The sequence below is a fragment of the Budorcas taxicolor genome, chromosome 4, assembly GCF_023091745.1.
Source record: "Budorcas taxicolor isolate Tak-1 chromosome 4, Takin1.1, whole genome shotgun sequence".
NCBI lineage: Eukaryota > Metazoa > Chordata > Mammalia > Artiodactyla > Bovidae > Budorcas > Budorcas taxicolor.
In genome coordinates this window covers 53,546,751-53,690,929 of record NC_068913.1, presented here as the reverse complement: position 1 = coordinate 53,690,929, position 144,179 = coordinate 53,546,751, and the positions used below count along the sequence as shown (strand labels likewise).

The window sequence follows — 144,179 nt, the reverse complement described above, 5'->3', positions numbered from 1 at the left end:
CCAGAAGCCAAGAAAAAAAGGAATCAAGCAATCATAAACTAACTGGTATTAATGAGAACTGGAGAGCACAAACCATGCTGATTGAGGGCAGGTCCACTGGATATCAGTGCCAGATGTATGGGACTTGGTGGTCCAGTGGCTAAGACTCTGTGCTCCCAATGCAGGGGGCCCAGGTTCGATCCCTGGTCAGGGAACTAGATCCCACATGCTGCAGCTAAGAGTCTGCATGCCACAACTAAAGACCCCATATGCTGAAACTAAAGATCCCATATGCCACAGTGAAGATTGAGGATACCATGTGCCTCAGCTAAGACCCAGCACAGCCAAATAAATAAGTATTTTTAAAAGAATACCAGTGTGTTCACTTTAACATCTCCTTATAAAAGCCTAAAATCTAACATTATCAGAATGATAGACCCTTCCTCCCCTGAAGGCAGATAACATATTCATTATAAAAGTGTCAGGTAGCTGCTACCCAGCATGAATTTTCCCCCTTCTTTTAAGATATAGAACTTCCTATTTTTAGCTGGACACATGGGGTTCCACCTAGAGCCATTTCTTAACAGACCATTCAATTGGTTGCAGTTTCTTTAAAAAAAAAAAAAAAATGGCCAATGAGATTTAAGTGGAAAGGATGGGGACAATTTCTGGACCAGATTCTTATCTGGCTACTTAGCCATTGTGTCTAACTTCTCCCATTCCTGAAATATACAATATGGACATAGTGGTGGTAAGCCAGCTTTGACTATGTGGATAATGACAACCTTTGTAACCTATAGATGGCATGGTATGATACAGAAGGAACCTGGACTTCCTTGTGAACTAGAACTGTCTATCCTCCTTCCCTGACCACCTACCCCTTACACTTTACATGAGAGAAAAATAAATTATCAACTTTAAGCCCTTGTTGTTTGGTCTCTGTTAAAGCAGCTGTGCGTTAAAGCAACATCCGTTGGATCATCAAAAAAGCAAGAAAGTTCCAGAAAAACATCAACTTCTGCTTTACTGACTACACCAAAGCCTTTGACTGTGTGGATCACAACAAACTGTGGAAAATTCTTCAAGGGATGGGAATACCAGACCACCTGACCTGCCTCCTGAGAAATCTGTATGCAGGTCAACAAGCAACAGTTAGAAATGGACATGGAACAACAGACTGATTTTAAATTGGGAAAGGAGTACGTCAAGGCTGTATATTGTCACTCTGCTTATTTAACTTATATGCAGAGTACATCGTGAGAAATGCTGGACTGGAAGAAGCACAAGCTGGAATCAAAGATTGCCAGGAGAACTATCAATAACCTCAGATACATAGATGAGACCACACTTACGTCAGAAAGCGAAGAACCACCAAAGAGACTCTTGATGAAAGTGAAAGTAGGCATAAAGCTCAACATTCAGAAAACTAAGATCATGGCATCCGGTCCCATCACTTCATGGCAAATAGATGGGAAAACAATGGAAACAGTAAGAGACTATTTTGGGGGCTCCAAAATCACTGCAGATGGTGACTGCAGCTATGAAACTGAAAGATGCTTACTCCTTGGAAGAAAAGCTATGCCCAACCTAGACAGCATATTAAATAGCAGAGACATTACTCTGCCAACAAAGGTCCATCAGGTCAAAGCTATGTTTTTTCCAATAGTCATGTATGGATGTGAGAGTTGGACTTATAAAAAAGCTGAGTGCCGAAGAAGTGATGCTTTGAACTGTCGTGTTGGAGAAGACTCTAGAGAGTCCCTTAGACTGCAAGGAGATCAAACCAGTCCATCCTAAAGGAAATCAGCCCTGAATATTCATTGGAAGGACTGATGCTAAAGCTGAAACTCCAATACTTTGGCCATCTGATGCGAAGAACTGACTCATTGGAAAAGACCCTGATGCAAGGAAAGACTGAAGGCAGGGGGAGAAGGGGACGACAGAGGATGAGATGTTTGCATAGCATCACCAACTTGATGGACATGAGTTTGAGTAAGCTCCAGGAGTTGGTGATGGACAGGGAAGCCTAGCATGCTGCAGTCCATGGGGTAGCAAAGAGTCGGACACGACTGAGCGACTAAACTGAAATGAAAGCAGCCAAATCCATACACTTTACTTCAAATATATATTCATCTTTTGGTACTACTCTGCTCTTTGGGTACAGCTCTTAAAATTTATGTAGGATAAAATACCTTCCAAACTTAGCTAAAATTGTATCTCACCAGTTATAACAATGATTCCATCACTGACACACTGCAAGCATTTTGTCCAATTTATTTTTGCCACAACCAAGCATATTACTATTAGATGGAATGTTCTGGTAAGAAGACCTTTTTGCCCACTATGAAGCAGGGTTAAGTATGCTGCAAATAAGAAGTAAGAAGCATGTCATAATATCATGCTGGCACAAAGAGCCCAAACTTATTAAACATGCAAAAGCTTTCCCTCGTGAATATAAGCAAGAAAGCAGTCAAAGCAGTAATAGCTCCATTCATTTAAAAAAACACAGTGAACAGAGGCAAATCTGCTTGTACAGATCCTATGGTATACTATTAATCTCTAGCAGTGATTATACTATAATTATTGCTGAATTGTTTCGAGCAGTAATTCCCCTAGAAACTGGATTTGACTTTATGCAACAGAAACTCTATTGCTTGGTTTAACCACATATAAAGACACTTACTCCTTGGAAGGAAAGTTATGACCAACCTAGACAGCATATTCAAAAGCAGAGACATTACTTTGTCCACAAAGGTCCGTCTAGTCAAGGCTATGGTTTTTCCAGCAGTCATGTATGGATGTGAGAATTGGACTATAAAGAAAGCTGAGCACCAAAGAATTGATGCTTTTGAATTGTGGTGTTGTAAAAGACTCTTGAGAGTCCCTTGGACTGCAAGGAGATCCAACCAGTCCATCCTAAAGGAGATCAGTCCTGGGTATTCATTGGAAGGAATGATGCTGAAGCTGAAACTCCAATACTTTGTCACCTGATGCGAAGAGCTGACTCATTTGAAAAGACCCTGATGCTGGGGAGATTGAAGTCAGGAGGAGAAGGGGATGACAGAGGACAAGATGGTTGGATGGCATCACCGACTCAATGGACATGGGTTTGGGTAGACTCCGGGAGTTTGTGGTGGACAGGGAGGCCTGATGTGCTGTGGTTCATGGGGTTGCAAAAAGTCGGACACAACTCAGCGACTGAGCTGAACTGAACCACATATAAGATTAGTTACATCATATTTAAAGAAATCTAGAGTAGACTGTAAGGTCCACTTTCTCTTAGTAGGGAAGAAGGAGAGTAGATAAGAGTAGGGAACCATCTGTTTCTACCATCAGTTCAGATCACTCGATCAGTCATGCCCAAATCTTTGTGATACTATGGACTGCAGGACACCAGTCATCCCTGTCCATCACCAACTCCTGGAGCTTACACAAACTCAAGTCCATCAAGCCAGTGATGCCATCCAACCATCTCATCCTCTGTCATCCCCTTCTCCTTCTGCCTTCAATCTTTCCCAGCATCAAGGTCTTTTCCAATAAGTCAGTTCTTCGCATCAGGTGACCAAAGTATTGGAGTTTCAGCTTTAACATCAGTACTTCCACTGAATACTCAGGGCTGATTTCTTTCAGGATGGACTGGTTGGATCTCCTTGCAGTTCAAGGGACTCTCTAGAGTCTTCTCCAACACTACAGTTCAAAAGCATCAATTTTTTGGTACTCAGCTTTTTTATGTCACACTCTCACATCCATACATGACTACTGGAAAAACCGTAGCTTTGACTAGACAGACCTCTGTTGGCAAAGTAATGACTCTGCTTTTTAATATGCTGTCTAGGTTGGTCATAGCTTTTCTTTCAAGGAGCAAGCATCTTGTAATTTCATGGCTGCAGTCACCATCTGCAGTGATTTTGGAGCCCCCCAAAATAAAGTCTGCCACTGTTTCCACTGTTTCCCCATCTATTTGCCGTGAAGTGATGGGACTGGATGCCATGATCTTAGTTTTCTGAAAACTGAGTTTAAGCCAACTTTTTCACTCTCCTCTTTCACTTTCATCAAGAGGTTCTTTAGTTCTTCTTTGCTTTCTGCTATAAGAGTTGTGCCATCTGTATATCTGAGGTTACTGATACTTCTCCCAGAAATTTTGATTCCAGCTTGTGCTTCATCCAGCCCAGCATTTCTGATGATGTACTCTGCATATAAGTTAAATAAGCAGGGTGAAAATATACAGCCTTGAGATACTCCTTTCCTGATTTGGAACCAGTCTGTTGTTCCATGTCCAGTTCTAACTGTTGCTTCTTGATCTGTATACAGATTTCTCAGGAGGCAGGTCAGGTGGTCTGGTATTCCCATCTCTTGAAGAACTTTCCACAATTTTGTGATCCACACAGTCAATGGCTTTGGTGTAGTCAATAAAGCAAATGTTTTTTTCTGGAACTCTCTTGCTTTTTCTGTTTCAGCAGATGTTGGCAATTTGATCTCTGGTTCCTCTGCCTTTTCTAAATCCAGCTTGATAATATGGAAGTTCATGGTTCATGTACTGTTGAAGCTTGGCTTAGTGAATTTTGAGCATTACTTTGCTAGCATATGAAATGAGTGCAATTGTGCAGAATCGAACATTCTTTGGCATTGCCTTTCTTTGGGATTGGAATGAAAACTGACCTTTTCTACCATGTACTGTCACTAAAATTTCTGCTACTCTCTGGATATCATGTGCTCAGAAAGACTAGAACCACTGGAATACAAGATTCCAAACATTTCTGAACACTCTCCAATCCATTCTATTACTTCTTTTCACAATATTTTGTCATTTTTTCATAGGAAGAATGAAAACAACTGCTTATTATCTTATTTTTCTTTCTATCTTCATTTTTAATTTAAAATGTTTAATACTAAATTAAAGATTTTTTTGACATTCATAAAATTCATGAGGTATTCCCCTTTTCTTGAATCTGAGTGAGCACTGTGATTGCTTGTCGAATAGAACATGACAGAAACAGTGTTGGGCCAGTTTTCAGGTCATAGCCTTAATAGGCTGGTATTTTCCTCTTCCTGTCTTTTTAAATACATACTTTTGGAAATTCATTACCATGTTGGGAGGAAGTTCAAAAAACATTGTGGAAAGGCCAACAGGGAAATAAATCAAGGCCACTAGTGCATAGCCCTGCTAATCTCCCAGCTCAGAACTGGCACCAACTTGCCAGCTTTTACAGTGAGCCATTTTATAAATAGATCCTTTACCTTCAGTTGAGCTGGTCTAACTGATGCTTCATAGAGCAGAAATGAGCTGCTCCTTCTAAACACTGCCCAAATTTCAGATTTGTGAGTAACATAACTGCTATGCTTTTAAGCTGTTAAGTCCTGGGTGTTTGTTACACAGCAATAAATTACCTTCAGTGAAAGAAATGAATGACGCCTCATGCGCATGCTTAGTCACTCAGTCATGTCTGACTCTTTGCAACCCCATAGACTATAGCCCACCAGGCTCCTCTGTCCATGGGATTCTCCAGGCAGGAATACTGGAGTGGGTAGCCATTCCCTTCCCCAGAGGATCTTCCTCACCCAGGGACTGAAACGGGTCTCCTGCGCTGCAGGTGGATTCTTTATTGTCTGAGCTACCAGGGAAGCTCCTTAAATGATGCTTCAGTTCAGTTCAGTTCAGTCGCTCAGTCGTGTCCGACTCTTTGCAACCCCATGAATCGCAGCACGCCAGGCCTCCCTGTCCATCACCAACTCCCAGAGTTCACTCAGACTTACGTCCATCGAGTCAGTGATACCATCCAGCCATCTCATCCTCTGTTGCCCCTTCTCCTCCTGCCCCCAATCCCTCCCAGCATCAGAGTCTTTTCCAATGAGTCAACTCTTCGCATCAGGTGGCCAAAGTACTGGAGTTTCAGCTTTAGCATTATTCCTTCCAAAGAAATCCCAGCTCTGATCTCCTTCAGAATGGACTGGTTGGATCTCCTTGCAGTCCAAGGGACTCTCAAGAGTCTTCTCCAACACCACAGTTCAAAAGCATCAATTTATGAAATGTAAATATATAATGTATTTCTAGTAGTCAAATATTGTGAAGAATATAAATATTATCATGAACATGCCACTTATCTTTATTTAGTACAATAAGCCAAACTGTATTTATTACTAGTATTTGACTTCGAGTTTATCTTGTTATACACACAGAGCCATTGACACAAATAGTTGGTAAAAAAATTGAGAGGGGTAGATATTTTCCTCATTCACATGAAAGCAAAAAGTATTTAGGAATCAAATGAAAACTATACCTGAAAAGTATTTGTTGTAATAGTATCACCTTCCTGAATTCTGAAGAATTTCGAATAAAGATTGCCTATTTTTTTAAATATAAATTTATTTATTTTATTTTTTTAACAATGTACAGCTAGCTCTATTGTGTTTCACTATTTAGAAGATTGGTTACTGGCACTAAGCCACTCATCTGATAAACAAAAGAATGAAACAGCAGAATAGAGTGCAATGGTCAGTCAGGATGGTTTATCTGTCTAATGTTTCAGCATAGTATAATTTCAGCTTACATATTTTCTTTTTAGTCTACTACGTGTATAATGTTCAGGGTTTTCATCAAATGAAGTCATTTCAAAGTAGAGCTCCCTAGTCTGTTTAGAGGTGCAACTAGAGATACTTTTCTTTATCCATCTCAGGATGAGTCTCACCCCTAAATTAAAACTTTTTAATGTACCCAGCACACAAATAAAAATTACAGTTGATTTTTCAGTGAGACCTGGTCCATGAGTGGGCAATTTGGTATGAGATCTAAAAACTGAATCACATTTTGCCCTCTCACTTTCTGCAAAAATAGACATGTTAGGATATAATAGGTGGTTTATAACCAAAACTCAAACTAATAACGTCTTAAACATGTTCACAGTAGACAGTATAATGTTACTATGGCAGCTCTGTTCTGCAAGTTGTTCAGGGACCCAGACTCCTTTTGTTTTGTTCCTCTATCTTTAGGCTATTTTCTTCACCCAAGATGGCTTGTCACCACATACCACATTCCAAGCAATAGGATGAAAAAAAGGGCATGCCTTCCCTTTCAGGATGCAACCTAAAGTTTCACAGATCAATTCTGCCCACATTACATTGGCTGGAATTAGTTAACACAGACCACATCCAACTGAAAGAAAGGTGGACAATGTGCAGGCTTTATTCGGTATGGCCATGCGTCCAGCAAAAAAAAAAAAAAAAAATCAGTATTCTACTGCTATGAGAAAGAAATGGAGATTAGATGTTGAGCATCAACTAGAATGCCTTCCATAGGTGCACTCTCTTTGAAGGAAGGATGAATCTTCCAGCTAATATTTTACATTATACAAAATCAGTGACTTGAATTTTCTGCCTGAATGAACAGTAGACAAATGCTTTACCTAAACCACTCTGACCAAAATTTCATAAAGAATTCTTAACTATCAAATGAGATGATGCATTTTTAAGTCATCTTTATGTACTAGTCCTAAAATACGATAATAAAGAAACCAGGAGTCATTGATTCAGATATGGCTAATAGATATTCACAGCACTTTTATCTTTGCTAAGCAACAATTTCTAGAGTGCTCTACATGTTTGCTTTTTATATAATTTTAATGCACATAATATCTTTCAGCAGACAATCTCAAGAAGCTTTTATAAACATTAATTAACTGAACTTCACACCACTCTTGAGAACTGAGAATTAATACATCCATTTACATGGCAGGAAGCCAGATGAACATTACAATCAAGCAATATGGAGCTTACTTAGTTTCAGCCATGTAACAACATCAAATAGGCAGTACTACAAACTCAATGTTAATCTGAAAATTGGGTATTTAGCTATTTCTAGGCTGGCATATGATTATTACCCCATATTCAATTCAAGCAAAATCACATTACTAAAACAAACACAAAAAGAAACACTATTTTGAAGTGATACTTCAATTTAAATGCAACCGATACTTAATCTTCTATATAAATCTAAATATAAAAATAAAATTGAAACGATTCTCACCAGATAGACTTAGCATGAATCTTGATGCAATTTGTTTCCAGATTTGCTTTAAAAAATGTTATTCAATTCATGTGTAAGGAAAAGATAGCACGTATCAGATTTTTCTGAATAAAATAACCAAGCTATATATGAATACATGTTATGTGTACTTTCTCAACCTTAGAGTTATTGTGATGAATAAATAATAAAAATATGGTAAAACACATTACTGTGAATATACTATCCAAAGAGCTAACTTCTCAGTATGACTGAAACATATTGATAATACTTAAAATCCCAAAACTGTTATTCATTGGAAAAAATTAATCATACGATTTTATTTGTTGTAGGGAATTTCCAAATACACAGAGATATAACCATGGTCCCTTAATGAGGCAGATAAGATTAGTTTAGTCACTAAATAAAAGCTTTAACATTACTTTTATTTCTTGCAATCTGATCTAGGTCTGAAAAAAGTGAGGTCTAAGCCTCACTTTAATGGAAGCTAAAATACAGAAATAAAGGCAAGAACATTATTTATTTTTTATAGGGCTGGACAAGTGTCCAGTGCAAGATTTACTGAGGACAAACAGCATGAAGACTAATGAAATATGAACCAATAGCTTTTAGCTCAGACTTTCATCAGTGATCTTTCCAAAATGCTCCTTGAATAGATTTTTTTCAAACCCTTCAAATAAAAGCAATCCAAAGTTTAGATATAGGAGAATATCCTGAAAGATCTTTTGAAGCTGCTAATTTTCCAAATCACAAGAAACTTAAAACAAATTCTTGGAAAATTTCTCCTAGGACATTTATCCTGGCTAGGTTAATAAAGAGAGGGAACTGGGATTCCATTCCACCTGGGTCACCCTTTCCTATGGACTGACACACCCAAAACATTAGAGTTTTAAGCCATCTAACTAATGAAATCCATTTCAGAGCTAATAGTTTTAACTGATTTTGTTTGGTTGAAGGGGTGTGGGGAGTACTTTTCCAAAGTAATATAAAGTTACTTTAGTAACTTACCCAAGGAAAAGAATTCTCATCATCAAAACCCGATAAACATGCAAAGTCTCTGCCAATAGTAATGGTGGAATAGAAAGATGATAATAATTTATGATAGAATGGAAAATAGCTTTATCTAGGGATATAATAACTCTTTTTAAGAAAGATACATATATATGATTTCCAATATATATTAGAAAGTTTTATTGGTTTCTTTTTAAATAAAGCTAAAAAATTCTGTCTATATATGTGATATGAAATTCATTTTAACAACAGTTATTGAGAGTCTTCTACTGTGTATAGCAAAAGATATGGAATTGAGCAAGACAAGTTCTGCCCTCAAGAAGTATACAATGATAAGGAAGATGAGGAGGTATATTTCCAGGGAGAATAAAATAAGTATTGCTAGAAAAGGAGAACTTTAAAGGAGAAAAAAAAATGAGTTTCTTGGAAGATTCAGGAAAGGTTGATTCAGCAAGGAAATATTTTATATGGACCTCGATAGATAGGTAAGATTTTGGTGTTTGGAATCTAAGAGTGCACAATAGTGATGGAAAGATTCCAAATAACAAAAACAAAAATAGGACAAGTGAAAGCCTAAAACATACTGAGTGGTATAGCGTAGAATGTAGAGAGCCACGTAATAGAATATAAACTTGGAAAAATAGGTCAGGGTAAATATTGTTCTTTTGGGCTTGCAACACGTGCATCAAAAGTATTGGGTACAGGGACTTCCCTGATGGTCCAGTGGTTAAGACTTTGTGCTTCCACTGCAGAGGATATGGGTCTGATCCCTGGTCAGAGAACTAAGATCCTACATGTTGTGTGGCACATCCAAAAAAAGTATCGGTACAAACTCCTGAGATGATTTGATTTTAAGAACTTGTTCCATACACTCTTTATTACTAAGAGTACTCATTCAATTCTTGTGATAGTGAGCTGTGCCAAATAATTGTACATTAAATGCTCTGAATGCTTTATTAATTATGCACTTAAAATGATCATAGTTAAATTAAAACTTCATTTATATTCTTCAAATGAGATCTACATTGGCTGAATAGCATCTGTGATCTTTTTCTTTTTGAATATATAAATATATTGTAGAAGAACTTTAGAATCTAAAAATGAACCTTAGAGGTGCGGATCTCTCCTAACCAACCCTTCTCCTGAAATGTTGAAGGGACTGCTGCTGCTGCTGCTAAGTCACTTAAGTTGTGTCCGACTCTGTGAGACCCCATAGGCGGCAGCCCACCAGGCTCCCCCGTCCCTGGGATTCTCCAGGCAAGAACACTGGAGTGGGTTGCCATTTCCTTCTCCAATGCGTGAAAGTGAAAATGAAAGTGAAGTCGCTCAGTCATGTCCGACTCTTTGCGACCCCATGCACTGCAGCCTACCAGGCTCCTCTGCCCATGGGATTTTCCAGGCAAGAGTACTGGAGTGGGTTGCCATTGCCTTCTCCGTGTTGAAGGAGAACCAGTATTAAATGACTTAAGTTTGACTTCCTCTCTGTCCCCTTTCTTTTAATAGAATTATTAATTAGTATTGAGATAACCCAATGCAAGCTCAGCTTTTAGAGCCGAATGTGATATAAAAGATTGTGTGCTACCTCTCTTCATTCAGGTCTGACTCACTGCCACCCTATGGTCTGGGGCCCACCAGGGCACTTCTGTCCATGGAATTCTTCAGGCAAGAATACTGGAGTGGGTTGCCATAGCCTCCTCCAGAGGATCTTCCTTACCCAGGGATCAAACCCCCATCTCTTACATCTGCTGCATTGGCAGGCGGGTTCTTTACCACTAGAGTGGTAAAGATTCAGTTCAGCCCAATATGAAAGATTCAGTTCAGTTCAGTTCAGTCGCTCAGTCGTGTCAGACTCTTTGAGACCCCATGAATCACAGCACGCCAGGCCTCCCTGTTCATCACCAACTCCCAGAGTTCACTCAAACTCACATCCATCGAGTTGGTGATGCCATCCAGCCATCTCATCCTCTGTCATCCCCCTCTCCTCCTGCCCCCAATCCCTCCCAGCATCAGAGTCTTTTCCAATGAGTCAACTCTTCGCAGGAAGTGGCCAAAGTACTGGAGTTTCAGCTTCAGCATCATTCCTTCCAAAGAAATCCCAGGACTGATCTCCTTCAGAATGGACTGGTTGGATCTCCTTGCAGTCCAAGGGACTCTCAAGAGTCTTCTCCAACATCACAGTTCAAAAGCATCAATTCTTCGGTGCTCAGCTTTCTTCATGGTCCAACTCTCACAGCCATACATGACCATTGAAAAAACCATAGCCTTGACTAGATGGACCTTAGTTGGCAAAGTAATGTCTCTGTTTTTGAATATGCTATCTAGGTTGGTCATAACTTTCCTTCCAAGGAGTAAGCGTCTTTTAATTTCATGGCTGCAATCACCATCTGCAGTGATTTTGGAGCCCTCAAAATAAAGTCTGACACTGTTTCCACTGTTTCCCCATCTATTTCCCATGAAGTGATGGGACCGGATGGCATCTTCATTTTCTGAATGTTGAGCTTTAAGCCAACTTTTTCGCTCTCCACTTTCACTTTCATCAAGAGGCTTTTTAGTTCCTGTTCACTTTCTGCCATAAGGGTGGTGTCATCTGCATATCTGAGGTGATTGATATTTCTCTCAGCAATCTTGATTCCAGCTTGTGCTTCTTCCAGTCCAGCGTTTCTCATGATGTACTCTGCATATAAGTTAAATAAGCAGCGTGACAACATACAGCTTTGATGTATTCCTTTTCCTATTTGGAACCAGTCTGTTGTTTCATGTCCAGTTCTAACTGTTGCTTTCTGACCTGCATATAGGTTTCTCAAGAGGCAGGTCAGGTCGTCTGGTATTCCCATCTCTTTCAGAATTTTACACATACCCAATTGCTTAACATCCAGGAAATTAAAGCCCACAGATTGTGACTCATCTAAAGTTACCCAGTGAGTTACCCTAGCAAATTTTCAGAGCTAAAGATGAACAGATAATATTCAGAGCAAGAGAGAAAACTTACTGAATTTGCCAAAAGAGTATTTTTTTCTACTTATGTTGTCAAAGATCAGCTACTAAATTAAGACCTCAATTTATTTTAAATAATTAAGACAAGTATGTTTGAGACTGTTTTTATCACTTATGTTTCTTTGTTCACATTGGTTTCTTTGTTAATCCTCAAAGATGCTACAATGCCTAGCATGGTATCTATTTCATATATACATATATATTTGTATACATATGAAAAAATTTTGATAAATCCCACAGGTTTAACATCTCAATTCTGGAGGCCCAGAAGAGACAGCAGAGGAGATGAACAGGAGGAGAAAAAGTCATGTAAAACACTATCAAATTTTTCAATAACAAGAATGAAGCTAGAAGATACTAGATACTTGTCTTTCAATCTAGACTTCTTCATCCACACAACCTATCAAGCAAACAATAGGGTAAAATAAAAACACATCCAGACTTACTAGGTCTTAAAAAATTTCTGTCACAATCATCCTCTTTCTCCTTCTTTAATTTTTAATTGAGGTAAAATTGGTATTAACATGATATAAGTTTCAAGAGGATAACATTATAACTCAACACCTGCATACATTACAAAGTGATCATCACCAAAGGTTCAGTTACCACCCATCACCATATAATTGACTTCCTTCATGCATTTCACCCACCTCTCAAACCCCTGTCCCTCCAATAACCACCAATCTGGGGTTACCATACCACCATACAGAATGCACCAATCACATGTACCCTTTTTCAGGAGGCTACAGGAGGCAGTGCTCCACCAAAAAATGAAAGAGTAAACCAAGAAAGAGGAAAACAGAGAAACTGAGAAAGGTAAGAGGTAACAGAGGTACAGAAGTGAGAGGTAACAGAAGTGTCAATCATCCTATTCCTGCCCTCCGGGTTCATGCCTAGGATGTAGCATTGCTTCATCTGCTAGTCCTGACACAAAGTACCGCTTCTTAATTTTTAATTTTGTCATTCATTTTTCAACCTTAATTCAGATACTCTGGCTACATTACCATAGCCATCACAGATTAATAAGTAAGTCTTTAATTTGACCTGACCTGCAGGACCTTATGCTACATGTGATCCCTCATAAATGGATTTCTGTTGAAGTTACATCAGCCCAGTGACCAAGTCCCAGGAGAATTGAATCAAATAACCATGAAAGACTGCAGCAAAGCACCTTTTCAGAAGGATTATGTTGTCATTCAAAAGCCAAACCTTTGCTACATATTTTAGAATATTGCTAAAATTAAGGATCCTTTCTAGGTAAGGTTTCATTTCATTTCTCTTCATTAAAAAGAGGAAGTAATTTCAGGAGCCCAAGAAACAAACACAGGCCAATGGAACTTTGCCTGCATGAACAGTACAGGACTGCTGGCAGGCATGGCTCACTTAGTCTTAGAGTGATAAGAAAGTTTCTTCTCACCCTATAGCCAGGCGCCATGGGCATGATCAGCAAATGCATCAAAAAGACAGGTGTACTCTGAGTCCTGGGTGACATCCAAGCACAACCCTCCCTCCCCATGCCCATGAGACTGGTTTATTGATATCTTCCAGTCACACACCCTACCTCATTTGTGACAGGGCTAATGGACATATCCAGTTCCTTACATTTTTGCTTCCTCAATACTAAGCAGTAGAGCATCTGACAGAAAACAGCTAGGAAGCATATTATCTGGACAAAAAAAAATTGTCCCAAGAATTTTGCACACACTACATGGTTCTCCCTTTGTGTAGTACATATAATACATCCTTTGGGGAGTTTATACTCATCTCAGTGTGACTTCCTTAAGAATAATCAACACTGGCACCCTTTGTTAATCCCATTTGTTCCTAAGAAATGGAAAAGGCATGGATCAAAGGTCATGAGACCCATAAAACTGGTTGCATATGAAGGCTCTCTCTTGAGAGCACATCTCCAATGCTCGCTATGCCTTCAGAGAAGTCTACAGAGGATATAGTCCAATTTCCAGACTTGCTTGTGCATTTTTAAAACTTAATACATGGATACCACGGAGTTTACACATATGGATTAATGGGGTACTATTTCTGGTGTCTGGCCTAACCAAGCAAATGCAAAGCTGGATCATACTGTATTTTCAACATGGAAGCCCCTTCTGAATGTACAACACTCTAAGAGATGTAAAACCTTCTAACTCTCCCCACCCTCAATGGCAGCTTTTCTTGTTTTCTTTGCCCTAACTGCTTTCTGATCCATAAAGGAGGAGACAGGAAAAAAAATCACATGAATTAATATATCATGCAGTTACACTATCAACAACAACAACAAAAGAATTATAATATAGTGTGAGATATGCTAAATTAGGAGTATGAAGTCCCACTGGAAAATAGATGAAGCAACCTGTTGGCCAGCCCAGGGTGTGGGACAGAGTGTAGTGGGAGAGGGCCAGTCAAGGAAGCACTTCAACATTAGTTTTGTACCTTGAAGAATGAGTCAAAATTTTCCGTGCAAATATAAGAAGGAAGGCCATTTCCACCAGAGAAATAAACAATGCCAATATCATTGCCTTTGCTGACAAGGCTGCCGACACTGCCTCCTTCACCATTTTCTTCTTGGAATAGAAGACATCCATGTTCTCCATTGCTGGCTTTGGAGAAAAGCAACACACACATACACACACAAAGTACTCTCCAGGATACACTTCTTTCTAGGTCAAGTCTCATTTCCCAATACTGACAACAAAGACAATACCTCATCACTATCATCCTTGAAGTTAAATTTCACCCGCTTCCCAGGGTAGGAGTTGTCTATGAAGAGAAAAGCAAATGTTTATTCCAGAGTTCTTGAATGGGAGCCCCTTTTCCTCATTCCTGTTCTTGACCTGCTCATGACGGGATCATCACTGAGCCAACAGAATCAGGAACTCTATTTCACGGCTGTTCTTTCAACAAAAACCTACATGCTGTGCACTTCACCCCAAGAATGGCTCAACCTGCCAGCAAGAAGAAAACCTTTTTTCCTGCCATAATCTGCCTTAGTACTCCTCCCTGTCTCCAAGGCATCTGGGATCTTCATGCCTGGCTCTCTTTGGCTCAGACAACTCTAGAACAGTAGATTGTATTAAAATGTTCACATCCAAATAATAACAATGATGATTTCTTTTGAAGGCATAAGAACCAAATGTTGAATTTTCATGAAATTCCTTAGTTATCCTGACAATTTCTCCTACTTAGACACAATAAGATCATCATTCTGCACTAATGATCACTATCAAGTCAGTAAAACAACAGTCTCTCAAAATCAAAACAACTTCATAGGATAAAAGTTTCAAGTATTCAGTTCAATCACTTAGTCATGTCCAACTCTTTGTGATCCCATGTACTGCAGCACACCAGGCTTCCCTGTCCATCACCAACTCCCGGAATTTACTCAAACTCACGTCCATCGAGTCAGTGATGCCATCCAGCCATCTCATCCTCTGTTGTCCCCTTTTCCTCCTGCCCCCAATCCCTCCCAGCATCAATCTTTTCCAATGAGTTCTTCACATGAGGTGACCAAATTATTGGAGTTTCAGCTTCAGCATCAGTCCTTCCAATGAACACAGGACTGATCTTTAGAATGGACTGGTTGGATCTCCTTGCAGTTCAAGGGACTCTCAAGAGTCTTCTCCAACACCACAGTTCAAAAGCATCAATTCTTCAGCACTCAGCTTTCTTCACAGTTCAACATCTATACATGACTACTAGAAAAACCATAGCATTGACAAGATGGATCTTTGTTGGCAAAGTAATGGCTCTGCTTTTTAACATGCTGTCTAGGTTGGGCATAGCTTTTCTTCCAAGGAGTAAGCGTCTTTTAATTTCATGGCTGCAGTCACCATCTGCAGTGATTTTGGAACTCAAAAAAATAAAGTCTCTCACTGTTTCCATTGTTTCCCCATCTATTTGCCATGAAGTGATGAGAACAGATGCCATGATCTTAGTTTTCTCAATGTTAAGTTTTAAGCCAACTTTTTCACTCTTCTCTTTCACTTTCATCAAGAGGCTTTTTAATTCTTCTTCGCTTTCTGCCACAAGGGTGATGTCATTGCATATCTGAGGTTATTGATATTTCTCCTGGCAATCTTGATTCCAGCTTGTGCTTCATGTAGTCCAGCATTTTGCATGATATACTCTGCATATAAGTTAAATAAGCAGGGTGACAATATATATACTTGACATACTCCTTTCCCGATTTGGAACCAGTCCATGTCCAGTTCTAACTGTTGCTTCTTGACCTGCATACAGATTCCTTAGGAGACAGGTCAGGTGGTCTGGTGTTCCCATCTCTTAAAGAATTTTTCACAGTTTGTTGTGATCCACACAGTCAAAGGCTTTGGTGTAGTCAATAAAGCAGAAGTAGATGTTCCTCTGGAACTTTCTTGCTTTATCTATGATCCATCAGATGTTGGCAATTTGTTCTCTGGTTCCTCTGCTTTTTCTAAACCCAGTTTGAAGAACTGTCCAGTTGTTCAACCCTCCGAGTATCTCTGGCAGGTATAGGGTTTAATTCTAAACGTGATTTTGCCCCTCCTACCATCTTGCTGGGGCTTCTCCTTTGCCCTTAGACATGGGGTATATTTTTTTGGTGGGATCCAACATTCTCCTGTCAATGGTTATTCAGCAGTGAGTTGTTGAACAACTGTTAACAGCGACAGTTGTCAAATTGTTCAAGTATTAAATGTAGCATTTTTTTCAAGGGGTTATGTTTGAAAATACACTTTGGTTGCAGCTTTAAAAAGATTCAGTCTGGGCACCTGAAACACTACGAGTGATATAGAAGAAGGAATTTATAATAAAAATTAGTATCTACCCAATTGTGGGAAGAGCTGAGAAGATAAAGATCCAAAAAACTGCAGTTGAAGGAACAGGGAAAAAAGTCACAAACATGTCAGAACGTGTAGGGAGCCAGCACATCCTGCTGTTGAGATGGGGATTACAAAGTCTGCGGAAGGTTGCTGGCTCTTCACCTCTACCGCCTACTGAGTTGTCAAAAAAGCATCCAGTGGAAGCCTGAGGTCACTTCTGATGGGCAAGGTCAGCATCAGGAAGGAGGGAAGAGCAAGAACAAACCAGCACCCAGCAGAACCCCGGGCTCAATAATAAGTTTCAGAATATAATGACTCCTGCTTATCTTTTGCTTCCAGAACTCACACAGTTTTTGTTTAGACCAACTCCAATCTGGAATTACATGGAGAAGGAGAGTCTAAGAAACATAGTTCTCAGCATAATGAAATAGACAATAGAACAATCAGGCACATTGTTATTTTGACTTAACTACCAGACCTCCAAAACCCAAAATGACAAGGTATTATGTCCCAGACTTTCATTAAATAACAACAACAACAAAGATAAACTTTCCTTTAAGTCAAAGTGATCTGTCTAAAATGTAGTATTCTAATTATTTTATTTAAAATATTTTAGTGGCTCTTTATCATCTACCACACAGATTTTCTTTCTTGGTGTGGTATATATGACCCGTCATATTCTGATGCTCACCTACTTATTGAGAAGGGCATGGCAACCCACTCCAGTACTGTTACCTGGAGAATCCCATGGACTGAGGAGCCTGGCAGACTACAGTCCATAAGGTCGCAAAGAGTTGGACACAACTGAAGTGACTGAGCTTACACACACTCACCTACTTATTTAGCCTCATTTTCTGTCCTAGTCTCAAACACACCACGCTTTCAACTATTTTGAACCACTTGCAGAATGCTGAATATATCATTATTTTAAGCCTGTGTGCCTACTCCCTCTCTTAAGAATGAATTTCCTCACCACCATCCCCCTGTAAATACAGTCACCTGGCAAACTCCTGCTCATCCTTTCACACGTGGCTCAAATGTGGCCTCCCTTGCAGTGTCTTCCATGTTTCCTCACCTCCTCCTGATCCCCACAGTCAGTTGATAATACTCTCCCAACAGTGTTTTGCACTTGCCACATTGTACCAGGTCTGCTAATTTATATGCTGGCTTTCTATGCCAGACTACAAGCTCAGTGTTAAGGACCACATCTCATTCATCTCTGTAGCCCCAGACACTAACACTTCTCTGGCACACGGCAGGGGCTCAATAAACATTTGGTTAGAAATTTACCTGATGGATTACAAAACCTGACATGTTTAAATATTTTATTCCATATTTATAACTGCTTCTATACAAATTATGATTCTCATAAAATATAGGTTTATATTTCTAAAGAATTGATTAATTTGGAAGTAATTCAATAGATGTAGATGGCCAAATATTGAAATTCAGTCTAAATCTTCAAATGGCCCTAAATCATATGACCTCACTGACCAGATTAATAAGATCTCAATTTCCGCATCTCAGTTTCATTGGTGCTTTTAAACAGGCTCCTGACCTGCCATTGGGATATAGAACAACAAAGGAAACATCTGGTTTTTCTTAACTTTGGGGTGACAAATCCATTTGTTAACAGTAGCAATGGGAGAGCCAACAGTACTTGATAACAGCTCTAACATGGGGAGCTCGGGCCAAAACAGATGGCCCAGACACTTCAGGGAAAGCTTTAAAAAGATGTCTTTTCTAATTCAGGTTGAATACTCCTTGAAAGTTCCTTCAACACAAGCAGAGGTTTGCAGATGATTTTATAGGCTCTGACAAGAGGTCTGTCAAGAGGTTAGTTTGTATTTGCCTCTTGGGGGTAGTTTGGTTGGATTTTGTTTTTCAAAGTAAGTAAAGGCAGGAATGTTTATAACAGACCAAAAAACTAGAAGTCTGAAGCAGTTTACATCACCACTGACTTTCTGAACATGACCTCTGACTGGTCACAATTTTTCTGTGCACTCAATTTTTAAAATTCTTTGTTGGAAAACCAAAGTTAATGCAGAGTTAGTGCCTTTCCTTCCACGCATATATATTAATAATAATTATGTTTAAACTCTGAGGTAAACAAAAGGTTAAAATCTGGCCAATGGAAAAGCATTGGAATTATCTTTCTTATACATTAGAATACATTAGTTATGTATAATAGTCATACTGACTCTAATTAAACATTTCAAACATTCTATCACTTTTCAATGTCACTAAAACCTAGACATTCCCTCTCAACCTGTTACACTTTGTAGCCATTTCTGAATTGCCAAATTTACTTTTGGATTCACTAAATAGACTCTTCTTGAATTATTAAACCAATCAGTCACTGGAAGAGGAAAAAATTATTTTATCATATTTGAACAAGGCAGTAGTTAATAAGAACCACACACTGAAGTACTTTCTTCCTAATATAATGTCCCCTTATATATAGTACAGTTAGTAAAGTGTTTGCTATATTCACTCCAAATTGACTTGTTTCAGTAAAATTTTGGTTGATATTTAATTTTTTAAAATAATTTATATCAGACTTTGGAACTGCTTTTATAGCTGACGAAACTAATCCACAGGGGTTAAGTGCCAAAGCCCTTATCTAATTAGTGGTAAAACCTAGAATTAAAGTAATTACACAAACATACTCATATACACATTTTTAAAGGGTTATTCACAAAGAAAAGTTGATCATTGAAGGAAACACTTTTTTAGTACATTGTTTCACAAAATGGATTAATCCATTTGTATCACTGCCAAATAGTTTCGATTAACAGATGAAATGGATAAACTAGTTGAGAAATAATGCCATATTGTTTTATATAAAAATGAAAGATTTCTTCTTATATTCTTTACCAAAATACTTTAACAGTTTACCACAAGGTAAAGACAGAAATAGAGGAAAACGACAGAATGGGAAAGATTAGAGAGCTCTCCAAGAAAATTAGATACCAAAGGAAAATTTCATGCAAGATGGGCACAATAAAGGACAGAAACAGTATGGACCTAACAGAAGCATAGGATATTAAGAACAGGTGGCAAGAAAACACAGAAGAACTATACAAAAAAGATCTTCATGACCCAGATAACCACGATGTTGTGATCACTCACCTAGAGCCAGACATCCTGGAATGCGAAGTCAAGTGGGCCTTAGGAAGCATCACTATGAAAAAGGGTAGTTGAGGTGATGGAATTCCTGTTGACCTATTTCAAATCCTAAAAGATGCTGCTGTAAAAATACTGCACTCGATGTGCCAGCAAATTTGGAAAACTCAGCAGTGGCCACAGGACTGGAAAAGGTCAGTTTTCATTCCAATCCCAAAGAAAGGCAATGCCAAAGAATGCTCAAACTACTGCACAATTGCACTCATCTCATAGGCTAGTAAAGTAATGCTCAAAATTCTCCAAGCCAGGCTTCAGCAATACGTGAACCATGAATTTCCAGATGTTCAAGCTGGATTTAGAAAAGGCAGAGGAACCAGAGATCAAATTGCCAACATCTGTTGGATCGTAGAAAAAGCAAGAGAGTTCCAGAAAAAAATACCTACTTCTGCTTTATTGACTACACCAAAGCCATTTACTGTGTGGATCACAACAAACTGGAAAATTTCTTAAAGAGATGGGAATACCAGACTACCTTACCTGCCTTCTAAGAAATCTGTATGCAGGTCAAGAAGCAAGAGTTAGAACTGGACATGGAACAACAGACTGGTTACAAATTGAGAAAGGAGTACGTCAAGGCTGTATATTGTCACCCTGCTTATTTAACTTATATGCAGAGTACATCATGTGAAATGCCGGGCTGGATGAAGCACAAGCTGGAATCAAGATTGCCAGGAGAAATATCAATAACCTCAGATATGCAGATGACACCACCCTTATGGCAGAAAGTGAAGAGGAACTAAAGAGCCTCCTGATGAAGGTGAAACAGGAGAGCAAAAAAGCTGGCTTAAAACTCAACACTCCAAAACTAAGATCATGGCATCCAATCCCAAAACTTCACGGCAATTAGAAGGGGAAACAAGTGGAAATAGTGGCTGACTTTGTTTTGGAGGGCTCCAAAATCACTGCAGATGGTGACTGCAGTCATGAAATTAAAAGATGCTTGCTCCTTGGAAGAAAAGCTATGACCAACCTAGACAGCATATTAAAAAACAGAGACATTACTCTGTCAACAAAGGTCTAGTCAAAGCTATGGTTTTTACACTGGATGTGAGAGTTGGACCATAAAGAAAGCTGAGCACCGAAGAATTGATGCTTTTGAACTGTGGTGTTGGAGAAGACTCTTGAAAGTCCCTTGGACTGCAAGAAGAGCAAACCAGTCAATCCTAAATGAAATCAGTCCTGAATATTCATTGGAAGGACTGATGCTAAAGCTGAAGCTCCAATAATTTTGCCACCTGATGTGAAGAAATGATTCATTAGAAAACACCATGAAGCCTGGAAAGATTGAAGGCAGGAGGAGAAGGGGACTACAGAGGATGAAATGGTTGGATGGCATCACCGACTTGATGGATATGAGTCTGAGCAAGCACCAGGTGTTGGTGACGGACATGGAAGCCTGGCGTGCTGCAATACATGGGGTCACAAAGAATCAGACACGACTAAAGGAACTGAACTGAATTGAAAGAAAAAAAGAGGGGCAGGGAGAAGAGAGGACAGAAGGGGAGAGGAGGGAAGGGGAAAGGTGAGGAAAGAAAAAGAAAAAAAGAAATTAACACAGTTTCGGGGGGAAGTATTTTAATGTATTTTCCTTAATTGGTGGAAAATTGATTTACAATGTTGTATTGTTTTCTGCCATGCAACAACGTGAATTAGACATAATATATATTGCCTCTCTTGAGCCTCCCTCTTCTCCCCCCATCCTCTAAGTCATCACAAAGTACCAGTCTGGACTCATTGTGTTATATAGCAATTGAATAATAACTATTTTGCACAAGACAGTATATATATATCAGTGCTACTTTCTCAATTCGAGGAAAGAAAGTATTGACAGAAAGAATTATGAGGGCAGGCTTCTGGGACTTTCTGCAAGTTTTAGTCTTTGTTTCTTATCTTATGAGGCGACAGAGAGTCTCCAAAAGATCCTCTATTACTACTGACTCTCTGTCACCTGGTATTCCCCTTTCTTTCTCACATTCCCCCAGGTCTCCAAAGGAGAGCTCAGGAGTTGTGAAAACAGAGACACTGGGGAGAGAGCATTCCAGTTCCTCTTTACACAGGGAGATCTTGGTCATAAGCACTCAAAGTCCAACACGTAGGCTACCCTGACTGCCCAGGACCCATGCTCCACCCTGGAAAGTGTTTTATAGATGGACAACGTAGGTGGTGCCAGCACCTTTACTACACATGGCAACATCCAGTTCCGGAGGCCAAACAGAGGGGTGGCCCTGTCTTAGGTTGTGACTGACTTTGTAGACAGAGAAGGGAAAATGAAAGGAAGCCTTGATTTCTCCTGCCCCACATTAAAGACTGCACCATTCACCACAGGACCAGGGACAGTTTATAACAGTTGCAAGTGGACATGGCAACTCACTCTAGTATTCTTGCTTGGGAAATCCCATGGACAGAGGAGCCTGCCGGGCTACAGTCCATGGGGTCACAAAAGAGTTGGACATGACTTAGCCATTAAACAGCAACAACAACAAGGGGAAGTGCAGGAGTTCTAGAAAGAGACAGGCTTATGCCTATTGTGTGAGCATTAGTAAGTTGCAAGATCTCTTTGAGTTTCATTTTCCTGGATGTAAACCAAGAAGTATGATACTCATCTTGGAGTTTTGTTATAAGGACCTAAAGTAGAACTCAAAAACATGACAGATACATAGTACACATCTAATAAATGAGAATGAAACGCATCGTATATTTTCCTGATTTGGGGAAAGAGGCAATAATCTGGATGTGAAAATGAACAAAATTAAAGCAGCCTGTTGGAGATGGTAATTTATTTTCCATTTTTGTGCCTCCAGTTTCCTAGACCTTCTGATTAAAATTGTGATACTTATAACTTTAAGAGCCGAACAGTCTTGTTCTTGTTCTCAGTATTGAATATGCTTACTTATATTTTTAGATAACTTTATTATTGCATGTTTTAGAGAGCCCAGCCACAAATATATGACCAATATAAATGGACATAAAAGCAGGTCATACTGAAAGTGCCATCTTCTAGCCCTTTGTAACTGCTATTTTCATTCTTTAAGGCAAGGCTTCCCAAAGTGTGTTACCTATTAAACTAATTTTATAGAAAATTGCTACTAAAGATGTTGAGAAGGGAAAAAAGCATGTTTTTGCTTTTGTTCTGTTGTGGTTTTTCCACATGAATTTTCAGAATCTTCAATAGTCTAATATACATGATGTATCTCTAAAAAGGTAAGAGAAGTTCTATATCCCCAAATTGTATTTAGCCACAAAATGATCTAAGGAACTATAACCTGAATTCTTCTTATCCTTTTGAGGAGACATCTTCCATAGGCACAATAACAGGGGCACTGGGGCCAGGGAAGGGAGGAGAGCAGAGAGAATCCAAGAATAAATAAGACAGGGGTCACAAATCCTAATGCCTAAAAAAGTGTCATCATGATCACAGGTAGGCAGTATGCATTAAAAGAGAAGATGGGAGGACAATGGCAAACTGTAGAACACATCCTCTGTCTACACAATTCCAATTTTTAAAAAGCACTTTATGGGCCTCCACATATCTGTGGGCCCTGTCTCTCATACAGTGCCAATAAGAAGTCACTGTTCTATGAAGACTGCTTTCATTTTTGTTTCAAAAACAGTACCATGTGAATACAAAGAGTACCATCAAATTACAAAAAAGATGGAAATTTTTTTTGTGTTGAAGGGAGAGCAGAAGTGTGTGACAGGTTTAGAGTAGAGCAGGTTTAGAGCATGTGTAAAACTGCTGTTCCTCTTCCTCTTGACCATGGCTACCTTTAGGTCCATCTCAGGATTAAGAGACGGGATCGTCTTTATAGTTAAGCACTATGTGTTACTAACAAGTACATGTTAAATAGTAACTCATACCTTTTGAGCACTTACATTTTTCCAGAAACTATTTCATGTACTTTACTTACTGCTTCTCATTTCATCCTCACAATATCACTATTATTTTCCCCATTTTACAGATAAGGAATACAGACTTTAAGCCACTGACCTACAGTTAATAACATAGCTAACAAGCAGCAGAATTGAGATTGAAATCCAGGCTGTCTGGTTCTAAAACTCAAACTCTTGAACTACTATGCCAAACTGTCTGGGAGATGTCTTTCCTCCCATTTGAGGGGTATATCAGTTTTGAATGCTTCTGGCCCCAGGTGACAGAAACCCTGGCTAACAGTGCCTGGAACAAGTATTTTTCCACAAAATTAGACATCTGGAAGCAGGTGTCAACTGGCATAGGTGCTACAGCTCTGCAATGTCAGAGTCAACTTCTCTCCCCATTGCTAGCTCTCTGCTGAAAGAGAGCTATGTATAATTGTATTATAAATAAATTTAAAAAGTAAGAAGTGGGAAGGCACCGCCCAAGTTTACTACATCCTTATAATAAGAAAACTGAAGTCTTTCCCAGAAGTCTCCAACAGAATTCAGCTTAACCTCCTTGCCAGAATGATATCACATAGTCATGTCTGCTAGCAAAGGAGTTTGGGAAAGCAAACATTTCTCCTTTCCAGTACTAACAGTGGAGGCAAGCAAGAGAATATCTGGTTAGAAACAGGTGCTGGTCAAGCCAGCCAGCAGCATCGGCCACAGGAGTTTGGTTTAGTTCGGAAAATACCAACAGAACTTCGTCATACAGTGTGTCACCCATGCCACAGACCCAAGGAAAATTAAATAGCAACAATTAGAGTTTGCCACAAAACCAAAATGGAATTGTAGAATTCCTATTGCATTTTTAAAGTGTCTGTTTCTATCGAAATCCTTCTTCTAATCCTTTTTCTGATCAAATTTGTCTAGTAGTGTGCAAAACTGATTATTTGATTTTCACACACTCAGATACTTTTGTCATGTTATTCTTAGTTATGCTATTTTTATGAAATGTTTTCTCCTTATTTATGGTTAATAAATCAAAATGATAACTTTTAATCCAGTTTCAAAACTGGATCGAAATTTGTTAGTAACTGGAAACTAGGAAACTTAAGGGCTGAAAATATAGATTATTCGGATTTATAATCTATTTCATTACCCAGTTTGCAATGGTTTTGCTGGGTCTTTCTACCACTTAAATTGTAATTTTTTTCTTTTATATTTTTATCATGGCACACAAACTCAGAAAACCTGTTACAGCAACTACATAATACAATCTAAAAACCCAGTTAACATATTGCTATGGAAACCAGGAAATAGAAAAATAGAAACAGCACTCTAATCATTCCTTTGGACAGCTATGGCTACTTGTGTTTGTGTGTGTAAATTCATTAATTTATTCTTTTATTGAAAGTTTGTGCTGAACCCAAATATATAATTCACCTGTCCATAAATATTACCAGCGCCCTTCAACTAGTAAATTAGCATTTTAATGTGATTATTTTAATGTGAAGTAGTCGTTGTTAAATTGTGTCATGTAATATCAGGAAATGTTCGGTAGAACTGGGTTGTTTAGGTGGCCTTGCCAGCCTGCAGTCTCTTGGCACGGTATGAAAAACACCTGGCTGGGACTTGAGAGCCTGGTTCTAATCTCTCCTCTTTAACTAACCAGCTGGGTGAGGCTCTTAGGAATTCTTAGGTTCTTGGTTTCCTCATCTGGAAATGGTTCCATGCAGGGCGCTAGTATTACCTCAAATAACAAGAACTTTCCTTTTCCACAAAATTGGGGACTCATGAAGTAATCACTTTTGAGGGTTCAAAGTGCTCTGTGTAGTGCCTGCCTCATAAGAAGCTCTCAAGAAAACGATGTGTGCCAACTATATTTTTCTGTTTTTAATTCTGTGGTAAATAATTCCTGAACCTGCATAGTAAATGCTGTTTTGTTCCTTGACTCTCATTAAGTAACAACCGCCATTATCTGACCACCCCTTGAGAGAGTTGGAAAGAACTGCTAAGTCCTTACAGGCAAGGCTGTAACTTTTATAAGTTTTATATTCAAACGTGAGATTTTTTAAAAAAGCTACCTTAACACAAAATTAATCCACCAAGCCCTCAACCCCCCTTCTTAATATCGTGATTTCCACATTTAAGAATTAACCTTTTGTTCTGTTGTGTTGCTCACTGCCTAGTTATTTAATCAGCCTATTTCCTGCTATGAAGGGGGGTAAAAGGGTGTTGGGGGGGGGGGTAAGCTAAAGAAGCAAGTTTCCTCAGGGTTAACTCGTTTTTCCTCCCTTCAGAAATCTGAGTTATCATAGTAGGGGATAATCGTTGCATTAATGAAACCACTGGGACAATTTGTCCATCCACTCCTACCTCCGTATCTGACAAAGAATTCCCTGTTTGTGTGGTGCCCAAATCTCCGCGTCCCCGGGTCAGCGACCCGATGCTAACGGAGATGAAACGCGGGAAAAGCTCTTTAGGAGAGCAGAGCCTCGCGCTTTTCGCGCCGGTAGCGCGGGGGTGCGCGCCTCGTGCGCGTCGTGTGCGCGCCTAGTCCTCTCGGTGCGTCAGGGCCGCTAGCCACACGGGCACCAGGAGGGGGAGACTCGCTGCCGCTTATCATCAGGCTGTGCTAACTTCAAACTGCCCGAGCTGAGGCGGGGGAGAGTGCGAGCGGCCAGGGCGAGAAAACTACTCCACCTAGAAAGTTTCACCTTGTCGGGGGCGGGGGAGGGGTGGGAGGAAACGCGACCCCCCGCGGGGCCCGGCGCGGCGCGCGGGCGGCAGGAAGGGCGGGGGCCGATTTCCCCCTCAGGGTGTTGCCAGTCCCCACCTCAGCGGTCCTTGGACCTGTGGACGAGGTGGACGGACCTCGCGCGAGACGGGCGGACACGTGCAGGGGCGGGTGGGCGAGAGCCCGAGTCTGTTCTCCTGGCCGTGCTTCCTCCTGGACGTGCCCGGGCTGCCCCGGGCCGCGCGCGCCGGTGCCCGGCTGAGTCACTGGCCGGGCAGCGCGAGGGTGGGAAGGGGCGGAGGGAGAGCGGGGCGGAGGGAGAGCGCAGCCGGAGGGCGGACTAGCGCGCGGCTGGGCCCGGCCGCAGGTGACCCGGAGGCTCTCGCTGCCCGCGGCGCCCCGAGCGCTTTGTGACCAGATGCGGAGTCCAGCGGAGGGCGGGAGCCAAATGCGGGACGACAGCTGACTTGCTGCGGCGAGGCAGGGAGGCGCGGAGCGCCCGGGTGGTCCCTGCGCGCTTGACTTCTCCTCCGCCGGTTCGTGGGTGCCGCAAGGTAAAACTCCAGCTCGCTTCTGCTCTTCCACCCCCAACCCTGGCCCCTGCCGTTCTGCTCTTTGTTCCCCCGGAGACCTGACTGGTGTTCAGGAGGGCAAGATCAGAAAGGTGGGTGAGAGTTCAGGGGCTTCAGAAACTGAACGGTTGTGGCCCCAGAGGCTAGGTCGAAACTACAATGGGGCTTTTCGTTTTAGGGGGTTGCTTCTGACAACCACCTGTGTGACTCAGGAGAGAGGGGCACTGGGATAGGAGATGGTATGTGACTGTTACTGCCCGCAAGTTTCAAGGCTGTGATCTGACTCATCCTTTACAAAAGGGATCGAGTCACCCTGTCGTAGGGTGATGTGACCAGAAAGGATCAAGCAAGCAGTTTTCTAGTTTCCAGCGTAGCTTTATGCGCATTACGTGGGGCAGCTTCCAAGGGGCAGGTGTTTCTGTGAAGGGCTGAATTTTTAATTTCTGGCAAATACACAGGTCTTGTGATCCATCATTTTCAATCTTACTTTCTCTCTTTGCTGGGGCTCTGTGGAGGACATCTGTCTTATTAGGTGAAATAGATTATAACCAGAGGTCAGTCAGTCTGGCGTACTGCTACTGATCCAATAATTAAACCAGAAAAGAAAGCATTTTCACAGACTATTGCCAATGCAGAATTTACTCCAGAGTATGGTTTCACATTTCATACCTTTTATGTTTTAAAAGAGCCATTTACTAATTTGGCAGTTGGAGAGAGTTCCTGTGGCTCATGCATGAATAGTTGCCCAGTGTGTTTTACCTTATCACAGTTTTATATTCAAAGGAGCCCTGAAGCAAAATGAAATATTGTCAACTCTCTTAGGCAAAATAATCAGGATCCTTTAATTGCCAAGTTAAGATGGTAGATGAATATGAGAGGATTGTAAAAATTGACGTTGGAGAGAATATAGGGTATCTGGACCCTCTCCTGAATTTTAAGAAGTGTTCACATTTTGTAGAATTGGGTGGAGACTTATTCTGTCATTTCCATCAACCAGACACATGCACATTGCCATGCAAATGGATTCAGAGACATTATTTTCCTTTACAGCTAAACTATTATAGCTGACTAATGAATTTTTTCTGCATGAGGATGATCTGAAAATGATGTACATCATGTTTCTGTGTGCTTCTAGGATATAAATTGTGCTTTTATGTAAACTGTAAGTGGTGCTTGGATTATTTACAGGTACATAGCTTTTCTTTCTAGGTTTAAGCTTATTGGGTTTTGTTTTAACATGTAAACTTCCCTAATGGAACAAAAAGTGAGGGGCTTTGGTTCCAGTTGTAGACTGCAAGTCTGTGATGTATTCAGTGTTAACTCCTTCTGAACTGAATAATACAAGTAAGATTTACGTCACTCGTAAGAAATTTTTTAGTACCCAAACTGGCTAATTCCTTATAAAATTTACTGGTGTTTTAAAAATTCTGTTCAGGCCTGGTTTCAAACTTTACATTGCATAAGCCTATAATTATTAACCTAAATATATTTTGATTTTTAACGTGGTATAATTTATAACATTTAGAAGATGATCTGCTGACTACTGCTTTTTCAAAGATTGCCTTGTTCTTAATACATCACAATAGAGGTTTACATTAAATGTACTCTATGTCCCTTCAGAATTAGTGGATGAGGTTTTTCTGAATGATAAAGATGTATTAGATTAAACCACAGCCAGTCGGTATGAAAGTTCATAAGTAGTATTTTCATAACTTTTAAACCTACAGTAGAAGAAAAACGATACTTTTGTAAGCAGGAGAAAACCCCTTATAAATTCCTGTTAAGACTACAACCTACTATAATCTTGAAATTCTTTAAAATTTGTTTAAAGGAGGATTAGACTAAGAAATGCATTTCAAAAATCAATTTCCTTAACTGTTGGTAAAAAAAAAAAATAGTTCAAAATGACTTTAGTCTAATTTGCCTTTTGCACATCTCTGTAGTAGCCTCAAGAAACTTTTTCTCAAATGTGGTCACCTCACAACAAGGTGAATAATCAAAAGGGCTACCATTCTCTCAGGAGACACACCTTTCTCTGACTGCACCTATACCCTTGGTGACACATTCATGACTACAGTTCCCTGCAAATTGAGAGCACCTCCCGTCTCTCTGCTGCCTTCCTCCTCATCCATCCCCTTTGGTTTGGTTAGAGCTGCTTTCAAGTCTTCTGTGCCTCCATATCTTGTGATTTCATAGTTTCTTCTTTACTGTCATTAGGTTCACCAAAATCATCTGTGATTTTCTTTCCCTGTCATCCCCAGTAGTTCTCTCGAGCTGCTAATGTTTGTTCATGGAAAACTGAATTTCCTAATTGTGCCACCTTAAAGGAAGAAAATATGCAGAGTCAAGTGCCAGGGGATTAATCTCCTTCACCTCACTGGTGTGTGTTGAAACTGGTGTCTTTGACGCTTAGCCCTCCGGGCAGAGTTTCTCCATGGGCTTTCCTCAGTGTAAAATAGTCACTTCTTAGTAATAAATGATGAATATACTGACTAATGTCAATTCAGGATCACTTTGATTCCCTGTTCTTAACGGAGTTGCTCCCAGGCCCACATTTGCCTTAGCAAAAAATAGCTAACAACTGTAACTTAAACATCATATGTGTTTGGTACTAGAGGAACACTTTTAGAAAGGAAGAAATGAAATATCTGCCCTTGAAGAATTAGATATTCAGAAAAATCAATCACATGCAAAATGGAATCAAGGTCCATAATTGTTAGAGGGATCTCATAAGCGAATGACAACCTTAGGAAAAAAATTCTATTATTTAATAGCAAAGAGATCAACATACTTGCTATTAAGATAATTTTTTTTTAAATCACAAGATTGGAACTTAAAAGTTTGAAGCTGCTTGTGAGTGTATCTTTCTGATACTACACCACCATTACAAAATAGGCACGGTTGATACCAATATCTTAACCTCCTCATATTATCAACAAGGCAACTGTGCATGAGCCTAGCCCACATGCTATTTTCATGGCACCACACAGCCTCTGCCTAGTCATCAAGGAAGGTTTACTATTTGAACCATTTTCCACTGAGGTGTATGTTGGGATTCTTCAGTTAGTGATAAATGATGACTATAACATTTCTAGTCTCAGGAGTTTTTCTCATCTTCTTTTTTTCCAGTTCTCTTTTTCCTTTCTTGTTCTTTTTGTAGTAAAGCATACCAAGAAAGACCTTCATTCATATGTGTGGGGCATTCTCCTATTATCAGATTAGGGCTGTGAGTAATTTTGTAATCTACACTTCTATCAGAAACCCCATTCTCAGATATCTCTTCAGCTGTGTTTAACAGTTTAGTATATTCCCCCTGGGATTTGTTTCAATAAAAACATCCAGTAAAACCTGACCACTTTGTTTTTCAAGGGACAAAATGAAGAATGTGTTTTTATAAGCTGTAAAATGTAATTGAGAGAAAAATCACACATATGGCATTTGTAACAGGAGGTGTGAGCATAGTGAAATAAAAAAAACAACAGTGAACTAGCCAATCACATACCCAGGTATACATATTTCTTTGTGATTGTGTAAATTTGTGCAAGTATGTTTATACAGGTTACTCTTGTGGTTTTATATTTCTATAAGAAATTCTGTAGCTATAAGGCAATTAGAAATTATATAAAAATTTATGAGCCATATAGATTATATAGTGGTCTATAGGATTTGAAGTTTTTTCTAATATAACAAAGAATTATTATGAAATTTGGCCTGAGCAATTATGAAATATGGTCAAAGAATCACAGGTTCTAGTGAAAGCCAGTTTCTTGTACTCTTAAGAATGTGTTTGAGGGTTTAGGCATTCAGGATAAACTGTTATGCACCTACCAGGCATAATTCTAGACTCTGTCAGTGCAGCAAAGAATAAAACAGACAAAAGTCTCTGACTTCGTGTTGCTGTGTTTTATATTGAAGAAGACAAACTAAATAAAATACAGAACTAAAATGTATGTGAGGTGGTGAACTGTGGTGTTGGAGAAGACTCTTGAGAGTCCCTTGGAGTGCAAGGAGATCCAACCAATCCATTCTGAAGGAGATCAGCCCTGGGATTTCTTTGGAGGGAATGACGCTGAAGCTGAAACTCTAGTACTTTGGCCACCTCATGCGAAGAGCTGACTCACTGGAAAAGACTCTGATGCTGGGAGGGATTGGGGGCAGGAGGAGAAGGGGACGACCGAGGATGAGATGGCTGGATGGCATCACTGACTTGATGGATGAGTCTGAGTGAACTCCGGGAGTTGGTGATGGACAGGGAGGCCTGGCGTGCTTTGATTCATGGGGTCGCGAAGAGATGGACACGACTGAGCGACTGAACTGAACTGATGAGAGCTATAAGGAAGCGTAAAGTAGAGAGAGTAGTAAGACAGGAGGGAATAGACTGGTGACTGAAAAATTCAGTAGTGGGTCAGAGAATGCCTTAATTCAAAGGTGACCTTTGAGCTATAACCTAAAGGAAATGAAAGAATGAGGCATGTGGATATCTGGAGCAAGACCTCTCCTTTGCATTCCTTGAGAGTGTCATTCTCATTTTTTTTCTCTCTGGAATTTTGCAATGGACAGCTGTACATGGACTCCCTGGTCATTTATGGGAAGTACTGGGACAGTGCCTGCCATACTTCCTTACAGTCTCAAAGGTGAGGTTGAAGGAGAGACCCACATCCCTTGGTTTGAGTACTATGAAAGAAAAGAACCATGAGATTTTCTTGCATTTATTCCCACACCTCATTCTTGATCAGTGATAGTGCTCCATTCAGACAATTTTCCTTCTTATTTTCTACACTGTGAGCCTGGCCTAATGGAATTTGATTAGAGTAATACTCAACAGCCTTTGTCACAGACCCCTTGCATAGTATAAATCTGGAGACAGCAAAGGAGGCAGTTGCTGATGGTTTATAACTTCTGTCTACTATGTACTTCTTTTCTTGCCTTCTCTCTCTGTCCTTCCTTTTCCCTTTCCAGTGTTAAATCAGTATGTTGAATTTTCTTCTTCTTTTCTTCTTCCCCATTTATGTTTTGTCTATATGCTGTATAAAGATTTGTAAACAGGTAACCTAAATAAGTAAAACTAACCCTTTTACTAGGGAACAACAATTTGCTCAGAAAAAGCCCTAGCAAAGCAATGCTCAAAATTCTCCAAGCTAGGCTTCAACAGTACATGAACCATGAACTTCCAGATGTTCAAGCTAGATTTAGAAGAGGCAGAGGAACCAGAGACCAAATTGCCAACATCCGTTGGATCGTAGAAAAAGCAAGAGAGTTCCAGAAAAACATCTGCTGCTCCTGCTGCTAGGTTGCTTCAGTTGTGTCCGACTCTGTGCGACCCCATAGACAGCAGCCCACCAGGCTCCCCCGTCCCTGGGATTTTCCAGGCAAGAATACTGGAGTGGGTTGCCATTTCCTTCTCCTTTATTGACTATGCCAAAGCCTTTGACTGTGTGGATCACATCAAACTGTGGAAAATTCTTCAAGAGATGGGAAATTCTTCCGACCACCTGACCTACCTCCTGAGAAATCTGGATGCAGCTTAAGAAGCAACAGTTAGAACTGGACATGGAACAACAGACTGATTCCAAATCAGGAAAGGAGTATGTCAAGGCTGTATACTGTCACCCTTCTTATTTAACTTATATGCAGAGTACATCATGAGAAATGTTGGACTGGAAAAAGCACAACCTGGAATCAAGATTGCTGGGAGAAATATCAATAACCTCAGAAATGCAGATGATACCACCCTTATGGCAGAAAGCAAAGAACTAAAGAGCCTCTTGATGAAAGTGAAAGAGGAGAGTGAAAAAGTTGGTTTAAAACAACATTCAGAAAACTAAGATCATGGTATCTGTTCCTATCACTTCATGGCAGATAGGTGGGGAAACAGTGGAAATAGAGACGATTTTGGGGGGCTCCAAAATCACTGCAGATGGTGACTGCAGCCATGAAATTGAAATACACTTGCTCCTTGGAAAAAGTTACGACCAACCTAGACAGCATATTAAAAAACAGTCATTACTTTGCCAACAGAGGCCCATCTAGTCAAAGCTATGGTTTTTCCAGTAGTCATGTATGGATGTGAGAGTTGGACTATAAAGAAAACTGAGCACCAAAGAATTGATCCTTTTGAACCGTGGTTGGAGAAGACTCTTGAGAGTCCCTTGGACTGCAAGGAGATCCAGCCAGTCCATCCTAAAGGAAATCAGCCCTGAATATTCATTGGAAGGACTGATGCTGAAGCTGAAACTCCAGTACTTTGGCCACCTGATGTGAGGAACTGACTGATTTAAAAGACCCTGATGCTGGGAAAGATTGGGGGCAGGAGGAGAAGGGGACGACAGAGGATAAGATGGTTGAATGGCATCACCGACTCAATGGACATGAGTTTGAGTAAACTCTGGGAGTTGGTGACAGACAGGGAGTCCTGGCGTGCTGCAGTCTATGGGGTCTCAGTCGGACACAACTGAGCAACTGAACTGAACTGAAGAGGGGGCAGCCACTGCTTGGCATCATCAGAGTTGCTGTGAGGCTCAGTGAGTGGCATGGGACCATGTGGTGTCTTTCAGAATTTTTAAACCTAGAAATCTCTCAGTTTTAAAATGTTGACTCAATATCTTTAAAATTGTGCAAGCTATAGAGCCAAAGTGTCTGCAGGCCAGATTTAACTCCTGGTGGTCTTGCTTGTGTTCTTGGCCACAATTCTGCCTGCCAAGTAGTCCCATGTCTTAGCTTCAGATACTGTTTAATTCAGCAGCATGCATGGGCAAAGAACCCCAGACCGCTCTGTAAAGTACTTTATCTTTAGAGGTCTCAGGCTTTTTACCTCACTAGAAAATTGGCTTAGCAATTTTAAAAACAGATATTCTCTAATTCATCATCTATATCGGCACATACTTGTTTTCCTAAACTCATCAACCCACATACTTTCTATCAAACTATGTATATTCTGAACTAAAGAGTAGTATAGTTATTTCATTCTTAAACTACAGCAATATTTTTTTGAAATCTAAATTCATTATAACTTTATATTTCACGTTTTATTTCCATGTTCTCATTCAGAATAAACTCTCTGTTTGGAATACTGGTGCTTTCTTTGTTCTGTTTTTTACAATCTGTCTAACTTCACCAGTTGTTATTCCTCTACTACTGAAATTCAAAACGTGCACTGGTTTCAAGTGCCTTTTAAAAGCCCTCCTATTTTTGCAAACCTATTTTTTCCAAAGGAATAAAAGCTCATAGGTTGCGCACTAACTTGTTTCCTTTAATCCTAAAAACTCAGTGAAATACCCAGGCTAGCGGCCTTCCGGAAGGCTATTGTGTTAGAACGGAAGATTATGTACTGTATTTCTTCCTACTATTTTAAATGCAAATATAATAATATATCATGAAGCTGTGTACATATTAAGATCAGTGGCCTTTTCCTGTTTTGAAATGATCTCTTGTTCCTTGGTAGTTGGAAATCTGAATCTAGCACCTAGAATCTTGGGTCCAATTTTAAAGTGGTATGTAAAAATAAGAATTGACTTGGAGAAATTCAAATATACTTCAGTTGTTCAATAAGATTATGGGATTTTTCTGGGTTTTAATATTTTCTTGAAAATATCAAGAGTATTCAGAGCTAGAGATTTGAAATAATGTGTCTTTACAAATCAGAGAGAGGTGGAGTGAATTTGTTAAGCAGAAGACAGGTTGTCTCCTTTGAGGCCTAATCATGTGGGAAAGTAAAACCTAGACAAGTTTTAGGTCCATAAGATAACTCAGACTATCTTTAAAAATAAATTTTGGCTTTTCTCAGGAGTAAAGTATGTTTAAACCAACATTTTGGCTCTTAAAATTTAAACCTAGAGGTCTTTTAAAGGAAATTTAATCCCTGTGTTTTTGATTCACTAAATCCTAAAACATTACCCATAAACTGTATGTCTCTCTAAGCTCTTTGATGTCTAAGAAATCTTTGAAATAATGTAAGCCCCCTTTTGTTCTAGAAAAATAGGAAGTTGGTTTTTGTTAAGGGTCAGTAAACAGCATCTTCAAAAATCTGAGTTAGGTCTAAAATCCTGCAACCATGACAAAATGGATGTTTGAATGAATACTAATGCATTTTTCTGTGCAATGTGGAAAATGTAAGTGCTTTTAAAGACCTTGCTTACTATTGGTATTCCATTGTAATCCTTACTAACCCCAAGGAAATTATTTTGGAACAACTCTTTCTTTTTTAATTGTAATATAAAGTCCAAATGTTTATCATTTTATCCTGGCACACAGTAGGTGCTCAGTAAATATTTTGTTAAATGTTAAGTGAATGATTTCTGCCCAGAACCTTCCAGCTAATGTCAATCTTTTTATTCAGTATCAATATCCATCTGTCATATTTTGGAATGAGATCTGAGTCAGTGACCTGATTCAACAAATTTAAAAAATAAACCATTTAACTAAACATATGACACTTATTGAAATTCATTCCGTACCATGAAGAAACAGCCTTACAAAGAGTGCTGAAAACAGGAAGGAATTTCTAGGCTAATTTGATTAAATATTCAGTTGTTAACATATGCTTTCTAAAAATTGATTTTTCCCCCCTTTTACTGTTCCTGCCATCCTTCTATCCACCTTGACATACTTACTGATTGAAAGCTTTGCACAGAAAAGGGCAGGTCGTTTATATCTGTAAGCAAGAGCAGCAAGTTCAAACAGACTTGGAAAACATAATGCTGTAATCGTAAGTGGCCATAATGTAAGAGGGGAGAGAAGGGCGCTCCACAGTAATAGTGGTGTTTAGTTTTGCTCCAAGTTGCATAGGTGTCACATCTTTGAACTCTGTTGTGGGGGAGCGAAAATACCTTCTTACTGTAGTTAGATTTCCTGTTTATGAGTATAAATAAATATCTTCTGGTACCTAGACTTCCCATATAGATTTGGAATAAACATGTAGCTTTAAGTGCAATTGAAATGCACATGATTAGAGTATTGAAGGCTATGGAGACAGTAATTTCTCTCCAAAAGAAAAAAAGTGGTATTTGGACGAAGGCATAGAACTGAATCATGGTCATTGACATTCTTCTTGATACCATGTTGTGAATTGCTAACAACTCATCACATTTTGTCCCCAGAAAAGCTTTCCTGGTCAAAAGTGTGTTGTTTCTATATGACATTGGGGTGCCAGAATTTGATTTATTGTTTTTTATTTTTTAATATATCTTGGTGGGGACAAAAAGGAAATGTGTGCTATTATGGTCTTGAATTGGAGGCTTTTTTAGGTGAGTCTGAAAGTTTGCTGACTACATATATTATCATTAAACTTGTTTTGAAATTTGTTTGTAGGTAACAGTGTATAAGGAGTAACTTATTTGTATGGTTTTGACATTCTTAATTTCTGTTTCAATGGTTGACCAAACCATCAGTAATAATTAAAAATTCAGGGGATTTTTTAAACTCAAAAGGTCTCACAGCCTGGTAAATGAGCAGTCAAATGCTTCTGTATTTGTACATTTGGAAAATGTGATTCAATTTAAGACATTTTTGCAATAACTCTCATGCTGCAAGTATAGGAAATAGATAACGAAGGAGAAGACCTGCAGGTTTTGCCAGGGCATTGGGTCAGCAAGGTTAAAGGAAGGGAGAGGTGGGTGGATACGCTTAAGGGTCATGGATTTGGGTGCATTGCAAGTCATGGAGTGTCCCAATAGGAGTCAGGCTGCCACCTTCTGAATAGGAAAAAAGTTGGTCAAAGCTGTTTGGAATCAAGGGAAGCTCACAGGAAAATGGTAGGCATATGATAAGCAAGGTCAAAACCCTCCAACTCTGTCACGTGTGGTTTGATTCTGGGAGAAACGATAGACTATCATCTAGCCATTTCTAAATCAAGCCTGTCTATCCTACTGTTAGCTACCAGTAAGAATAACAGGAATATGTAGCAGAAAAAGAAAGAACTTTGATTTTGCATGTCAGAGGCATGTCCTGTGCACTCTTTTAGCTACACATGAACACTGTAAATGAAATTCTGAGTTCTCAGAACAAATTAAAGAGTATTAAAAGAAAAACCAAAATTAAAAATGTTTTACACCATTTTCATGACTAAAATTTTCTAGCATATCAGGGTATTGTAATGGATCCATTACTGTTAGAACCAAAAGTTACGGCCCTTAAAACTGTGGTGGTTGGTGGTTTAGTCACTAAGTCATGTCCAACTCTTGCAGCCCCATGTACTGTAGCCTGCCAGGCTCCTCTGTCCATGGGATTCTCCAGGCAAGAATATTGGAGTGGGTTGCTGTTTCATTCTCTAGGGGACCTTCCAACCCAGGAATCAAACCCAGGTCTCCTGTATTGCAGGCAGATTCTTTATCCACTGAGCTATGAGGGAAGTGTATCAAGGTATTGTAATGCATCTATTACTGTTAGAATCAAGAGTTATAGCCCTTAAAACTATATCCATAGTTACTTTTCGATTTGGGATATCATCTGCAGTGGACATATATTAACTTTTCTTGCAAATATTATTTTGAGACCATTTCTTTGGGTTTCAATTGCACAGAATTCATGCTGGGGTGTGTGTAAGAATTGTACTTCTCATGTTCTAAACTTCGTTGTCTAAGAGTTAAGGAAAACTTCTCTCAAGAGCTGCCTTCACTTCCTGTCTTTATGCTCCTCTGGGAGTGTTAGGTGAGTGTCATTAGATTCTGGCTTCACATTCAGGCAGAATCCCTCCAACACTGTCCAAAGTGAGCCTGTGACCTGACTACTATCTAGTTAAGATAGACAGCAGACAGAGAGAATCATTTAGGGCCTAGATGAAACTCTGGACCTAAAATATTACCCTAGCTAGTTTTTTAATTGATTGTAAAAGTGTACAATAAATATTTTAAGTTCTGTCATTTTATTTACATATAAAGAAGCAGCCAAAGCATAAGTTGTTGACAGAAGGAAATGTTCTCCTAACAGATATAAAAGTGCGTTTTGGACTTTTTAAGGTTCACTCGTAGTTCAGTTGGTGAAGAGTCCGCCTGCAATGCAGGAGACCCTGGTTGGATTCCTGGGTTGGAAAGATGTGCTGGAGAAGGGATAGGTTACCCACTCCAGTACTCTTGGGCTTTCCTTGTGGCTCAGCTGGTAAAGAATCCTCCTTTAAAGAGGGAGACATGGGTTTGATCCCTGGGCTGGGAAGATCCCCTGGAGAAAGGAAAGGCTACCCACTCCAATATTCTGGCCTGGAGAATTCCATGGACATGGGGTCCCAAAGAGTCGGACACAACTGAGAGATTATCACTTTCACTTTCTGTCATATCAGAATTAAGATACTTCTAAATTTATTTCAGTCTCATTAACACATTTGGATTGTTCATTGAAATCTATAAGTTAAGGTTCAATGATTTTAAACATTCTTATGGTTTTCAAATAGCTTACCAAAAAAAACTGTTCTTTAAATCACTAGAAAAGTACAGATATAACCCTGGACAGTTTCAGTAATGACAATGAAAGGTGACGGTCCTAGAATCTATGTCATAACTTGATTAATTGCTTTTCAAATGTTATTAAGGATTCTGAATGAATAACAAGATTGGTGTTTAGTATCAAGGCTCCCTCACAATTCCTAAATGGGTTTTAATTTTCAGAGTTAAATAATCATTATATCGAATTCATTTCTTTAACATCTTTAGACTGTTAGTTGAGAACAGAGTATCTATTTCAATATGTTTTTCTTTTCCCTGATGTTATTGCTTATAGATTTCAATAATAATGGTTTTGAAATAAAAACAGTCCAATTCTGGCATTTCCTCTTAATAAAGGTTCATAGATCTGATGAATTATATAAACATTACAAGGAATTCACTACAAAGATTATGATTATGGGACCATTTAATTGTCAAATCTGCCTTGCTGCCTGTTTAGATACTCAGTAAAAATGAGCATTGTGTATTAGGATAAATATTACCTTGAGAACTTTTATTTTTGCTTTGGTCATTGCCCATTTTGACCAGTCTATAGTACCTGTTTCTCTTACCAGCATATCTGTTTACTTGTCTGTAGTCTCATTTTTACCTCTTACCACCACAGTGATTGGGCTTCCCTGGTGGCTCATCTGGTAAAGAATCTGCATGCAATGCCGGAGATCTGGGTTCAATCCCTGAGTTGGGAAGATCCCCTGGATAAGGGAACGGTTACCTATTCTAGCCTGGAGAATTCCATAAACTGTATAGTCCATGGGGTTGCAAAGAATTGGACACGACTGAGTGACTTTCACTAGTGGTTACAAGCTTCCGTTATTCCCTCAAGTTCTTGAATCTCTTTGGCTCCCCTTCTCAGTGTAGTATCTTCACTTGTAACTTAAAGAGGAAACAGAATCCTAGATGGTTTCCATCTCACCCATTATTACCTCCTTGCTTCTGTGTGAGATGATGAAATGGTCTTTTCAACTTACGGTCCTGATCTCATTCCCCACATCTTTAAGCCCCTTGCTCCATCTGTCCCACCTTCCCTACCAAGCCCTCTCATCTTTAAATCCTCTATCACCATTTTTCACTCAGCCCTTACTCAACTTGCTTCTTCTACGAAGAAAGAATACACATATGTCACACACCTGATAAGATCCATAATATACAGTTACCTGAAGTATTCACTCGTATTTCTGCCTTATCCTTTAAAGAATTTCTGAAAATCTCTTAAGTGAAAGTAAAACTGAAGTCGCTCAGTCATGTCCAACTCTTTGGGACCCCATGGCCTGTAGCCTACCAGGCTTCTTGGTCCATGGGATTTTCCAGGCAAGAATACTGGAGTGGGTTTACCATTTCTTTCTCCAGGAGATCTTCCTGACCCAGGGGTTGAACCTGGGTCTCCCGCATTGTAGGCAGACGCTTTATCATCTCATTTTTTTCTACTGCCATTCATTTTTTAACTCATTCAACTCAAGCAGTTTGTTCCCCGCACTCCAGAAAGTATCTTCTAAACACTGGAAACCTCATTGCCAAATCTGACAGATAGTTCTTTTATACCACTTGATCCTTCTATGAGATCTGATACTATACACCTTGCTTTTTCTTTCTTGAAATTTCTCTTCAAGCTTCTGAAATGCCACTCAAACCTTTTTTTTTTTTTTGTTTTTGCCTTTAGATATAAAGTTTAGATTCTGGTCCTCTTCAGGGTTTCATCTGAATCCCTCTTTCTCTTACTGAACATGTCCATAGGTGATATCACTTACCTCCATGACCTCAAGTACTCTCATGGGTCATTTCTGACTCCCTCTTTTCTCCTGACCACTATGCCGTTGTTGTTAACCACCTTAAAGACACTGCCACTTGAATGACAAACAGATACCTCAGTTATTAACTGAAGTATTATTTTTGCCCCAAAACTCTTCTCTGCCTATTTTCCTTATCTTTGATTATTACATACAAGACAGACATTGTATAGTCATCTTTGATTTCTCATCTCCTTTGTGGTCAAAATCCATGTTGAATCACTGTCACATAAATTTCTAATTTAGTCCTTTTTTTCTGTCCTCTCTGTATTGCCAGGGTTTTTGTTCAGGATAATTCTTTCATTTATTAATTTATTCCATTATCTATTCTTCAACAAATTCTTATCAAGTGCCATGAATGACACTACCTGCTGTCCTTTCAGTTATGTCAAGCTCTTTGCGACACTATTGACAGTAGCCCATCAGGCTCCTCTGTCCATGGGAATTCTCCTGGCAAGAATACTAGAGTGGGTTGCCATGCCCTCCTCCAGGGGATCTTCCCAACCCAGGGATAGAACCTGTGTCTCTAAAGTCTCATGCATTGGCAGGCAGGCTCTTTACCACTGGTGCTGCTTGGGAAGCCCTAATGGCACTATACCAAGGGCTAAAGACGGAGCTTGTAGCCTGGTGGGAGTTATGAATAAGTAAATTACAATACAACATTATAAAATCTAGATAAGGGAAAGGCAGGTTTGATATATTAGCACTTGGGGGAGTTCCTAATCCCATCCTAGAGGGCAAAGGAGGCACTGGTGAAAGCTTCCTAGAAGAAGTGTTTCCTAAGATGAGACTTGAAGAGACAGTAAGAGTTAACCAGTTGAAGGTGAGGGCAGAAGTGTTCCATAAAGAAAGATCTACATGCTGAAACCCAGAGTAGGAGAACACATGGCTTGCTTCAATTCATGCAAAGACAGGATGGCTGGAGCCTGGATTTCTCAGGAGGTGATGGCAAGTGTCAAGGTGGGAGAATTAGGCAGAAGCCACATCATGCATGGCTTTTAAGCTGTGCTAAGGAGTTGATCTATTTTTAAACATAAAAAAATGATATAATCAGACCATCTTTTTAGAAAGATATCTCTGCTACATTGGGGAATGGATGATCAGGGATAAGAAGGGAGAGGGAAGATCAAGTAATAAGTACAAGCAAGAAGTGATACTGCCCTGGGGATAGATACAGGTGGACATATTTAAAATACCTGAAGGGAGGAGTTAGGCATGATGGGAATGTGGGAATGGAGATAGGATATGGAACGGGCGGAACAAGTATCATGGGAGTAGATGGAGGTGCCAGAAGGTCTATCCAACTGCTCCTTTGTAGTCAACCTTTTCACCAACCTGTTGGCGCTGGTGTGCCCAAGCACACAAGTTCTCTCTCCATTCCCTACACGCCTTCCCTTGGTGGTCTCCTTCATGTCATGGTTTTTCATACCATTAATATGCAGATAGCTTTCTAATTTAAGTCTCTAGTCCAGATCTTTCTCCTTAACTCCAGGGCTCAAATATCCAACTGCAAACTCAGTATCTCATTTGGGGTGCCTAAGAAGTATCTCAAGCATGAGCAAAACTAAACTTCTGATCTTCACACAGCCCTGCCAAACTTGCTCCACCCTCCTGCTCCTCAGTATCTGTGATTGGCAGAGTCATTCTCCCTTTACCAAAGCCAAAATCTTTTAGCACATTCTTGACTCCTTTTTTCCTCACACACCTCATCTCCAAATCCATCTGCAAATCCTTTTAGCTCTGTGTTCAAAATATGACCAGAATTCAGTCACCTCTCATCATTTATTCTTTTCTCTTGGCCTAGGCGCCCGCCATCACTCACCTGGACATTACAGCAGCTTCCCAATCGCTAACCAGCATCATGTCTCTGTTTTATCACTATCCCACCTCCTGCCGCCGGAAATCTCTCACACCTAGTCAAAGTGATTCAATTTAAAGTATAATCACTTCCTTGTTCACCACTCTGCAATGGCTTCACATTTCCCTCCAATAAAAGCTCAAGACTACAAGGTCCTGCTTGCTCTGATTCTTTGTCTTCTCTGATATAATCTCCTAGTCACTGAGGTACAGGCTTACTGGCCCCTGTGCTGTGCATTCTTCATCCTTTGATGCTGGTGTTTTTTTTTTTGTTTTTTTTTTTTTTGCCAGTAACATTCATCAACTTCTTTTATTCACATTCTGAAACTGCTTTATTTGTTGAGAACACTTAACAAAAAATATAAATACTTCTTGCATGGAGCCCTGCATTTTTTCTCAACACTTATTCATCAGCTTCTAATATACTACATGATTGATTTAACTGTTTTATGTATTTGTTGTCTGGAACCACCTGTCACAAAGTACATTCCACAACAGCAGGCATGTTTGTTTTGTTTACTGATATACCCCCACACATCTTGCATATATTAGGCTCTCAATAAATATTGGTCAAATTTAGTCTTAAATAGCTGTTGAACAGGACTTCCCTGGTGGCTCAGTGGTAAAGAACCCACATGCCTCGGAGCAACTAAGCTTGTGAGCCACAACTATTGAGCCTGTACTCTAGAGCCCAAGAAATGCAACTACTGAGCCCGTGTACCCTAGAACCCATGCTCCACAGCAAGAGAAGCCACCGCAACTAGGAGCCCATGCGTCACAACTAGAGAAAACTTCCACACTGCAATGAGGACACAGCCAATAAATAAATAAGTACTTTCTAAAAAACAGCTGTTGAACATACAAAACTGATGCTTTCGAGATGGACTTCTGGACTCTCTGGACATAAAGATATGAAGATACAGATCTAGGAGTCTTTGTTTTATTGGAAATCTTCATCCTCTATTGCCTGGGAAGATGCAGTGACCTTCTGTTACGTCTTCTGGCCCCTAGCTTCTTTCCCCTCCAATCCATTCACCACACTGTCACCAAAGTTGTCTAATTACAGTTATAAGTAGGCTGGTTTCCATGTCCTGATTAAAATTTCCCAGGGACTCTCCAATACTAAAAGAGTGCAGACCCCTCAGTAGGATTGTAAGACTTTCTGTGATGTGCTCCGCTTAACCTTCATCCACACCCAGGCCCAGCCCACACAGCTTGTGTGCCAGTTACAGTATCCTAAACAGCCCTGCACATTCTCCCCACGGCGCCTGCATGGGTGTTGTCTCTGTCCAGAGTATCTGTCTCCTGCCTTGACTGTGCCTTAGCAACTCCAGCTTATCCGATATAGTAATATCTTCACTCTGAAATACTCTGTGGCCCATCGTTTACCATAGTTAGCTCCCCTTCCCTATATTCCTCCAGAGATGCACACCCATCTGGAATGCACAACCTAGAGGGCAGTGAGTGGGACAGGAGGCTGGAACTGCCAACCAGTGGGCAGCACCTGTATGGTTAGCAAGTTTTTTTGATATCTTGACCTCTTTTCTCTGTTTCTCTCCCTCAGATACACATACCCTGCTCTGAATTATTTTTCCTTGATCAGTTATATAAATGCAATCCTGAGCACACTTGTTTTTAAGTTGTCCTAACCTTTTGGTTTATTGATTTTTTCAAAGATGCAGAGTGTTTACTGAGGTTCAGATATTGGATTCAATTCTTATTTTTCTGTTCTGTTCTATTTTTATGAGGATTGCTTTGTTTGGCATTCCTTATTTAAAAGTATTTAAGATTTCTGTAGAAGGTTTTATTTGAATCTTTTATTCTCTGATTATTGATCTCAATGTAGTGATATTTACACGCTTTTTTCTCTCAACACAGTTAGAACTGTGTTATGTTTACACAAGGAATCCACATTTATACAGAATGTGGCCAGTTTTGTTATTTCTTCTATTCACATCATTTTCTTGTTTTCTAAAAGCTTTTTTATACTTTGCCTGAAAAGAAAATGTTATATACTGACAAAATTCACCTTGAAAAGTGTCCCTGGTTCACTTCACCACCAGAGAGTCTACCTGGTAACTTTGATTTCCAGAAAAGTTCTTATGTGTGAGCAAAATAAAATTCAGGCTTACCCTAAGAACTAAGTGCAAATAGTAGTAAAGGACTCCATATTTCAGGGTCACAGCCTGGCCTTTGTCATCCTTATGTGTCTCCTCTTTTTCTGTTTTCCCCTGGATGCTGCTCTCTCTCTATGTGACAGGGCCCATGACATAAATAGGTCCACTTACCACCAGCTTTCCTCTGCAGGCATTTGATTTCTGCTCTAGGTTAACACCGGAAGAGATTAATCAGTTATATAAACTCACTCTTGAGCACAGTTCTCCCCATTTGGAATTCACTGTGTCTTATACCGAGAGCATTTTCAACCACCGAGGGAGGGAAATGTCTGATTCATTAATGAGTAATGTACCGGCTTCCTCTCCGTGTCTCCCTTCAGTGGTTCACATTCAGACCATTCAGTCAGGTTCATCCTAATCAAATCCTGTAATTGAGTGCAACTGGAGAAGATTGCTAGGCTAATTTTTTTTTTAAATTTAATTCGTGTACTTAGATGTTTCTCAAATGTGACCTGTGGGTTTGAGTTATTCAGGATTTCTGGATTAATTGAACAAAATCTGATAGCACTTCTGCACAATCTGAACTATAAAATTGCATCTTTCCATTAGGCTGAAAAATATTTTAAAATAGTTTTATGGGATTTCAAGAATCTTAGCACTTCAATATTCAAGGTTTAATCTTCACATTTTCAAGGGCAGTGAAACATTCTTACCTGACCTACAGCTTATTAATGGGACAAAGGCTGTCCATCAATCAAGACATTGACAGTTCAGTGTATTTTCTGAACAGGACTTTTTAATGATATGCACAATGATAAAACAAATGTCTATTTATTCTTAATTGGCAGAAGTTGAATACTTTCAGCCATTCTTAAAAGGACAAAGATATTTACTAACAGAGTAAGACTATATGAAGGATAATCTTGAGAATATAATGGAATTCAGTTCTTTTTATCTTTACGAGTATCATATCAGAGTTGAACAATGATCTCAATCATATGTTACAGCTGGAAAATGCAAGTTGGCTTTTTCTTGTGCAATGATTCAGTCATTTTCAACTTTTAAAATGTTTATTGGAAGAAGGGATACAGTATTAGATAAAAATCTGAGTAAGAGCACTGTTTGGGTCTCTTTCAAAGAAACATTTGTGTAATAATCAGGAGTAATTGTTTAGAGCAGCCACCAAAATAATATTTATAACACATTAAAATCATTTTGTGCCATTTTTATTTCTCCTTTAGAAACCTATGTATGAATTTCAATAAGCTTTTTATTATAAATAAAGTATGCAAATAAATATAGGAGTTCTTTTTCTGTTTCAGAAATTTAATGTCAGTGACAGGTTGCCATATAGACTGTAATAAGCACAGAAATCTTTTCCTTGATTTTTAGGGGAGAAAAACCTTTATTTTATATGGTTATATCATCACAGGATATTTAAAACCACCTGTTATGAACAGGTTGCCTTGATAATCACTTCGCAAACAGCATATTTTAGACACACAGCATCAAAACAGCAACAACAACCCCCCAAAAAAGTATGCACTTTTGCAACATGTGTGTGCTATAAAAACCTAAAAAGTACTGTTCTACTCCAACAGATTAGATAGGTTTGGCCAAAACAGTTTCAATCTAAGTTCTGTTAATAAAAATGGTAATTATTCCCTTATTTTTCTCCATTTGCTTACAACTCATACTGTCATGTAGTATACATTCATGGGACATAATTATACTAAAATTTTATTCATTGTTTAATATGAAATTCAATTTAAGCATTCTGTATACTCATTTGCTAAGCCTCAGTGGTGATGTGGATTTACTTTTCTCTAAAGAGGTAAAGTAATAGTTCCTTCCTGGAGAAGGCAATGGCAACCCACTCCAGTACTCTTGCCCAGAGAATCCCATGGAGGGAGGAGCCTGGTAGGCTACAGTCCATGGGGTCGCAAAGAGTCGGACACAACTGAGCGACTAACACAACATGCACACACAATAGTTCCTTGTTTGTTGTTCTATGTTAGTGTGGAAAGCCCTTACAGTGACCTTTGTCTTAGAGTACAATTTAAGAAGGACTTCAGGAGCTTGAAATAGCTTGAGAGGAAAACCGCAAGATGGCCAAAGGGTAGAAAAATAAGAAATAATACTATTTAAACTGTGAATGAGAGGGCTAAGGTGATGAAAGAGTCGGCAAGTATTTGGAGTGGGCTCACCCAGTGGACTATGCCAAGTTCCTCATTTTTGATGAGGGTAGGCAGAAACTGGCTACACAGCTTAGGAAGATGAGCATAAAAGCAGCATTTATTGAATGCCAAATTCCAGTGTCTCGTAATTTACCTTTAACCCTCCTGTCCAACCCATGGATGTGTACCCTTATTATTCCCATGTTTTAGATGAAGAAACTGACACTCGGGGTCAGAAAGTATGTAAATGGTAAAGCCCAGATTCACATCACATTGAAGTGTGATGACACCGAAGCCTGTACTCTCTCTACTACACAACGTCCTCTTCTCCAGAAGGCTTATGAGTTATTGGGAACAATGTTGTCAACAAAATACTCTGTAAATATTAGACATAAAATTAAATCATGTGTATTTTGACTCATATACATGTGGTCATATAAAAGAGTAGTCATGTGGGGAAAAATCATGAAGAATCCTTATGTGCCTTTGACTTACTATTAGAAATCATCGTCAAGGTAGTGTCTGGCTACATTAGAAAGGATTTTTGACAGGCATTATTTTATCTTTCTGAAGTCAGCTTTAGGTTTGTTGATGATAATAACACTTAAGTGTTAAAATTTTAGACCTAAGAATTAAATGTTCCACAAGGCATGTTTTAAAATTTGCTATTTCAACAATCCAGTAGATCTGTCACTTTTCATTTAGGTTGCACATTTAGATTTTTAGCATTTATCTTACTGTCTTCAAATCCACAGACTGTACACTTTTTGAGGATAGAAACTCTATTTATACAGGGGTGCGGTATACAGTGGGAGCTCACAAATATTTGATTAATATTTGATAGGATATGACTTCATAAGTAATGAGTGTTTATAAATATATTTTAAATGTCATCAGGAATCTCCTATTAGGATCTTCTTTCCTTGACTTTGTTTTTATGGGCACCCTTTTAAATTAATGGAAATAATATATAAATGTAGAAAGGGCTAAGAATTTTCCTTAGTATTTCACTCTGGTAAGTCATCCTGGAGAATTTAGCCATGACTGTTTTTATGACTGCAATTTCCTTAATATGGGACCTCAGCCATTTTCCATCATCATAAATCCCTTTTATACACTTAAAAGCAGGATTGAAGTGTTTTTTAGTTTTTGCTTCCGTGGTGGCTCAGAGGTTAAAGCATCTGCCCGCAATGCGGGAGGCCTGGGTTCGATCCCTGGGTCGGGAAGTTCCCCTGGAGAAGGAAATGGCAACCCACTCCAGTATTCTTGCCTGGAGAATCCCAAGAACGGAGGAGCCTGGTAGGCTACAGTTCATGGGGTCGCAAAGAGTCGGACACTGAGCGACTTCACTTTCACTTTCACTTAGATACATTATTTCTGTCTTTGATAGAAATATTTCTATCAAATACATCATTTCTATTTTTATGTTAAGTAAATTCTAAAGGAGATCAGCCCTGGGTGTTCTTTGGAAGGAATGATGCTAAAGCTGAAACTCCAGTACCTTGGCCACCTCATGTGAAGAGTTGACTCATTGGAAAAGACTCTGGGAGGGATTGGGGGCAGGAGGAAAAGGGGACAACAGAGGATGAGATGGCTGGATGCCATCACTGACTTCGATGGACGTGAGTTTGAGTGAACTTCGGGAGTTGATGATGGACAGTGAGCTCTGGTGTGCTGTGATTCATGGGGTCGCAAAGAGTCGGACGCGACTGAACTGAACTGAAATATTGAAGTAGAATTTGAAACTATAGAGCAGGATAACAGCTACTAGAGCACCTCAGAAATTTTAACTAGAAGATACTTTCCAAATGCAGAATGAAATATTTAATTATTCAAGTAAATAAAGAAACCATCTTTTCCAGTTACTTGAATATTTTGTATAAGGCTTCTTTTGTGCTCTTGAGTTTGAATTCACAAGTTTGTAGAATCTTCGAATGGACATTATTTGGTCAAGACTTCTTCAGGCACAAGAAATAAAAAAATCCCAATGAAACTGCTGATTAAAAAAAAAGAGAAAGGAGGAAAGGAAAATTTTACTGGTTCTCATTAGCTGAAGAAGACCCAGTAGAAATGGATACTTCAGCAGTAGCACTGGTGACTTGCCTTTCTCCATGTCTACAATGTTCTATCCCTTGGATCATTTTCATGCCGAGGCAGGCTTTTTCCACCCAGTGACAAAATGGTCATCAAACACTGCAAATTAACATCATCCTTAGGCTGGTGATCTTTAAGAGAGAGAAAGATCTCCTTCCCGTATCTATATTAAGCCCTGAAGGACTCTGGTTGCCTTGCTTTAGTCACATGCTCACCCCTGACGAGGCTCTGGGTCAAAGGAATAGAATTCACTAAGAGACCAGCCTGGTTTGCAAGCTCACCTTCAGGTGAGGAGGTGATTGACAGCCTCATTAAATAGGGGAGAGTTTTCAAAAGAGTTGCCAGTAGTAGAGAGAGTTGGGGCTGTGCAAGTAAATACAGAAAATTTTTTCAAAATATTGGGCCTTTAAAACAGAAATCTTTTCCAGGAAGTACAAATAATTTGAAATAGTCCAAATAAGCATCATATTTTTTTAATATAAATACACTTATAAAAACTAGATTTCATGTTTTTCATATTTTAGATAATATCCTCTTTGAATCTCTTTTTTTTTTCATAACATGAGATTTTTCCATTTTCCTTAAAAAATGTGAGCAATGCTTATCTTCTAAGAAAACATTCAGATTAGAAGAATTTATATAATGGACCGAATCTTATAAACTATAAAGCACTGACTATATAGTTATAAAATATTATAATTTCTAAGAAAATTCCTAAAGAAAGCAAATGTACCCATTTCAAAGTTTTAAAAGTATCTCCTTTACAAAACCTGTTCCATAACACCTGTCATATTTTTTCATGAGGCATCAGTACTTGCGTACAACATAGGGGCTTCCTGTGGCACAGACAGTAAAGAATTTGCCTACAGTGCAGGAGACCTGGAGGCTATCCCTGGGTTGGGACGATCCCCTGGAAAACTGAATGGCTACCCACTCCAGTATTCTGACCTGGAGAATTCCATGGAAAGAGGAGCCTGGTGGGCTATAGTCCATGGTGTTGCAAAGAGTCAGATATGACTGAGCAACTTTCATAACACAGGCATATGCTTTGAGACAAGTTTTTGTTGATGAGGACAGTGATGGTGATGGTAGTAATGGTGATAGGCACAGGTAGTTAATAAATTCTTAGAGAATTAAGTATATTTCTAGATTTCTAGGGCATGAAAAGCCCAATGTAAGCACATTACATATATGAGAAAACTAGAGATAGATAGGTGGCATACAGAGTTGAGTAGGTGGTATTACCTTTAGGTTAAGCTAGTATTTGTAGCTAATAGAGCAGTCCTCTTTAAAGGAAATACCCCTAAATACCAAAACTTTAATGACAAAGGTGCCATTGAGATAATCACTCCCAGGAAATATGTTGCCAGTGAGATTATCGTAACTATCAACTGAAAAGAAAGAAAGAAATGTTTTATGAGTGATTCAGTTTCACCTGCTACGTGCATGACATTTTAAGAGAATGAATTAGTCAGTCTGTTTGAATCATCTTTACGTGTTCCTTTTAGTAAGGATCTCAAAGTTGGTTAAATGGCCAGCACTATTTCAGAAAGAAAGAAAAAACAAACAGTAAAAAGACATTTTATATTGAAAGCCTGATCCAAGCATATCACAGGAATAAATATATCAAGGCAAAAATATATGAAAGATGAAAGTATTTCTGGATTCACTCCCAACATAAATATTAAAATTGCTCACACAGCCTGATCTGGCAGATGATAGAGAAGAAAAAGAAATGCCAATTCAATGGCACTGGAGTAAAACGTAGTTGTAGAAAAACAATCTCAGAGTTCAGTATTATTAGAGTTGGAATATACTTCAAAAGTTCATCAGTTTAACCCAGGGGTATGCCTGTAGGTATTTAATAACCATCCGTCCGTGGGGGAGAGCTCTGATTTGTAGTGTTTGCCAACTCCTATGGTGTAAATACTCCTACTGCGGCCGATGTCAACCTACCAAGATGAGGTCACTGAACATGAGTTGGGAAGAGATTCACACGATAAGCTCCCATTAGCTGGTTCCAGAGAACTCCATCACACAACTTGTTCAACACTATAATTTTGCAAATAAGAAAGCAGCTAAAGTCAAAGGAACTGGGTGAATGCTTTGGGGTTGTACAACTATGTAGCTTTACTGCCACAACTAAAACTCAGGGTAATGCCCCCCCACCCCATGCTGAGCTTCACTACTGTGAATGCATTGTGAGGAAAGGACCATGACTGATTGATTGATAGACCTGCGTGACTCCCTTAACCTGGTTAATTTTCCCTTGAGGGGCTCCCATAGACATTTCCATGTTGAGTTTAAACTGTCGTCTTGTTTGCTTCCTTGACTAATCTGGGATCTCACTGACAATTTGAAACTGTTTTACTTATTTTGTATCTTCAGCACTCTGCACAGTATGTAGAATACACTACATGGTCGGAAAGTATTAGTTGAGCGCATGAACAAACAACAATAGAGATATTTAATGGCTTACTGTGTGCCAAGCACTGCTCATAGGGGTTTATAACCACTCATTCACTGAATCCCCCTCTCAGAGTGACCATCACAACAGACAGGTGCCGTAATCACTCCGATATTTCAGATGAGAAAATAGATGCTCAGAAAGATTTACCCAAGGTCACACAGACAGTGAATGGACTCAAACCCTGCAGTCTATCTCCAGAGCCTATGCACTCACTCACTCAGATGTCAGTTAACTGGCAGCATCATCAGGGTGTATAGCTCAGCAACATATATTTCCAGAAGTATTCCTTGACTACTTGTGAAGGACACAAACTCCTGGAGAAGATCCAATCTGACCAATACACACCGTTGTTAATAGGAACCTTAATTAATTGGAATGATCAGTAAAACAGGATGTTTGTTTTCTTTTAATCTGAGGAGTAAACAGAAACCTATTTTTTAATTTAAAATTCTGTTGTTGACATGGGCCCTAGTCCTGTAATTTTGCTTTAATAAATTTTTTTTAAAAATTGACCTTTCTTTGATTTCTCAACCTGAGAAACCACATCACTATTTGCTGTCAAGAGAATGGAAAGAAAGTAGACTGAGTTACTAACTCCTGGGGTATTCTGCATTGTTTTTTCCTTAAATAGATTTTTTTTTCCTCCTTCCCTACTGGTTTTCTTACGATTTGCCATCTCACTAAGCAAGATAACAAAGAAACCCATTAATGCATTTGTATATTTTCTTGGATTGTAGTTGATTGAGGTTTAGTATCATGAAAGACTTACGTACCAACCTTAAGATATGAACCTGTTGTTTAAACATAACATAATACCTCAGGTTTTTTAAAAAGATTGTTTTGAAGGCTCCCTCAAAAAGCCTAGAAGAAAAAAGTCATTCTCACTCCACACTATTAATGGGCATCAATTAAGATGCAATTTGGTTGTAGTACTTTTTTTGTTCTTTTGGCAGTGATAGTTCATTTATATTCTTCCCTTATTATTTTTCTAGAGAAAATACAGTGATAAATTATGTATTAGACTAATATTTCCATTTTCAGGAGATACAGTGATACCATTTTGAGAAGTGCATTTAGTTTTTCTGCATAATATATTCTAGAAGGTTTAGGCACATATTTGTAGTTTGTATTGTCTTCTAATAGGACAACTTGTCTTCAATCCTTTTCTTAACAATCCTTGCCATTCCCACCACCAGCGCCAAAAATGTTCTAGTATATTTCAAATTAATGAGAACTACATATAAAAACAGCACATTTATGTGTGTTTATAAATATATGTTGGAGAAGGCAATGGCATCCCACTCCAGTACTCTTGCCTGGAAAATCCCATGAACGGAGGAGCCTGGAAGGCTACAGTCCATGGGGTCGCTGAGGGTCGGACACAACTGAGCGACTTCACTTGCACTTTTCACTTTCACGCATTGGAGAAGGAAATGGCAACCCACTCCAGTGTTCTTGCCTGGAGAATCCCAGGGACTGGGAAGCCTGGTGGGCTGCCATCTGTGGGGTCGCACAGAGTCAGACACAACTGAAGCGACTTAGCAGCAGCAGCATAAATATATGTACACATGTAAGAATCATATCAGTTCAGTTCAGTCACTCAGTCGTGTCCGACTCTTCGCGACCCCACGAATTGCAGCAGGCCAGGCCTCCCTGTCCATCAACAACTCCCGGAGTTTACTCAAACTCATGTGCATCGAGTCAGTGATGCCATCCAACCACTCATCCTCTGTCATCCCCTTCTCCTCCGGCCCCCAATCCCTCCCAGCATCAGAGTCTTCTCCAGTGAGTCAACTCGTTGCATGAAGTGACCAAAGTATTGGAGTTTCAGCTTCAGCATCAGTCCTTCCAAAGAACACCCAGGACTGATCTCCTTTAGAATGAACCGGTTGGATCTCCTTGCAGTCCAAGGGACTCTCAAGAGTCTTCTCCAACACCACAGTTCAAAAGCATCAATTCTTCGGTGCTCAGCTTTCTTCACCGTCCAACTCTCACATCCATACGTGACTACTGGAAAAACCATAGCCTTGACTAGACAGACCTTTGTTGGCAAAGTAATGTCTCTGCTTTTGAATATGTTATCTAGGTTGATCATAACTTTCCTTGCAGGGAGTAAGCGTCTTTTAATTTCATGGCTGCAATCACCATCTGCAGTGATTTTGGAGCCCCCCAAAATAAAGTCTGACACTGCTTCCACTGTTTCCCCATCTACTTCCCATGAAGTGATGGGACTAGATGACATGATCATAGTTTTCTAAATCATGTATATATATATATATATATGTATATGTATATATGTATGTATGTATGTATGTATACACACACACACAAATGTTATGTAACCGAGCGAATTGCTTTCAAAGATGAGATCTCTTTTTGATACTTAGAGCAGTCATGTGAGGCCATTGGACCCTGGGACTCAGAGGTGAGTGAATGCATTGGCTAAAGTCACACAACTAGAGAGGGAAAGGGCCAGAACCAGAGCTCTGTCTCGCTTCTGCTCCGGTGCACTCTCCTTCTTAGCTCAGGAAGCTGCTTCAGTGTTAGTGAAGCATTCAACAGACTGTACAGATTCCTATCAGCCAGATGTGGGACTGAATCTAATTCTAACTGTGACTTTGGGCAAGTTTGCTTGTCTAGAAATGGAGAATAGTAATACTTCCTACGTCACAGGGTGTTTATGAAGAGTATATCAGAGGTTCAGCAGAATGCCTGGCACGTGGTGTAGGCACTCAATACATGTTATTGTTATTTTTACTATTACATGATTTATTCCTTATTGAAGCTCTGCCTTGCCCTCTGGTCCAACTATAATTTTGTAGCCTTTAAAGCCTATATCCCCTAATCAGATGCCTTCATTTGGATCCTGAAAATCATTGTGTCCTTAACCTTCTTTCTTGTTGTTTTTCCATATATCATGAATGTGAAGAGGAAGTCATATACAGTGTGTCTTATCTTCAGGAAGCCCTAAAAGCTACTATACAATCCTTTCTTTCATTTCTTGCTGACCCCAGATTGCATGCCCTGCTGTAGATATTCTAAACTTTCTCCTACACCCTGAAGTCAGTCCCTGGTAACTCCTCTGTATCCATCAGTTTCAGCAGATGATCATATACCCTAATTTATTTTTAGATATTGAGATCATATGCCCTAAACTCCTTAAATGTCCCTATATCTATATCTGACATCTCATCCTCTCCTGCTGTCTCAGAGAGTCTTCTCTTACATTTCAGGGCTCTTGGAAATGCCTCGTTTTGCTCCCTTGGAATGATGATCAAGTACTTTTATCTCCCTCATTTGCCCTTTTTGTTTTCCCCACTTCTCTAGGTTCAACTACTTGTATTTCTGATTATGTCACATACTCTCTCTTACCACTGTGTCTTTGCACAAATGGCTCTCCCACTAGAAATTCCCATTCCTCGTTGTCCTTCAAGACTCAACTCGAGCATCATTTCCAGTATGATTGTTTGCCCTTCTTACAGACTGCCATAATTTGTGTCAGCCCTGTGCCTCTGCCAAGTGACTGTGTGGTTCCCAGGGAAGGTACCATGTTCTGTATTCCCAGCATCTACCACAGTGTCTGGCCTTTAGTAAATACCCAACAAATGATAGAAGGAAAAGAGACCTACAAATAAGTGTGTGTCTTTCCTACACTCACTCATCCCTTCCTTTGTATTTTTGGGGCCACCATCTTTCTTCTGGCCCTTTTTATGTTGTGGGCTATAATACCTGTCATCTGGTCTTCTTGCTGCCAGGTTCTACCTGCTCTAAGTCACTTTGCCTCCAGACCAATCTTCCTCGAGTAAAACCTTGCTCATATGACTCTCTACCTCAGAATCCTTCAGTGACTTTCTGTTATCTCCTAAATAATGCCTGTGAGGTGAAGGTGAAGTCACTCAGTCGTGTCCGACTCTTTGCAATCCCATGGACTGTAGCCTACCAGGCTCTTCCATCCATGGGATTTTCCAGGCAAGAATACTGGAGTGGGTTGCCATTTGTCAATTTGGTAGGATAAAATGATCTTTGATTTTGGAACCAATAAGATTTGAATTCAGGTTCTGGCTACTACACTTATCTGTTCTGTGACTTTGAACTTACTGTTTAATTTTTATTCACTCATTTATTCAACGTATATTTATTGAACACCTTCTTCATTCTAGGCTCTGTATGAAGCTGATGAGATGGAGTGATGAGCCAAACAGGCATTGTCCTTTTCTTCTGGATCTCAAACGTACTGGACTTGTCCATATTTCTCATGATCATAGTAATCCCAAGTACAGGCCATACTTTCCTCTCTTGATGCTTTTAGCTTCTGGTTTTTGCTATACAGAAAATCATAATAGCATGTACTATAGTAATTTGCATATGTGTATCATATCTCAGCTTCAGTGTAAGTTCACTGAAGGGTAAGTGCCATGTCCCATTTCCCAAGCTGCAAGCACAGAGCCATGCACAGTGAATTCTGTTGTGTCTCTGTGGACTTCGAGTTAGTCTTTGGCATAATTACAATGCCCAGTATGTTTTTAGAGACTCTTTTGTCCTGTCAGAATTACACATTCTTTAAAATGAAGGGGAAGTAGTAGCCATTTGGTTTCTGTTCCTTCTAAGGCCTCTCTTTTCCAAACCTGCCTGTAACTATTATAAGTAGAACTCACAATGTGCACCTTCAGTTTTTAAAACCTGGATAACAAGTCCACTCATGCTTCCTAGTAGAAATACTGTCCATGCACATAAAATGGCATGTTAAAATAACGTTCTTTCAACTAAATAGCTTTTGACTTTGTAATGAACAATATGTTGTTTTTCCCTGAGCAATAATTCCAGCACTTTAGTCTTAAAGATTATATTTTATACATTTTTAGCTTGCTGTTTTTACATTCCCAGTGATCTTACATTAAGTTAAGCATTTGTCTATCCAAAACAATAGGTCAATTATAGCCAAATTATAACCATACCTTTTCTCTGCACACAAAATCCTATAAACAGCATGTGATCATATTGCTTCTAGAATTTATGATTGTTTTCTTCCAAAAGGAAGCTAAATTTAGCTTAGTAATTCTACATGCTCCCAAGGAAACAATGCCTGCTGTGATTTGTAGAGTAAATGAATCTGAACCACAGTTCCTTTACTTGACTAACTGAGAAAGTTTAAATATCACCCTAGTCATTAACCACAGATATTAAACCACATGAAACAACCAGCAAGGAGTTAAGAAAGAAATGTGCTATTTTTCTGACTTCACTGCTGAGTGAGTCTAACTTAATTGTTGTATCATTCTTAATACAGAACATTGTTTGCATCTTATAATGGTTCTCTAAAATTACTTGTTTGTGGCTTGAGTTCTAAAATTAAAACTATGTAAAGTCATGTCCAACTGCACAATGCATCTTTATGTGAAGCCAACTAGAGTTTTTTGTTTTCACTCAATGTAAAAATTCCAGTTAGGAAGATTTGTTTCTAATAGTCTAACTGGTATAGTTCTCTCAGTTTCTTCTTCTTTGTTTCTAATGACAGCTAAACTGCTCTCGCCTTGAACGTCTTTTGGCAGATAAAATTCTCACCATGAAGGCCCCTGCTGTGCTTGCACCTGGCATTCTTGTGCTTCTGTTTACCTTCGTGCAGAAGAGCAATGGGGAGTGTAAAGAGGCACTAGTAAAGTCCAGGATGAATGTGAACATGCAATATCAGCTTCCTAACTTCACTGCAGAAACATCCATCCGGAATGTTGTTTTGCACAAACATCACATTTACCTCGGTGCCATTAACTACATTTACGTTTTAAATGACAAAGACCTTCAGAAGGTTGCTGAGTACAAGACTGGGCCTGTGCTGGAACACCCAGATTGTTTCCCATGTCAGGACTGCAGCCACAAAGCCAATTTATCAGGTGGTGTTTGGAAAGATAACATCAACATGGCTCTGCTTGTTGACACGTACTATGATGATCAACTCATTAGCTGTGGCAGTGTCCACAGAGGGACCTGCCAGCGACACGTCCTGCCACCCAACAATACTGCAGACATAGAGTCAGAGGTTCACTGCATGTATTCTCCTCAGGAAGACGAAGAGACCAACCAGTGTCCTGACTGTGTGGTGAGTGCCCTGGGAACCAAAGTCCTACTGTCTGAGAAGGAGCGGTTCATCAACTTCTTCGTGGGCAATACCATAAATTCTTCTTACCTTCCAGATCATTCATTGCACTCGATATCGGTGAGAAGGCTAAAGGAAACGCAAGATGGTTTTAAGTTTTTGACAGACCAATCCTATATTGATGTTCTACCTGAGCTCCAAGATTCCTACCCCATTAAGTATGTCCACGCCTTTGAAAGCAACCATTTTATTTACTTTTTGACAGTCCAACGGGAAACTCTAGATGCTCAGACTTTTCACACAAGAATAATCAGGTTCTGTTCCACAGACTCTGGATTGCATTCATACATGGAGATGCCTCTGGAGTGCATTCTGACAGAAAAGAGAAGAAAGAGATCCACGAAGCAGGAAGTGTTTAATATTCTCCAAGCTGCATATGTCAGTAAGCCTGGGGCTCAGCTTGCTAGGCAAATAGGTGCCAACCTGAATGATGACATTTTGTACGGGGTGTTTGCACAAAGCAAGCCAGATTCCTCAGAACCAATGAATCGCTCTGCTGTCTGTGCATTCCCTGTCAAATATGTCAATGAGTTCTTCAACAAGATCGTCAACAAAAACAATGTGAGATGTCTCCAGCACTTTTATGGCCCCAACCATGAACACTGCTTCAATAGGGTAAGTCACACAGCTTCCCTACTTGCAAATTATGAGGTACATGTCAGAATAGGTACCAGCCTAAAAGAGAATATCAAGGGCTTTTTGGTGCTTGGTAAATTGTATTTATCCAAGTGTTTGGAAATTCTTTCCAAGAAAATTTAGAAATTGAATCTTCATTTAAAGATAGAATCATAACTTGAGAAGAAGTTAATGTGATAGCTTAAAGAAAATATAAAATATTTTTACAATTTGGGTTTGCATGTTTGCCAACATTTTTCTGATTATTAACTTCACTTCTCACGTAAGCTTTAGTAGTTCTGGTCAGATGTACATAAAGTTAGCACAACAGCAGTTCTGTAAAGCACAATTATTGAAATGCCATGCAGCCTTTACAACATTTAGAACAAGATGCTTAATTGTAGGTGTTAAAGGCTTTTTTTTTTTTAATGAGGTCCCATTCACTCACTGATGTATGAATTATCTATATTCTTGGCTCTACTTAAAGAAACAACTAAAAACAACCAAAAAACTCTTCTAGAATGTTGATACATTAAACATTATTAATTAGAAAACTATAGAGGAAATTTTCGCTCTCAGATTCCTCCTCTGGATCTTGGCTTCAATGCATGAAGTCCTACTTGAATGGGCATGTATCTACCAAGTTCTGATTTGGTGCTTTTCACCTGGTTGACATTTGATGTCTATATATATAAATATTTTGATTGATGAATGTTTATGCAACATGGAATGGTATTTTCACAGGAACTGTTAGGGAAATTCTTTGTTGCTTTGATTTAAATATAGTAAAGGCTAACAGCTATACCCAGAGGATTTTTCCTGCTGGTCATCAGATCATTTAGGGCTAGCATCAAATTGAGAGGAAGAACACCAAATTGGGAGTCCATTGTGGCCTTGCGCTTTCTTGGTGGGGACCCAGATTTGAACATTACAGAATTGCTATTGCCTCCTAATGTAAGGACCACTAGTGATCATAACTGGATGAACAAATGGTATAGCTTTTCTAAAGACACCTGACTTTGAGAATGTACATCTCCCTTACTCTGACAATTTTCAGTCTAAGTGGTAAAGGTTATAATTGCAAGCAGGAAGAACATTACACATGTCCTTGAAAAAAGAAAGTATATAATTTGCAGATGGGTACCGAGGACATATGAATTCAGAAACGTTTGTTTTACTTTTGCTGAAATGTCTAGGATACTTCTCCAGATGGAAAATCTATGTAGTTTATTTATAAAGTTAGAAAAATGCTTCGGAGAAAATGAATCCATCTTTCAGTGAACTAAAGCCGTAACTTACTTCCTTCCCTCTCCAAAGTCTATGAATATACATAATATACATACATATAAATTCAAACTAAGACTTATTTCTCCCTGAATACATTTTAATATGTGTTGCAAAATCTGTGAGAAGCAATGGGATTGCTCATGAGACTACCCCTTTTCCTTACTAGAAAATGCAAAAGAATGAAAGGAAACAAAAAACTTTCAGAAACCTGGGAATTAGGAAATAAAAGTGTAATATTAATAGCATTTCAGAGAAAACACTTTCCTGCATCCAATAAATTGCTTCAGAAACACAAGTTTAGAAATGAGTCAATTGGAAATTCCTGCAGGGCCTCTAAAGTACACGACTTTGTTATTTAAATCTTGTTGTGTGAATTTGTTGAAAACTAAAGAGACTTTACCTTACAAGGATATATTGATATCTTATCTCTTTGCTTTATTTTGTACATTTCAAACCCCAGATATAAAAGTATTTATCAATTCCAGAAATTCTCAAAACACAGCTGAACTTTATCCTAGCCCTTTGACATTTTTAGTGTTCCAAGAGGAATAAAAAGGCAGGATTACCCAATGAAATTCAGGTCAGTTTTATCACCCAGGAAAAATGCCCAAAATGCACCAACCACACCTGAAACTATTATCACTCCCATCGCAAAAATTCTTGTGGGAAACAAGATGAAACTTGCCAACATAGTCGTCTTACAAGGGAAGCCAACTTTAATACTAGCCAAATTCCATAAAGACAAATACCTTCAAATCTCTTCATTTATTTGCCTGTTTATCTTTTCTGGTTACTGAAGGTCAGAATTCTTCCAAGAGTGAAACTACCCACATTCTCAGTTTTCATATACCCGCCACAGAAAGACCTCAGGTTGTTCCAATAACCAGGATACAGACATTTCCCAGCTTCATCTTAAAATGAAGGCACCTAGAGCCATTACTCACACAAAACCAAATGATTTACAGGATCAAATTAATTTGGAAAGACTCTAAGCAACACAACTACTCCATTTTGTCTTGGCAAATTTACTTGGCAGAGATATCAGGTGACCCAACAATTTCCTGGAACTGAGTTTTTATTTTGGCATAACATTTAGTAAATAGATACATATATTATAGTTTTGTTATTAACATGTCTAATCAATCAGATCTTTATAGAGGAACCATTGTGTGCTCTGTGGACAAAGAAAGCTGCAGTGCTAACTTTCCATAGAGGCTTTGGGAGCATGTTTGCAGCAGCAGGGGTTTTCTGGCCCTCCTTGAGCGTCCGCCCTGTACAAAATGTATCTCTATCACAGGATCAGACAGAGCACCAGGAAAGGGTCTTTTAGATTTTAAGGGTCTAGCAGTACATCAGACCTGACTTGCTTATTTTAGATCATGTATGATGTTGCTTTTTCCACTCTCATATTTTATAAAAGTATATGTGCAAACTTTCATACACATCTTCTTATATTAATGACATCACTAAAACCCTCTTTCGAGTTATTTGATAGTTTCCAGAGCAGGTCATCTTCTCCTCTTAGTTATTTATACTTCAAAACTCATTGATTCCCCATATGATGCTGTTTCTGGAAACTTATCCCACGCCACAGATATCCATTCATGTACTATTAGTGTTGACTATTAGTTGTTCTTTATCTTTATAGTGTAACCATTTTCTTTGTTGCTTTTGAAAGTGACTGCTAAAGGGTTTGTTCACAGTGATTTCTACCTTTTAGAAATATGAGATTCTACATCCACAAATAATTAAATCTTTGGTCTTAAAAGTCTTTACTGCCCTTTTTACGCATTCATCATTCAACCTCTGTAAGCATTCTAAATTAGTATTGATTGAAGTTGTTTTAGGTTAATGTGTGTTCCCTAAACAGTACATTGTTATTCAACATAAAATAACAGAAAATGCCACATAATCTGGAGACTTGGAAAATCCCCAAATTTGGGCATAAAAAAAACCCTCATGTTCTATTTTGTGATAAAGTATTAAAAATTCACTTTAAGCACATTGATTGGATATCCAACAGTGTCATATAAGAGATTTAGTAACATTGACAGTTATTCCAGGAAAAAAACTAGAATCAGTATACGTTGGCCTAATTTCTTCCAAATAATCAATATTGAATAAAGGAATTTTTTGTCCTCAAATTACAGTATACTTACTAACAGAATTGCAGTTATGCGTTTTGAAAGATTTTTAATCAAAGTTGAAATGAAAAAGGGGTCTTTGAAATATCTCTCACCTATCTAAAAAATAGTTATGACATTATACTTTCTCTTGCAACCCCAATATCAAAGTTTTATTTTACATATAAGCATTTGAAAGAACATAAATAGACTTGTAGCAAATATTTTTACCAATATCTTGGTCATCTTAATGACCAGTGATTGATCACTTAAAGGGGAAAAGCATGCAATTTGGTGTCAGAGTCACCTGGTTGGAAGCCCTGGTCTCCTATGTACCACCAGTGTAACTTCTTCCACATTACCTAATTCTTACAGCCTCAATCTCCTCATTTGTAACATGCAGATAGCAATACCTACTTCTTACGCTTTCTGTAAAAACATGGGATAATAAATATAAAGTACCTGGCACATAAGATAATCATAAATTTAGCTAGTTGGGAGGCAGCACAGTCTCATGGAACAAGAGATCTGGATTCAAACTTGTACCCCATGATTTTCTATCTGCCTGTCCTGAGCTGCTGCTGCTCCTAAGTTGCTTCAGTTGTGTCCGACTCTGTGTGACCCCATAGACAGCAGCCAACCTGCAAGAACACTGGAGTGAGTTGCCATTTCCTTCTCCAATGCATGAAAGTGAAAAGTGAAAGTGAAGTTGCTCAGTCGTGTCCGACCCTCAGCGACCCCATGGACTGCAGCCCACCAGGCTCCTCCATCCATGGGATTTTCCAGGCAAGAGTACTAGAGTGGGTTGCCATTGCCTTCTCCAGCCTGTCCTGAGAGCATTGTTTAAATCCAATGAACCCATTTTCCTCCATGCAGGACTATGGTGTGGACAAGTGCAACAATGTTTATAAGAGGCTCTAACTTTGTCCTTGGTACCTAATAAATAATAGCTCTCATTGTAAGGGGTATTTGTGTAAAGAAAGTCAAATTCAAATTACCGGATTGTTTTCTGGAAGAGGCACATTCTGGTTCTATTGCTCACAGGGGTCTTTTACTTCCCTGACTGACTGTTATGAGTGACCACCTCCATAATGTTTAATTTGTATAAGTCCTCCTGAATACTTAATAGTTTCAAAAGGCAAAAAGGAGATATGAGGGTGGTGGTGGTTTGGAGGGTGACGAGAAGGACAACTGAATCAGAATTGTGCTCTATAGTCAATCTAGAAGGTATAAGGTGCTCCTTTCCCTGACTTTAATTCTAACTACCTATGGCACTATAAAATACAATGCTTATGTTATGCTTAAGTTATATGTTGAAGAATTTGCAGATAATGAAGTTTTAGAAAAAGTCAACCTCAAGGTTTTTTGTACCAAGCTTCCTTGTTTTTAAACATCATTTATACTCAAAGAGTAGCCAACTGCTTCCCAAAATAAAGGAAACTTAAAGTAGTAATTTTCCATCTCCGTTTCAGAGTGCCAAAGTTAAAGGGTCACCACTCAGAGCCATCAAAGGAAGAAAGCAAAATGATTAGAACAGTTTTGAATGAAAACAAAATCAAAACAAGATGCAAACAAGGGGTAATAGAAATAGGCATAAAAATAAACATACAGTGATGTTTCTTTATTGCTATTATAAAGATGATAGATGAGTAAAATTGGGTTACATTTAAGTTGTAATGGAAGAAAATAATTGCAGCCTTCCATCAGGAAACCACAAGGACCATTATTGATCTGTCATCCTCAGGGCATGTCTCATAATATTTAATAAAATAAACAAAGATTTATAACTCTTTATAGGCCGTATATCTATAATCTCCCATACCACACCATTTGAACTGGAAATGTGGAGTCAGTGTTACAAGTAACATCCATATAATTATACTGGTTTGGCATGCTTATTTAAACAGTCTAGCACTCTCAAGAGAACACATTTCGTATTAGGGATGAAAAATGTGAAGTCAGATTTCAGGGTTTTTTTACTTCCTGTGCTTCAAAATGGGAGAATATTATCCTATATGAAAAATGCTATTGAGGATTCTTCATTCTAAACACACTAAACATCTTGGCCATATGCCAAATGTAATAGATTACCAAAGCAAAATCTTGCAAGAAAGAAAATCCTTCACATCTAAGGATTCAATCTACTTTTTAAAAAAAATCAAAGTAGTAATTCATTAATTTTACACTCGATTCCTTTCCTTCTGTAAACTCTTCTTTATTGTCTCCCAGGCTCAGGGAGTTGCTGCTCCCTAACTTAGTTGAATTTTCCATGTTGTCTGTCTCATAAAATGTACTACATTGTATTATTTTATTAAGAGGAATTTAAAATTATTTTCTTGCCAGAATTTTGTAGCGCTGTCTGAGATCACAGGGCACACCATTCTCATCCTCCTGATAACCCTTCTTTAAACCATTTTGTAGTTTATTCACAGGTACACCCTAGGAAAGAATGAAAAAACAAAGACATGATGTTTGAAATAAGTTAAACAAAGAAACACAGTTAACGCTGAGATGATCACCAAAACTATAAATAGGTTTAACCTGTGAATTATATCAATTCAGAATGTGATTGATAATATTTCCCACCTGTACATGGATATTTATGCGTAAACTGTGTGACATGCATTATAAATTAATTCTTCATTTTTCTCAATGTCCTTTGAAGCAAGTTGTGTGATCTTTTATTATAAGTAGTTGATTTCTACATGGAGATTCGCTTCGTTAAATTAATTGAGCAAACAGTAAGGAGTTCGGGCAAAAAAAAAATCCTATGGTTTTTGAAAAGTTGAAGTGATAATAAAATTCTGAAGCTATAGCTCTGGTACATACATTATTGCCATACCACCACATGATTAGAGACTTCTGAAAGCATATGAGACTTCACATTCTTATTACCTCCTTGAGTAATCATAGATTTTTTATTCCAAATAATGTTATCAAATTTTGAATGTTACATTCTTCCTTCAGACTTCTATCTTATTGATGGCATTCCATCCTGCATTATTATCTCCTCTAATAAGAAAAATGAGGAGCTGTCAGAAATTGGATAGAAGACCCACCAGGAATTTCTGCTGTTGCTTATTCATAGGTTGGCACAGATACTGAGTCAGTGGGCACCCAGAGTTCAGGATGACTCAGTGCCCAGATATGTGCTGTAAGTCACATCTCCAATGTCCAGAGAGGGCTGTAAAGGGCTCATTTATCAGGGAAATGAAACCAAGTGCTCAGCTACTCTTGATATCATTAAAACTCCTTTTATTTTTTAAAAAATATAATAGTGAATGTGCTAAATGATTCTAGGATCCTGGATACATTCCAGTCTGCTCATTATATATTTTTTCTCTAACTAAAATGGTTCATTTGCATATGAATGACTTTCTAAGTAAAAGCCTTGGAAAAGAGGCTTCCTGCACTTCACCCTAGACCTAGGCTAAGGTAGGGCAGATGAAGTGTGTCTTCCTTCTATACTGCAAAAATATCTGATACTCTCCTGTTTCTCAACAAGAGAACAGAAAAATATATTATAAATGCATGCTAATATAGAATAAGGCTTGTTTTAACTATTCTTGATGTTCAGTAATGGAGGTGTTTTATGAACAGTATCTAACTATAAAACAAAAAAATAATTAAGACTAAAGTCTGACTTAAGTTGTTTGATTTGAATAAATCACCAAAATGTTCATCAGTCAAAGAACATTAAAATGGTGATATTTCAAATGATGCTGTAGGTAAAGGTATGAATTGAGGTCAGTTTTGATTTGTAAAGCATTCTCTTCTAGAACTGATACTACAAACATTAAAGTTGCTGAGTTTTCATCTCAAAATATATGGCTTTCTCATGATTTGCTAGAATTTGAATCATGTACCAGAAAATGTAAATCTGTATGATACTAAATTTTCTGATGACATTTTAAATTTAAAATCCATTTAACACTTGCCTCTAGCAACTAGTCTACAAACTAAACTATAGGTAAAATGCTACCCAAGGAAAAGGGAAAAATACAAAGATTAAATTGGTATGTTAGCTCTGAGTGAATCAATAGTATTTAGTGCTAAAGCACTAAGCAGATTAAAAGCACTAATGCAGTGGCAGTCAATAGTAAAAATGAATATCTCTAAAAATTATCTTGGCAATAAAATGTGCAACATTTTCCATTTATTTTAAGCTAATTACATTACATGCTTGTTCGTTCATTTTATTAGTTTAAACCAAGTAGTAGAAGCCTAACCATTTCATTTAATGCATAAAACTGCCAAAAACTTGTAATCTTTGTTTTCATCAAGAGACAGAGGAAAGGACTTATTCATACAACTAAGAGTCAATAAAAAAATTCAACAGAAATTTACTGACTGTCTAACCCTGCTGCTGCTACTGCTAAGTCACTTCAGTCATGTCCGACTCTGTGCGACCCCATAGACGGCAGCCCACCAGGCTCCGCCGTCCCTGGAATTCTCCAGGCAAGAACACTGGAGTGGGTTGCCATTTCCTGCTCCAATGGATTAAAGTGAAAAGTCAAAGTGAAGTCGCTCAGTCGTGCCCGACTCTTAGCGACCCCATGGACTGCAGCCTACCAGGCTCCTTTGTCCATGGGATTTTCCAGGCAACAGTACTGGAGTGGGTTGCCATTGCCTTCTCCGACTGTCTAACCCTACTGGTCTTAAAATAATGAGTGATAGAGGCCTGGTTCTTGCCTTTGTGAAGCAAACCTGCTGGGAGAGGAGATGACAATAAACGGTCATCAGTTCAGTTCAGTCACTCAGTCATGTCCGACTCTTTGCGACCCCATGAATCGCAGCATGCCAGGCCTCCCTGTTCATCACCATCTCCCGGAGTTCACTCAGACTCATGTCCATCGAGTCCGTGATGCCATCCAGCCATCTCATTCTCGGTCGTCCCCTTCTCCTCCTGCCCCCAATCCCTCCCAGCATCAGAGTCTTTTCCAATGAGTCGACTCTTCTCATGAGGTGGCCAAAGTACTGGAGTTTCAGCGTTAGCATCATTCCTTCCAAAGAAATCCCAGGGCTGATCTCCTTCAGAATGGACTGGTTGGATCTCCTTGCAGTCCAAGGGACTCTCAAGAGTCTTCTCCAATACCACAGTTCAAAAGCATCAATTCTTTGGCACTCAGCCTTCTTCACAGTCCAACTCTCACATCCATACATGACCATAGGAAAAACCATAGCCTTGACTAGATGGACCTTAGTTGGCAAAGTAATGTCTCTGCTTTTGAATATGCTATCTAGGTTGGTCATAACTTTTCTTCCAAGGAGTAAGCATCTTTTAATTTCATGGCTGCAATCACCATCTGCAGTGATTCTGGAGCCCAAAAAAATAAAGTCTGACACTGTTTCCACTGTTTCCCCATCTATTTCCCATGAAGTGATGGGATTGGATGGCATGATCTTCGTTTTCTGACTGTTGAGCTTTAGGCCAACTTTTTCGCTCTCCTCTTTCACTTTCATCAAGAGGCTTTTTAGTTCCTCTTCACTTTCTGCCATAAGAGTGGTGTCATCTGCATATCTGAGGTTATTGATATTTCTCCCGGCAATCTGGATTCCAGCTTGTGTTTCTTCCAGTCCAGCATTTCTCATGATGTACTTTGCAAAGAAGTTAAATAAGCAGAGTGACAGTATACAGCCTTGACATACTCCTTTTCCTATTTGGAACCAGTCTGTTGTTCCATGTCCAGTTCTAACTGTTGCTTCCTGACCTGCATACAGATTTCTCAAGAGGCAGGTCAGGTGGTCTGGTATTCCCATCTCTTTCAGAATTTGCCACAGTTTATTGTGATCCGCACAGTCACAGGCTTTGGCATAGTCAATAAAACAGAAATAGATGTTTTTCTGGAACTCTCTTGCTTTTCCCATGATCCAGCCGATGTTGGCAATTTGATCTCTGGTTCCTCTGCCTTTTCTAAAACCAGCTTGAACGTCAGGGAGTTCACGGTTCACATATTGCTGAAGCCTGGCTTGGAGAATTTTGAGCATTACTTTACTAACATGTGAGATGAGTGCAATTGTGCAGTAGTTTGAGCATTCTTTGGCATTGCCTTTCTTTGGAATTGGAATGAAACTGACCTTTTCCAGTCCTGTGGCCACTGCTGAGTTTTCCAAATTTGCTCGCATGTTGAGTGCAGCACTTTCATAGCATTATCTTTCAGGATATGAAACAGCTCAATTGGAATTCCATCACCTCCACTAGCTTTGTTTGTAGTGATGCTTTCTAAGGCCCACTTGACTTCACATTCCAAGGTGTCTGGTTCTAGATTAGTGATCACATCATCATGACTATATGGATCGTGAAGATCTTTTTTGTACAGTTCTTCCATGTCATAACAGCAAACAAATACATCATGATAATTTATGAAATACAGTGTAAGGGAAGCAAGCATCTGTGAATGAAAATAAAGAGGAAGATCTAAATTTGGTAGTACAGTCACAAAAGGCCACCTGGAAGAGGTGAAAGTTCACTTTTTCATGAACCTAAAAGTCACCTTACATCAAGCTCAAAATTTTAGAAAAAGCAATTATGTCTTTATTGCATGGTCAAGTACATAGCCAGTTTTTAACAAACCGATAGCCATTCCCTATACCATAAGTTTATGGTCTTAACTACATGCTGTGGCTTTTTAAAATAGGTTCTGACGGTAAGTGCCTATTACTTTAAACGTAGAAAAATCTATCACAAGAAGTAAAACTGTGCTGGAGAATTTAACATTTTAAATACTTTCTCTTTTTTAAAGAAAGTTGTCATTGTTTCCAAACTTTGTCTTTTGTTTGGTTTCTAAGAAATTGTCACTTTTTGCCAAGTATTAATAATTCTTATTATGAAGAAGATAATGCTAAGGACATAGAAGCTAAGGACATAATTTAGATAGCACTCATTTTCACTGCCTCTCTTAGCCTATCACTTTAATCACCTTCTTTGAAAACAGAAATGTCTTATATCTGTCAAAGTTGTTTTTTCCTTCTCCCCCTCTTCTTTCTTCTATGGCCAACACTTAGGACCCTGCTCATCAGAAAAACCCATGTTTCTTAGGGACAGATGGGATTGTCTTGTTACCAGTAAGCCCTATGACAAAAAAAAGAGTCATATAATTATGAAAATACACAAAATAAGCTCTTTTGAGCCTGTCAAAGTTGTAAAGTTGATGGAATTGAAAGGAATGTGATGCTGAGCCTCATTGTCTTTCTGCATCTGTGGACCGTCCTCTACACAACTACATCCATTTTACACCATTTCCTTCTCATGAGAATAATGTGGCCTTGAGGGCCAAGAGAGAGACAAGTGTTCCCAAGGACTCATGAGATGTCATGGGCACCTGCTGAGTGTACGTGAGCATGTACATGGGCGTGTGCTGTAGTGCTAATGCATCTCTGGCTGCAGACACATATTGCCTTTTTCTTCCATGATAGTCATGATTATCTGTATATATTTAATTCTGCAAATATCTAAATAAGTTTGCCTTAGGCACTTTGTCATGCTTTTTTGTACCTAAGGATGTGCTTTGCAGATCATAGACAATAGTGTTGATTTTGACAAAAAATTTGTCTTCCAAAAAATATGTATGTATATTTGCACAGTAAAGAGAGACCATCTGATTTGCTACAGTGTTTGGATAAAAGTCCTGATAAAATCAACAAATACATTTTTGTGACTGGATCACAAGAAGCATTGTTTTTGTCATCTCTGCAAGTCGCAAATACTTGCAATGCAGGTGAAAAAATTTGTATGAAGAGTAGAGAGAAATTCTCACTTTTGCACTGTTCACTTTGTTCACATTTGTTTGGCCCTGAATGAAGTAGAGTTTGCCAAGGGAAAAGATGAGGGAATAGGAGGCATTTATTCTTTAGGGCTTATTCCTGTACCTACAAGTCAGAGAGGTCACTGGCTTGCCCCTTCCTGAAGGCTGTAATTACAGGCCGAGGACTGTTTATTTTCCAGTAAAGTGACCAGAATTTTGAATGTAAGAGATTGTTTATAAGAGTACCTTGTGAATATGGTTTATACAAAACCTCAGAAAAGATTAGGGATGTGAAATTATTTTTCTTCATGTTTTCACTAATCTGAGAAGGTCTAAGACACTGAAATATTCTACAGTGCAATAACAGAGGTGAATGTGAGGTCAAGTTAGGTGATCCTGGTACTAAAGGAACTGAATTAAATTAATAAAGAAGATTTTATAATATAATATTCCTGATGATTCATCAAATATAAATTTATCTGTGGCTCCAACATCATGGTAAACAAGAATCAGTAAATATATTAGTAAGAATAATTGGGAAATATTTCTAATTTGAAAAAAACACCAGTTACATTGGATTTATTTAGAGCTGATGTGGGGAAAAAATACACAGTGTTTTATACTCTCAACTAAACTCACTCGCATTTCAGAAGAGTCAGAGGAAAAGTATTAATTCCAAGTAGAAATGGACAGACAAAGCTTCTGTTACTGACCGACTAATAGGGATACTAGTCAGTGTTTGCAGAATGATGAATAGTATTTAAGTGGTGGTTTAACAATAGTAAGTACTACTTGTAATTAATATTGAAATGTAAAAGTTCAGGGTTTTGACATGTACAAAGTGGAAGGACTAAAATATGTGCCTGCTTTTAAAAATGATATGGTAAATTTTGACAGTTATGGTATCATCTAGATACTTTTTTAGAATCAAACAGTTATGAAAACATAAACAGCAGTTTCAGATTTTTAGGCAAACAGTGCTTTTTATGATCCTGGGTATGTGGTTTGGTGCTGCAGTAATTGACTGCAGGCCTCCTGTCCTATGTCCATTTGTTTTTAGTGGATTCTACACAGGAAAACATAGTTACTTCAGTGTTGAAAATTTGAAGTTCATCTTTTATGAGAGAGTTACAGATCCTGGGAAAATATACACCAGGACTTTACCATACCTAACAAAAGAAAATTGTATATTAAAAAAAAAAAAACTCCAAATTATAGGATCCAGGGTAGCCATGGTGTGAGCTATGATATTGAGTATCTTATCACACTAGTGATAAAATAACAAGCCAGCTGAATGAAGATGAACTCATGAAAAAAAAAGGATTATTAAAGATTTGAAAAGTAAACACCTAAATTTTCATAAGTAAATATTAATTTAGTATTTGTGTGAGCTTTGGATATTAAAGTTCTCCCTGTACTCTCTGGGCCCTTAGAGCCAGCTGTTAGAGCTCCTGGTGCCTTATTTAATACTCTATAAACTGGGTATTCAAGAACTGGTTAAGACACAGTCAGTTTTTATATTTTCTCTGCCAATATGTAATAAAATCTCTGATCCAGTGAGTTACTGGACAATTATTTTAATAACAATGTTGACATAGCTTCATGTTACCTTTTTTTGCTACTAGCACAGCTTTCTAAATTCCAGGTAAATCACAAGTTTAACTGAACTATTGTTTGTTTAATGTTCTGTTTCCTTCTAACCTTATTCTCGTCTATCAACCTCAGCTCAGTCCCTGATGGCTCAGGAAACTCTCAGTTGGGATTAAGTAATAGTTTACACAGCCTCTCTCACTCATTAACCCATGTTGACATTCTCGTTCAGTGCACTAACCTTATTTAAGACCTTCTTAAGTACCATAAGCAGCTGCTGGTTTTGGTGCAACTAACAACACCTATTTAATCAAGAAATAATATTTCCAAAGAAATTATTTCACCTATCTAAACCGTCTTCATTAGCATGAGCTAATTAAGTCTGTTTCTTCTGCGCTTTCTCCAGAAGAAAACCTGGTCATAGTAAATATGAACTTTGAAAATCTTTACTTCTTCTCTCCTTCTGTGTATACCCCAAGCAGAAACAGAAAATTGTATACTGTCATTCTGTACAGGTTTTGTTTTTATTCATCTGTTGAAAGTGATACCAATAAGATAAGACTAGATCTCCCTGGCTCCATCTTCGTCCCCAAGTAGTCTGAATGGTCCCAGACTGCTCCTGGAGTAAGTAATCTTTCTAGAAAGCCAACCCATGTATGTAACTGCATCCCTTAAAAGTAATTTGAGGGTTCCCCAATGGTTTCAGTGTGAAGTCCACACTCTCCAGTATGGTATTCAAGGGGTTCCTTACCTTGATCCTGGCTATTTCCTGGTCTTCCTTCACACTCAGTGGTGGTCTGGCAAATGTTTAACTCTGGGCCAGGCTTTCCCGGTGGCTCAGCAGTAAAGAATCACCTACAGTGCAAGAGACCCAGGTTCGATCCTTGGGTCAGAAAGATCCTCTGGAGAAGGGAATGCCTACCCACTCCAGTATTCTTGCCTGGAAAATTCCACGGACAGTGGAGCCTGGTGGGCTACAGTCCATGGAGTCTCAAAGAGTTGGACACAACTGAGCAACTAACACACCCACAGGCGGAGTAGAAGTCCCTGATTTGTGATCTTTTATCAAGTTGGGTTGTGTAAATACCTGCAGCAAGCCAATTTCAAGTCACTGAATAAAAATTAAGAAGAAAGATTCACAATTGTTTCTGTAAGTTGGTACAAGATGCCTCAAGCATACCACTGCCACTCTGCCCTACTCTTAACTTTCTATTTTCTCTCATTCTTACATTTTCCTTTTTTCTACTCTTTTAGCAAATTTCAATTTTACATTACTGTGTTATCAACTGCATCCATGTTATGCATTAGATCCCAGACCTTATTTATCTTTTCACTGAAAGTTTGTATGCTTTTATCAAACTTTCTCTATTCCCCCACCACCCTAGGCTCTGGCAACCACTTTTCTATTCTCTGTTTCTATGAATACAACTTTTAAAAACAAAATTCCACATATAAATGATCCAATGAAATGCTTGTTTTTCCTTGTCTGACTTATTCCATTTAGCATAGTACCCTCCAGGTTCATACATATTGTCACAAATGACAGGAATTCCTTCTTTTTTTTAGGATTGAATAATATTCCATTTGTGTGACATCTTGTTCTATTCATCCATTGATGGCCATTTAGGTTGTTTCCATTTCTTGGCTTTTGTGACTTGTTCTGCAATGAACATGGAAGCACAAGTATCTCTTAGAGATAATGGTTTTGTTTCCTTTGGATATATACTCAAAAGTGGGCTCATGTGATAGTTCTGTTTTTAATTTCTTGAGGAACCTTCATACTGTTTACCATAGCAGTTTATATTTCCACCAAAGGTGTCTAAGAATCCCCTTTTCTTCACATTCTAATAAGTATTTGCTATCTCTTGTCTTTTTAATAATCGCCATCCTGATGTGTATGAGGTTATATCTCATTGTGGTTTTAATTTGCATTTCCCTGATGATTAATGGTATTGAGCAACTTTTCATGTGCCTGTTGGCCATTTTTATGTTTTTTTTTTTTGAAAAATATCTATTCAGATTCTTTGCCTGTTTTTAAGTTATATTTTGTTTTGCTTTTGAGTTGTATGCATTTTTTGCATTATTAACCCCTTATTGGATATGTGTCAACTTATCATACTTGTAGTTTCCAGAATTCATCAGTCTCTCTCAGAACCCTGACTTAACTCATATTATTTCACCTACCTCAGTTTCCCTTTGACACTCATTTTGTCAGGTTAACATTTTCTCCCTGTGTTGTACAACTCTATTAAGGCATTTCCTTCCCTAGAATACCTCCTCTAACTTTTCCCCAATCCCTCATTGCAGATAAGTTGCCTTTCCTGTATGCGCCAGTAGCACTCTTTGCTTATTTCTAGTATATCTTGAATCATATTTCATAGTAATATGTTCGCTGGTCCCTCATAGCCCCTTGAAGATATGGACTGTAGCTTTTACCTCCATACCCTCAGTACCTACCAAAACAGCTTGAACAAAGTATATATTTATCAAAATAATAATTAGTTGTGACAAAACCTCATATTTCAAATAATGTAATGGAATGCTGATTAGCAAAAATAATCTTATCTGTAGATAAAACAGCTTTCTTTCTCTCCCCCAAATCCGTGAAAACTAATTGATAAAACTGGGAACTTTCCAAGAGTTAAAGAGCACTGAAGAAATTCTGGAAAGTTCCATTCACCATTACCTATGCCCTTTCCTTACACTCACACACACACACATACGCACACACTCATACTCACGTGCACACACCCTCCTCCATCTACCAGTTTAAGATGAAGATGAATCAAAGAACAAAAGGAGAAAAATGAAAAAAGAAAAGATGAAGATAAGGATGATGAATAGACAGAAATTCCAGAACTTTGTACTTAACCAAAATTGGGAAAACATAATTAAAGCCATTTAAAAATAAAAGAAAGACAGGGTAACCTCTGAGCTCCTTAACGCTTTCTCAAGCCTATCAACAGAGCATCTCTGTGTGGGTGACGTGGTCTTTATGAGGGACCTTATTGCAAAGCCTTCTGGTGGTTATTGCTCAAGCAGTGGTACCAGTAGAAGCATCCTTCCATGAAGTTTGCTTTTGGACTTCATAGATTTTTCACCACTGATCACCAATCTGTGATTTCAAGTTGAAAGTACAGGCTAAGGAAAAGAAGTCTGAACATGAAAATCTTTTTTAGTACCTCATTTATAATGGCCACAGGATTAGACTCCACAGTGGCACTGTTTCATAGGCACTTAAGTATGTGCTTGGTGCAGAGAGAAACGTTCTTGAGTTTGGCCTTGATGTAGCTGCAGTCGTATGAGAAGAGAGTTTTGTCAGGATCTCAAGGACCTTGGCCAGTAAGAAAGGTGGCCCACAGATTTTAGGCAGGAACAAGTGGAAAAGAAGAGTGAAGAGCCTCACTGCACAGTGATAAGATAGAAATGAGTTATAAGAGGTAATGACAGAGACGGCAGGCTAGAATACAGTTCTGGGTTTAAACAACATTTGGGGGCATAATTGAAGGACTCTGGTTTCATCCATCTTTCACCTCTCCTGGCCCTCCACGAAGACATTCATCAGCCTGTTTCTATTGAGCATGACACTGCTAGACACATAAACAGACCATGGCACTTTTATTCTTCAGGAGGAACTACTTCTGTTTTATTGGTTAATGCAGGATAACTGCTGTTCTGTCTTTGAATATCTCTTATACTTCTCTGAGTAAGTATACATTGAATTTTTTCTGTTAATAAAAGCAGAAAACCTCTGTGCACTAAGCATTAAAATCTGCCTCCCTTGGAACAACGTTTTTTTATGAATCACTCTGTCACTCATGAAGGTGATAGAAAGGCACTATGAAGGCTGCTAACCAAAACCACATGGATTTGATCTGTTTCAGATCTGAATCACCTTAGGAAATGATGATAAAGAAGCAAATATTTTAACATTCAAAATTCCAAAGCCCCTATCATTGTAAACTTGAATCATCTTTTGAATCCTGACAATGTCTCAAGAGGAAAATAAATATGTATACTTATTTCATTTATTTATAAATGCATTTGTACACATATATATATATATAAATCCATATACACATACACATAAAATATATTCTGCTCCAAGTATTTCTCTCTTCCCTCTTCACTAATTCAACTTCTGTCACGGCCGGGCTCTACTTTGGCCTCTGCCATGAGCTGTTTAAGCCCACTCTGATCTCATCCTTATCTAATCTTACAGCATTTACTACCTATACCAATGTTTTCAGAACTTAGCTATCAACAGTAATTTTTGTACTTTATATTATTAATTAGCTGTAATGTAAAGTACAAAAAAAATGTGCCTATCTCTTGTTTCCCTTTGTGTACACTGCCTTCAAGTGATATTGAGGGAACAGGCTGGACCTTGGAAACATTTGCTAGGGTTGTCAAACTGTGACCTGTTTTTTTGCACCCAGCAAGTTAACAAAGGTTTTTACATTTTTAAAAGGTTAAAAAAAATAGACTAAACTAGAATATGCTACAGGGACCCAATGGCACTCAAAAGCCAAGATTTTTGCTCTCTGAAAAAAGCAAGTGTTAGTCATGTCTAACTCTTTGTGACCCCATAGACCATAGCCCACCAGACTCCTCTGTCCATGGAATTCTCCAGGCAAGAATACTGAAGTGGTTAGCCATTCTCATCTCCAGGGGATCTTCCTAACCCAGGGATTGAACCCTGGTCTCTTGCACTGCAGGCAGATTCTTTAGTCTGAGCCACTAGGAAAGCCGCTTTTGCTCCCTTACCCTTTACATAAAACGGGTGCCAAGCCCCGCTTTAAGAATAATGAAAAATAATAGTGGATAGATAATAAGTCTGACCTTACTATATATAGATAATTCTACTAGATAGGTATGAGTGTTTCCATTTTACAAGCTTCTTAACCTAAATAATTAGAATTTTGAACTTTTTCTTCTAGGCACGATGAAGACTCAGTAGATCAACCAACAACAACAGTAATAATGACAACTATTTATGTTCCTAAGCACAAGAGCATAGACTTAGGCCTTTTTTGTTTGTTTTTATATCCTCCAATATAATATCATGGCTTGGTTTTGTATTAGTTTCCTAGAACTGCCACAACAAATGACCACAAAGTTGGTGGCTTAAAACAACAGAAATTTATTCTCATGGAGTTCTGGAGTCCAGGAGTCATGGTCATGCTCCCTCTAAAGGTTCTAGAGGAAAACTCTTCCTTGTGCAACTCTTACAGTTCTGGGGGTCCCGGCCATTCCTTAGGATGCAGCAGCAGAACTCCAGTCACTGACTTTGTGTTCACATGGCCATCTTCCCTGTGTGTCTCTCTGTGTCTTCTCCTTTTCTTGGGAAGACACCAGACATTGGACTTAGGACTCACACTGAATCCAGGAGTGTTTCATCTCAAGATTCTTAACTAATTAACTGGACAGAACCTATTTCCAAATAAGGTCACATTTTGATGTTCCAGGTGGATATATGACTTTTGGCGGAACTCTATTCACCCTGCCACAGACCTCAATAAATGTTTTCGAATGACTGTGTGAATGAAGGAAGTGACCACTTAATATATTGCTGACACTAGAGTCATTTCATTTAAACCTTGAAACAATTCTATTAGGTATGTGTTTTTCTGTTTTTCAAGTGAAGAACTGAGGTTTCAAGATCTAAGTATCCCCCCTAGTTCACACAGACAATGAAGGCAGGGTCATTCCTGAACCCATGCTGTTCTCCACTTGGCTTGTGTGATTGCCACTGGGCATGACTAAGAAGTGGACTTGAGGAAGGAGATTATGGAATCAAGGAAATCGGATTGTAGGAGTCTTAGTATGAACTTTCCTTTAATTCAGTAGAAAAAAAATATGAGTAGATAGGTAGATATAAACAATAAAGGAAGAGGAAGAGTTAAAGATGACTAAGACCTCAGGCTTAGGGAGAGAGTGACTGTGATGCCGTATAGAAATAGGAAGCTGGAATGGGAATCAGTTTGGAAAGAAAAATGATGAGTTTCCATGTCATCAATGGTACATTCAAACTTGGCCTTAAGGCAGTTGCAGAGACGGGGCTGGTCCTCAGAACAGAGAATGCGCCTGGGTGTGTTAAGTTAGGTCATCACCACGAGACAGCTCCATTACCTCATGAATCACCAGAGTTGAGCTGGCTGGCCAGATGTCTGGTTATACTATGTTCATGACTGTCGGAAGCTGCCCCTTATTCCTTCCTAGAGATGGTCAACCTTTCTTTAACTGCTCACTCATTTTGCTCCTCTGCTAGAACTCCAACTGAATTTTAAGGTTATTGAAGTCATGAGGCAGGATCACTTCATCAGAAGTTCGTGGCAGCAAAACTACTAAGGAAGCTTCTTTTAAATCGTGACTGAGCCCAACATCAGGCATCCCCTGCTTAGCACAAAACAATGAAGTCACATTCTTAGGGTTTGACCACAGCACCCTAATAGCCTGAAAGTGAAAGTGTTAGTTGCTCCGTTGTGTCCGTTCTTTGCAACCCCATGGACTGTAGCCTACCAGGTTCTGTGTCCATGGAGTTCTCCAGGCAAGAATACTGGAGTGGGTTGCCATTCCCTTCTCCAGAGGATCTTCCTGACCCAGGAACTGAACTCAGGTCTCTTGCATTGCAGGCAGATTCTAATAGTTTGGCATTGCATTGAAGACCCCAACAGGAAGGGCCTGCTCTGCCAGAGAGCTGACTCTTCAGCATTTTTCAGAGAATCCCGGCTTGTTGATGTCTTAGACATCTGAGAACAGACTGAGAGAAGCTGAACTACGTGTGAAAGAAGCATAAGCAAACACTGTAAGTTCAAAGCTCTGTGCCTCTGCCTGTGGTCAGCTCTCAATACCACCCACCTCCCAGTCCAACGCAGCAAATTTAAGAGAGCACATGAATGAAATTTAGGGAAACAAACGAAGTGGAGCTCCTGAAATTAAAGCAGTTGAGTTTTAGCCAACTCTGTTAAAAGGCTTAGACAAAGAAGAACTTTCTATTTTGAAATATGTATCCCCCTGAAAAACATTATTACATGTCCATAAAATTTGTCTAAAACATTATTGTGAATAAACTTAATATTAAATTGTCTCTGTTAATTTAGTTAAGGAGGGAAGAGAGCTGGTATGAGTGAACTGGCAAAGGTCTCACAAGATAAAACATTTTTTAAAATCTCTCTGTAAGACTGATTTAAATTATCTATAGAAGAGCTAAATTTGTCCTATAGATCAATTAGAAGAATCACTATTTTAAATATATCACATACTTAATTATACTGAATTAAATGTAATTGCATATTCACTGCATGCATCATAATGTTAATTAGGGGAAACATTTTGAATCAAATACATTGAAGTATATAGCACTTCAGTTTTCTTTATAAAAAAAATAGTATATGTTTCAGCCAGGTTAGAAATATTTGTCAGGTACTCATGAAAAGGTAAAGAAAGACTAAACTAAAGTATTACTTCAAGGCTTACGGATTGTTGAGTAATTCCTGTTATTTAACTCTGACAGTGTGTAGGCTTCCCTGGTGGCTCAGCAGTAAAGAATCCACCTGCAATGCAGAAGCCACAAGAGGCACAGGTTCGATCCCTGAGTGGGGAGGATCCCCTGGAGAGGGGCTTAGCAACCTCTCCAGTGTTCTTGCCTGGAGAATCACATGGACAGATGAATCTGGTGGGCTGCAGTCCATAGGGTTGCAAAGAGTCGGACACAACTGAAGTGACAGAGCACACATGCATACGACAGTATATAAGGTTCTAGGTTAAAGAAACAAGCCTTTAACAAGTTTAAAGAAAAACCCAAACAGAATGTTTACCATTGTTTCTCAGAATTAACATCACATAATTATTTTAGAAGAGGATAAACCTTTAAAAGCTAAATGCTTTTCAAAACTTCTTATTAAATGGATGTATGTATCCAGAATCTATGTATGTTTTGAAGCAGCCTCTGGTGGTTGGGGGACAGTGATCACTCATGACATCTTAAACATCGTGAGTAATTGTTTGTTCCAACAGTGGGCTGGTGGCAGCTTGGTGATTCCAGGCCCCGGGAAGCTTTGGAAGGTTACCCGTAGACCCACAGCATGGTAGAGCTGGAAGAGAAAGTTGTAATCAGTTCTCTCCACCGCTCCCTTTATAGATAAGGAACAGGTAGCCTAGGATAGTAGTGAAGATCCTGGGGCACAATGACCTCAGTTTAGTCTTAGCCCTGCTACAGCTGGTCGGTCCTTCAGTTTGCTCCTAGGATTGTTAAGAGGATTCAGTGAATGAATATTTCAAAAGTGTTTAGAACAATGTCTGACACATTATACACACTATGAACAAACGTTTGTTAAATAAAGTAAAACTCAGACTGAGATAGAGCAAGCAATTTGCCTGAGTTCATGGGATTCATCAAATCTTAGCTTGGGTAGAACCATCCCTCTCCTGTTCTCATTTTTCGTTCCTCCCAGGTCCTTATTAGACTATCCTTAGAGTGTGGGTTTGCCTCAGAAATACTGTGAGAACCAATAGATAAATAGCACGATGCAATATAGGGAATACAGAGTTTAGATCAACACCTTAGATTCAGGTTCCAATTGTTGTTGTTTAGTCACCAAGTTGTGTCCAAATCTTTGCGTCTCCATGGACTGTAAACCCCCAGGCTCCTCTGTCCATGGGATTTCCCAGGCAAGAATACTGGAGCAGGTTGCCATTCTTTTCTCCAGAGGACCTTCCCAGCCCAGGGACTGAACCCAAATTTCCAGCTTTACAGGTGGATTCTTTACCACTGAGCCACCAGGGAAGCCCTCAGGCTCTGATACTTAGCATCGACTCTCTGAACCTCAGTTTCTTCACCTGTAGAAATATGATAATCATGACAAACCCAGCTGAGACTTGTTGAGAGAATCAGATGAGATAATGTACTTTGAAAACCATAATGCTCCATGCAGTGTTAATTTAACATCAGTATTGTGAGCTTCTGTGAGCTGAGAAAAGCTAGGAGAATGTTTCAGACCTGCTTAGGACATCAAGAAGTTGGGTTGGAGAGAATACTTAATAGATCCTCTCCACTTTGTTACTTCCCATCTATTCACTGTTTTCTTTTAAAATTTATTTGTAATGATTATATTCACACACACAGAAGAATAATGTATACATGTATGTGTTATGTGTGTGGAAAATAAATACTGATTCTCTACCATGAAGCTTAAAAAGAGAATATTACCAATGCCTTAGAAGCCCCCATGTGTACCACCCAGTCATATCCCTCCCCTCCCACCCCAGAAAATTGGGTAAATGGCATTTGCGAATTATCTGTTCATCTTCCCCTTGCCTTTAGTTGTGCTACACATGTGTATATGCCTAGACAGTGTATTGTACTCGGGGATTTTCCCTCTCGACTCAAATATCTCAGGCTGTATGGTATCTTCCCCGTGCCCTGTACTGTCCTCTACTCTTCGTCTTTGTCACTGTCTCCCCTCCCCCATCCAATAAACACATTGCTGCTTTAATTGAAAAGATGTTGCAAAGAGAGGCTTTGGAAGAGAGTCAGGCTTCAGGTTTACGTGAACAGGGAGTGGGTATCAGTGGCCAGCGGGAAGGGGATGTCAGCTGCCAAAGCAAATGCAAAAGTACAAGAATGGGAAGGCTCTTGTGTCGTTATAGCCACTTTGAGATTCATTTGGTGTCCTCGATGGTCACTTGACCATCTTAAAGAGAAATCTTAATGCCTTAAATGGAAAAAAGACTAAAAATGTAAATAGAGGCATATTTGGATGTCATACGGCTTTTGGGAAGCAACTGAAGTATTGAAGAATGAAGTGACAGCTCATAACGGCTTCAAGGCAGATGAAACAGGACACAGATGAAAAGGGAACACCTCACCTGGGGCGGGGGGGCAGGGGTGGGTGGAGGTAGCGCTGAAGAGACACTGTGGACAGGGTTTAGCAAGACTTAGTAACTGGTTGGCTGTGAGAGATGCTAGAGAAAGAGAAGTTGGTGATGGCTGACATTTCAAGTTACCAGGATAGAAACCTCATAATGTTCACTAACCAAAATAGGTGACAAAAAGGTAGATCTGAGAGTCACACTGACTAGAACAGCCCAAATTGCTGGAGATCATCTGTGTCCCATGGTCCAGAAAATAATGATTAATTCCACCCTTTCTCCCAGAAAAGGAATCAGAGAAGGCAAATCTACATTTCCTACTTTGAAGAGTTGTGGGTTTACATGTTGAATGGTAACTTTTGTTAAGTGATTCTTACAACTTCCCTGACTTTCAGTTTCTCGTACATAAAATGAGGGGGCTGGAGTAAGGTGATCTCTAAGGCCCTTTCCATTTTTGTAACTGTGAAATCCTAGGAACTTTGCCCAGAATAGTTAACAGTAGCGTAAGCAGTTCTTGAGCTTAAGAATCAGAGAGAATTAAATTTGAATGCCTGTTCCACTTTGAACCTGTGGCCACCCTTGGCTGCCCTGAGTCTCCTGCTGAAAGTCAATGTGATAGAACCTCACCGGGCTACCATGTCTCTGCTTGTATGCGAAAATGCCCAACTCAGTGCCTGGCACAGTGTAGGCAGGGTAAAGACTTTTCCTCCCTTCCTTCCTTCCTTCTTCCTCCCTTTGTTATCAAAAAGAGAGTTTCATCTGGCTCCTCACCTGGTGCTGGGGTGAACCTTTCTTGTTAGACTCTTCTGTGGTGCCCCAAAGCAGCTGTTGTACCAAAGAACTACTCTCCACAAGCTGCATTCACTTTTACCCCGAAGCACAAGACCTCTGGGTTCAAGAGAAGCACAAGAGCACAAGTGGCAAGGAGACCCCTGGTGGCGGGTCTATAGTTGTTCTTCCTGCTGCTGCTGCTAAATCACTTCAGTCGTGTCCGACTCTGTGCGACCCCATAGACGGCAGCCCACCAGGCTCCCCCATCCCTGGGATTCTCCAGGCAAGAACACTGGAGTGGGTTGCCATTTCCTTCTCCAATGGCTGAAAGTGAAAAGTGAAAGTGAAGTCGCTCAGTCGTGTCTGACTCCTAGGGACCCCATGGACTGCAGCCCACCAGTTGTTCTTCCAGTTAGATGCAAATCCCACTCCAGATGTCACATCCAGAAATTAACTGTTGTAAAGTGATGAGAAGTCACCCCATCTTCCCTGAGCAAATGAGCAAGGAACACATTCACTTGTTATCTATAAGAGCGAATCAGATGGATATCTCTACTTTACCTTTGCACTGCTGAGAGTTTAAACCAAGGCTCCTTAATAGTTAAAAGTCTACTGTACAAGCTCAAAGACAGCCTGCAGCTCTGCAAGCCAGTTCCTGCCAGTCTGACCGTAGCTGTCAACTTTATCTGGATTTTCAGCAAGAAGAGACAAGAAGTAGTCCCTCTCCTATAGATCTCAGCTGTGGAGAAAAGGAAAAAGGTTGGGTTGGGGTCCCTTGGCTTATGAAATTTGAATGCCACTCAAACCAGACATGATATTTGTTGGCTTTGGCTCCAAAGTACACAATTTTTCAAGATCAAGGAATTCTGTACATTCTTTTACAACACTGTACAAAGTTTCTGTACTTTGGAATTTGTTGGGGGGCTGGGGGTTGGGGAGAAGAGGGAGTAGAGACATAACTTAATCCTCTCAGTCCTTGAGGAACTACCATTTACAGAACTTACTCTTTCCTGAAGGAGACGCCTTGAAGTGTGCAATATAAATATTACGTTAATTCTGATGCAGAGTTCTATGGTTGTGAAGCGTTACATGTGATAAAGCCAATAAACAAATGAAATTTCACTATTTTAAAGCATCATACCATATGTTTGCTTTGTACATTTTTTAAATCAGTTATTAACTAATGGTTAAAAACAAAAAAAAGCCTTACACGTGAGAAAACAGACAGATAGAAGCTAAGGTTCTGGTCCTGTTTTTCTGCCTTCATTTAGAAAAGGCCAGTGAGGTCCTGCAGGTTTGCAAACAATCTGAGATGCATCTAACCTCTGTTCTCCAGGTTGTCCCATTCAGCAACACAGATCACAAAGCAAGCTGGGTAGGCAAATGGGCTTTAACCCTGGGTTACTTCGCAAATGCATTAATTTTTCAGCAGACTTGTTAAATACACACAATGTGCTAGGCAGGGTACACAGTGAGGTTAAAAGATAAATGAGACAGTTCTTGGACTCTTGTTGATTGGTGTTTAGTCAATAACTAAGTCATGTCAGAATCTTTGTGACCCCATAGACTGCCTGCCTTCCCTGATCTTCACTATCTCCTGGAGTTTGCTCAAATTCATGTCCATTGAGTCAGTGATGCCGTCCTACCATCTCATCTCTGTCGCCCCGTTCCCCTGTCCTCAATCTTTTCCAGCCCCAAGGTTTTGTCCTGGTGAGTTGGCTCTTCATATCAGGTGACCAAAGTATTAGAGCTTCAGCCTCAGCATCAGTCCTTCCAATGAATATTCAGAGTTGATTTCCTTTAGGATTGACTGGTTTGATACCCTTGTTGTCCAAGGGACTCTCAAGAGTCTTGGTCAGTACCACAGTTCAAAAACATCAATTCTTCAACAGTAAACCTTCTTTGTGGTCCAACTTTCACATCCATACATGGAAAAACCAAAGCTTTGACTATATGGACCTTTGTCAGCAAAGTGATAGCTCTGCTTTCTAATATGCCATCTAGGTTTGTCATAGCTTTTCTTCCAAGGAGCAAGCATCTTTTAATTTCATGGCTACAGTCACCATTTACTGTAATTTTGGAGCCCAAGAAAATCTGTCATTATTGCCATTTTTCCCCCCATCTATTTGCCATGATGAAGTGATAGGACCAGATGCCATGATCTTAGTTTTTTGAATGTTGAGTTTTGAGCCAGCTTTTTCACTCCCCTCTTTCACCCTCATCAAGATGATGAATCCATCATATCTCCACCAGCACTGAATCCCAAGTCAAGTCTGAGCCTTTAAAGTTCACAGAATGCCTCCTAGACATAGAAAAAAGTAGAACAAGAAATGAACAAAATCAGAGAAGCTGACTCTGAAGAGCAGCCTCCTCTATAACAGAATACTTGAGAAGGCCTTTGATTTAAAATTGGCCTCTGTTCCTTTAAGAAGCTTCTCTAGTTCCAGCCCTCTTCAAAATGGATGATTGATCACCAGTGGAAACCTAATTACCAATTAATCAGTTACTGTTGAATTGATGGTACATCTCAGTTATCTGCTACTCCTCAGAGCAATCTATAGCACTTTAGTGAAGAAAAGCTTCTAATTAAATAGTAAAAGAGTACTCACTAATATATATCAAAAATGTCTAGAACTATAACATCTTATTAATTATAAGTCATAAGCTTAGCATCTCTGAGACCCTCTGTTCACTAATTTTTCACCATTTAAAATAAAAAAGTAGTTGTTGCTGTATAAAACAGCACATTAGGTTATATTTAACCATAGAAGTTAATAGATGTAAGAACTTTGCATTTTGTGTGACATAAGTTTGACATTATGGAGTAAGGTTATTTTATATGTTGTTGTTTAGTCATGTCCAACTCTTTTGCGACTCCCATGGACTGTAGCCCTCCACGCTCCTCTGTCCATGGGATTTCCCAGGCAAGAATACTAGAGTGGTTTTTCATTTCCTTCTCCAGGGGATCTTCCTAACCCAGGGATCGAATCTACATCTCCTGCGTTGGCAGGCAAGTTTTTTACCACTGACCCACCAGGGAAGCCTATTTTACATAAGGATATTTAAATTTTTTATTTGTTTGTTTTTAAACAGTTGGTTTGAAATATACTGTGACAACTTTATGATTATGACAAATATAACAGGACAATAATAGAATAATCTTTAAATCATTTTCCGGACTTCTGCTTCATACAAAGATGTGTAAAACTGAACTTTTTCTTTCTTTCTTCCAAGTTAGGCTTTGTTTTACTTATACACCTTTTTGCCCTGGTTATCTGCCTCAGAGTTACCAGTTTGCAATCATTTTGTCAGGATAGTCGGAGTCAGTCTCTCCATTTGTCTCTTGTAAACTCTTAAACTACCCCCATTCCTGAAAAAAAAAATAGCTTTAGTAATTTGGTTTGTATCTTCACACTCATTCCCCATCTACCCATAATTGATTCACTTACTTGTTCATTCATTCAATTAATATTTATTAAACATCTACTGTGTGGCATTTCATCTACGACTAACAATAGAGTAGTAAACAGGCAGAGTCTCTGATCGTAAGAACTTGGGAAATCTCACATCACGCATATTATCACAAAAAGAAATAGTGGTTGCAGCTATAAGTGCCATTTCATATAGGTAAATGGTATTATGGCAGTCTATCATAGAAGCATTTGACCTCGATATTGAGATCAGGGTAGACATTTTGAAGAATTGATGACAAGCTGAGATCTGAAGGAGGTATAGGAGTTACCAAGGTGAATGGAGGTGGAGGGAGCAGAAGGAACAGCATGTTCAGAGACTCTGTAAGGAGGACATTTGGCTTATTTGGAGAACTGAAGGCCAGCTCACTGGAGCATAGGGAGCAAGGAAGAAAACAATGCAGGCTGAGTCTGGAGAATTTGAACAGCGGCTGGATGAGGCAGGAGCCAACCCGGCATGTTAAAAATATTGTCCTTGATCCTAAGAGCAGTGGGGAAATGTTAAGCATTTTAAGCAGAGTGACATGATGAGATATGTGGTTTAAAAAGAAAACCTGGCTGCAGTGTGGAGAATGGATCTAGAAAGAGGTTGAATGAGATTGGATTAGTCAGGTCTAGTTAAGCCATTCTCACAGTCCAGGAAAGAGATGGGGGTACTTTGGATGAAGTTGCCATGGTGGAGATAAAGAAAACTGGATGGACCCAGGAGATATTTAGAAAGTGGAATTGATGGGACTTGGCAGTGGACTGTTTATGGGGAGGAATCAGGGATGACACTTAAATTTCTAACTTGTGCACCTGGAGAAATGGTGGAGCCATTTGCTGGGGTCCATTGTATCGTGAGGTCGGGCAAGGAGGATTGTTGTTTCTGCTTTGGTCATGTTGAGCCTGAGGTCTCTGAGATGTCTGAATGCCAGTTTTGTAGGCAGTTTGATAAATGTACAGTCAGCTCAGAGGAGCAGTGTAGCCTGGACGCACAGGTAAGAGTGTCAACTAAAAAGAATAAGACGTATCCTGGGTAGAGAGTATCAAGAGTGAGCGGAGGAGCAGCCCTAGGATGGAGCCTTGAGAAACCCTAACAGTGACAGGCAAACATAGATGGTCCTGCAGAGGAGACAAATGCTGCAGTCTGAGAAGTAGTAGAAGGGAAAGGAGGACAGCAAGGCTGTCTATTGTCACCCTGCTTCTTTAACTTCTACGCAGAGTACATCATGAGAAATGCTGGACTAGATGAAACAAGCTGGTATCAAGATTGCCAGGAGAAATATCAATAACCTCAGATATGCAGATGACACCACCTTTAAGGTGGAAAGCCAAGAAGAACTAAAGAGCCTCTTGATGAAAGTGAAAGAGGAGAGTGAAAAAGTTAGCTTAAACCTCAATATTCAGAAAACTGAGATCATGGCATCTGTTCCCATCACTTCATAGCAAATAGTTGGGAAACAATGGAAATAGTAAGAGACTTTATTTTGGGGGGCTCCAAAATCACTGCAGATGGTGACTGCAGCCATGAAATTAAGACTCTTGCTCCTTGGAAGAAAAGTTATGACCAACCTAGACAGCATATTAAAAAAGCAGAGACATCACTTTGCCAACAAAGGTCCATCTAGTCAAAGCTATGGTTTTTCCAGTAGTTGCGTATGGATGTGAGATTTGGACTATAAAGAAAACTGAGTGCTGAAGAATTGATGCTTTTGAACTGTGGTGTTGGAGAAGACTCTTGAGAGTCCCTTGGACTGCGAGGAGATCCAACCAGTCCATCCTAAAGGAGATCAGCCCTGAATATTCATTGGAAGGACTGATGCTGAAGCTGAAGCTCCAATACTTTGGCCACCTCATGCAAAGAGCTGATTCATTTGAAAAGACCCTGATGCTGGAAAAGATTGAAGGCAGGAGGAGAAGGGGACGACAGAGGATGAGGTGGTTGGATGGCATCACTGATTCAATGGATACGAGTTTGAGTAAGCTCCAGGAGTTGGTGATGGACAGGGAAGCCTGGCGTGCTGCAGTCCATAGGGTTGCAAAGAGTTGGACACGACTGAGCGACTGAACTGACTGAGAAGGAAAAGCAGGAGACTGAAGAGTCAAGAAGGGAGGGATCCAAGTGCTTGTCATGTATTAGTGAACAGTATTCTTTAAATCCTTTCACTTGAAGTTAAAACTAAAAAATAAATTACCATCTGATTGGGTGGTAATTGCCTTTTAGTTAGCTGGTTAATAAAGCATTTAATGTATAACTTTTGCATTTTTTGAGCCTTTCGCCATAGTGAGGACAATTTCTCTGTGTTCTCTGTGTACTGGGTTCTTTTATAAGAGATTTCTATAAACTAGCTCATTTAATCTTTACAGCAGCTCTGTAAGGTAGGTGCATTTCTGTAATTTTCTCAGTTTTACGAATGGAAGAACTGAAACAGAAGTAACATGAATTTCACAAACATATAGATAATTGCTGTATGATGCAGGCACCTGGGTCTGGGGTTGGTTCTCTGCTGCTTTCTCATGAATTTTCTATAAATCATCACTCCTCACCACCTTGCTGTACACAAATGCACAAAGGCACACAGTTTAAAATATAGTGTCCCAGTGTGACTCCCACATTTATGATTATTCCAGTTGATATCCATCTCATTGGACTTGCCTGCTAGAAGTGTTGCCTTTATGTCCAGGCCTGAGACATTAATAGTTTTGTTTTTCTCCTACTAGCGCCTGCTGAATTCCATTTTTGTGTACTTACATGTGGCCGTTATTATGTACTTACATGTGGAACTGTGGTACCAACTGTGATGATAAGATCTGATCCTAGTTTTAGAAAGTGAAAGTGCAAGTATTAGTCACTCCATCGTGTCTGACTCTTTGCGACCCCGTGGTGTAGCCCACCAGGCTCCTCTGTCCATGGGATTCTCCAGGCAAGAAAACTCAAGTGGGTTGCCATTCCCTTTGCCAGGGGATCTTCCCGACCCAGAGATCAAGCCCAGGGTCTCCTGCATCTTCCCGACCCAGAGATCAAGCCCAGGGTCTCCTGCATTGCAGGCAGATGCTTTACCATCTGAGCCACCGAGGGAGCCCTAGTTTTAGCGTCTGTGTGTATACAACAGCACTTACTGATGCTGAAGTCATTCAGATCACTGGAACCGTTTCTGCCTATCTGGGGCTATGTGTCCATTTTCAGATTGTCTGTTATCCTTACCATTCCCTCTAACCTCTGAAAAAACACACCAGGAAGTTTCTAACAGCTTGCTCACATCTGGACTCACATTAATTCTATGACCGTATTTTATTCCAGACACTTTTGAGAAATTCATCAGGATGTGAAGTGCGCAATGATGAATATCGAACGGAGTTTACCACAGCTTTGCCACGCATTGACTTATTCATGGGCCAGTTCAACCAAGTCCTCTTAACATCTATATCCACCTTTATCAAAGGAGATCTCACCATCGCTAATCTCGGGACGTCAGAAGGTCGATTCATGCAGGTACATGCTTTCTAAGAGTGGCTGTGTCTGTTTTATCCAGTGTCATACAATTAATTTGCTTCTCTTTTTACAGTAAGGTGTTGGCAAATACTATAAAGTGAAAATCACAGTGGAAGCTAGAGACACAGACTGAAAGCAAAACAATGAAGCCTAGTCCCTTTCTTTAAGTGTATGGCCTTTTTTTGTTAAATTCTTAAAGCTTTCAGTTTAAATACGGTTGCTTTAATTTTCTTGCCTGGAACAGTTTGAGGGTTTTTTTTTCCATTCATGATTTAAATCACATGATTGGAAAATAAAATGAAACAATTAAAGCACTTCCAGGCGATGTTTTCCTATTTCAGGGGAAGCTACGGATCAAAGGAGAGCTATTGTGTGAACTGTACTTCTCCATGAGAAGAAACATTCACATCATTGAGAAATATTGGCAGGCATTAGGAAGGGACGTTATCATCAGAATCCCATTGTAACTCCAGCTCTTCTGATTCTGCAAAATGATGGGGTCAGACACAAAGAAGTGCAAACACTGGGGGAAAAAGATCCAGATTTTGTTAAGAAACGCTTTTAATGGATAGCAACAGTATTCCCATACAATAAAAGTTCACATTTCAGACTTGCAGTTATCGTGTCTCCTAGATACAAAAACCCTAGCACTTTGCAGAAATTAAGATGCTCTCATGTTGGGTCTGTTTTACTGTTTTAATAGTTATTGGTAGTGCTTTCAACATGAGTTCGTTAGTAGCTTCTTGGTTAATGCACAATGACGATGGTATCTATGGAAATGTTGACTTTCCACAAAGACTAGAAATTTCTTTAAAAGGGAGATATTTATTTCGTGATCGTCTGACATAATTAACATCCTGGTCAGGAAATGACTTTCAGTGAAGCAATTGAGGATGATGATGTTTTCCTATGACTTGCTCATTTGTACATTCTCTATCTGTATTCTTTAACAAAACATATTTTTTTAAAACTACCACTGTCTTTATAGCAGTCTGGATATGCATCAAATGTTCTAATTGTACTAGTGGGCCTGGTGGAATTTTTGCAAAATCATAAAACGTGTAAATAAAACCTTCCCACTTCACAACGAATCGTATAGATCTAAATGATTCCACACTTGATCTCCCCTCCTCCCACTGCTTCACAATTAACTATGCTTTTTCTTCCTTGCTCCCTCTCTCCCAGCCCAGTGTTCCTATTTACCCACTTCAAACCATTTAATTCTGTCCTCAAAATGTTAAGGAGAGATGCCCAGCCCCATCCCACATAGACAAGCACTCTACCAAATTTGAAATATGGTCATATCTACTATCCTTGTAAAATGCGTATTGTTATGTGTTTATCTGTGTTTTTAGTTGATATTGATGTTATTCTAGAGAATTGCAAGGAAAATCTGAAGGAGAATGACTGAAACTAGCATCTGTTGAATTCTCACTGGCTTCCCTATGTTCATTTGCCTCCTTTTATCTTTTTTTCTGCTTTTGTTTTCTTATGTTGTGTATTACCTCACCAATCCGGTTCCATATTAATAAGCTTTCTACAGTCGCTTTCGGTCTGACACTTTTTCACATCACAAGGTTCCTGGCCTATTTCCAGATTCTGAAGTTCTAATAAAATTCCATTTTTGTATAGATTGCTTTAATAACTGAGTAAATTCTGCTGTGTGACAGATTTCACCAAGTGGCATGTTATATATATCAGTTTCATTAGAATAGAAATGCTTTAACAAATGTTTTATTCTTATCTCCCAGCTTTTTCATCAAAGAAGCTATAATATACCTGTGCATCCATAATACCAAAGATGAAAATAAGTACTTAAATGAATACTTTTCATATGAAAAGCACTGATATCCTTGATTTTTAAAACCAAAGATGAAAATTAGTATTTAAATAAATACTTTTCTTATGAAAAGCACTGATATCCTTGATTTTTTGAAACCAGGTAACTCTCAATTCATTCCTTATATATCAGGAACATACTAACTATGCTTTACTAGGCAAATAAGTGAGGTAAAGGAAGCTGTGACAGAGAACCTTCCTCTCAAGAACTAAATTTTTAGTAGGAAAAATAGAAACATGTACCTGAGACCTAGAGAAAACAAAGACATAAAAAACAAGGCTATTGAGACTCTCTGAGAGAGGATCTGTTTCTCTGCCACTTGCCTAAGAGAATTCCATTTGGTAAAATTTTATGTAAATAATCCTAAACCATCACCATCACTAAAATCCAGTTTGTTTACAGCAAATAATGTTGGAGATGGAGTCAGGAGTACAGCAAAAACTTGGGGACCGTCCAGCCTAATCTATCCAAGCAGTGACTTAACTTCTGTAAATGTTTTGACTGCACTGAAGTGCTGAATCTGTGGCCAAGCCTAAGTTTCTACAACCCATGTTTCAATAATACTATGAAGTTTCTGTTACAAAATAGAAGGGACATAATTTTTTTCCCCAAAGACAGCTGCTATACATGAAAAGGAACAGAAGAATGATTTTACTTCCTTCCTACCCTGAAGCCTAAAGGCAAAGTTGCTTTGCAAATGTTTTCTCCCAAGAGTTTGCAGCTGTTTCTGCCTTTCCTATTGTGCTTATGTTCAGCTCTGGCTGGGAATACAAGCTTCAGCTCCAGCTGTTGGGTGCAAAGTGAATCAGGTATTTCACAGTGGTTATTTGATTAGCAAGACTTATATTGTTTAGCTAACAATATTATATGTATGGAAGAGAAGACATTTTTTACATGTTTCTAACATTTAAGCATGTAACTTATCTCATACAGGTGCAGCTATGTCTAAATATACTGTGTACATATATTCAGGTCTATCTGTGGAGCCATGTCAATGCAGATCTAGATTTCAAAAACAGTTTTTATTTGTGTGATTGCTCTCTTGGGATGCTTTGAAGTAAAATAATATGATAAACACTGTTGGAGATAGTGTAAGTAAACAGTAAGAGCAGGGCTTCTTACAAGTTGTGGAGGGGGTGGGGATGTAGGAAAGAACAAGGCTGGAGAACATGAGCACAGAGTGCAGGGCTACGTGGGAGAGGGGAGCGGGATACTCATGAAGATCACAGGACTAATCACAGGGATTGCCCACATCTCCCCTTCTGAGCTCCTCGTCTAATCTACATCCAAAAACAATGCTTGCTTGATTTTTTTTTTTACAGCATTTATATAAGGCCTTTAATCTCTAGATGCAAGCATTGCTATTAAAATATTTGTGCATGACTGTCAGGCCAGGGAGAGTGAGTGGATGAGGATGGGGTGGGGGTGGGGACACACTTTCCAGACTTTTTGCAAGTTCATCTCCACATTCACTGGCTTGTCTGCATACAGTGGCCGCTGCCTGAGCGCTGTCATAGATGTCATTTGATTCTTTGGTATCATCCTTCTCTTTCCCCATCCCCCTTTCTGTGATGCTGTTACCACCCATAAGCTCTTTTCTCTTAACTGGACTGGTTGGTCTTAAGCAAGAAAGTTCAAGAGGTAGGGATCACCTAAAAAGACATCCTTAGCTCATGGTCATTACTTACAACCATTACCTAAAGGATTATGTTCGTAATCAGTGAACCTGAGAGTAATCACTCACTTCCAGTAAAAAGAATCAATCTATTTATTGACCCCCTGTCTCCAAATTCCTTCGGTTCCTGTGCCACCATCATGGTATTTCAGTGCTTTGTGCTGAAGCCTGCAGCATGTTACATTTGGGATTACTGCTGTTTTAGACTATGTAGACACAGATCATCAACTCATCAGTGCTGCAGGGACACAGCCAAACGAAGTTTGAACTTCCACATTCTCTTCAGAGATTGCTGACTTACCTATCTCCTTTATAAAGTGATCAAATAAAAATATCATCTGCCTTTTTTTTTAAGGCATACATCATGAATTTAGTTACGTCTATAAAGAACAGTAACTTTGGTATATGTCTTTAGAAGAAAATATGTTTCATGGATTCTGAGATTTCTTCTGTGAGGAAAAAAACATCTATTGTAAATAATAATTACAGACTTATGTCCATACCAAAAAATTAAGCCCAGTTCATATATAGTCTCCTAAAATGAATTAATGCATGATCTTGAAATACATACATCTTATAAATTCTTATAGCATAGAAATTTAAAATATCATAAGTATTTGAAACATTGAAAAATGCTACCTTTTGGGGTTTTTTTGTTGTTGTTAGCAGGGAATAACTGGAATTTCTTATTCAGGTGCTTACTTGAAAGAAATGGAGAGGCATTTTAAAATGAAATATATTTATCAGTAGCCTCTTTGAAATTCAGACAGATATACTCTGTGTATAGATTGACTAATTCTGTAGTCATTATATTTAAAATATTGATTTGAAAGTTTTGGATTTTTAAAATTGTTACAACGTTACTAGCTTATACGTTTCTTAGATGCTTGAATTTTTTTTACAGAGGTCTCAATTTGGTATTGACTCATTTCTACTCACTTTGACTCATTTCAAAAAGTTGAGACACACACATTGATATTATAATCATAAAGAAAATTGCTATTTGTACATATCCTGGCCTTTGTAGTATTAGGTTGGTATAGAAACACTTGTGCCCATTTACCAAAAAGAGTGACAGAACAAAGCAAAGTTTCATTTAATTCAACTTTTACCACCTGGTACTTTGTCTTACTACTTCTGATTTTAAGTTGTCAGCACCAATCAGTGATCTCCACTTCGTATGTTTCATTTTTTTAGTTCTAGAATGCTCAGTGTTTACCTTGGTTGAAACAAAGCTCTTCGTATCTGATTCCTTTCTAGACAAATATCAATTTCTTTCACATACTTACGATATAAACCTATTGCTGGTGTTTTAGTCAGTTTGGGCTGCTGTAACAAATTAGCATACTAGGTGGCTCTAAAAAACAAACATTTCTCAGAATTCTGTAGGCTGGGAATTCCAGGATCAAGATGCCAGCAGATGTGGTGTCTAGTGAGAGTCTGCTTCCTGGTCCACAGATTGCCATCTTTTTGCTGTGTACTCACATGGTGGAAAGAGGGCAAGAGAACTCTGTGGGATCCCATTTATAGGGCATTAATTGTCAACACAGTAGAAACTCAAAATAGAATTGCTAGTCTCTATTTCTTACTAATTGTTCTAAGACTGCCAGGTGAGTTTTCATAAGAATTAAATTTAAATGGTGGATTTTGTTCTGTCCTTAAAAATATCTCCATGACAACCAAAAGGAACTCCTTATTTCTTGCAAACATTGCTTCAGGAGTATTTTGAGAGTTAAAGTGATTACCCAATTACTTAGAATTTTGGCAAGAAGAGAAAGTGAGGAGTTAATGATAGAAACACATTCTTGGCATTTTATAGCAATAGGTATCCTTCCAGAGAAGGGGCTAATGATCAGCTGAAAAGGTGTTTGCATCTCTGATGTGACCTCTGCTCGAAACTCCAGGCAGTCATCTCACGTTCCCCCAGCCTTCCTGTCTTCTCTGTTTCATCTCATTTTTTATACCACGCCACACTCATCCTAGTTCATGATCAAAAGTTGAACTTGTCGCCTGTACTAATAACATTTCCTCTGTGCTATCAGAAACTATTTAGATGTGGAGTCTTTCTCTTTAGGCACACTTAACTTGTACGGCCAAGATGACTGAAACAAGGAGTATTTGGCAAGGCAAACATATTGTGAAATTTGTTTTAATGCTTTGACTCACAAGTGGCTCTTGGGAGCTCAGAGTTGAAGTTTTTTATTGGTGTTTACTCTGGTGCTCCAAGAGTATATTTGAGTGTTTAAGAAGAGGTCAAGCAAACAGTTTCTGACATGAGAGAAAGTTCCTTGGAAACCTGACTTTTTCTAGCTAAAATTCTCTATCATATTTTCTTTATGGAAAATAATAGTACCTACCCTGTAGCTTATTGTGAAGACTAAACAAAATACCTATTTAAAGCACTTAACACAATGCCTGGCTCAGTTACCATCATATATGGTGTTCTCCAGATAAAGAGTCTTAACAGGTAATGAACCAAATCAATATATCCAAGTTCCAGAGGTGCAAAGAGCATTTTTGTGAAAAGAGAAATATTAATTCTTTCTGGGAAATGGGTATTTGAATGGACTTCAGATATTTGATAAAATCAAGGGTAAGTGTTAGTCGCTGAGTCGTTTCTGACTCTTTGGGACTCCATGGCCTGTGGCCTGCCAGGCTCCTCTGTTCGTGGATTTTTCTAGGCAAGAATACTGGAGTGGAAAACCATTCCTTTCTCCAGGAGATCTTCCCAACCCAGGAATCAAACCCAGATCTCCTGTACTACAGGTGCATTCTTTACCGTCTGAGCCACCAGGGAAACCCAAAGTCAAAGAGGATGACTTATTATATTAAAAAGAGATTGCTTATTATAGATATGGTGAATGATATTAAAGAGATCAGAAAGATAGGAGAAAAAAAGTAGGAGCTCATCGTTATGTAGGAGGTCTGAATAGAATGTAAGGCATAAGAGAAACAGACGCAAAATTCAAATATCTATAGGAAAGTTCAGAAGGATGAATAATCTCCAGTGAAGTAGAAAGCACAGAATGAGGCAGAGAACAGAATCAGGTTATTAAAAGAAGCTGATATGTTGTTTTGGTTTTTACTTGTGAGAAAAGGAATTTTTTTTCCCTTTGCAGTTTGAAGTGATTGACAACAATCAGAGAAATATTTTTTAAAATAGGGAGCAGGGGAGCATGAGGGGTAGGAAAAACAAGAGGTGATGAGCACCAGAAGTAAGTCAAGATAGAAAAAATTGGTTAACTGAAATAATTTGGTGTAGAAGCTTTAGATGTCTGGTGTTCTGATATTCTGTTTGAAACCAGCACCACCGGGAGGTAGCACTGGTAACTGATTTTTTTTTGTATTCCCTACAAAAGTCACAAATAACTATTTGGCCCTAAATCTAGAAATAACAGTAGTTTTCATTCTTTCCCATTCCAACCAAATGACCTTTGGTCTATCTATCACTTAATTTCTGTGCAAATGTAGCCACCCTGCTTAATGGAGTTGTTTTGAACGTGTTGAGTGTTTGGTGTAGAGCAAATGTTTGAAAAAAAAAAAAAAAAAGTCATGATGTTTAACTTTTACAGCCCTGTGTGAACTTGGTTCATTTCTCTATCCACAATCGATTCTGTGGGAGCAAATTAGGGATTTGGGGAATCTTTCCAAATTGTTTCAGAGTAAATAGCTCCTTTATTGTGCTGAAGAAAAATATACTACTGGTTCCCCAGAACATTTTTATGTTGTGTGTTTGTTAGAGTACTAAGCAGTTCATTCCCATTTTATGGATAAGAAAGCTGAGGTAGAAGTGGTTTATTATTTAATCTCAATCTCACAGATGCCCACATTTATCCCATGATTCAAACATGGCAAACAAATGCCCTTTCAGTGAAATGTAAAAGGGTATTTGGGTGTCAAGCAATTTCATAAAGTTAGTTTCAAGCCCAGAGCTGTGCTCAGCATTGTGCACCTTCCTGTAGATCGAATGTTATGGCCTATTTAAGAATGAGAGTGCGTCTAAGCTCTCCTGTAGTCTGAGTGTTCACCTTCTTCTGATCTTATACCTGGACTTCATTATTACTGGTTTCTAGCGACTAGACTGATGGAAATTTTATAGCTGAGAACCATCCCAAATTAGAAATACCTGACAGCAAGAAGGACACCACTCATCAAATCTCCTTTCCAAGACATTGTTAAAACCATCAGGCCTTATTATAAAACCAGGCCAAGAAGCAGAACCTTATTTATAATCAAAGTAATAATGTATGATGGGACAATGGTTTATAAGAAATGACAGCACATCATTTCAAAGTTAGCTGAGGGCCTATTTCGACCTCAAAAGATCTATGGAACCAGTTCCAGGTCTCCAGACTCCCTGTTCACTATACTTTCCTGTACGTCAAGGGAAGCTGCCCGGTGGGAGGGTCAGGAGGATAGATTTAAAAATAATCCAGAATCCTTGTAGCATAAGTGAGGTCTTTTGGGTTGAGTTTTGGCTCCTCTAGTTCCCAGTACAATCGTGAGCATGTGTCTGTCTGCATGTGCTGACTGATTGGCTGGAAGATCTCCTTTCCTAGAAATCATTAAAAGATCATAGGCAAAACTCTGTCTTGGGGGTTCAAATGAATTGTCTTCAAGGCAGGAGATTAGAAGACGTATTGATTTACAGTGCAATAAACTGTTGGGCATATCGTTCAAACATCCATGAGCTCATCTAATCTGGTATTACCATTATCATCCACGTTCTCCCCTGATAGTATATTTAAACTGAGCTTGTTGGACTGTTGGACTAAGAGTGCTTCCTGGTTTGTTTCTCAGGTTGTGGTTTCTCGATCAGGATCATTAACTCCTCACGTGAATTTTCCGCTGGATTCCCACCCTGTGTCTCCAGAAGTGATTGTGGAGCACCCGCTAAACCAGAATGGCTATACACTGGTTGTCACTGGGAAGAAGGTAAGCCCTGTTCCATAGGAAGGTTCCATCAATGTGGTTCCTCCTGAGTGGATATTTACAGCCACTGTCACCTGGTCCTTTTTAACTTCTCCCTTCATCTGGATTTACCTCTCTTCTATGAAGCTCTTTCCTGAGTATTCCAGACATCTCCTAAAATCAAGTTAAATTTTTCCTTGGGGAAAATTGGACCTATGGGAGGTCATCTTCATGAGGTAAACTTCTCCTTTTGTCCTATATTTCTCAGTGAGAAACACAAACACACAAAATGAGAATTACAGTCCTAAGGGCAGAACTCTAGTGCAGGCAGATAACTCCTGAAGTGTACGTTGGAAGAGATTATGCTGGCCAGTAATCCCTTTTCCCTGAGAGGAGGTGCATTTTGGTGCCAGAATGATATGTAACCTTACTTAGAATTTCCCAGAGGTTCAAGTGTGTTTTCCAGCAGCTTAAATTATACTCTCTTGTTATTTTAAAATCATCTCAGCAGGGGAGGGATAAATTGGGAGATTGGGTCTGACATGTATACACTACTATGTATAAAATGGGCTTCCCTGGTGGCTGAGAGGTTAAAGCACCTGCCTCCAATGCGGGAGACCCAGGTTCGATCCCTGGGTCGGGAAGATCCCCTGGAGAAGGAAATGGTAACCCACTCCAGTATTCTTGCCTGGAAAATCCCATGGATGGAGAAGCCTGGTAGGCTAAGGACCTGTTGTATAACACAGGGAATTCTACTCAACAATCTGTAATGACCTGTATGGGAAAAAAATTTAAAAAGAGTGGATATATGTGTATCTATAACTGATTCACTTTATTGTATAGCAGAAACTAATACAATACTGTAAATCAACTATACTCCCCAATAAAAAATTTTTTGAAAAGTAAAATCATCTCAGACTTTCCCCACTAAATAGAACCTCTAACATTGTGTGATAATGCTTGTGTTCACTGGACAGTAATAGTTACTTTTATCACATATGTGCCAAAAGTGGAGGGAAGGAAAAAAAATTTTTAATTTAATCACATTAGCATTATTACATGATGTGCACACATAAGTGGCATCTCTGTTAGACTCTGTAAAATTATATTTATATGTATCTTTGATGTATTTAGTTTTTATTTAACAAGCAAACAAAACCCTCCTCTGGAAGCTCTTTCCATCACTTCTCTTCACAGATCACCAAGATCCCGCTGAATGGCCTGGGCTGTGAACATTTCCAGTCCTGCAGTCAGTGCCTCTCCGCCCCTTCCTTTGTGCAGTGTGGCTGGTGCCATGATAAATGTGTGCGATTGGAGGAATGCCCCAGTGGAAGGTGGACTCAAGAGACCTGTCTGCCAACAATCTACAAGGTAGGAGTCTCTGTCAACTGTCGTATGTGTTTTGTTTTGGAAAGCATAAATCCCATGGATTAAAAAATTCAAAAATCAAACTATTCATTTTCTGTGAAGCATCAGCCCAAGCACCACCTCTCTCCCTCCAGGTTCTCTCTTTAGGGTGTCTTTGGGCACAAGCCCCTGGACCCTGCACTGGATGTGCTTGCTTCACACTCTCCTTGAGCAGTTGCTCTCCCTTAGCAGATATGTGAATAAAAGAGTAAAGTGGCTAGAGGGCAACACTGCTCTACGTTTCCTCACACTGGGACCTGTTCCATTCTGACCTGCCCATTCTGATTGCTCACCAGCTACTTTATCTATCAGGTGCCCAGACATAAGACTCCATCATACACAGGGATCTAGTCGTCATTACACAGAACCCTAACCTGGACCATGCAAGCTAGAGGTCCAAGACATGCTGGAGCAGGCAAACAGGGGGTTTTGTTCCTTCTAATGCATAGATGGTGGCTATCGCATCATTGATGAGAGCAGAGGTTACTTCTCAGGGCAAGTTGGGAGGCAAGTGGATGGTGGACACATAGGTAGCTGTGCACCTTCTCTCAAAGTTCATGGAAGAGAAGCTGATAACCTCACTAACTTCTATACTCTGCAAGCCAATTCATTCTTTAATTCATTCCAGAAACATTTATTGAGTGCCTACCACACAGCTGGCCTTCTTCTAGACACTGGGGAGACACATTTCCAAACAAGACAAAAGTGCCTCCTGCTCTTAGAGAACTGAGCTGCTAGCGGTCGACTTTGGCCATGATATTGTAGACACACTCTCTTTCTGTTGCCTTGTTTGCTTAAGCAGGTATTTGGCACTCTGAAAATCTCCATGGCAATTTGTAAAAATTTCTTGATTCAAATACATTTTGCTTGAAGCTACTAACCTGGTAAGGACTCAGTGTGTGTTTTCTCTGCCTGCATGTGGAACAGTTGGACTTTGGTAATAATAAATGATGCATGTGAAAAAATCAAGTTAAAGATCTTGGTCGGTCGCCTGGTTCAAGCCCAAGTAAACAGAGTGTGCAAGTTAGAACAGGATCTGCCCCCAAGCACATGCCTGTTTTCATTTAGCTACGGTTTGGGCAAAGATTTGTACTGGGTGACTGGGTTTTAAACCAAATCATTTTTTGTTAGGTGTGACACAATTATTAAGCCTCAGTTTGATCAGCTAGAGAATAAACGAGAAGATAGTACAACAAATTTAAATCTGTAGTGTTTATGCATTTTTTGTTTCTGTGTTTAATACACTTTTAAAACCACATGCAGTTCTATACTTTTAAAAACACGTAGCTTTGGCAGTTTGAGACACCAGGAATCTGAATGCAGCTATTCCATGAAAGGTATGGGGAGTATGTGTGTGTGTGTGTGTGTGTGTGTGTGCACGTATGCATGTGCAATTAAATCACAACAATTTCATTTCAAAAACAACCAACCTGCTGTTTTAAATAAAGAGCAGACTGAGAACCTATACAAATGAAACATCTAATTTTGACCAGTTTACCACCTTTTGTTATTAATATTAATGAAAGCTACATTAAAATGGTTAATAACAGTAAATATTTTAGAATTTTCTGGAAACAGACTCTCTCATAATGTTTGACTCTCCCCTCCTCCACCTTCCCTAACTCCAGCACTCTAACTGGAAATTTTTAAAAGGTTGGGTTGTATCACGCACAATTCACTGAGGCTTGGGCTGTACAGTTAGAAAGAAAGTAGTGCAGCTGAGTCCATAAATCCCTTTTGGTTCATAGTTGTTAGGAAGATTTCATGCTGCACTAGAGCGTGACATTTAGCATTCTTACTGCAAAGAATAAGACAGATTATTCATCTTTTTCTTATCTGTCTTAAATGCTGCAGGCATAAAACCCAGCTAATGTGTAGAGTTTCACTTTCCTATAAATGTAAGTCAACCTGCTTTTCAAGGTACATCATGTTCAGTGGCTGAGATTCTCTGCAGTTCCACGTATGAAATATTTCAGGAGTGCAAGCCCGTTATTTTGTTTCAAACATGTTATCTGATCTTGTACTTAAAGAGCAATGAAAAATGCTTCAGAAAAGAAAGAGCACTTTCCAATATATTCTGAATTTATTAGGATAAAATTGTCATATCTTGTAGGATTAGAGTTCAGTCCCGTGAGACAGTAAAACAGTTAATTAATTGATCAGAAGACTCAGATGAGTAGCAGCAGTGATACCTTATGAGGGACATGAGATATTTTATCTCTTTTCTGCAGTACACTGCCACCGATATATTTGTGACATTTACTGAAGAGACAGATTTTAATTTTCCAAGGTTGTTGTTTTAATTTTCTCATGTATTATCCTGATGGGTTTTGAAAACATGACCATTTAAATCATTTTCACCTGTTTAAGGACAATAGCTATTTTTGTGGCTATTTCTACCCTATCCAGATCCAGCCTCTGTGGCTTTATGCCGTACACTCATTTCCTTCTCACAGAGTTTCTCTACCCTCAGGATAACACAGTTTGCCAGCCCATTGTTGGTTCTGTCCCAGGGTGTGTAGTCCAAGATTGTGTCTTTCCTTTTCCCCCGGAAGAGTGAATGTTACCCCATAAGCTAAGGCAGAATAGCTCAGTTGCCTGCCTCTAATTTTCAGCCAGGAGAGCAAAGCTAAGAAAAGCTGGCCTTTCAAATCCTGATGATCTCACAGAGGTTTTATATTAATAGCACACATGTCTGTTGCCAGCACACCAATTGAACAGTTCTCAGTGTCTTTTCTGAAATCATCACACAATCCCTTTGTCTTATACAGAAAGTGATGATGAAGTAGAGTGACAGACTTCAGTTTTTACATAGAAAGGGGAGATCTAGGCAGTGGGATCGGGCCAACATCAGCCTTAGGCAGCTGTTTTCAGTGGGGAAGACTCCTCATTAAAAGAGGAAATAACAGCTGTGTGACAGCCTCAGGCTGAAGAGAGCCCTGGAGGGTTAGATGTCTTTTTCTCTCCTACTGAATTTCTAACATAATAATAAACAGATTTTTTTTCTAGCAACTCTCATTGGCTAGACATGGACGAGGTAAATTTTCATGAAAGGCACAACTGTATAATGGATTTCATGGGTAAAGTAGCTATATAAAAGGCATTAGGCTAAGACTTTTACAGGGGTTTGAAAACAAAGGTATGACGTTGGTTTGCGATTATTTACTTGGGAGGGATGGTAACATTTGCAGATTTGAATTTTGCTAAAAGCTCTTCTAAAGTATAGAAGAATCACTTTTACACTTTCACTAACTAGTCTTTAGCAAATGCCCTTACTGATTTTTGAGTTGCCTGTATAGCAGTGCTATGTTTTCCCACCATTGTACTTTACAGCACAATTTACAATATGTCCCCCCAAAAGAGCATTTCCTTTCTCAATTGTCACAAAGCTGCTGAGGAGAAGCTTATTTTTAACATGGAAATTTGTTTTAATAGTTTTAGCCTAAAAATAGTTGTCTTGTAGACTTCATAAGAGCCTAATGCTATCTTATATCACAGTTGCCAAATTTTTATTAATGACTTTGTTTTACTTTTAATACACCAAAGGTAAGCCTGCAATAATAAAAGGAACCTATTATTTAATACTGAGCCTGAAGTAAATAAGTCAATCCTAGAAATGAAATATACAATGATGCCAAAAGAAATAATTAGAAACATTGCTATAATACAGATCATACTTGAGGCCCTCTCCAATTCTGTTTTTATCTATTTCTAACAGAATATGTTGACTATATTAAATGTTACATCATTTTTAGCTTGTTAACTAACCAGCTGGTATATATCAAATAGTGACTATATTTAAAGGAAAAAAATGGTAGTTAGTAATAAATGTGAATTAAGAATAAGTAATTAAGTATTAAGTAAAATAAGTTCAGTTATTCATTTATTGATGCCTGGCACATAGCAGATGATTTATAAATAAATAGTGAATGAATAGGGGTGTCCCTGGTAGCTCAGTGGTAAAGAATCTGGCCTGCAATGCAGGATACCCAGGTTCAATCCCTGGGTTGGGAAGATCCCCTGGAGGAGGGCATGGCAACCCATTCCAGTACTCTTGCCTAGAGAATCCCCATGGACAGAGGAGCCATGCAGGCTGCAATCCATAGGGTCGCACAGAGTCAGACATGACTAAAGTGGCTAAGCAGCAGCAGCAGCAGTGAATGAATGAATGGCATATATGTATTAAATACCATATACGTGACTGATATTCTGATAGCTGTTAAATGCAACTGTGAAAACACTGGGTACAGAAAGAAGTATTTTAACTGTGTGACTTTCTCCTCTGGGTGGGGAATACCATAGCAACAATATGCATGTAGCACATACCCAGCTGGTGCTCAGAACAAGGCATATATCAGTGCTCAGCTTCTAGGACCCAGGAAGGAGTTTTGATCAGAGTTCAACCTAGAGGCCCAGATTATATAAGCATATAAAAGTATGGGTTATATAAAATGTAAAATTTGGGCCCAAAGTGTGTCTACTTCATCCCAAAAAGGCCTTTCATCCCCACCTAGGCTGAATTTGCCCTCTCTCCCATCTCTGAATCTTCTGAAAACAGCTTGTTTCATCAACCTGACAGATAGTTTTAATGTTTGTTCCAGATTCTCTGAGACTTGTGTCCCTTTTTCCTTCAGTGAAAATTCAATTTTTTTAGATAATGGGAGAAGGGAAGGATTTCAGATTCTTTGAGGATACATATTTTGTCTGTTTTCCACACATGTGAAAGATAATAATGTACTCGCTTTTTTTAAGTTCTATATTGTCCTTATAGGTTTTTCCAACTAGTGCCCCCCTTGAAGGAGGGACAACACTGACTGTTTGTGGCTGGGACTTTGGATTCAAGAGGAATAATAAATTTGACTTGAAGAAAACCAGAGTTCTCCTTGGAAATGAGAGCTGCACCTTAACCTTAAGTGAGAGCACAACAAACATGTAAGGACCTAAAAACACTTGGCCAGGGTGTGATTGGAAAACAGGTTTTAGTTTTGAATGAATACTTGTAAAACTTGCCCCAAAAGTCCATCTCTTGAATTAAAAAATGTCTTGGTCCACCACTCCCCTTGTGGATTTATTTTGTTTTTAAAACTATTTACTCACCAGGATTAAGGAGGGAGAAAGTGACATTACTCAGATGAAGAAAAGAAAAATCTAGCATCTGGGAATTTTTCAACCATTTTTGTAACAACTCTTGAGAAATTGTCTGGGTAGATTTGAAAGAGTAGCACTGGTTGGGGTCGGTTCATCTAAAGTCTTCAATAGAGAGACTCTTTCCAACAGTTTTTTCTATAAAAATCAGAGAAGAGCTCAATAGGGACCCTCTTTTCTAAATTCACTTTCTGAATCTCAGAAATGTAGTGAAGCAGCTGTATCATACTTTTGAGACTCATTGTTTTTGATGAGTTTATATTTAGCTGATCTTTATTGACACTGCAATGAAAAATTAAAATGTTAGTCACTCAGTCGTATCCGACTCTTTTTGACCCCATGGTCTGTCCATGGAATTCTGCAAGCAGGAATACCAGAATGGTTTGCCAGGAAAGAGTATATCTCATGTAGTCATTCCCAAATCTCAGGAAATAGCAATGTTATCCCTGTTTTACAAAGTGGTAACTGAAGTTCAGAAAGATAGATTAGTAGAGGTAATTCAGAGAGTAAGAGCTGAACAGGCCTTCAAACTCAGCTCTCTTGATCCAAGACCTGTGCCTGTTCTACTATATCCTACTTGTAACTTCTATAAGATCTGAATTCCATAATGAACCTCTGAGCCACCAGGGAAGCCCCTAATGAACAGAGAACCCAGAAATTTTTAGTTATGTAGTAACAATAACCAAACATTTGAAGTTTTATAGTTTGACCTATTCTTTCAAGTGGTTGTTTTATACCTAGTAGAATTCCTTCCAGGGTTATGCAAAGATCTAAATCTACTCATCTTATTTTACTGAGGCCAAAGCATCAATTAATGTCATACTTGTTTAGCTTAATGGCAAAAAAATTCATTCAAGAAATCCCCCTTGTAAGTTCTTGCTCATTGCTTATAAATTAGAGCCTATAAAAGTGAGACACAATTCATCCTCATTTTTAAAAGTTTCTTAATAAAGCAAATTGTACTTTTTAGGATTATAATAAGATTATTAATTCAAAAATAATTTTGTGGAAACCCTATCTTTATTTTATCATTATTGTTATTAAGTAAATGTGTATAACCACAAAAATGCATCTTTTGACATACTTTGAAGAAGAGATTTCTGCTTAGTTGTAATCAGCCCATTGTTTCATATGCTGTCAAAATAACATTTCTATAAGTATGCCAAACATTATGCCTACAATTGTATAGGATTAGACTGAGATTATTATGAACTTTTCGACTGGTGAGCTCTACATCGATGATATTTAACATTTCCTGTTTTGTCTGTGTGAATAATACAAGACAGTCAATATAAAGTTTAGCATAATAGTACAGAAATAGAGCTATACAATTTTCAGTCTTGATGCTTACTTGGAAACTCTGCTTGCTATTTAGAGTAGTCAGCTCACTATTTGGAGATAATAACTCTTAATATAAAATACCCAAGCCAGAAAATGCCTTTGGACTTATATAAAACTTTGCTTTTTCAGGTTGAAATGCACAGTTGGTCCTGCAACGAATGAACATTTCAATATGTCCATAGTTATTTCAAACAGTCGTGGGTCAGTACAGTATAGTATGTTTTCCTATGTGGTAAGTCTAGGCGTTCATTTTCTCATGAACTAGGATATTTAATTATTACTTAATCTACTTAGAGTTATAAAATTAACAGGTTATTTTATTTTGTTTTTATCTCTCTTTCAGGATCCTGTAATAACAAGTATTTCTCCAAATTATGGTCCAAAAACAGGTGGCACTTTACTTACATTAACTGGAAAGCACCTAAACAGTGGAAATTCAAGACACATTTCAATTGGTGGAAAAACATGTACTTTAAAAAGGTGTTGTAGTTTATCTTTTGTTTCATCAGTCAAGTTGGATTAATATTTGTACCTAACAAATCAAGAAAATATTGTTCTTTTGTGGCAAAAAGTCAAGAGGTTTATTATTTACTGTCCTTACCTTAAAAGACTTCTTCCTTCCTGAATCCCTCTACTCCTTTTTGCTGTTTTTTCTACCCTTCCCTTATGGTTTATTAATTCCACCTTCTTTATTGTTATACTGAGTATCCCACCTATGCTATAAGCTGTGAGGTTCTGTTAATTGACAATAAACATTTCCATCAAGATTTACAATTAGATCAGATCACTTTGGGGTGGTGAGAGCCATGAGGGAGACTAGGTTAGAAAGTTATGTTTCTGCTTCTTAAGAGATGGGAAAGCTTAAATCAAGTACCAAAACTTTAAAAATTGCTTAAAATCCCAAATATTTTTAAGTCAGGTAGCTTGCCTACAACAGAGCTAAGTCTGGGATCTAGTCAAACACAAACACCCTACATTAAAAAGAGCTTTTTTCCCCCTAGAAATTCCCATTTAGGTGCTATAGACTGATACCCTTTTTGACTTATGGATATAATTCTAACATATGTGTGTCTTTAATAACGAAGATCCATTTTCTTAATTTTTTGTTCAGTGTTTCATATAGTATTCTCGAATGTTATACCCCAGCCCAAAGTGCTCCAACTGAGTTTTCTGTTAAATTGAAAATTGACTTAGCCAACCGAGAGGTGAACAGCTTCATTTACCGGGAAGACCCCATTGTCTATGAAATACATCCCACCAAATCTTTTATTAGGTAAGTAAAAGTTTCTGATGGGTATAAGAAAGTAATAAACTTGAGAATGATTGGCTGCCAAATAGTCAAAAGGAAGATAGTTTTATCTCTGGATTTGATGCTATTGCATTTCTTTTGAAGAATACCTTTCCAATTCAGGAGTGAAAACTACAGTCAGGTTCTGAGTACAATTTGACTTTATCAGTGCTAGTTCATGCCGTTTTATCCTAGTCTAAGTTTACTGAACTTCATAGTATTTAAGCACTTACAGTGTGTACATTTTAACTCTTTACTAACCGTAGTGCCTAAGAGTGGAATCACCTTTTTCTGTCACTTTTACAGTGTATTTTTCCTTACCTAATTTACACACAACTTTTCCCTATACCAGTGTGTTAATCACTCAGTCGTGTCCAACTGTTTGTGATCCCGTGGACTATAGTTTGCCAGGGTTCCTCTGTCCATGGAATTTTCCAAGCAAGAATACTGGATTGGGTTGCCATTCCCTTCTCTATGAGATATTCCTGACCCAGGGATCAAATCCAGGTCTCCCACATTGCAGGCAGATTCTTTACTATCTGAGCCAATACCAGACTCCCTCTAAATCATTATCTCATTGGACCCGTTTCAGTCTGCCTTATTTCTGTTATTTCAATCAGTCTAGCGACAGTAGTTAAATTCATTTTTCTTTGTATTTTTTTCAGGCAGGAAAAAATATTTCTTTTGTGTGTTTGGTGAATAAAAAGAGAAATTCATTCCTTCAGCTTGTGAAATAATGAATTTTTAAAATATTTTCAGGTGAAATAAGTTATTTCCAAAGAAAATTTACCTCTGAACTTTCATTTGACTTCAGTTGTGGCTGTAACTTGTAGTTACTACATGTGATTTAATTTCATTTCTCTCTTAAAATACTTGATAGAGAAAGAACCTCTCATTGCTATTTTTCTATTTTATTTTGCCAGTGGTGGGAGTACAATAACAGGTGTTGGAAAAAACCTGAATTCAGTTAGTATCATAAGGATGGTAATAAATGTGCATGAAGCCGGAAAGAACTTTACAGTGGTAAGTCCTCTACATGATAGTTGTGCTTAGAACTCTGCACCTCTGCCTCTGCTGCCTGCTTTCAGGGTACAGAGACATTTCAGTTTTGCCTGTAATGTCTGCTAGTTATCTTACCTGCAGTGTAGTCAATAGGATTTTTTTAATTCAATGACTACAAATATCTAGTCTCAGGCTAACATAAAACACACTCACACATAATGTTTAGACACAAATAATGATTATCAACTTGAGGCAGTGTATTTTAAAAAGTCAGTACAAATGCAAACTACATCATCCCTGTCTTAGTCTGTTCAGGGTTCTAAACAAAAATACCATAGACTGAGTGGCTTACATAGCAAACATTTATTTTTTCTCATAGTTCTCAAGGTTGCGAAGTCCAGGACCAGGGTGCCAGCAGATCTGGCTTTCTGGGGAGGGCCTGCTTCCTGGTTTGCAGCTGATTATGTTCTCATTTTATCCTCACATGGAAGGGAAAGAAAGAGGAAGCAAGCTCTCTTGTGTCTCCTCTTATGAGGGCACTAATTCCATCATGAGAACTTCACTCTCATGACCTACTTACCTCGCAAAGGCCCCATCTCCAAATCCCATCATGTGAGGGATTAGGGTTCCAAATATGAATTTGAGGAGGATGCAAACATTCAAACCATAGCATTTCCCTATCCTCCTTTTTATAATGCCCCCTAGAACATCAACCTTTTTGGTCTAATAAAACCCCTGGGTAAAGCCTTTACTCTTGCCAAAGCATCCATGTCTTCCTAAGTGGTACGGTGTTTTCTTTCATATCCCTTCTTAACCATGCCTCTTGTCCTTTTGTCAGCATGTTATCAAATAATGAAAAAGAGCATTAAAATACTTATGTCCTAGAATGGGTATGATGTGTAACACATCTTCACCTTTTTTCTTTAATTTGCAAGGTCCATCAGAATTTAACTGAATTCCTCCTTAAATTGACCTATTTTGTGCTCTGACAGTTTTGGGTCACATTGAAGCGGCAGTTTTACTTCAGACTTCAGGAAGTTTGGAGTTATTTATGAAGATTATATGTTTTGTTGTTTTTCTCTGATATAAAATATCCATAATCTAGTCAGACTACACACAACTTAGAATGAAAGTTCTAAGTGCCCCCTCTCAGGCAGGGTCTTGATTGGGGAGGTAATAGATTGAATTACAGCACTTCCTTTTAGATTCTCATCCAATATTTCTTGAAGGCTAAGGCCACAGTGTGCTTTAATTACAAAAACCAATTTCGGGCTAAAAATGTCAAGCCAAATCACCAAACAATAAGGTCATCTCAAATAAGATTTTTCTTGACCTTCTCAATCAGCCACATTGCATCACCTCTAAAGAGTATTATTAGATTTTTATAATATTCCTGAGAGATTATACTCTAGGGAGTCCCCATATGAAGTAGAGAGCTTTGAAACCAATCCCTGCACATGGCCACAAACAAAGTTAGAATACCACCACTATTAATTTAAAGGACATCAGTTCTCCACAACCAGGCATAGCAATTTTTCATTAACCAGTAAAAATAACAATAACCCCCTTTGGTGTTGGCATGCAACTTTTTAAAGTAGAAGTCTGAGAAATTTTTAGTTTATCTAATTCACACTGAGGTTACATTATTAAAATCATGACAGATTTCTTCCCTCTGCCTCACCAACATTATGATGACACGTGACATCATTCATTCATTTGTAATATGTAGTTTTTAAAAACCTCCTAGGTGTGACAAAGAAGATTGGAACAACAGTAGAAGATTAGAATCTTGTCTGTTTGCATATCTAGAAATGTAAACTTTGTTATTTTAGCCACAAAGATATTAAATAGAACAATGGATTCAATTTGGACGGGAATGAAAAATTCAGTGGGTCTATTTGACTATTGTTTGCAAAAAATCTCATAAAGAGACCTGTGTTCTTTCCATATTCCCTGCTTCTTGTAGAATCTGAAGCTGACCATGATGAATTGAAGCCATTCATTATTTAACAGATGAAAACTCTTGTTCAGGTCTGATTTAGATTTACTGATCCAGCCAGAGTAAATTTCCAGTCTAACAAATTCAAATCTTTTAAAATAAAAATATTGATCATCTTAACAAAATGCATATTAATTTGTTAACATACATTATGCCCCAGAAGCCAGAAGTTTGTTAATTTTCAAATTTCTTGTTACATAGAAAATTATTGTAATAGCAGTAAAGTTGTTCATTTCCTTTTTTCGAGATCATAGGATAGCTTTTAGCATTGTCATATGGATTTGATACAAAACTAAGTAGTATTTTATACCTATTATGTCTGTATATAATTTTTCTTTATCTGCACATAGCACACATTTTTCAATACAGAACAATTTTTAAATCATTTTTAAAAGAAAATATCAAATATCCAATTTTGTTTGTGCTTTTTCTGTATATCCTGAGTATTATTCTATTGTGGACATAAGTAATTGTTTTATCTCCAACTCTACTTGTCAAAGAAAAGGAAATCTAAGGGATGTTGTTGCTTGTTTGTCTTCCTTGGGGGGAAAAATGCAACCATTTAACCTTAAATGCACCACTTTGTGTTGCTGGTTTCATCTAAGCACAATCAAGAGGAAACCACATTTTCCAAACTTCTATAAATCAGAATTATAAAGGGGAAAATTTTTAATGAAAGATGAAAGGACATGAAATAATGATAGAGGAACCTTTGTAAAATAGAGAGGATAGGAAAAGTTTGACCAATGTAGAATACAGAGTGAACAAGAAACCACACAGCATGGGAGTCATGTGAATTTTAGAGCCAGTGGTCTAGGATTTATGTTCTTTACTTTGCTATTCAGAGCTTTGTGACCTGGTCTGATGATATCAGCTCAAAAAGCTCTAGCACCTACCTCATAGGACTATTGTGAGAATTAAATGACACCAGCCTTGTGAAATATTTTGCACAGAACCTGGCACTCAGTAATTGATAGCTTAAAGCACACTAATAAGATGATCTTACTACATAATTAATTATAGTGTGAACCATATGGTGCTCGGCAGTTGACAAAGCACTTTGCCTTATAGTATTCCACACTGTGAATAACATTTTAATGTTAATTTCTAAATGAGGTGAGTTTCCAAGTGAGGGCTTTGCCCTAATTCTTAAAGCTTGATTTAAAGCTAAGATGCGAACAGGACTTAAATTGCACAAAGTTCAGCTTCCCACTCTGCAATAGCTGTTTCATAAGCAGCCACCCTCCTGGTGACTGTCCTGTCTTCTTAAGATAAAGTGACAGAGGAAAGAGACAGCTTCGGATAGAATAGCTTACATCTTCCCAGCAAGTGAAGCTTTGTAGCTCCTTTAAGGCTGGATTGTTTAGATAATCTTACATCCGTCAAGCTTCCAGAAATGTGTTCTTCAACATCAGTGAGTTAAATGGAGATTTTTTTTCCTATAATGTATATTTTCAACTGATTGTCTGAAACAGTGAAATGTGAAAGTTGCTATTGATGATGTCAAGCTGTGTTCTGTTTACGGTGAATAATTGATGTCTCACTGTAGGCATGTCAACATCGCTCTAATTCAGAGATAATCTGCTGTACAACTCCTTCACTACAACAGCTGAACCTACAACTCCCCCTGAAAACCAAAGCCTTTTTCATGTTAGATGGGATCCATTCCAAATACTTTGATCTCATTTATGTACATAATCCTGTGTTTAAGCCTTTTGAAAAGCCAGTGATGATCTCAATAGGCAATGAAAATGTACTGGAAATTAAGGTAAGAAATGCTTAAAATGCTCTCTTAAATCATCAACTTGCACTTAATTGACTTCATAGCTATGTGAATAAAATTGTTGTGCTTGGTCATTATCTTATATTACATTAGCAAATATCTAAGTTCTGAAAAGCAAATCTTTTGACACAGGACTAAAAGGTATGCATAATCATGGACTGCTTTTTAATGAAGCGTTTAAAAATTCTTTCTTAATGTATATAATAAAGAGTAGTAAATGTAGGACACAAATCCTTTAAGTAAGTTGCCTTTGATTTATTCTTCTGCCGATGTTACTTACATATTTCCCTGGACACCTAAATGTGCTCATTACAAGATAAAAGATAAAAGTCATAAAAGTAAAGACATCAACTGTAATTCTGTACTTCCTTCTAATACTTGGAATTTTGTATCTGGGTGTGGTCATCTCTAAGCTGATTTATAAATGCAGCTGAATTTCCTCTACCTCAGGAATATATTAGCCTCTAAATATAATTTAATTGGGCAACAACAAATCACCTTTTCTAAACCAGCCTGTTGCAAATAAAGAATACCAAACCCCCAGAGAGGTTACATGGTTTGACAAGTGATCAGGTTGAGGCAGAACAAAGACTAGAATACAACTCTTTTATGTTGCTTCAGTCATTTTTACCTCAAATAGTAATGAAAGAGGCAATATGATCAAAACTTTAATTATCTATAGTCTCAGTCTCTAGAAACAGCAAAATATTTACATTTCAACATGATGTTTTTAGACATGCAGTATTTTTCCCCAAGAGATAGCCTGAAGGCAAATATGAGCAAACACAAAGTAATAGGGTAGTCCTTGTTTAGATGTAATATAAATTCCCATAGATCATCTCCATGTAAATAAGAGTATGTTTTTACTAAAATTATTCTGCTTTTTCAACAAGACTTTGTCTTCAGCCAAACCCATGTACACATTCACACTCATACAAGTTTACTAACCTCCCAATTGTGTTTTGCACAATAATTAAGCAAGCCCAGCATGAAATTAAATGGAAGCCTGCTTCAGTGAACAGCATGTTTACCATAGCAAAGTTCTTTCATCTGCTTCTTTAATTAGTTTTAGAAAGGGAGAAAGAGCTTTTATCACTTTTTTTTTCAATAAAATTAATCTAGTGTGACCTTTTGCTTTCAACAATTACTGTGTTTGCCATTTCAAAGATTCCATTTGGTTTTTCTTGATGAAAACAAAGGTTTATTTGCAAATACTTCTACACCCAGATAAATTCTATTTTTCTGTTCCTTTATCTATCATGGAAGGATTAGAGAATAATGATTCTTTATCTACCCTTTCTAATAGTCTTACAAGGAGGAGAAAACTTTTTCTATAAATTACATACCCATTATCCAGTGTCCTACAAAATTGTTGGACCAGGAAAAATATAATTTGACATCATCCTCAGCCTTTAATGCTATTTTCAACCTGGCCCAAGAGGTCTCTGGAAATAGACACAAGAGACTTTCTTTTCTTGTCTATATACAGAATGACTCTCTTCTCTAACAAAGGTCTAGCACCTGTCATGTCACAGAGTGGCAATCTGGGGAAAATAGGAACAGTTTAGGGGGACTATTTTGGGAGTGTCATGATTTAGTCATCTCCCATATTCCATATTATGTATATGTAGAGAAGATCTAAGCTATGCGAGAATCTTTGTGTCACAGCAGTTTAACCCTTTATCAGTTTCTAAAGTTGACCTTATTAAAACCTCTGCCTCTCTGAAATAAGGAGCATAAAGCAAGAGAAGAGAAAAGGTCTCTTCTGGACAAACAGTCAACTGTTTTTAGCAAAAGAAAGGGTGCTATTTTATTTCATGTTGTGCATGTTCAATTACCATTGAAAACATGAATTTGTGTTCCATCAGTGAAAGCACTATGGAGAGAATTGTGTTTAGAGTGAGATTTGCTTCTTTTTGCCAGGAAGAGTTTTGTGCTGCTTAAGCAGCCATGCATATAAGAATTATTTGGCTAAAGAGAGATTGTGATAGTTTCCAGCCCTAGTTGTGAGAATTGCCTTAGTCAGTAGTTGGCCCAGTGATTACACCATGGCCAAGAGGGTCAGTCAGGTTTGGGTCAAGAGAACATAATAGGGACTAAATATCAGTCTTCCTCAGCATGAATCAGAAACCCCATAATGTGGGTGGTAGTTTGTATCTAAGGCTTAGGCACCAGTGTGGACAGAGGTCATCAGAAGTAAACATCTCTTTGGGAGTACACATGAAGGCACAGTGTTCATGTCAGCAACAGCTCATGTTTTTGTGAAATTTTAGTTAACACAGTACTTTGACAAATACTGTTTCATTTGAGATTCATGTGGACATATAAGGTTGGGAGGTCAGTGATGATTATCCCCCTTTGCTGCTGCTGCTGCTAAGTCACTTCAGGAGTGTCCTCCTTTATAGATAAGTAAACAGAGGTTTAGAAAGATTGGATAATTTGTCATGGGTCACGTGGGAGCAAACAGTATAACTTGGGCTCACAATCAAGTTTCTTGATTCCATATTTGGTCTTCTTTCTATGGCACCCCACTCCAGTACTCTTGCCTGGAAAATCCCATGAACAGAGGAGCCTGGTGGGCTGCAGTCCATAGGGTCACTAAAAGTCAGACACAACTGAGCGACTTCCCTTTCACGGTTCACTTTTATGCATTGGAGAAGGAAATGGCAACCCGCTCCAGTGTTCTTGCCTGGAGAATCCCAGGGACGGGGGAGCCTGGTGGGCTGCTGTGGGGTCGCACAGAGTCAGACACGACTGAAGTGACTTAGCAGCAGCAGCTACTACATTACAAAGCTTTGCATATTAACTTTCATTTAATGTATACCAAAATATCTTTCGTAATAGGGAAATTTTCTATCATGTGGTATGTAGATGTCCATGCAGTTCTTTAAGTAAACTAGCTCTAAACTCTTTACAAATACCTGAAAGTCAATTCTGATGAAAAGAAACCCTATATTTCCTAATTACCCTATTATATGACTTTTTATTCATATTTTGTGGAAACTAGAGAAGCACAGTATTTAATGCTGGACTAGAACTGCCTGACACTGCCCTGGGGCTTTATCATATTCTAGAGCATATTGATATACATGGTAATAGAGATGCTTCAGAAATTCAGTTTGGAGAAGTTGGTTAAAACATGAAAAGGAGCAGGAAGATAAACTAAGTCAAGGAACAGAACTTGGGCTATGATACTAGGAAGGAGCCTAAGAACAAAGCTCAGATAGAGTGCGCTCAGATGGAGGTCTGTGTCAGTGTCTTGGCATTAGAAGGATTTAGAAGGGAGAGTCGTTCTCAGCTAACTCAGTCTACTTCCTGCCCAGAGCCACCAGAATTTGTCTTCCTCCCACTTCTGGCTGATGTACCTGAAATTACAGGCCTAAACCCATTCACAACCACTGTGAGGCCAGTTCTGTCTACAACAGGGTAGAAATGAAGGGCTCTTTTCTTAGAAGTCATTTGGCCCAGTGTCAAGACCTGTTCTTATTGATGGGACTCATAAGTTGACACTTAACCCTTGAACAATATAGGTTGAACTGCACAGGTCCAACTTACATGCATGTTTTTTTTTTCAATAAATACATACTACAGTCCTATGTGATCCAGCATTGAGAGAATCCATGGTTTCAGAACCTCAGATCCAGAGGGCTGACTGTGAAATTATATATGGATTTTCAAATACACAGGGATCAGCACCCCTAACCCCCATGTTATTCAGGGGTCAACTGTTTTTCTTTGTGCTATACACTGTAATATGCATTCTGGGGTAGGGGAAGCCATATTCCAGGGCTTATAGACAGCACCTGTGGTATCCTACTGACCCAAGTAGCCAGTGAAGAAGCCAGTTTAATTTTGGTTCCCCAGTTTTTCTCAGATGACCTGGGAACTTCTCTCCGCAAATGCCTGTTAATGTTCTGTGCACTTAGTTTTGAAGTTTCCCATCAAGGTTTTTTGCCCTAGTTCCCAAGCTGAGGAGGCTCATATTCTCTCGGTAAAGTGTAAATGTCCCTCTACCACCACCTCACTGATTTTTTTGCTGCCAGCCTCCCTGAACCATAGCCGAGTCCTATTGCCATCCTCCTACACGGCCTTAGCTGACTTGCCCAGACTCAACATTGTGGCCACCTGGACACATGAAAACTTGTAAGATCCCTTGTGTAATGATATTCTTTTTCAAGTCCTGCTTCTACTCCTATCTGCTTTGTTCTTTAACTAGCTCAGACATGGGTTCCCAGGCCCGAGTTAGGTAGAAACATGTCATACGTGGCCAGAGTTGCAGAGGAAAGGGCAAGAGACATACCAATATGACACATTGGGAGTAATAGTTTTTCACTTTAAAAATGTATTCATTTTAACATTGCAGTGAGAAAAAGCAACTCTTACTCATCATTATATTCTCAGTAACTAGCGTTTTGTCATACACTAGTAGATGGTAAGTAGTGCATGCATGCAAAGTCACCTCAGTTGTGTCTGACTCTTTGTGACCTTATGGACTGTAGCCCACCAGGCTCCTCTGTCCATGGGATTCTCCAGGCAAGAATACTGGAATGGGTTGCCATTTCCTTCTCCAGGGGATCTTCCTGACCCAGGGATCAAACCCGCATCTCCTGCAGCCCCTGCAGCGCAGGGGGATTCTTTACCACAGGGCCACAGGGGAAGCCTAATTTTGTATCAGATGGAATTGATTTGCTTCAAGACCAAGTCTCTTCTTGAACCTTAGTTCTCAATGTGTAAAGCAGTGATGACAATAATCCCTACCTCAGGAAAGTGTCTTTACAGGATAAAATGAGACAATTGCAACTCTAGATTGCTCTGTGTATGTAAGGGATTGAAGACCAGAAATCTTCTTTTATATTGCTTTATTTTAAAACCTATTGGACTTCCCTGGTGTTCCAGTGGCTAAGACTTCACATTCCCAATGCAGAAGACCTAGGTTCAATCCCTGATCAGGGAACTAGATCCCATGTGCTACAGAGTTTGAATGCCACAACTAAAGATGTCGCATGCCAGAACTAAGACTGGAACAGCCAAATAAATAAATAAAAACAAAAAAACCTTATATATAATGACTGAAAGGTCAACTAATCCAACTTTGTTCTACTATTTATATTATACTGTTTAATAATAGTTAATATTAAATAATAAAAAGTAAATAAAATTTCTAAACATACACATTTTTTTCCACAGCTTGATAAAGCTATGTTTTGTTTTGTTTTGTTTTTAATGACAAAAACTAGCCTATACCTTCTTATTTTTCTCCTGATTCAATCCTCTCTGTTATATAGTAGTGGACTTCCAGTATCACATTTTTTATATCTTGGATTGTAGACTTTTAAAATAATCACTGTACATACAAAGCTGATATTAATTTCTAACATAAGTCACTAATCATTGTGCATTTCTTAGTAGGCACAAATGAGAAAGAGTTTCGTTGTTCAGCTTTGTCATCTGTTTTTGTTTTGGAGATGATTTTATGCAACATCCTAGGCAAGCCTGTGCCTAAAAGGAGTACTGGAAATGTAGATACAGTATGTTCATCCCTTCCCCCAGCCTTCATCATTATCTAAGCTGGCAAGACACGTTTTAGTCATTCCCTCATAAATCAAGCCCTCCAGCTCTTTAATCTCTTTCTTTTGTCATTTCCTGAATTCCCTCCAATATGAGGTCCAGGGCTATCCTCCTCAGTCCTAACCAACAAGTTGTCATTTGAAGCCTCAAGGTGACCTGTTAGATTTATGTGCTTCTGCATGGACTTGCCCTGTGCGGCTGATCTGGTTCAATGGAGTACACATACTGCCTGTAGAAGTATCGTAAGGATAGAGTTTGTCTATATTCATTTTTTTTTAAACTCCAAATTCATGTTAGAAAGAAGAATATCTTACCTAAGATATCTTAGGATATCTTACCTAGCACTCTATCGAGATCTATGTGAGGCAATGTAAGACTAGTTTGTCAAGCATTAAAGATCATGTAAAGTAAAGTGGAAAACAAGGTAGCAGTACTGTAGTTGTTACTGGCTGCTCTGTGTTCCTCAGAGAAATACAATTGTGTTTTGATATCTTTCTCCTCTGACTAATGGCTTTTTAATAAATACTGTAACCATACTCATTAAGTCTTCATATGAGAAATTGGACCTCTGTTTTCATTTCTTTCCCAAGGGTAATTATTGGTTTCTTAAACAAAACAGTGGTATTTTAAATGCCTAATGGTGACTTCATTTAACTAAGTATGTCAAATTGAATAATGTTTTTAAAGTCCTCATGTAACTATATAATTGTTCAAAATAATATAATCATGCTCTCATCATAATGAGGGTCTTATGGCATCTTACAAGAATGTCTTTAAAAATGGATTCATTTTTGTATAGGGTTCAACTGTGCAAGAAGGATGAAAAGAAACTGCCCAACTCAAACACCAAAGAAACACATTGACTTTTAGATCCATACATCAAAATCTCTGGAGATGGGACCTGGGCATCAGTATTTTATATAAAGCCCTCAATGTGATTCTAAAAGTGAAGCCAGAGCTAAGTGTCTCTGCATTAGGCAGCTCAAACTAAATCTCTAAATTATATCCCTTTTGCCAACCATCAGTACTCCCTGAAAACATTAATAAGTTGATTATGAAAAAGACATCATTGACGTAAGGGTGTGAGTCAAGAATCTCTCCTTTTCTCCAAAATCCAATTTGATGGAAAAGCTAGATCCTATGATTCCTGACTAATTAGTACCCTAAAATGGTCACTCTCTGTTTCAGCCATCCAAATCCCCATGAAAATGAGTGTCAGATAATCATGTGCCTTGATAAACAACATGGCCTGTGTTTTCAGTATATTTATATTCCTTCATAATTGTTTGCATTCCTTCAAAATTGTGAAGTGTTAACAAGCTCCTTTTTTTTTCCTTCCAGGGAAATGATATTGACCCTGAAGCAGTTAAAGGGGAGGTGTTAAAAGTTGGAAATAAGAGCTGTGAAAATATACAGTCACATTCTGAAGCTGTATTATGTACGGTCCCCAATGACCTGCTTAAATTGAACAGCGAACTAAATATAGAGGTGGGATTCCTGCTTTCCTCTCATGATGTAAATAAAGATGCCAGTGTAATTATGTCACTTGCAGGCTTAAAATAAATCATTAAAGCTCATTTGTGTGTAGGCTTTAGCTCATCAGTTAAGCTTGATTCTTAGTTGTTATTTTAGAAATAGTGATGTTTTTGTTGCACTGTCTCCTTTCCAAGCTTCAAAGGGTAGGTCTCAAAAGTCCTTGCTGGCTACATTCTTCTCCATCATGCCACACTCTTGCTGAAATTTGCTGTAATCCTCAGGAGGGATAAGGACACATTCAGTGGTGTCTTTTCCCACCTCTCACCACCCTAGGAGGCCAGAGTCAACACAGTACTGCCAGCCACAGTGATCTCAAATGCATAGTCCCATAAATAAAAGAATGTGTATGCACTGGATGAAGTGAAATAAGAAACTATTTTATAGTAACCTTTTTCATATAAACAGCTATCTTCATTCCTTTAAAAGGCTAAGTAATATTCCATTGTGTAGATATACCATGTTTTGTTTATCCAAATATATGTGATTTTTAAAGGGTTCCTGAAGTTTTCAAACAGTTATGAAATGGGAACATATGAAAAATTTAAAAATAAAAAGCTAAATCATGAGATCAGAGTTTGAAGTTCAAATGGACCATAAATCCAAAAAATCATGCCATGTTAGAGCTGGAAGGAGCATCAAAAACTTCTTCTGTGTATCAAAACAAAGCAAATAAAAATATTCTGAGATTTTATTATCCATAATAATAACATAATTATTCACTTCTTATGGGGAGTCTCCTGTGCCCTCTACCCTATCCTCTAGGACAGAATTAATGTTCTATTGTCTCTGCCTCTTACAATATGTTCATGCTTCTACAGTAAATATCGTCATGAACTATAACCATTTGTTTTTTTAATCATTTACTTTTGTGTTTGTGTCCCTTTCACACTTTAGTTCCTCGTGGTCAGAGACTGATTTTTATCTTTTTATTCCTAGTACTTAGTTATAAGCACAAACAGCTAGGCATCATGTAAGTATTTCAGTGATTAGTAGCCCCTAATTATTTGAACACTGAACAAGAATTGAAGAATGTCTTAATACTCTGGAGGCATCCACTTCTAGAACGGTAATAACCAGGTATTATTTAGAGCCTAGAGAGATTATGATTCAACTGTGTAGTGTATTTTGAACATATCATGGTTAATTTCTGACTTTTATTTGTCATTTGTAGTGGAAGCAAGCAATTTCTTCAACTGTTCTTGGAAAAGTGATAGTTCAACCAGATCAGAATTTCACAGGACTGATTGTTGGTGTTGTCTCAGTATCAATAATACTCTTACTGTTACTCGGGCTTTTCCTGTGGCTGAAAAAAAGGAAGCAAATTAAAGGTGCATAATTTTCCTTATTGTCTGTTTTAAAGGTGTTGCCTTAACAATACAATCATTACAGTTTAAAATTGTCGTAGATTCATGTGTGTGGTCTTATGCAATCCATAAAAGCCATGAGTTCTGGTCACCAGGTCAAAGTCTACTGGGACCCATGATAGCCAAATCTTTAACGAGGTCTTTCTCTCTCTTTTAAGATCTGGGCAGTGAATTAGTTCGCTATGATGCAAGAGTACACACTCCACATTTGGATAGGCTTGTCAGTGCCCGAAGTGTAAGCCCAACTACAGAAATGGTTTCCAATGAATCTGTAGACTACCGAGCTACTTTTCCAGAAGGTATACTTCAGTTTATTTTTCTGAAAAATACCTATACATACACCTCAGTGGGTTGTGGCAGTGTTGTTTATTTTTGGTTTTGCCTTTATATTTTTATAAAAATATAAAAGAAGTAATCACCTCTTCTTTGGCCAAAGAAGTATTTAATTTGACACAAAGTTACATGACTTATTTTTAAATGAACTCATATATGAGATTTTTTTAGTCTTTAACCTCTATTTTCACAAAAAAGTTCATTTTAAAAATCATTTGAGCAAAGGTAAGCTGTTTATCATCTGAGTGCAATGCTAAGAAACTGTGAAGCTCTCTTTAACAACCCAGGAAGAGTTAAGACACAAGACATATATATTGAAACAGAAGTTGGTACTGCTATATTTTTTTTTTACCTGCTGATCCTCAAACATTTAAATTATACCTTTAGCACTCCTTTGAAGGAGTCTCAATGAACTGTTAGCACCCAGTCTTTTATCCACAGCATCCCAGGACTTCAATATATTTTGAGTCTTAACCAGTGTGTGCTTAGTTGCTCAGTCATATCTGACCCTTTGTGACCCTATGAACTATAGCCCACCAGACTCCTCTGTCCATGGGATTTCTCAGGCAAGAATATTGGAGTGGGTTGCCATTTCCTTCTCCAGGGATCTTCCCAGGGATCAAACCCAGGTCTCCTGCTTCACCATCTGAGCCACCAGGAACCTTCAGTCATGCGTTTAAAAAGGAGAGTTAACGTTGGCCTAATAATCAGATTAACCACAGTATTTCACATTGTTTTATTTAAACTCTCCTGGTAAAAGCAGAATGTCTGTATTGTATCTGCTCCATTATCTTTAGAAGTTACAGGACATGAGTCAAGTACAAGCATTTTCCTGGTTGAATATTTACCATTGGACAAATAAAATGAGTCACAGATTATTGAGGATACTGCAGAACTTAGAAATTGCTCATCAAAACAAGTACAAGAGCAATGAGGCACATAACATTTTAATTTTTTCAACACTTATTGCCTCTTACTTTTTCAAGTTTATGTTAGTTCTACAGATGCCATTAATGTTGTCTTTTCCCACATGACTCCATTCACCTTTAAGAATCCAGGCCCTTAACGACATGGGAAAATCAAATCCAGTTTATAGTTTTGAAATGTAGAACTATTTATTATTTTTTATTCACATTTAATGGCTCTAGTTTGAGATCTTTAAAATTAACAAGTGACTTTTTTGAAGAAGTATACTTAATTTTCCTTCAGCCTCATTGCTCACCAGACCTCTGTCATCATTGCTAAGGAACTTGAGTTTCATCCTCATTCCTACAGTGAACCTACTCCTTGGAGACATGGAAAAGTAAAATAGGCAAAAGAAGGTTACCCAGAGAAGAATGAAGAAATGCACAGCCAGTATCTAATAAAGAGGCACTTAGAGAGCTTCTCTGTGTGTGTGTGTGGTGGGGACAGCCTCTTTATGAGTTTTCTGCAGACTTAGAATACACAGTGTGTCAAACCAGAATCACACTGGTGGTTTGTGCACATGTTTGAACTTAACAGAAAGATCAGTACAATTTCTGTGCCAGAGAACTTTTTCTTGTGCCTCATCAAGGATTTCCCTCCATCTCTGCACCTCTGAGAATATAACCCTAATCTTTAGGTGCAAAAGTTTGAGAAGTGAAGGCAGAGGAACTGAGTTTATAGTTTCCATCATCTGACTCATCTGCATTTCCCCCCTAGGAAAGATTTGGAAACCCTGACTCTGGGATTAAAGCAACAGACACCCAGCTAGGCTCCTTCCATCCCTCACCCATCCAACATCTCAAGCACTCCCCTAATGTTCTGTATCCTTTAAAGAAGGATGTAGAATGCATCTGTCTCATTTCTAGCTAATGATTACTATAACTTACAATTTTCATAACTGTAGGTGATCCCAAAGCTCTTCTGGAACCACTGCTGAGTTTACTGCTCTGGCCAAATTGATGTAGTAACCAAACTGTCCAATGTGGCAAACACTAAACATGTTTAAGTGGGTTTAAGAATAATCAGAGGTACCATCAACTTTCTTTTTATGCCGCTCTCTTAAGTTCTGATTTTCCGGATCATTTGCAAGCAAACAATATTTTCTTTTGGTGCTAATGAGGACCCTCCCCCCACATAGACCTCCCTTCTCTGTGTGTTATATACTAATACATTTCAATACCCAACCTAGTTTATCTTCAAGTCAGTTGCTTCCAATATAGCACCCTGTCCTTGACATATATGGATTCCCATTGGAAAGAGCAAAGCAACTGGTGCCTTCTCTGCCCTATTTGACATTAAGAAATGTGCTCTCAGCCCCACAATTTCCTACCTAGTAAAAGGGAACCTTGCCTGAGACTCGTTATAAAGATCAGCTTGTAAGGAATGCTGATCTGACCCCTTTCCAAGTGCCCTCAACTAAGCAGTGAGGATGGCGCTCTAACCCAGACCTTAGCTGCTCCCTCTAAACAATGATAATACGAGACCTGCTGCTACCACCACAGGATGGGAAACTTACCATGAATGTGGAAAGTTTTCATTCCTCAAAGTTTAACCATTACATATTTCTAGTTGTTTGTATGCATGTGTGTATGTGTGTGTGTGTGTGTGTGTGTGTGTGTGTGTGTGTATAGAGGGAGAGAGAGAGTATATATTTCATTATACATATTTTTCTTTGACTAGGAATCCACATACATTTTGAGCAATACTAATTAATTCCATTAATAAGTAGTAGTCTCTCAAAAGGCTTCTTTTTTCCTTTTCTTATAGTTTAGTTGAATTTTTGTGGAACAAGGCAGTTGCTTGACTACTTTTGCCACTTTTCATTCTTATGAGTATAGTATGTTAAAAAACAACCCTCAAGCTTGACTTTGCTATGTAAAAGAGAAATGTCTAAGGAAATGAAAAGGAAAAAACAAATTTTCAAAGTTACTCCTTAATGTAAGAAAATCAATAAATGTTTTTTACAAACGCATACCCATATCTTTTTCCAATTTACTATTTTATTAGATCAATTCCTTTGTAAAGGTTTTTCCTAGCCTCATTTAGTGATACAATAATTATTTCTTCACATTTAAATTTAAACTGTGATTTTGTTATTAATTCAGTTTGCTCCTCCTGTTGCAGTCCCCACTAATTGAGGTTTTGCTACTGTTTCTAATAATTTTGCTTAATCTTGCAGACCAGTTTCCTAATTCATCTCAGAATGGGTCATGCAGACAAGTGCAGTATCCTCTGACAGATCTATCCCCCATCTTAACTAGTGGGGACTCTGATATATCCAGTCCATTACTGCAAAATACCGTCCACATCGACCTCAGTGCTCTAAATCCAGAGCTGGTCCAGGCAGTTCAGCACGTAGTAATTGGGCCGAGCAGTCTGATTGTACATTTCAATGAAGTCATAGGAAGAGGTAAGTATTTCCACTCAGCTTTTTGTTAAACACAATTTTCCAGTAAGCATTTTATCTTCTGCCTTTGCAGATTAGGAATTAGACAATGGTGAAAGCAACTGACAGAGCAGTGATAACAAGTGCGCTTGATTTCTGTTCTGCAGAAATACAACCCTGCAAATCACATCCATGGGGATTTGCCCCTGTGCATGGAGACAACTTGATAATCTCCCAGACATCTTACTAATGAATCACATTCCTTCCTCACCTTTTTCATAATGACAACTATAATTTCTTGAAAGTGCCTTTTACTTCTGTCTAAAAATCATTCTATTAAATTCTAATATTTTTACTCATATCTCCTTCCAGTCTTTCTTTACCCTGAAAATATTGACTAACTCTATGAAGTCCTAGTTTATAGCAGTTTGTACACTGCTGGACAGCATCAGGAGACAGGGAATTTATAGCCTTCCCTTGATCTGAAGCAGTATACATCATCTCTACAATGCACTCCAATTTCTTTATACAAAGAGGAATGAATATTTGTATTAAGCCAGCCAAAGCAGCAATAACAGCTAGCATATACAGTACTGGAGGAAATATTGAGCAGGAAAAGAAACCAACCAGAAGCCAGGAAATGAACTCCACTGTTCCCTTTTTTTTCTCAAAAGCCTTTACCTTTAATACCAAATGGCCTCTGATCCTTTAATTCAGTATGTGCTGCAAGAGATAGCACAGACATCAGCCAGCATGATGCAGAGGAGGCTGAAGGGACAGTTGGCCTTATGTGTTCGCTAGGCCTTCCCATTTTCCTGTGATAGCATCAACACATTCCTCTATCATATACTCCAGATTTTAGTCCCTAGCATGCTCCCCTTCACAAATAGCAGCCTCACTGCTAACAGACATCTTTCACATCAGAGTAATACATAGTTCTTTCACCAGTCTATAAATCCCAGTAACTACCAGTTTTAGAATGTATGACTAAACTAATTATGTTCTAATTCTACATATTCTAAAATTAGTATTTTGTATTTTTATCATGAAAGGTGATAAAATGGCAGTTACCTCTTTTATAAAGTAGTAATATGAATGATTCTGTGAATACTACTGTTTATTTATATGCTTTCCCCAAGAGAATGTGAGCCCTGAAGAGTGTAGGTTTTATTTATTCATCTTTGCATTACAAGAGGGTAGACTAATGCCCAACACTCACATGCTAGGCACTCAGGGAGTCTTAGCTAGCTGGATGAATTTCTTAATGACTTACACAGCTATCAGACATTTGGCACCTCTGGGGAAAATTACTGCCACTGGATGAAAGGCTACCATTGGGAAAGTGATGTGGCTGAAACCAGAGAGAACTGGCTGAAATGACTCAGAGTGAATTTGCTTCATTCAGGCCATTGTCTTTCAGTTTCTGCCAGCCTGGATTACATATTAACCAGTGACTAATGGGGAAAATCCTTATTCTATAATGCTCATCTTATTTCTAATGGTGACATTTTTATTTCATTTCAGTTTATTGGAATATAGAGAGCTTATTTTATTGTAGTTCATGTGGATAAAACTTTGTTTTTATATTTAAAAGATATTTTTTGATTTAATAATAATATTCCTTATATGAGGCAGATGTTACTCCTGTTTTCACTGGTTCCACTGTTATTGAATACTTTATTATCTTAACCTCTAATAACAATTATATCACCTAAATATTTTACCATGTGTTAAATAATCATATTGCTTTTATCTTTGGGTAAAATATATCTACATATTTTATAAACACACACAAGTAGTGGTACTATTAATCAAAAGCATAAGAAACAATGTACTTTTTTGCCATGTAGGAAACAAAAAAGAAATGAAGATCATGAAAAGCTTAATAAATAATATTAAACAAATAAAACTAATGCAGCACTAACCAAGTTCCCTCTATCACGTAGGACATTTTGGTTGTGTATATCATGGAACTTTGTTGGACAACGATGATAAGAAAATTCACTGTGCTGTGAAATCCTTGAATAGTAAGTTGTATTTTATTTAACAGTGGAGTACACTTCTGTGGTTGCAGACTAATAAACAGTGCATAATAAAATGTTAATTTATACTTTCCCTTGTGGAAAAATCAGTAACTAGCTGGAACGATGGATCTAATCCTGAAATGTTTGATCAAAATTCTTATTGAAATATTTCCTCAGAAATTATCCCTCAGAGCTCTCATAAGTAAGAATGAAAGAGAAATGAGATTCTTGGATGAGCCTAAGTATCATTTAAATATGTTTGGCTTACAATATTTGTTTTGCAAGTGACATTTATGGAAACTATTGGAAGCATTTTGGCACATACAGTAGTAATGACTCATTGTACCCAGAGGCATTACTATAATTATTTCTTTAACCACAACTTCCATCAAAAAGATAAAAAATGAAATAAGTCAAACAAGAGAAAACAGCAGAAAATTGAAAAATTATAAATGTGGTAATACCTCATTTATCCACATTTTTGATGAATGAGATAATCCATTAATTAAATGAACTTCCTTAGCAAGTGATACTTACCCCCTTTTAATGCTAGAATATATGTATTTTTAGTATTATTTACTGTTGAGAAAAATCTGCTTAAAATGGAATGCATACTCTTTAAGAAGCAGGGAATGCTAGAGTTACTCAGTTTTCCCGGGTCTTTCCCATGTATGTGTGTCATTAAACTTTGTTTGAATTTTTTCCTGTTTAAAAAAAGAGAGAAGAAATATGGAATGCTTCCAAACATAAACTAAGACTGTGTTAATGACCCAGAGCCATAATTATGGCATGAATTACTATCTTGTACAACCCGCCGTACTCCTCATAGTAGAGTTTGCCTGGCTTCACGTTTGCTGACAGGTCTCACATGTCAAGTCAGTGTGGTTGCCTTTTCTACCCCCATTTCTAAGTTTCTGCTCATAGTTTGAGGCAGCCTAAAAAAATGTTAACAAGATACATTAGAAATTTATATTGGAACTAATGTTTTCAATGCATATGTGAAAGGTTTTCCTACAAGATATGTTATCAACAGAAATATTTCAGCCTTTTTGAACATAAATCTGCATGCTGAGCAGTGTTCTGTATGGTTCATTCTGTTGGAAGTCTAACCACAAGATAATTAAAGCAACAATTTATATGAAATCTAACTACAAACTGTGATGGATTAGTATAATTGTCAATAAATTTGCCTCAGTAAAGAGCACTACTGCCAGTTGTAGTAAGAAGTCCTATTGCCAAGAAATCTTTCTCTGTCCCTGGTGTATGTTGATCTCTATTTAGTCCAGATGGACGTCCAGGTCTTGGAATGCACTCCATTTGTAAAAGAGTATCATCACTGACACTGATACTAATCAGATTAATAAATTAAAGGTTGTTAACTCTTCATTAGTGCTGACTAATATCAGGCCCTTGGGATCTCTATTTGGAAACTATTATAACAAGAGTCTACTTAGATAGCATAGTCAACATTTGGTCTTCAGATCCTACTAGTCCAGGGACTGGAAAACTATGGCCTGCTGCCTGTTTTTGTAAACAGTTTTTCAAGACTCAGCCACTATTATCGGCCACTAGTGGCTGCCTTTGCACTGCAATGGCAAGAGTTATGTATTTGCAACAGAGACCATGTGGCTTAAAAAGCCAAAAATATTTACTATCTTGTCCTTTACAGAAAAGTTTGCCAACCCATGCCCTGCTAGACTCCTTCAAAAACAAGGGCAGGTGGTCACTCAAAAGTGCAGCACAGGTGATATCATTCACTCAGTTGTATTGTAAAAAACACTCTGAGGATGAGGCATCAGGGCAAGATGTAGTCCAATGGTTTTATATTCTGTGCTTCTCTCCCTGAACCTGATGAAGTAATCATTGTCCCTGTAATGAAGTTAATGTCTCCACTGCTGGCCTTCTCAGGAATCACTGACATAGGAGAAGTTTCCCAATTTCTGACTGAGGGAATCATCATGAAAGATTTTAGTCATCCCAATGTTCTCTCGCTTTTGGGAATCTGCCTTCGAAGTGAGGGGTCTCCACTGGTGGTCCTACCATACATGAAACACGGGGATCTTCGAAATTTCATTAGAAATGAGACTCATGTAAGTATATTGCCAAGCTTGCTAACTCATGAACTAGCCTTAAGCCAGCCAGCCTTCCAAAATGTGATATTTTGAACCTTTTTTAAATTTTTAGCCAAAGAAACCCATGTGAAACATTGACACCGTTCAAATGGACAGAGGCCCATTCAGTTCTCTGGTTTCTCAAAATCCTCTGTCCTAGTGGGAAGATAGTGATACGTAGAAGGGTTTCTGGGGACAGTGATTCTTACCTGCCCTGCAGGCAGCCTTGCTCTGCCATCCCCCAGATAGGTACACATCTTTCAATGCCTACTATACACCACAAAAAGCACCGCACAGGAGACGTAGAGCCAGAATGAGCCTCAGCCCAAAGGCAGCTTTAACCTTAGAAGGAAATACATTGACAATTAATTATGAATGAATCTCACTATTCTTCAAAGTTGCTGCCCACTCTTCCACCTCAGGACCTTTGCACTTCTTAGTCTCTCTACCTAGACTACTCTTCTCCAAAATATCCACATATCTCACTTGGTTATTAATTTCAGCTTTCTGCCCTAATGTCATCTTCAAAATAAAGCTTCCCTGACTTGTCTAAAATTGCAGCTGACCACTGCACTCTCATGCCTTCTTTCTTTCTCGTCTCCCCTGCTTTGTTTTTATCCATCACACCCTCATATGATACTGAGGCCTAAATTGTCCAAAACTGTGGCCATAAGCCACACATGAAATGTGACTAGTATAAATTGAGATTTGCTGTAAGTGTAGAATACATCCCAGGTTTTCAATATTTAGTATAAAAAAAAGAAGGTAAAATATCTCATCAGTAATTGTTTATACTGATTACATGTTAAAATGATATTATTTTGGATATGTGGGTTGAAAAACATACTGTGAAAATAATTTTTGCTTGTTTCTTTTTAATTCTTTAATGAGACTACTAGAAAAATTTCAACTACATATGTGGCTTGTCTCATATTTCTATTGAACAGTACTCTGCTAGGTAATAAATAAATGATAGTTGTGTATATGTATATATGTGTGTATATACACACACATACACACATATCTTATTAGAGTACAAGCACATGAGGGTAGGTAATTTTGTGTGTATATTGTTCACTACTGTGGCTCCAACACCTAAAATAGAGTTAAGTACATAGACTTTCAGGAGATATCTGCTAAATGAATGAGTTCAGGGTTACAAAAGAGATTCTTAGATGTTTCCAAATGACAGTTTTGTTAGTGACATTTATGCTAGTTCCAAAAAGGCTGAGCAAACAATGGCTAGACCAGGAGTAGGGAGGGAAGAAGTAGTCTCCAGAACTGAAGTCACAGATGGCCCCAGGCTGCTTTTTGGCTTCTGTGAACAGACCTCTTTAGACGTTATGGAGTAGCTTTACTCTTGATCAAAACAACTTCATAAACATGGGATCAGATTCTTAGAGAAATGAGCTCTAGGATAGTAAAGAAATATTTTGCATTCAGTCAAAAGAGAATACTCTGTAGCTCTGAATTTTTGCAAATAAGGTGAATTTACCTTACAAAGTACCATTGCCTTTATAGTCCAAGGAGTCTGTACTTATTACAGCCACTAACAGATATATCTTAAAGAGAGGCCGAAAACACAGGAAATGGCCTCTCTACATGCTGGGTGCATTAAGGGAGGCTGTAGCCCTCCTTATAGGGTCCCCACTGGCTGCCTCTTTAGCTCACAAACTTCACTGTGGCTGCTGAAGAAGAGTTATCCTGTTCCTGATGACCAGGTACTGCAGTGACATCTGGGTGACTTCAGATACAGTTCTTATAGTTACTAAAGCCATTATGCTGTCCATCCAAGTTTGTGGGTTGAACATATGGAGAATGAGATCTCCTATTTTCTGTGTGGGTTCAGGCCACTGTTGCTTCAGTACCAGTAGGAGGGCCTCTAATATGATTGATTTCACTACAGCATAAGCTTTGGAGTCTTAACAGATATAGGCTAAAATCCTAACTCCACAACTTACCATCTTAGAGGTTTAGAGTGATTTATTTCTCTCAGAGCTTCTTGTATTAACCATGTATTTCTGGAGACCTGCTGACCCTGGAAGGACTGCTTTCCCCACTTCCCACAGGACTGGCAAATTCCCAGAGGTATTAAGCAGCTCACCTTCAGAGAGCATGCCTTTCATCACTAAACCAACCACTCCAGAGCCCATACCCCAACCACCTCCTTTAAAGGGTGCCAATACCCTGGGCCACCATCTACCTGCCCTCATCACTTCAAGACCAGTTACCAGACTTCTAAAGCCAGTCCTTACACCCCAGACCCACTGAAATTATTCAAACCAGCTGATTCCAAGCTGCTTCCTCTGCCTCGCCCGTTCCTTCCCACAGAAATCACCATAAAGGCTCTTTCCCCTTGTTTCCTCTGCCTCCTAACCAACCCTGGTGCTTCCCTGTGTGGCCTTCCATGACATGCCATGCCTCCTCCTCTTGGGAATTGTGAGTAACAGTCTTTTTGATGGCCTTCGTTCCCATCTGCTGGCTGTACCATACCTGAATAATAATAAACTCCACATTTTAAAACAACTCCAGTTCCCCATCTGGAAAATGGACAGAAGTGAGGGTATAAGGATTACCCAAAATTTATAAAAAACCTCTAACATGGTATTTTGCAACTAACAGATACTAAGTAAATGATGATTATCAACAGGAAACAAATTAGTATTTGAAATAGGTAATTCTTTGCTGTTAATAAGAAATTGATAAGGTAATTCTTATCAATATTTCAGAATTCTAAAACCATAGCTAGAACAGTAAATGCTTATTAGTTTATGGGTTTCCAATTCTCTTTGATTACAGAACCCAACTGTAAAAGATCTTATTGGCTTTGGTCTTCAAGTAGCCAAAGGCATGGAATATCTTGCAAGCAAAAAGTTTGTCCACAGAGACTTGGCTGCAAGAAACTGTATGTAAGTATAAGAATCTCTGTGCCTGCAGTCCAAATTAAGTGACAGGGAGGAACCTGTTGCCCACTCTTCAAGGCTAGTGAGGATGTTTTCTCTTCTCATGTAAAAGTCCTTTATTTTCGTCACAGTTCTAAATCGATGTGTAAGCACTGGGTATGTAGGTGGAGCTTTCAGGCTTTATCAAACAGAATTTAAAAGGAATTCCCCAGAGGGGGGTCTTAAACAGCTGTTGTGCGCTCTAGCTTTTCTTTTTCCTTCCCGCCCATAGCCCCCAGTGTTGTGGTTTCACACTGCATTAGTGTTTGGAAGGGACAATTCGATCTGCAGCATTTTACAGTGAAACAGAAAGGGGCTGGTAACACAAATACCAACATATTGTAACTTCCCAAGAGTGGATTTGAAGTCAGCCTGCAGAAACCCTACCAAAAATGGTATTTGAGAATGAATATACAAAGAGGTTTATTTGTGTCTGGCTGCCTGGGCTGTATAATACAACAGTCAACAGTTTGTAATTGATTCAGTGCTTTCCCTTCCGTAGCACTGATTCATGACTTAATGGCATGTGTGAATGAAAGAACTGTGCTATTAATTTTCTACCTTGGTTTTGGTCAATGTGACAACATAAAAGCCATCTTAAACAAAGCATACATAGCCTCAGATAGAAGAATTGATTTTCCTGGAACCTTGATGTTTTCCTAGATGCTTTACTGTGTATCTGTTTTCTCTATTACCTCACTGATAAAAAGAATTGTATGTACTAGCCTAGCCCTTTGAGAAGGAAAAAATGAAATAACAGTCCCCTGTCATATCTCCCCCATAAAACTAAGTATTGCTAATAAGTTGACAAGTGGTAATTACTGATTGCTTTGGGTAGTCAGTTGGCATACTCAATTTAGCAACCAAAGAAAGCTGGGAGGGTGGCCAATTTTGCTACTTCTCCAGATCTACATTAAAGCAAAAAAGATTTTCTTATGCCACATCATTCACAATCTCTTCCCTTGGCCTGTTGAATTTGAAATGTAAATGTCAAGCATTTTTATTCAAGGATTCCATTGTGATTTAGCGCTAGTCAATACAGGCCAGATGAAGCCCTTCCTGCAGAAATTACGGATTTCAAATACTGAAGCTGCTTGTTCTAATCAGTAGAGATTCAGAATCACTGTAAATTATTCTCTTTTAGCCACTGGTAATAATTTTTCTTTTTTCTGTAGGCTGGATGAAAAATTCACCGTCAAGGTTGCTGATTTTGGTCTTGCCAGAGACGTGTATGATAAGGAATACTATAGCGTACACAACAAAACAGGTGCAAAACTGCCAGTGAAATGGATGGCTTTAGAAAGCCTGCAGACTCAGAAATTTACCACCAAGTCAGATGTGGTAATGTATTCATCACCTCAACCTCCTCTTTACTTTCATATCCAACTTTTTTAGTAATTTTATGGGAACTTAATTTTTTTTTAAGAGAAATCTTCACCACCATAATTTCAGCTTTTTTAATAAGTAAAAACGGACTTGATTGTCTAACAAGTACCCATACTATGGCCTCATAAATTCATTCATTTATTCAAAAAATGTTTGAATAAATGTCCAGCAGAACAGCATATTAGGTCCTTGGGAACCAGGTGTAAGCCCTGCCCTCCAGGAGCTTTGTTCAGCAGGAGAGGGACGCCTGTTCATCACTAACTCACACAAAGTAGACTGGGATTAATCTAGTCACTCTTAACTCAAGGGCAGAAAAATTCTACCTAGAGAAACCTGGAAGCTGTCTCTGAGGCATATCTAGCAGTGAAGACATTATCCCTTTGCCTAGCCCCCCTTTATCTGCAAAGGTCATCCTCCTCTCACAGAACAAGCATCTGAGGGCGTGCAACAGAGCTCTGAGGGTGGGGAAGACACTCACCTGGGCAGCCAAATCTACCATAGTGCCCTTTCACCTCGTGGAGAAGGTGATTCTTGAAATGGGCTTTAAAGTAAGGATGACGGAATGGACAGTGAAATAAAAAATGCCAGTCCAGGTGAGATAAAGGGGCAGAAAAGTATACACTTCTTTAAAGTTCTAAGCAAACAATAAGCAGTGGTGATTTGGCAAAAATAGCAGGCACAGAGGGAAGTTATGAGAATAAATTGAGAAAAATATTTTCATAGTAGATCATAGAGATCCTTGGAAAGCAAACCAGGGAGTCTGGAATTTATTCTCTGGCCATGTGGAAACATTAAAATGTAATCAGATTACACTATAGCCTTTCTTCGTTCTGTAAAATGTTTTGAGAGGAGTAGACACAGGAAGACAAAGTGAGAGGTAGACTATGAAATAACATACTGTGAAAACAGAAAAGATGGAAGAGAAGGCATCTCAGAGGTAGAAACAACAGTATTTAGCAAGAAATTGATGAAAGTCATAGCTGAGCGAAGTTGTATACTGGTGCAGTTACAATTATGTGAGATAGAGGCACAAAAGCCAGTTTCAGAGGAAAAATATCAATCGTGCCTTGCACATGCTGAGTTTGACTTGGGAGTAGGACATACAGGCAGAAGTGTCTTTCATGCACCTGGAAGTGTGGATCTGCAGCTTGTGCAAACAGTTTGGTTGTCTGAACACCATACACTGGGTGGCTTACACAGCAGACATTTACTTTTCACAGTTCTAGTGGCTGAAAGTGGGAAATGGGGATTCCAGTGTGGTCAAATTCTGGTGATGCAAGCACATGGTCACCTTCTCACTATGCCTTGTGCTGGGGAGAGAGCAAGAGTAAGCTCTCTGGGTCTCGTCTTATAAGGACACTAATCCCATCCTCATGACCTCATATAAACCTAATTTTCTCCCAAAGGCTCCCCCTCTAAATACCATCACACTGGGGGTTAGAGTTTCAACATATGAATTTTGAAAAGGATGGTGCACAATTCAGTCCATAGCAGAGGTCATGGCTGGAAATAGACTTTTGAGACTCCAATACAATTATTCAGAGGAACATACATACATGCCATGAAGGAGAAAAGCAGAGAGGTGGGAGACCCAGAGGAAGAGAAAGTGTCATGAAGAAATGGGGTGTGGTCAGCAGAGGCTCCTGCTACTCAGAGCACAAGAAGGGTCTTGGAACCTGAATGATTTGGTCTGGAGTGTGCAGAGGAGCCTGGGTGTTGAATGGAATATTCTATTTGCCTTTCATAAATCAAGAGGATTATGATATGTGGAGGTAGGAAAATAGCAATGTCTCAGTCCTTGAGGATAACAACCAAAAACAAGAAAAGCATTAACTAGTGACATTAGCAAACAAGGTGGGAAGAAAATAGCATTAATGGAGGACATAGATTGCAAAAGAGAAAGGATTGGCAGCTATTAAGATGTAACAAAGGATGGGGATCTGCGTTCGGCTTTGGGAGGTGAGAAGTTGTATACCTTCCTCCCTGAGAGTCAGCAAGAGAGAGAGGTGTGGCCTCTATTGGGAAGAGTTTTGAAGACGTTGTGGTCTTTAAGTGAAAGCAGAGTTTCAGTTCCTGAGGAAGTGGAGGAGTCATTAGAGAATAAGCTGAGGGTGACTGAGAGCCTGTTTTCAGTGAACACGTGTATCACAGGACATAGTGGAGGAATGGGACTTCAGGGTGGTTAAGATTGGTAAGTAGATGTGATAGTCCATGCTAGAGCTTATTTGGATTTTTATCCTGAAAGATTGTGAAAAAGAGGAAATAAAAAGGTGCTAGAGAGGTAGGCTGAGAAAACATTAGTGATGGTGACAGGTAAAGGCATCAGGTAAGGAGAATTAACCCATCCTGAAAGCATGTACATTTCATCTAGACTTGACTACCGCTAGGAAGGAGAACCAATAGAACTCAATAAGAAGACAAAATAACCCATTTTTTAAAAATAGGCAGAAGATTTGAATAGACATTTTACCAAGGAGATGTATGAATACCTAGCTAATAAGCACATGAAAACATATGCCCACACAAAGACTTGCTCATGAATGCTCACAGCAGTGTTATTCATAGTAGTCAAAAAACCAGGAGCAATTTTGATGTCCATCAACTGGGAAATGGGGATATAAAGCATAGTATAACTATACAACAGAATAATGCTATTCAGTAATGAGAAAGAACCACTGATGCATGCTACAATGTGGATAAACCTCAAAAACATTATGTCAGGTGAAAGAAGGCAGACTCAAAATTATTACACATTGAGTAATTCCATTTATATGAAATTTCTAGAAAGGGGCAAAAAATTGGGACAGAAAACAGATCAGTGGTTGCCTGGGGCTGAGGGTAGAAGCAAAGATTGACTACCAACAGGCATGAGGGAAGTTTCTGGGATGTTGGAATTGATCTAAAACTGAATTGTGATGATAGCTGCACTACTATATATAAACATCATTGACTATATACTTACAGTTGGCAAATTTTATGACATATAAATCATACCTCAGCAAAGTTATTAAGACAAGTCTGATGAAATTTTGGATGCTCAAGGCAAGAGTTGGGATTCTGAGCTTTTTGATGGTCCTGTACCACTCACCACTATCTCCACAAAAATACACATGCACGGCAAGGAATTCAGCACTTCTTGTGAAACAACTGTCACTCAGATACTTAGGAAATTTACACAGGCTTCTATAGATTCAAAGTGCTGTGTCTTTCTCCCTCTCATTGAAAGACTCTATACTGCACTATATAAAGGGTGAACCTGAGTAGTCCATACCACGCTGCTTTGACAAATTGTTATTGATTGGATGTTTATTGATGGATTTATACATTTGCATAAGGTTTTCATTTCTAGGACAGCACAATCTTTTGAATGTTGACATGGAACATATCCAAGCACCTGTAATAAATTGTATTATGTTGAGACCTACAGACAAAAACTTGCCTGTTTGTAGAACAGTCTACTTTCTCACAAATGCCCAGATGCAGTTCAGCTAAAATCTGAATACCCTTGAAACCCTTTCCAACAACTGAAGTATCTGCTATACATGCAATTACTCATATCCAGTATTGCATAGTGTTTGTGCTTAGTACAAGTGCTTTCACTGAAGTCAGTACTGACTTCTTCGTTCAACCAACTGGCTTTCTCATCCTGCTTCATCATTCTGCTGCATTTAATATCGTCAGCTGTCCTTCTCTTGAAATTTCCTTCTCCTTTGTTTTCAGGGCCACTGTACCATCCTGTTTTCCCCCTGCTTTTAGACTGTGTTTTCTTTACCTTGACAGCTTCTCTTTCTTCTCTCACAGCTTACATACAACTGTCCCCCAGGATTTTGGTCTTAAGGGATCAGCCTCCCTCAACAGTTTCAACCATTCCCATCAACAGTCACCTTTGCATCTCTCTTACTAGATGTTTTCATCAGCAACACACATTTACTGAGTTCAAAGTCTAGTTCTTTCCTGCCAACTGTCGATGCCTCACTTCTTTATTTCTATTAATGGTATCACCATTGTGCAATATACCAATTCTTCATCCTTTCTATTGTGCAGTTCTTTAGGTTTTAAAGATTGCATCAGTTGTATGACACCACAACCAGGATATGAAACAGCTCTATCATCCCAGAAAATTTCCTTACACCTCTTGATGGTATAACCTGCCCTAACCCTAAAACCTGGAAACCACTGGTCCATTTTCTCTCTGTAGTTTTACCTTTTCTGGAATGTTCTATAAATGGAATCATACAGTAGATAGCCTCTGAGTCTGTCTCCTTCACATAGCATAATGCATTTGAGAGGATCAATAATATCAATGTATCCATGGTTATTCTATTATTATGATAAAAAACATAAAGTTGACTATCTTAACCATTTTAAGTGTACTGTACAGTACAGTTGACTATGTGCACAGTGCTATGCAACTGATTTCTAGAACTTCCAAAACTGAAACTCTATATCCACTGAAGAGCTCCCCATTTCTCCCTTCCCCAGCATCTCTGGCAACCACCATTCTACTTTCTAAGAGTTTGACTATTTTAGATACTTCATTATAAGTGGAATCATATAGTATTTGTCTTTTTGTAACTGGTTTATTTCACATAAGTAGGCTTGCTGGATCATATGTATTCTATTTTCTAGTATTTTTAAAACTGGGTTTTTTTATTTTATTTTTAAGAGTTCATTATGTATTCTGGTTATAGGTACATGTTATCAGATATGTGTTCTTACAAATAATACTTTTTAGTCTGTGGCTTGCATTTTTAATTGTATCTTTCAAAGAGCAGAAGTTTTCAGTTTTACTGAAAAGATTATCAACCTACCAGTTGCTAAATTTTATCAATTAATCCATTTTTAAATCAGTTATGCTTTTTTATAAGGGTATTATATCTCAGTTTACTTTTTTAATTTATTTTTTATTGAAGGATAATTGCTTTTTTGAATGCTCAAATTTGGCTTTATCTATTTGATTGCTGCAGCAATGTACCTATCACTTTTTATAGCTTATAACAGTCTCTTACCTCTAATAACTGCTTTCAGCTGTGTCTTTAGTAAAATTAGACAGAGTTTCTTCAGATGAGCTCACTGCTGGTGCTCAGATATTCAGAAAGCCTTGATCATTCACACAATAAGCATGAATGACTGTGCTCTCCTGTCTTGAAGCTATAACTGACTTGCTTCCATCAATGCACAGGCATCGTACACCTCCCCAACCCCTTTGTCTCTCTCTCTCTCTCCTTCTGTATCCCTCCCTCACATGCCCCACCCCTACTCTCTCTTCTTGGTCAGTATCAGTCTCTTCCTTCACTTCCCCACCCCCTACCATCCAGTCAGTCCAAGCTGTTAAGGGGAGTTTGGAATGCAGACTGTTCATGAAACTGCCTCCCTCTCACCTCTCCTGTCCCATGATTTCTCTAATCCTCCTCTGATACCAGTTGTCTAAGTCCTACAATTCCTTGGGTTTCCCTGTTGGCTCAGCTGGGTAGAGAATCCACCTGCAATGTGGGAGACCTGGGTTCAATCCCTGGGTTGGGAAGATCCCCTAGAGAAGGGAAAGGCTACCCAGTCCAGTATTATGGCCTGGAGAATTCCATGGACTGTATAGTGCTTAGGGTCCCAAAGAGTTGAATACTACTGAGCAACTTTCACTATAATTCCTTACAGGACCAAATTTATCCATCTCCCTTGTTTTTGCAAATTTGCCTCCAGACCTCCTATAACCTAGGCTGTCAGTTGGGGAGACCTGATCACACACTCGGAGAAGGCAATGGCACCCCACTCCAGTACTCTTGCCTGGAGAATCCCATGGACGGAGGAGCCTGGTGGGCTGCAGTCCATGGGGTCGATCACACACTAGTAATCAGCCTCTCAGAACTTCAGTTCCTCATTCTTGAAACATCTACAAAATCGAATACATTACAGACTTGTTATAAGGATTAAATAAGACAATTTTTTTTAAAAGGCATGATGCCCACCCCTGCCAAGCTGATTTGATGACACATGCTCTCTTCCACCGCTCTAATTCGGGAGAGCAAATTAGAGAGTTCGCTCTCCCAGCAGAGTTTAGTCTCTCCCGGGAGAGAGAGAGTTCAGTCTCATAAGGTTCCATGTTGCCAGTATTCAGTAGCAGCCCTCACCTGCCCTGTTCAAAAGTGTCCTAACTGGTCTCTGTATTGTGGATGAGCTTCCCCTGTTTGTTTTAAGCAGTGTTTACAGATGGAATCTCCTGGAGCTCAACCCCAGTCACGTCCCATTGATTTCAGTTTAACCCATGATTAACATTCAAAAACACAGTCCCCTTTCAACCTTATTCAAAAACACGGTCCCCTTTCAACCTTATCTGTCCTTCATCCCTTCATCTGCTCCACACATCAAGCAGAGTGACCTGTTGTCCTTATGGTTCAAAAAAACATGTTTGAATGTCTTACCCTTTACCCCTGGGCCCACTGCCTTCATCCAGAATACTCTTTCTGCCCTCACAATACATGTATCTACGGAACAAACACTCGCTGTTCCTCAGGACCCACTATACTGTCACTTTCTTCCTGAAGCCTCTCTTAGTTACCCCACTGTTATCCCTTTGCCTTTTCACAACATCTGTACCTCTTTTCTACAATTGCTCTATATTGCAGTTATAGATCTTATTGTTCTACGTGGCAGTTAATTACATAACTAATTGCATGATTCTCTTAACCCTGTTAAATCAGCCTCAGGGCCTGTCCAGTAACTTGGACAGTAACCTACCTATGCATCATCAAAGGTCAGTGTGTGCTAAATCACGTTTGTCGTATCCAACTCTTTGTGACCCTATGGACTGTAGCCCACCAGGCTCCTCTGTCCATGGGATTCTCCAGGCAAGAATACTAGAGTGGGTTGCCATTTCCTTCTCCAGGGGATCTTCCCAACGCAGGGACTGAACCTGCATATGTCTCCTGCATCGGCAGGCCAGTTCTTTACCTCTAGTGCCACGCCACGTGGGAAGCCCTCAAGGGTAAATAGATACTTGTTAAATTGATTTAATTCTAACGCAAATTATGGGACTTAACACAGTGGTGTCATCAGAAGTGACTCAGAAGATTTTGAGGCTTTGAAAACTTTGAAAGGCTCCAGAAGACAGCAAATGTATCTAGTACCCTGCCCCGCCTCCCCTGACCCACCCACCCAAGGACTTTGTTTTCTCTATTTGGATCAAGGAAGTCAGTGGCCTTAAAGCATTCTTGAACTTGGGCAAAAGGAAAAAGTCATTCATGGAGATTTGTATCAGCAACTACAATGTCGACCTGCTTGCTTCCTTTCAGAAAAACGTGCTTTAGTCTCCTTGCTGAGTTATGAGCTACACTTGCATCTCAGTTTTATGTTTTCCTTCTCTTCATGTCTGCGCTGTATTCTCTTTCCCCTCCAAGCTTCTTCTTCCTCAGGGCCCCATTTCTGCCCCTATGTGCTGCTGTGTGCAAGTGTCTTGGAAGTGTTGTGAGAGAACTGATTTCCTGGGTCCTCTGCCCGGGGGGTGACCCACACATGTTGACTTACTCTCACTGTGTCATTCTCACCTTGGCACATGTCCAGGGTGAGATAACATGCATGACCTGATCTATTCCAAGGAGAGTGCTCTAAATCAAGAAACTGCATATTTAGTGAAGTTTGGTAGACCAAGCAAAACCCAAGAGTCATGAACTCTGAAATGTTTATCCCTGTGTGAATTCAGATTTATTGAGGAATTTTTAGCAAATCAGTCAACCTCTCTGTGTCCTTGTGATCATCCTATAAAGTACTGTTACAGCTGTTTTATATTAATTTCCTCCTATAACATTTTCAAAATATAGTTATTTTATTGAAATTCATTTTCATTCAAGAGCCTTGATGCTAAGCAGTCTTATTACTTCTGATTTTTAATATAGATTTTTACTTTTACTGACTTAGACCTTTTAACATTAAATTTTAGATATGGTTACATTTCTTAAGGAGTGTTTCCATTCATTTGGAAATCCCACAGATTTAAATTTTGGAAGCTTTGTCTTCTCTTTTTTTACTAATAGTCTAAAACTGTAATGAAGCCATTGAATAAAGAAGGATAGAAACATGTTAATGCTTTGACTCCATAGGAAAGAGCTTGGAAAATGCACTGTGCTAACTACTGATGAAGTTGTAATCCTCATGTGGACTTCAGGCATCCTTTTTGAAAACTTTACATTTACTTGTAATCTAAATTCTAATTCTGGCTTAAACAAGTCATAAACTTATAAGTTACTAGTTGTCTTCAAAGAAAACTTTGCCTAAAACAGCAATAGTATTGAATACTAAACCAAGTTTTATTATGAAGACCTACTGATCACCTTTCATATTTGTGCGGCCACTCTTCCCTTACCTGGATTCTCCCTTCCCTTGTTTGACCAGTGGTCCTTTGGCGTCCTCCTCTGGGAACTGATGACAAGAGGAGCACCACCTTATCCTGACGTCAACACCTTTGACATAACAGTTTACTTGTTGCAAGGAAGAAGGCTCCTACAACCTGAATACTGCCCAGACCCCTTGTAAGTAAGAATTCCAGCAGCATCTTCTGTAGCTCTTATGTTCTTTACTTTTGCAGAAGTGCTTGTCTTCAGAGTCCTCACAGCATTGTATCCTTTTTGAAACAGGTATGAAGTGATGCTGAAATGCTGGCACCCTAAAGCTGAATTGCGCCCATCCTTTTCTGAACTGGTCTCCAGGATAGCCGCGATATTCTCCGCTTTCATTGGGGAGCACTATGTCCATGTGAATGCTACTTACGTGAACGTCAGATGTGTCGCCCCGTATCCTTCTCTGTTGTCATCACAAGAGAATGTCAGTGGCGAGGATGATGATGACACATGATGGATGGAGGCACCTGTGCCACCGAGTCCCCTTCTGAGAAGCCTCACTGAACTGCCTGAACAACAGTCCACCCTTTGTCCAACGTTCTTTTCACTGCCTGGCCACTGAAAGGCCACCAGGTACTTTTTGCTTTTGCCAAGATTGCACTATTATAGGACCTTATATTGTTATTAAAATGACTGGATTCTACAGAATTTCTCATCTGACAAAGCATCAGAGCAAGCAGCTTGGTCTCGCAGGCCAGTAACCAACAGCAATCCTGCAGCTGTGATAATGCTTCTGTCACATTCAGGCCAAAACCCAAATGCTGGGTTGAAATTTTTTAAAATCAAGATCCCACTTGATTTCATATGGGGAACTGAAGCAATGCATTTTGAAGACTTCTTAATGACAGAAAATTCAAAAGAAATGGTAATGTCCCAACCGAGCATGGCAGCCCTGGGACCAAACCACTCATTTAGAATTAAAATGTTTCAAAGAACTTATGTGTTGTATGAAAAACACATTTTTTTATTACCGATGTTGTCATTTGCCCATTAGGTAGACATTCCCTTTTAAATTTTTGTCTACACATTCCTTTTATTGGAGAACTATCCATAATCAATACAGTCAACATTTCAAAACAGCAGGACATGAAATATGTTTATAACTTTATAGGAATATTTACATATTGTACATAAACAACATTAAGGTTTTCATAAAATAGCTTAGTCACAATGAAATATTTGCCATTTAAAAATCAACTGTTTAAGAATGATACTTTGCTAATCTGGATGTGGACACTTATTTTTAATGACAACTCTGAAAATAAAACAAGTAATTTGTGATGACGGTTGTTTTTAAAGGTAACTCAGCATGTTTTTAAAGCAGAATACCTCTGACTAAAAGCATTATTGGTTCCTATCATGGCTTATATGTAGAGCCTTGGAAAGAATCAATGGACTGGAAATATCAGCCTCTTTGTCAGGTGGCAGCTTTCCACCCCACAAACAATTGGAAACAACCAAATCAGGGGAATCCAGTTTTGTATTAGAACATTATGTGTTATTACGCAAAACATATTTTAGGGAAAAAAAATATGTTGATTGAAAGTTCTGACCATTTCGCCTGGATGAACAGTTACTCTGGTCAGGACTTTTGTGATGTTTTGTTCTGTGGGATTTTGTGCTTACTACTGTATAATGCATGTGGCACAGGATACTCAAACTGGTTTTGTTGATGTAAACATTTAAAGTATTATATTTTTATAAAAAGGTTTATTTTTAATGATGTGAGAAAACTTTAGTTAGGCCACAAAAATACTGCACTGTGAACATTTCAGAAAAGGTATGTCAAACTTGGATTAATAACAGCATGATTTTAAATGGCTGTGAATAAGTGATAAGGAAATGTACTGACTGCCAGAACTCCCCACCCTCATTACGTCACCAGGACTTGAAGCCAAGGGTTAACACAGCAAGCTATAAAGAGGGTGTGTTTATAGTAGAGTTGAGCTAAAACCCAATAGTAGAGTTAAGCTCTTTTTGTGAGACAGTGATTACAACTGAAAGTTCTTTGACAGTGGTGGAACTTACCAGAAGACCCAAGGAATTGTACTGCAGAGATATTCCAATTCAAATATTATTATTTCAGAAGTGTATAGAGTGATACTAATTATAGAATATTGTAAATAATGGATGAAGAAGAAAAAAATCTGCTCTGCAGAAAAAAAACCGTTTCTACTAATGTCAGGAGAATGAATACATCAAGAACAGAGCTTATGGAAACAACTCATCACCAAGACTGCACACCTGTATATATGCTTGAAAAAGCTACAATGTGAATTTCATGTTTGCTATTTATAAACGTGTCCTTTGGTTAATATGTCTGGACAGACTGTGGGAGTTAAGTGATTCTTCTAAGAATTAGATACTTGTCACTGCCTATACCTGCAGTTGAGCTGAATGGTACTTTGTATGTTAATAGTTGTTGTTCGGATAAATCATACAATTAAAGTGATGTATCGTCTTGTATACTGAAAGTTGGTTATTGTTAGTCATGCTTGATTACCTGCCCGTTTACATAAGGACAGGGGAAGCCTAAGATTGATTTCACCTGGCTACATCAAGTCGTCCATTAGAAGAGTGTTGTTAGTCAAGTTAATGCTGCTGCTGCTGCTGCTAAGTCGCTTCTGTTGTGTCCAACTCTGTGCGACCCCATAGACGGCAGCCCACCAGGCTCCCGTCCCTGGGATTCTCCAGGCAAGAACACTGGAGTGGGCTGCCATTTCCTTCTCCAACCCAGGAAAGTGAAAAGTGAAAGTGAAGTCACTCAGTCATGTCCGACTCTTAGCGACCCCATTGGACTGCAGCCCACCAGGCTCCTCCGTCCATGGGATTTTCCAGGCAAGAGTGCTGGAGTGGATTGCCATTGCCTTCTCCACAAGTTAATGCATCCTTACCTAAAAGAATTTGCATCCCTAAGTTTCAGGAAGTCTCTGCCTTTCTTAACGGTGTTTCCCCTGACCTGCTGCATTTCCTAGCATTTCCCTAACAGTCTTTCAGCTGCCAGAGCACCTGGCCCCTCCTTCAGCTTGATCCTCTTCTCCAGCAAGGTGCATCCTTGTACCAGAAGATATCACAATGGAACTGCAACCTGCAGTTGGCACAGAGATACCCAGTTGGGTGTTGGAGGAGAGAGAACTTCTTAACGCTCTGTAAAACCTCACTTTTCATCGAGAGTTCCCACTCTTCAGGTGTCCCCAGGGACTAGCAAAACTATCTTCAGGTTTTATCTGTGAGTATTGTTGTAATGGTAAAGGAATTCAGAGGTGAAATTTCAGTCATCTAAGTCTTGGGGCAATCTGTTTGTTTTTTTTTAAAAAAAAGGTCCAGGTTTAAACCAATGCCTGCAAAGTGTGGTGGGGGCTGATTCTTTAGTGAGAGAATTTAATGCCTGTACCCAGTCAGACTCCTTCTCTGCCAAGAGATGCATTTCCATAGGACGTTGTCAGACCACATAGCCCTGAAAGAGAACTTGTCATCCTTACATCCCAAGTATCTGGCACTTAGCAGATTTTCAAACAATTGCTCAACTGAAACAGGATTTTCTTGTCCTCAGTCAGTCACTTTAAGCCACCACAGATAACAAAGTTGCGTGTGCAAGTCCCATGATATTTGGTGAATCACCAACATGGGGGTTGGAAGAGAACCTTTCTAGGGAGAGAGGGATAAAAAGATATCCCTTTGTAGAGTTTTGCTGGGTGCTCTGAATTTTTAATTGTCACAAGATTTTTTTATTCCACAGTGTAGGCATCAATTATGTTTTTGCTCTCTGACCTACACAAGAGATTGCCTCCTTAGAGAAATATGTTGAAGAGATAGAAAACCTGTACAAGCACATTAAATGTTTAATTGCTGGCATCTTGCTTTGTTAATTTACCCAGTTTAGTTAAGGAAAAAAAGTAACATGTAAAAGAAATTAATTTTTAATTCATTCAAATATTTTGTGCACATCTACATATGTCAGGCCAACTAGGTAATCGGAATACAAATAAACACTCTCCCACCCCAAGAAATTTAATTGAAGAGACAATATTACACAGTGACTATTAGAATTGTGTTTTCTTAGATCTGTAAACCATCTTGAAGAGGCTTCATAGTCTATACTGGGAGTTTATAGCTTTTGACCCCTTGGCCTGTTTCTCTAACTGTCTTATCCCCTCTGGCTATCAACAATCTGTTTTCTGTATCTATGAGCATTTTTTGTGGGGTTATCTTGTGATTTGGTTTTGGGTGTTTTGACGGTTTGTTCCTTTTAGATTCCACATATAAGTGAGTCTGACTTATTTTACTTAGCACAGTGTCATCAAGGTCCATACAGGTTGTAGCAAATGGCGAGATTTCCTTCTTTTTATGGATAAATTTTATATGGGCTTCCCTGGTGACTCAAATGGTAAAGAATCTGCCTGCAATGCAGGAGACCCAGGTTCAATCCCTGGGTCTCGAAGATTCCCTGGAGAAGGAAATGGCAACCCACTCCAGCATTCTTGCCTAGAGAATTCCATGGACAGAGGAGCCTGGCAGGCTACAGTTCATAAGTCACAAAGCATCAAACATGACTGAGTGGCTAACATGTAACACTATATATATATATATATATGTAATCT

General features: G+C 38.7%; 1 protein-coding gene and 1 non-coding gene across 2 annotated transcripts; both read left to right on the top strand.

The window, feature by feature from the left end:
- Nucleotides 1-27,095: 27,095 nt before the first annotated feature.
- MET (MET proto-oncogene, receptor tyrosine kinase) lies at nt 27,096-140,658 on the top strand. The gene is made up of 21 exons (XM_052638579.1): nt 27,096-27,135; nt 56,600-57,850; nt 87,993-88,184; nt 96,500-96,634; nt 97,808-97,981; nt 102,789-102,949; nt 104,633-104,735; nt 104,847-104,983; nt 105,615-105,776; nt 106,715-106,814; nt 110,342-110,560; nt 117,485-117,631; nt 118,851-119,007; nt 119,202-119,342; nt 122,522-122,752; nt 124,675-124,755; nt 126,661-126,842; nt 129,663-129,772; nt 130,981-131,146; nt 139,574-139,710; nt 139,816-140,658. Exons 2-21 carry the CDS (start codon nt 56,648-56,650, stop codon nt 140,030-140,032), a joined length of 4,155 nt encoding a protein of 1,384 aa, XP_052494539.1. The 5' UTR covers nt 27,096-27,135; nt 56,600-56,647; the 3' UTR covers nt 140,033-140,658.
- On the top strand, nt 97,183-97,254 carry TRNAW-CCA (transfer RNA tryptophan (anticodon CCA)). The gene has a single exon. It is a non-coding gene; the product is annotated as a tRNA-Trp (tRNA).
- Nucleotides 140,659-144,179: the final 3,521 nt, after the last annotated feature.

Excerpts from the sequence above, each read along its gene's own strand:
- MET (XM_052638579.1), top strand. The coding sequence starts at position 56,648 with ATGAAGGCCCCTGCTGTGCTTGCACCTGGCATTCTTGTGCTTCTGTTT. Across the intron at positions 96,635-97,807 it reads TGGTTGTCACTGGGAAGAAG|ATCACCAAGATCCCGCTGAA; the intron begins GTAAGCCCTGTT and ends TTCTCTTCACAG. Across the intron at positions 105,777-106,714 it reads CCCACCAAATCTTTTATTAG|TGGTGGGAGTACAATAACAG; the intron begins GTAAGTAAAAGT and ends TTATTTTGCCAG.